This window comes from Lutjanus erythropterus, chromosome 23 (genome assembly GCF_056507025.1).
Source record: "Lutjanus erythropterus isolate fLutEry1 chromosome 23, fLutEry1.hap2, whole genome shotgun sequence".
NCBI lineage: Eukaryota > Metazoa > Chordata > Actinopteri > Lutjaniformes > Lutjanidae > Lutjanus > Lutjanus erythropterus.
The window spans coordinates 11,207,060-11,340,753 of NC_139339.1; the positions used below are offsets into that span (position 1 = coordinate 11,207,060).

The 133,694-nt window shown below is 39.0% G+C and overlaps 9 protein-coding genes across 11 annotated transcripts in view; 4 read left to right on the plus strand and 5 right to left on the minus strand.

The window, feature by feature from the left end:
• Positions 1–9,901, minus strand: part of LOC146305650 (eukaryotic translation initiation factor 5A-1) — an 11,179-nt gene extending 1,278 nt beyond the window's left edge. Inside the window, exons 1-5 of one of the 3 annotated variants that reach the window (XM_084711658.1) lie at positions 9,491–9,901; positions 5,771–5,940; positions 3,898–4,002; positions 3,298–3,429; positions 1,261–1,333 (exon numbers count right to left, since the gene is read on the minus strand). In XM_084711658.1, the coding sequence (XP_084567784.1) occupies positions 1,271–1,333; positions 3,298–3,429; positions 3,898–4,002; positions 5,771–5,938 (468 nt within the window). In that variant the 5' untranslated portion in view covers positions 5,939–5,940; positions 9,491–9,901 and the 3' untranslated portion in view covers positions 1,261–1,270. Of the gene's footprint in view, positions 1–1,260; positions 1,334–3,297; positions 3,430–3,897; positions 4,003–5,770; positions 5,944–9,490 lie in introns of all 3 variants that reach the window. The other 2 variants (XM_084711657.1, XM_084711659.1) reach the window with 2 other exon arrangements.
• A 3,660-nt stretch (positions 9,902–13,561) lies between these two features.
• LOC146305651 (uncharacterized) lies at positions 13,562–18,656 on the plus strand. The gene is made up of 10 exons (XM_084712527.1): positions 13,562–13,823; positions 14,783–14,846; positions 15,472–15,505; positions 15,590–15,679; positions 15,777–16,019; positions 16,191–16,276; positions 16,368–16,566; positions 16,663–16,794; positions 16,887–16,963; positions 17,976–18,656. The coding sequence occupies exons 1-9, from the start codon at positions 13,745–13,747 to the stop codon at positions 16,923–16,925; spliced, it is 966 nt and encodes a 321-aa protein (XP_084568653.1). The 5' UTR covers positions 13,562–13,744; the 3' UTR covers positions 16,926–16,963; positions 17,976–18,656.
• A 3,320-nt stretch (positions 18,657–21,976) lies between these two features.
• Positions 21,977–34,525, minus strand: LOC146305652 (solute carrier family 2, facilitated glucose transporter member 4-like). The gene is made up of 11 exons (XM_084711594.1): positions 34,203–34,525; positions 31,232–31,327; positions 28,677–28,837; positions 26,330–26,454; positions 26,070–26,185; positions 25,744–25,906; positions 24,782–24,969; positions 24,554–24,658; positions 23,595–23,696; positions 23,303–23,506; positions 21,977–22,861 (listed from the first exon to the last, which is right to left on the minus strand). Exons 1-11 carry the CDS (start codon positions 34,233–34,235, stop codon positions 22,637–22,639), a joined length of 1,518 nt encoding a protein of 505 aa, XP_084567720.1. The 5' UTR covers positions 34,236–34,525; the 3' UTR covers positions 21,977–22,636.
• Positions 34,526–42,265: 7,740 nt separating this feature from the next.
• Positions 42,266–50,201, plus strand: tp53 (tumor protein p53). Its single transcript, XM_084711723.1, has 11 exons — positions 42,266–42,426; positions 44,282–44,425; positions 44,526–44,610; positions 44,718–44,909; positions 46,102–46,276; positions 46,400–46,512; positions 47,101–47,210; positions 47,612–47,736; positions 47,820–47,911; positions 48,148–48,218; positions 49,242–50,201. The coding sequence occupies exons 2-11, from the start codon at positions 44,340–44,342 to the stop codon at positions 49,336–49,338; spliced, it is 1,146 nt and encodes a 381-aa protein (XP_084567849.1). The 5' UTR covers positions 42,266–42,426; positions 44,282–44,339; the 3' UTR covers positions 49,339–50,201.
• Positions 50,202–51,685: 1,484 nt separating this feature from the next.
• Positions 51,686–60,947, plus strand: LOC146305654 (receptor-type tyrosine-protein phosphatase eta). Its single transcript, XM_084713124.1, has 11 exons — positions 51,686–51,828; positions 52,957–53,045; positions 53,605–53,698; positions 53,933–54,664; positions 55,677–55,925; positions 56,264–56,512; positions 56,726–56,913; positions 57,874–58,165; positions 58,305–58,562; positions 58,927–59,193; positions 60,283–60,947. The coding sequence occupies exons 1-11, from the start codon at positions 51,780–51,782 to the stop codon at positions 60,702–60,704; spliced, it is 2,889 nt and encodes a 962-aa protein (XP_084569250.1). The 5' UTR covers positions 51,686–51,779; the 3' UTR covers positions 60,705–60,947.
• A 1,353-nt stretch (positions 60,948–62,300) lies between these two features.
• LOC146305655 (natural killer cells antigen CD94-like) lies at positions 62,301–67,219 on the plus strand. Its single transcript, XM_084712601.1, has 6 exons — positions 62,301–62,509; positions 62,953–63,054; positions 63,377–63,490; positions 64,223–64,383; positions 64,686–64,810; positions 67,059–67,219. The coding sequence occupies exons 1-6, from the start codon at positions 62,401–62,403 to the stop codon at positions 67,174–67,176; spliced, it is 729 nt and encodes a 242-aa protein (XP_084568727.1). The 5' UTR covers positions 62,301–62,400; the 3' UTR covers positions 67,177–67,219.
• Positions 67,220–67,330: 111 nt separating this feature from the next.
• LOC146305656 (E3 ubiquitin-protein ligase TRIM21) lies at positions 67,331–72,915 on the minus strand. The gene is made up of 9 exons (XM_084712600.1): positions 72,834–72,915; positions 72,358–72,509; positions 72,123–72,221; positions 70,766–70,897; positions 70,521–70,646; positions 70,175–70,303; positions 69,316–69,394; positions 69,088–69,114; positions 67,331–68,977 (listed from the first exon to the last, which is right to left on the minus strand). Exons 1-9 carry the CDS (start codon positions 72,913–72,915, stop codon positions 68,445–68,447), a joined length of 1,359 nt encoding a protein of 452 aa, XP_084568726.1. The 3' UTR covers positions 67,331–68,444.
• Positions 72,916–76,673: 3,758 nt separating this feature from the next.
• Positions 76,674–90,928, minus strand: capgb (capping protein (actin filament), gelsolin-like b). Its single transcript, XM_084712269.1, has 9 exons — positions 90,772–90,928; positions 84,525–84,718; positions 81,050–81,204; positions 80,036–80,194; positions 79,745–79,894; positions 78,827–78,913; positions 78,584–78,716; positions 77,293–77,384; positions 76,674–77,092 (listed from the first exon to the last, which is right to left on the minus strand). The coding sequence occupies exons 2-9, from the start codon at positions 84,715–84,717 to the stop codon at positions 77,027–77,029; spliced, it is 1,035 nt and encodes a 344-aa protein (XP_084568395.1). The 5' UTR covers position 84,718; positions 90,772–90,928; the 3' UTR covers positions 76,674–77,026.
• Positions 90,929–106,532: 15,604 nt separating this feature from the next.
• polr2a (RNA polymerase II subunit A) lies at positions 106,533–121,299 on the minus strand. Its single transcript, XM_084712270.1, has 29 exons — positions 120,941–121,299; positions 119,839–119,971; positions 119,606–119,742; positions 118,834–119,007; positions 118,453–118,734; positions 118,199–118,360; positions 117,849–118,069; positions 117,605–117,737; positions 117,392–117,516; positions 116,970–117,180; positions 116,678–116,887; positions 116,421–116,589; positions 116,110–116,204; positions 115,770–115,973; positions 115,455–115,677; positions 115,170–115,353; positions 114,612–114,783; positions 114,411–114,516; positions 113,666–113,871; positions 113,308–113,571; positions 112,995–113,202; positions 112,680–112,780; positions 112,489–112,593; positions 111,953–112,135; positions 111,662–111,865; positions 111,363–111,549; positions 111,161–111,274; positions 110,916–111,065; positions 106,533–110,546 (listed from the first exon to the last, which is right to left on the minus strand). Exons 1-29 carry the CDS (start codon positions 121,025–121,027, stop codon positions 109,396–109,398), a joined length of 5,901 nt encoding a protein of 1,966 aa, XP_084568396.1. The 5' UTR covers positions 121,028–121,299; the 3' UTR covers positions 106,533–109,395.
• Positions 121,300–133,694: the final 12,395 nt, after the last annotated feature.

The following is a 133,694-nucleotide window of genomic DNA, read 5'->3' on the forward strand; positions in this document are numbered from 1 at the left end:
CTGTAATTTTACCTTACAGAGCAGGAAGTTCCTGGTCTACCGCTGCCTTGATCGGTTAGTTAGTTTGAGTTATTGTGTGACTTAAATTCATCTGCATTAACTTTTTAAAACACTGAAATCACTTGATAACACAAATAAACTAACCGATTGAGGCAGCAGTAGACCAACAAATACCGTGTTCTGCAAGGTTAAATTATTGATTTTGCCTATGGAGTTTGGTTGGAGTGATTTTTTGGCTTATATAAAAGTGATTTCCCATCGGAAAAAGTGGTGAAAAAACTTTAAATATAGCATATACTTAAAACTGATTTATCTGTTTCAGTGTATATGTTGTCCAATACTTTTTTTTTAAACACAACATAATTGTTTTTTTTTATAAGCAACATTATGAGTGTGTTTAATCCTTTTTCTTACTACAAGTTTGTGTACTTGTTTTATTCTATATATATTTATTCTATATATCTATATTGCACATTTATATTTCACTGAAAATACCAGTGAAATTTACTGTTTCAGGGCCTTGATGCCATTTTGGATTTTACATATAAATAAATAATATCAGCTCTAAAAGTCCAGTATCTGTTGGGCTCTAAACTTGACAGAGATTTTTTTTTCTGCACAGAGAATCCTGCTGTTTCTGCAAACTGGAGGCACACCGACCGCCAAACACACTGACTATGGATAAGTACCTCACACAACCCCGCTTCAAAAAATCCAAACTATCCCTTTAAGGGGTAGGCAAATCCACAGTGGCACACTTAATACAGGCTTCAAATTTTTGAATACATTCATCGAATTAGTTACATTTCATCAATTAGGAATCTTTAACTATCAACTAATTACTAATGTCCAGTTTAAACAAATATATACACAAAGACTTTACATTATCCAATGCAATAATATGGAAAAAACATGAATATTTCCAGTATGGTGGATATGCATAATTGTGTAACATTTTAAAATGCCGTCTTTTTTCTGTAATACCGAAGGTAAAATCTAAACATCAAACCTTGTCGACTGGAGTTGCCTCCCCCTTGGTCCACTGATGAACAATAAACTGTACATGTACATGACATCACACACACTTGCACTGGCATGGCACATGCTGGTGGCTTGTGGTGTAACACCCAAACACACACACGTACATAATTTTACAGAAAACACGCACACACTCCTCTTCAGGCAGGCTTGGGTCAGGCGATAGTTGGGGTGGGGTGAAAGGACAGCTGCGTGTCGATACAGCTGTAGCTCTGTATTTACCTGCAGTGGCTTATTTACCCAACGCTTTGATGCCAATTGCAGCCTCTTCATCCATTGCATTTAGAACGGTGATCTGAAAGAGCACAGAGGAGTCTGGTTAGGATCGGTTTTTAAATATAAGATGTTTTTTTTCTGTCCAACATCAGCTTCGGTATTTTAATCTGCGTGTCTGGTTGCTTTCACACCTAACCGGTTTTGCTCAGTTAAAAAAAGACCCATGCAGTTCGTTGTGGTATGAAAGCAAACGAACCAAACGCAGGATTTTATAAGAGCAAGTATGTGATTTTAGCATGATTTCAAAAGGTGAACTACAAATAAATGCCTCCTTTGTCCTGCTCTACCTGTTAGTCGTTTTCAGTTTAATATTATGCCCAGTAATTTCTGAGCTCTTTGTGACAGAAAAGAACACAAATATACACATCAGACACATTAAAGTGCTGTGAAAACTTCCGTCAGTCACTGGAAATTGATTTCAGTGTGAACAGGAACCTCTGAGTTTGACACCCTTGTCTCAAGCTTCCTACAGACTGTGAGATTTCAGCAATCTTAAGTTTACAGCGAGCCACACCGTGCGAACCTTCCTGATTTTCCCAGAAGACTCCTGTTCCTCATTTCCCTCCATATTTATTCCTAGGATCACAATTCTCCCGTACTTCTCCTGATTTCTTGCAAATTTTCTCTCATTTCCCTTTTTATTGTCACCGCCTGTTTCTGACACTGCACAGCGTGTATAAGCACTACACAACTCTCAAAGTCTGTTTCCACCCAGACAACAATACAGCTGCACCAGACTTCCTATGAAGAATTCCTGTTTCATAAAGAAACTTTTAAAGGAAAGGGTATACAATTAAAGAAAACTAATGAATATTAGTTTATGCCAGAGATGACTTAAATTCATGCTAGAGGGCTGAATTATTCTGTTTTCTTTCCTGAGAATTTAAAGTATTCAACATAAAAAACAGTGTTGCTCTGTATACACTAACTGAATAGTCGGCTTCGATGTGAGTCATTATATAAGAAAACATCATCAGGGTGTATGATCCATCCATCCCTCAGCTCTAGTAGTAAACAATGAAGCTGAGCATGACTCAAGCCCTTGCAACAGTGGTATTTTTATATGTATGGAAAAAAAAATCCAAAGAGGAGGAGGAGGAAGAGGAGAATATGGAACCGTTCACGACGAGGGAAAAGACACCGATTTGGGATGCCAAGTTTCCAACGAGACCTTGAGGTAACGTTCAGCATTTTTGTAGTATGCTCTGTATGTTAAAATAGTATGCATGAATGTATGCTGAAGCTTTCCTATTGGCTGGTTAGTAAATTAAGTTTGGTGTTAGCAGCCACATTGTGAGATGGTTAACCTAAATTTCCGACAGTCAGAATTTCGTCCCAGGCTCTTTGAACCGCTCTTACAGTGCAACATAGGACCGCTGTTTCAGAGGCCCGACCAGATATGTCACCACGTTTCTTTCATGTTGCTCATATTTCTGGTTCGTCTGGGACGGCCCAAAAATGCACAGTGTGTATATATACCCAGCCTTACTCCCAGATCATCTACATCACTGTGGTTACAATTTAAAAATGAAGCTGAGAAAAAGTGCTATCAGAAGTCCAACTTTATCATGCAGACAAGAGCTGCTTTCTGTCCTACTGTAATCATTTGACACCTTTGATTTAACTATTACAACAATTTAAAATTTCATATTTGGGGTTCTGGACCGTTGGGCAGACAAAAGGGGTAATTTGATGATGTACCTTCACACTCTGGAACATTTTTCCATTTAAATTTTCACAGTTTTTGACATTTTATAGGGGATACCAATGATTTGAGAAGTAATCAACAGATAAATCAATCGTGTCTCTAATCAGCGTTGCATATCAAGCATATAAAGCTAAATGATGAGCTAATGAATATTCTTGTGGCAACATGTCAGATCGTCTCCTCGACATCAGCTAGCTGCAGTGTAAACATGATGATGTCATTACGCTATAAACCCACAGTAGAAACTGAGTGTTTGGTGAGGTGATGGTACTGACCAGGATCTCCTCTCCGGCTTCGTTCTTGCTCTCTATCTCTTTTCCCAGGTCTCCCTCGGGAATCTTCAGGTCCTCTCTCACCTCCCCGCTGTCCTGGAGCAGGGACAGGTAGCCATCCTGGATCCCAATCAGCTGGGCGACGGGACACAACAGAAGAGAGTGAGTGGACACAGTATTTTGAAACAAGCAGGCGTACTATTTCTGTTCCTTTTTTCCCTGTCTTATTATGGGCATTGCACTGTTTTAATCCAACCAGTTTGATCAGCAGCGGTGTCACTCAATAGCCTCTTCAGTAACCTAATAGGTTTCTGTCTCTTCACAAATAGAGTGTAATCAAGAAAAGGCAGGTCTATATTGACACAAATGAATCCGTATTACTTACTGCGAATTACATGACAAATTTCAGACGAGATTAAATTACAGACGTTGAGTTAAAGCTGCATAAATGATCCCAATTGGAAGTGTCTGCAGTTACAGAGTTGTATCTTGGCACGCCTTAGAGAGTAAGTTTGATTTTAGTTTATAGATTAGTTTATAATTTGTATATACGAATCAGACAGTGTTTTCACAATAAACTTAACAGTTCTCCAGCTGTCTCACCTGGTAATCCATTCTCTTGATGTTGGGGACGTCCATGTTGTGGGTGGAAGGACAGATGTCCTCATACTTCTTACCAGTGAAGATATCGATACCAACCAGGTGGACCTGCATGGGCACAAAACACACACACAGGATGAACAATCGGTTTTCTAAGTGCAGTGTGGGGCTGGGCGATAATATCTGCATATTTTTAAGATATTCCACAATATATGACATTTCCTCTAAAATAACATACCGTAAATTCTCAAATAGCACAACAGCATATGATGCATCGCTGCAGATTAAACTACCCAATATCAGCAAATATACAATATTAGGTGCGGCAGGTCAGCTGCGCTGCCTCAGTGTGACCTGAAAACAACCTGAAACATGGACGCTCTGTCTGGCAGCCTTATTGGTTTTGGCATCAGCCCAAGTTAGGCTTAAGTTTTTAAAATAGGCTAAAACTTGAGGTCTCTCAGATACATTTTGGAGCTGGACGCCACATGCAGAGTAACAGTCTCAATCAGATGACCGTGATTGTGTTTTTTTTTTCTACCATGGCGAAAAAAGGTCAAAGACTCATGCCTGCCAACTAGCTAGCTTTTCACAGTCAGGACAAACTCTGCTGTGAATAATGCAAGAAGACGCCGTAGTAACTTTATTTAAATAGACAGTGTTTTATTTTCTTTAGCAGCAAACAAACACAGAGACTTTCAGTAACTATTATACTGAAACCTGAGCTTGTATACACACTTTATGACTGGTTCCTACAGGTTTCAACAAGTTAAATTTAAGACTTTTAAGACCTTATTAAGACCATTATGCAATTCATAAGACCTATTTTACATCCATACTGACAAAAAAGTCCATGCACAGTTACATTATTGGTTATTGGTTAAATGTTGGTTTCGTTTTGTAGCATTTACAGCGTGATTAATACAGTATGTTCCCCTAAAGAGATGTTAAAAGTAAGACTCAAGTTAATGCAGCTTTATAAAAGTAACATTCACTCAAAATCCAATTTTTAATACCTGTCAAATAAGACATTTTAAAGCCCAAAATTCAGATGATTGGATTTTAGACTCTTTAAGGACCTGCAGAAACCCTGTAAAGTAACGTAACTACCCCTCAAGCAAACAACGGAAACAATGAAAACTTCAATATGATGATATGGTTATTTGCTTTATCCCATTGTGGAAGGACAAAGCTTGTCCTTCAATACCCTGAAGAATACTGTCATGTCCAAACGTTGGTAAAATATAGAATATTGTATTTTGCATCCTGGCGATGAGTGTGCAACTATTTTCTCCCACAACATGTGCTTTTCCTTGGTCTGCACCTCTCCAAATTGGTGTGCATCCCTTCCTTCTGCCATCTGCTATATCTCACATTATGCGACATACAGCTCAGCCCTAGTGCATCTATCCCATAACAAAATTAAAAGAAACATTTGCAATATTTCATCAGTCCGTATCCATAAAATATTAAATGTCCAATGTGTAAAGTAAGTGCTTGAGTTGCCAACTATCCTTCAAAAAGAGTAGTATGCTATAAATGAGCGTGCCAAGTGTTGACTTTTAGACATCATGTATAATACTGAATATCTTTTAGAAGTAGAAATCCAGTAGGGAGACATTATTGTTCTTGTCCAGACTAAGTGTCCATTAATGTGCATTAATATTAATGACTGTGACCTTGTGTTTATTCCAGAGATAAATGGACAGATAATAGAGTGTCCACTGACATTCTCCCTCTGTCTGTGTTTCTCCTCACGGGGTAGTTATTCGTCTGAGTCACACAAGAAATCCCTCCAAAGACGTCCTTCAACTTCATTAGTTTTGAACAGTTTCGTCTCTTCATTTGGGACATCAGCACTCGAGCATTTACTGACCTTAGCGTGGCCGTGCTTGCCAGTCTTGGAGGTGGACATCTCAACGATCTTGCAGGGTCGTCCTTTCAGCACAACGAAGCCATTTTTGCGCAGGGCCGAGCACTGCATGGGGTAGGTGGCGGACGCCCCGGCATCACCTGTCTGGAAGTCCAGCTCTGCATCTGCCATGGCTGCTGTGGAGGTCAACACACAGGATTCAGACATTCATACACATCCAGAACTCATTCAGGGGAAAGACGGCATGCAGGCATAATTATTTAATACTGTGACATGAGACTAGATGTTGACTGGGATGACAATTCAGTGGTGCAATTTTCCAGACTTCTTAGATTGTTCTGAGCGCAGAGAGTACTTAATACCTTTACCAACACTAAGTACCAGTCAAAATTAGAGTGGATGTGATATACTAACTTTGGTGAGTTGCCAAACAGTACATTATTTTAAAAAATATGAGCATGTTTCTCTACGAAACTCTTTATTCATCAAAGAAAAGAAGCCTTAAACACAGTCTAAACACAAACAACCATACATCTGATCTTTCTAACCACTTTTACAATGACACCTTATAACAAACCACCAATTTAGATTAAATATTGATTTATCAACCACAAATAAAACATTGTAAAACAGATTGGAATATTTGATTTAACATTATCTTCTTTCTCTATTCAGTGATGTTTACTTGGACTGATAAAAGTATTTACTTTCTGCTCAACTTTATTATGCTTAACACTGGACTTCTACTTGGATTTACATGTCAAAGAGTAAGCAGTGGTGGAATGTAACTAAGTTTAATTTTACTCAAATACTGCGCTTAAGTACAAATTTGAAGTACCTTTTCCATTTCTCAACACTTTATACTTCTACTACAATACTTCTCAGAGATAAATGAACTTTTTCTCCATTAAGTTTATTTGACAGCTTACATTATGAGTTACTTTACAATTTAAGATTTTATACACATAAAACATGAATAATATGATGTTACAATAAAGAAAATTAGAGATTAAACCATGAGACGAATTATTCAGCAACTCTTTTCATAACGGATTAATCATGTAAGAAATGTTTTCAGCTTGTCAAATGTGAGGATCTGCTGGTGCTTTGAGGTTTAGACTGTTGGTCGGACAGAAAAAGACATCTGAAGCTCTGGGTAATCCATAATTATATTTAAAGGTAGAATCAATAGGATTTGTGTCAGTTGCTCAAGGACGTCAAATACAGACTGTTTGGGTGGTGAAGCGTTTTGAGCAAAGCAAAATAATGAGGAAAATAGGGCGAAGGGCGAGGTCTCTGCAGATGCCAGCGACACCACACACTTCTGATGGGTCATGGGTGAGGCCTGAGAGGGATTATTTTTTATGGGTGTATACACTGTTTTTTGAGGAAAGCCCCGCATAGTTTGCCTTCGAGTTATTTCATGCAAAATTCCGAATGTGTCATATTTTCAGTGCAGTATTTACAGTAAACTGAATGATTTTGATGTTTAGATTGTTGGTCAGACATCACATTCAACTCTGGGTTATTTAATCATTAGTTACAACCCTATACGAAATTAGCACCACCTCAATCAACTATAAATTCAACTGCAACGTTGATGCATGAGTATTAACATTTAATATTATTTATTACCCAGCTTTGTTAAATACCCGATTCTGGCTAGTCCGCTATTTCTGAATAGCAGACTGTTGCTATGAGTAACAGACTTTTGCTATGGATGCAGTTCTAATCATAGACTCACAGAATCATTTATATATAGGTATATTTACAATAATGACTGCTCACTGTATATTATCCCTCACATTTATTATATATCAGCGGATAAATTGTATACACTCACATGGGACATTTTTCTGAATGGAGTACTTTTACTTTTGGTACTTTTTACATTTTACTTATGACACTTGCATACTTAAAATAAAGAAACATTTTCAATGCATGAGTTTTACTTGCAATGTAGTTCATTTACAGTATTGTAGTCCTTTTACTTCAGTTAAAATGAGTATTTATGCGAGTTAGTCCATGAAGAAAGACAAGCAGTCTGCTGCCTGGTGAATATCTGTCAGTATCTGGTGAGAACAAGATGGAAATTTGAGAGTCGGCTGGTGGCACCAATGAAAACTTGGACGTGTGGGGGAAAATTACACTTTCATTCAATGCAGTGGAGCTCAGGGCAGGGCAGAGTGAAGCAGCAGAACCAGACAGGGCTAAATAAAGCAACAGAAACATGGCACCTGTCAGACAAACCAAGCCCAGTCCTGCTGCAAAAAGTTATCATTAAATTATTAAAAGTTCTAAGTTATAAGTGGAGTTTGATTTAGTTTTAAGCATTAATGTTTGCTGCAAACTATGCCTCATTTGTTAACCAAACTTTTTCAAGCTGCTGTAATGTTCCGGCGGTGCAGACTGGTGCCACGAGTACAACATAACTGACAGACAACTGCCAAAAGTTTAGCAACTGACTCATAATATTCAAACAAATAACCATATTCATGAAATACATCATTCAGAGCTCTGTCACATGCATGTGAGAGACCGAAGTTATGTAGGCTTTAACTGCTCAATTAGGGCGGCTGCTCACCGGGTTAAAAACGATAACCCAGGCCTGCTAATCCGCGCTAATGACCCATAAATCAAATTTCAAGCAGGCGTCTCGGGGCGTGATTTATTTAACGACCTGTTAGGCTGCAAACTGAACATAAAACGTTAAATGCTGGAGCAAAATGAAGCGGCAAGTCACACCATGGGTGCAGTATGTGATACACTTTGTCCGCAGTGTTGAAAAGAAAGGGCTGACTGCGGCCTAGTGCGTACAGAACGTACGGCCCGTCGTGCCGTCGCTGACGGACTTGTCTAGAACCCTTGATTTGCGAAACTCTCGTGAGATTTTGACGCCTTGTGCAATTTGTACTAGCTAACTATAGTTAGTAAAATAATAACGCTCTGACTGTAACATCGGAAGACTCAGGGACAGAAGACACTTGGTTTTGGTTCGGGAAATACCATGGTTTGAATTAAAAATTGGTATTCTCGCGAGATCTTTCGCGACTCTGGGGTTCCCTTCTAGACTGGACCTCGATAACGTATCAGTCGGTGTACCCGCATCTGACTGACTGCACTCAGGCCGAGGCCCTTCTGATAAAGACATTCATGATCACAAGCCAACAAATGACAACCTTAAAGACACTAAACCCGGCCGTGACATTAAAGTAGACCCTCTGTGATGATTTTACCCCTGTGCTGACCGTTAAAACGCCCACATATATGGAAATTGATTGTGGCCCGCTTGTGTACAGTAATGACTAAGCTAATACTCGTGATGGCTACGGCGTGCAGCAGCCTATTGAACAGACTATGATATCAGTTAATTTAATCATGTTGTGTGAGGAGATCGAGCCGGTGACAGGTGTGTGAAAGCATTAAAAGTGCTGTCAAATTCAGCCGAGTGTAGCGGGATGTGCAAACTTAAAACAAAGAAAAAAAAAAAGGCGAAGGAGTCATCGGGTATTTTTCCATTTTAGTTGCCGTTAGAGTGTGATTAAGTTAGCCGCATCTCCCGGTGGCCGTGTGGTAATAAAGCTACTGTCACTCATTGCACACTTTGATGCATTTAAAGGGAATATGTCATAATACAGCTCCAGACAGACATGTGCATAGGATAACTCATCTGCTCAGGCGCAAACACGCCCCGTCTATTGGATGTTTTGATAAGGAACTTACCCTAGTGATAACGTCTCCCCTCTCTTCTGTTATTTATCAGCCTTTCTCCCGTTAATTCCTCCCCCTCTTTGCCTCCCTGTGTCCGCGCTAACGGGTCGTCTGGCCGGGGTCTGTCTCCTCCGCGGCGGCTCGTTTTTTGCGACGTCGCTCCCTTTTTTTTTCTTCTTTAGCTATCTGCTATCTCTCTCTTTTTTTTTATTATTCCTCTTTCATTCCCGTTCAATCCCGGTTTCCGCTCGCCTCTTTCTGGTGTGTAGATCCAGATTGCGGTTCACCTCGCGCCGAGGTCGCCTACACAACCGTTAAAGTCAGCCGCCGGGCCGCGAAGAATGAGAGCCCTGAACCCCGCTATGACTGTACTGTCTGAAGCCTGCACTCCACCTTCTTCTCTGTCTCTCCCTCATCCAACTCCTCAACAAGACAGGGCATTAAAACAAATCTAAACACATCACTTCCCATCGGAACTGTCAAAATAAAATTCCCCCACTCAAGTAAATGACAGTATTGGTGGTTGTATTCTCACATTTAACTGATAACTGGAAAACTAAGTTGAGTAGGATTTAGTTAAAGCTACTATAGGGAGTTAATAACAGTTAAAATTTCTTACTGATGCCTCTATATGAACCACATGAGTTGATACGACCATGAAGAATACAGGCTTTTTCCACAGAGTTATTCTTTCATCTGACATAAGATGAAATGAGACTGTTTACATTTTTCCAGGCAGAGCTACAATGAATAGTATGTTAGCCAGTTGCAAAGTAGGGATTGTTTTTATTTTTGACATTATATTTTGAGGTCATTATGGTGGAAATGCTACCACTTTTGTCCACAGGGGCCTTCAAAATCAACAAAATACAAAACTTCCGTGTAGTAGCTTTAAGGGACGCAGATAGACTTTAGCTGCAATTTGCTGCACAGGTTTACTTTCAAGTAAGTTTTTCAAGTTACTCTCAAATGTCAATATAGGCCTCTTTGTATTACACTTATGTTATATTATGCATTCTGAAATAGGTTGTTTGCAGTTGTTTCATGACACACCTTAAAATATGTCTGTACATGTTTATGCAAAGATGCTGTTTATGCATGTAAACAGTAGTTCGGGAGCTGTTGTTATCTTAATGTTGACATTCCCATTGAGTGATTTGTATTCAAATGCAGAGGTGGAATTTAGGACATTATAAAAGAGAAACTTTATTTGAAAAAATGTGAAGGAGTAACTGGTTAGTGTAAAATATGAGGTGATTCATTTTAACTGATAAACACCTGTTTCATTTATTATCAGGCTAATAATCAAAATTTGACAAATACTTCACTATTGTTCCTTTCACAGTATTTCTACTCTTACTTTGAAAGTAGAGTAGCATCTTTTCCGGTATTCTCATAGCTAATTTCATGTTGCTTGATGCTGCATTCATCCTGCCTGTGAACCAAACCTCGGCAATTTTGGCATCTTCTGCGCATGCGCAGCTTTTCATTCTAGTGCAGCATGGACCAGTCTGCTCTTCTGGAGTTTTTTTTTTTTTTTGCTTCCAGTGGAGCTATTGAGTGTACGTAAACGCCACGAAGGCGTTGATCTTCCCACACGATTGACATACATTTTTTCAGGTTTCCATAATGAAAAACATTCATAAAACAGTGTTAAATAATTTGCAAATATATTTTATTTGCACACTTCTATTATCACCCACAGCCACTATTGTGATTTTTCTGTTTTTTTTAAAGTTTGAAAATTGTTTAAACACAGTGTGTGCTGAAAGTAAAAGTCACAGGTCAGGGTGTGCACAGTACTCTACATTCACTAAACAAAAGTTTGATAAACTTTTGTTTGTTTGAACCAAGTTTCTTTTCTATATTTTACCCTGTATCTGTCTTAATCCACAGTGTCATTGCTGCCATCCTGTCAGAGTGCTCCTTTGCTGGCTGTAATTCCCTCTGCTACTCATAATTACACTTCTAATTAGAGCCTTTTTTTCTCAGTCCAGAGACGCATGGCTTCTGTGCACAGCGAATGGTTTCGTTGAACTTGGCAGTTCTTAGAGCTGCTGGGTTAAATTTAGTGCTGTGAAACTGGAGTCCTATGACCTATGTGCCGATGGCTGTAGTTAAAGGCACCGTAACCCTAAAATGAACATTCAGTTATTCCTCTCTTAATCCTGTCAAATGAAACTTCATTCAAGTTCATATACGAGCACCAAACCCACAGCAGGCAAGCCCTCAGAGCAGAATAACAATCCTGACAAGTTAAAGGGGAGGAAGACTCATTTTGGGATGAAGTGCTTCTTCAGTAAAGAACAGCAGGAAACCATAGCTTGAATTAGGCAAGGGGGTTAGAGTCTAATCAGTATTAAGTTTCATGCACAATGTAATATAGTATTATTACAACTTATTTCTAAAAACTAGTACATATAATACAAAAAATGAAAAGTATCCCTACCATGTGACTGATTTTCACCTAAACTAAAGTCATCATCATCATCATCATCATCATCATCATGTTGGATGAAGTCACAATGTGTTTCCTTGCCTCTGCTGGTTAAAAACAATACTTGTCTGATGAACCCATTCAACAGGTGAAGGTTAATTTACTTAAATTGCATGTTCATGGTCCGAGCATGCTGATGTATTTAAGAATGTGTATCTATGGCAAAACACCGCTTTTCATTTGGTATTTTTTGCAGAAAAGTGCAGAGCCATCTTGCAGAGAACAATAATTCATTCAGTTCACTTAATTAAAACTTTATTTCTGTCTGATGCAAAAAATAAAGAGTCATTATGAAAACAAATATTATGGTAATAGGCAGTTAAATAACAAAACAATTTAACACATCACCTTATCAGAAGTTGAAGCTGTGTGTTCTACATCTAAAGGGATAGAGGACTGTGAAACCTTTGGGAAATCCTGCAGTGCTATATGTGTGTCATACATTATTTATTTTAATTTAATTTTAGTGTGCATCAATGTGAATGATTGTAATATGATATAAGGTGTTTATTGTGATCCTATCAGAAAATATACTATAATATACTATAGACTTGCAGAACTGTATTTTGATATCTTAATCTTTATTTTAAGGAGGCTGTAATTATAGTTTATTTATGTTATCTTTTCTATAATCAAACATCAGATATGGAGCATTAATCTTACATTTCGTATAACTTTTAAAACCTCATAAAAAGATCTATGAAATAGTGAATGCCTGTCTCTCTCACACACACAAAGAGATGGTATTCCAGTATGTCAGTGATGATTATAAAGACATAACTTCCTGTGATAAAACCCAACCTGCCCTCCAGATCGATCTTTCTTTTTTTTTTTTTTTTTTTTTAACTCATGAGGGAGCGGCTTCCTTCTTGCAGCCCGGGTGACATCAGGATAAAAAAACCTGACGAGTGTTTCCATTTCATGATACATCATACTTATATTCCATCTTTTTTTCCATGTCTAATTGAAAATTTGTACTTTTAACTACTTAATTTATCTGACAGCTATATGTTACTTTTCAAATTAAAATTGTGCATCATAAAACTTAGAAAACTCCTTACAAAATAGCACTGCCTATTTGAGTTATTACCACATTTCATTACCACATGCATCAATACAATAATACTGATAATCTAATAATGTAATATATGATCATTTATTAGTCACAGGGGTCAAGTACTTTTTCTGTTCCTAATTTAAGTACATTTATCCAATAATACATATTTTCTGTCCAGTGAAAACCACAATATCTCCACAATGTCAACTTTTCAGGAGCTAAGAAAAATAGTTTGTCTCCAGATGTCTCCTTGAGTTCTACTGAAAAAGTGTTTTTCACAGGACAGCAACAATATGTACTTTTGCATGAGTACTCTTTTCATTGTAGGACTTTTCCTTTTACCTTTTTTTGTATCCTGATTACATAATCCTGTTATTCCCTAAGCCTGGGGAGCTCTTATGTTATCCATCTGTATATATGTCAATGATCGAGATAGATAAACAGCAGTACAGGTAAGAGGAAAAAGACAAGGAATGCAATAAATGATCACACAACCATGGAAAAGAGGGCAAGAAAAGGCCAGTGTTGTAAGTATATACCAGTGTGGAAGCAGTGTAGAGGGCAGAAATTAGCCAGAGGGGGGCAGTAATTGGACGCCAAGGATGCCATCTGCCCTGAAATGTGAAAGAAGAAGAAGAAGAAGAAAGTTTAGGGAAGAGCAGGAGGGAGGGGGCTCCGGAGTGAAAGTGTAGTACACCGACAGTCAGGCAGCATGACCGACGTCGAGGCGCAGAGCGCTCCACCACCGGCACCTGTGGAGGAGAAACCACAGCCTGAGAGGAAAGTCATAGGTGGGTGAAGAAAAACTGCAAACTTTCCGTGCAAACATTTCTCTCTTTATTCCTCCAGGAGTCTTTAAAATGGTCACATTTAGTTTTAATTAATTCGCGTCTCATGGATAGATAACGCATACTTTGTTGTTGCCGCAAAGAGTTTGTCACGCTCGTATTATTTCGCCCTTTTCATGCGTGAAACTTTTCCTGTAAACTTTTGTGTCAACTACAGAAAAGTACCACTTAAAGTCAAATTAACAAATATGGGTCAGTGAGTCACTTCAGACTCGATTTTTGGAGCAACACGTGTCAGGATAACTGCAAAGGGGGTTTTATTGGAAGCAATCGTTTATTTATACCAGTGAAGTAACCCCACTACTGTGAACCTGTGAATCAGCTTAAGGCTTTTACTGACAGAAAAAAAAGTAAAGTTGATATATAGGTGATGAGTTACTGAACCGCACATTTAATTCATCTGCCTCCCCTTTTGTTCTGTCTGTACTAAAACAAAATTAATCCACATTATAAGTGTTTTAAGTTGGTGTTAACAGTGTGAACACATGACCTAAATTCACTCTTTATCACCTGTAGCGCGCGCACCCTCACAGGTGCAAATGATTGACGTGAATGTGCCAATTAAAAGGTGATTTTCAAAGGAAACCGCTCCCCGCTTCTTCTAATAACGAAGGGGATTAAAGTTATTTTTATTTAGTCGTGATTCTTTTTTTTTTCTGAGGTGAAGTATGTAGCTCTGTTGTTTTGCGGCCTTGCCTCATGACCTGCAGCGCTGACCTGGTTTCAAAGTCTTACTGTTAATGATTGACACACTCGGCTCCCATTTGTACTTGTGAGCAAGGCTGCCATTGCTGCAAGCAAGATAACAGTATATTATGTTCTTTGAATAGCTGTGTGACAATGTGTTTTTTGTCAGATGTTGATGAGATGCACGGTTAATCATGCTCTACCTGTTATTATAGCCTCTCTGGTCCAAGGCACAGTGAAGTGGTTCAATGTGCGTAATGGATATGGCTTCATAAACAGGTACGGTTTCCTCTAGACTATTAATTTCCCTGCCATTTAAGCCATTAATCTGCCAGTGATTTTCATGATTAATAGTGTAGCAGGGGTCTGCAACCTGTGGCTCCTTTGCTCCTCTCCAGTGGCTCCCTCTGGCTTTGACAATTAAATTAGACTTAAGTGCATCTCACATTCCTCAGATGTAAAAAATGAGTAGTCTATACATTAAATGAAGAAAAAGTCTGAATATTTTGTCAACTTCCTTCTTTTGTCAGTGGCTAGTTTTGATTTTCCTGATGCTACCTATGGTTATCTGAATATCTATGAGGAAAACGGAGAAGTTAATGGTTGCAGCTCCAGACAGATTTGTTTTTTTCCTTTGGTAAATTTGGACAAGTTTAATAGTAAAGGTTGCTGACCCCTGGTTTAGTATATAAAATTATAAGCCCGAAGTGACGACATCAGAACCAACAGTCCAAAACCCAAAGACTTCATTTACTATCATAAATGACAAAGAACAGCAGCAAATCCTTACATTTAAGAAGCTAGAACCAGCACATTTGGTTATCTGGTTGAAAATTACTTAAACGATTAATCATTTGCAGCACTGTTCAGTACGAATAGTTTGCTAATCATTTTCTTCTCACAGGAATGATACCAAAGAAGATGTATTTGTTCATCAGGTAAGGCAAAATAAAGTTGTTTTTTTTTATTAATGCTTTGAAGGGTTGATGGAAACATAATTGATGTTAAATCTGTCTCCTCAGACTGCTATCAAGAAGAACAATCCTAGGAAATTTCTCCGCAGTGTGGGAGACGGGGAGGTTGTAGAGTTTGATGTGATTGAAGCAGCCAAGGTAAGAATCAGGGTATCCATTCAGTAGTATGTAAATAGATAAAGGGTCTGCTGATTTCTACACTTGCTGTTCCCTGCTCTTGTTTGGTGTCTCACAGGGCTCAGAAGCTGCCAATGTGACCGGTCCAGGCGGTGTCCCAGTCAAAGGCAGCCGCTACGCACCCAACAAACGCCGCTTCCGTCAACAGTTCTACCCCCGCAGCTCTCGCCCTGCTGACCAGGGCAAACCAGCTGATGGCCAGGACCCCTCTGCTGAGGGTGAGGTGTCCAGGGAAAACGGTGGATCGAGACCTCCGCAGCGCCGACGTAGGCCCCGCAGACCTCGGCCAGAGGCACAAAATGTAAGCTGAAACAGAGGGACTTGTGTAAGGAAAGAAACAGCCCAGTTATATTTGCATATATTTAATAATTTGTCTGTGCTTATATCAAAATCAGTCATGTTTTCCTGGTAATTTCAACCAATAAAATCATACAGTACCGAGGTCAAGTTCTGTCTGCTTGATCTCTGTCAGGGTGAGGCCGAAGAAGAGAGGAACGGTGTAGAGGAGGGCGTCCAAACGCAGCGACCACAGCGCAGATTCTGGCGCCCGTACCGAAGGTGACTAGAGAAAGTGTCCTATATTTTGTATTTAATTTTTTTTTTTTTTTTTGCCTCCGAACTGATTTAATATTTCCTGTGGGTTTCGCAGACCGTTCCGCCCTCGCCCGCCTCCTAATCAGGCTGCGGATGGACAGCAGGCTGCTCCAGAGGCGAGGCAGGGGCAGGGTGAGGTGAAGCAGACAGAGGCCTCTGAGGGGCCCCAGACCAAAGAAGAAACGGACGAGGGCCAGAAACGGCGCCAGCCAAGACGCCGTAGGCAAAGGAACTCTGAGTCCTCTACCTCGAAAGTGAGTGCGACAGCAAGTGCTTCATTTCTCAGATACAAAGACTCCCAGCGCAGAATATCAGTAACACATTTTTTTTTTTACTTGCACATATTGCAGAATGATACAGAGAAGTCTGCATCAGAGCCTGGTACCCCACCTCAGACCTCAAAACCCTCCGACCTTAAAACTACAGTAAAATCGCCAAAGGCCTCCCCCAAAGCCTCTCCTAAATCGTCAAAATCACCTGAGGTAACGTGCTAAAACTGTCGCCTTCTTCCCCTGATTTTTGCATTATCACCCATGTTTGTGTTGACAGAAATATCTCAACTTGTTGCCCACAGGAGGCAGCTGCCACAACAGTCCCAGCCTCAACGGAGTGACGTTAGTGAGAGGACAGTCACACGACCCCTGGCAAGAGGTGGGGACACCACACTGACGTGGTCAATCTCGGTTCAGGCGGGGGGTACATGAGGGTGTAGGGTTGCACTTCTTTTGCCACAGGTGCCACATTGGTTATTTTTCACAGAGGACAAGATGACAGACATTTAAGGGCTGCTTAGCGAGGTCTTCCTGTAAATGGATTTAAGGTGGAATGATGGCATTAAAGGAATGATAAGATTTTTATGCAGAATCTTTAAAGGGACAGTGCAGAATTTTCAGTGTGAGGTTGTAGTTTGGAGAAGCAGCACAGTACAATAAATGAGCATCGGCTTAAGTGTATGCTGTATTTAGAATATTTTCATCGCTTTACCTTGCTGTCAGACGGCCTTTTCTAACAGGAAACCACCATTGTATCAACCAAATATCATTCTCTGTAAACCAACTAAATTCCATTGGCAAAAACAGTCATTTTACTTTGCAGAATATGAGAGTTGCTGGTCTACTGCTGCTTCAGTCTGTTAGTTTGTTGTGTTATTGTGTGACTTTAGTGTTTAAGGTGGTTACCTCGGAGTCACAGAAGTCGCACAATGACTCAGACAAACTAACAGATGCAGGCAGCGGTAGACCAGGAACTCCCATGTTCTCTGAGGTAAAATTATGATTTTGCCTGTGGGAGTTTAGAGAGAGCGATAACTTGCTTCTATAATGGCGAATTCCTGTTGGAAATCACTGTTTGATGGCAAAGTAAGTAAATCTAAATATTGCATACAGTTTTTTGGTGGTGAAAATGTTTCTTCTTGCTGACCCTGTCAACTGAACTATAAGGACTTGTCCGCTAATGTTTGGACACAGTTATCTTATTGGATTCAGGGACAAACTCCAAATGAAAGCTCAAGCTCTAGGAATCTGGATTTTGGATTAATATAATTTTAAATCAGGATTAGATTTGTCTTTTTGTGTTTAATGTCTTTATTTCTTTACTGTCTTTGTCTTTCTGTGTCTGTTGTGTTTTTTTTTTTTTTTTATTTTCCCTCTTTCTGTCTTAATAGGTCCTAGGGTTGGAGGACTGGACCTATTTCAGAACACACGCACTGCTCTCCCCTCCCTGCACTCCCCCATCCTCCAGCCACCCCCCCCCCCCCCGCCCCGTCTTCGCTGTCATCCCTCATGCCCCCTCCCTTCCCCTCCCCTCCCCTCTCGTCTCGTCTTGTGTTGTCCTGTCTAGACACTGACGTTTGGAGAGGGATGAAGTAGGGGAATAAGAAGGGGATGCAGGTGGGTGGTGGGTGCATATTTAGAAATTGAAAGTACATCTTTAAAAAAAGAAAAATGGGAATGAATGTACAATCTGCTTGGTAGCCCAGTTATTCCAACCCCACTTTAAAATCTATTTTTCTTTAATTGCCCAGATGGGAGACATCAAAGTTTAGCGAGGAACCAGCCTTGATTTTTATTTAACTTTTTTAATTTTGGTTGAAGAGGGGAAAACCAAGCAGGTATGAGGTTGGTGGTGCATTATGGGAGTCAGTTTAGTTCTGTTACCACTTCAATCAATCCTTAAAAAAACATACTACTCCCTTCATCTCCTCAAGTTGAGGATAGATTGTTGAAAAGAAACTTTTTTTTTTGTTTTACTTATTTGTGTGTGCTTTTCTTTTCTTTGGAGGGGATTATGTGCAATGTCAATACGTAAAATGCTAATTAATAAATAATGTTTGCAAATCTCAGGATTCAGTCGGTATTTCTTGTTTGACGATGGCTTTTTGACTGTATTTGATTTTAAAATTGGTTTGCTTAATATTAAACACCATTTCTAGTACTGGCAAGAAATTAAAGGAGGCCTCCGGTTGTTTTCAGCAACATTATTTACAGTACTTGCATCCTTTTAGTCACATCAATATTCACTCTATACAAATTACAGGTCCTCTCTGAACAACCTCAATACAAATCCTCAGAAGGTAGTGATACACACCATTAAAGAAGAGATGGCAAACAGCACACATGACAGATGCCAAGAAAAATAACACTAACATGATGCTTGTGATTACAAAAAAATCATTTACAACCCCGATTCCAAAAAAGTGAAAACTGAATGAAATGATTTGCAGATCTTTTTTTTTTTTTGTAAAAGTACCTTGATTATGAATTTGATGCCTGCAACGTATTTCAAAAAAATTGGGACAGGAGAAGACGGGGAAAGTTGTGGAATGCTCAAAAAAATACCTGTTTGGAACATTCAAAAGGTTAACAGGTTGATTGCTAACAGGTAACAGCGTCATGATTGGGAGTGAAAGGAGGCAACCTCGAAAGGCTCAATCATTCACAGCAAGGATGGGGTGAGGCTCACTGCTTTTCACAACTTTTCTCAAGGCATAATTATAAGGAATTTAGAGATTTCACCATCTACAACCTGGAGAAATCTCTGCATGTTGGAGGCGAGGCTGAGAACCAACACTGAATGCCTGTGACCTTTCAAACCGACATTGTATAGCTTACTATATAAGCGCAGGAGCTCTGGAAGACGTTTTTGGTAAACACAGTTTACGGCTGCATTGACAAACGCAAGTTAAGACTGTACCATGCAAAGTGAGCACCAAAAAACATCTGGCCAGAGCTCATCTGGGATGGACTGATGGAAAGTGGAAAAGTGATCTGTGGTCTGATGAATCCGCATTTCAAATTGTTTTCAGAAATCAGGGACGTCGTGTCCTCCAGGCTAAAGAGGAAAAAAAAAAAGACCATACAGATTGTTACCAGCGTGAACTTCAAAAGGCAGCTTCTGTGATGGTATGAGGTTGTGTTACTGCCTGTGGCATCATGGGTAACTGTCACATCTGTGAAGGCCCCATTAACACTGACAGATACAGACAGGTTTTGGAGCAACATGTGCTGCTGATTTTAGCGAGACAACGCCAAGACACATTGTACACGTGTTCCAACAGCGTGGCTTTGTAATAAGAGTTTCATCTCCTAGACTGACCTGCCTGCAGTCCAGACTGCTACTACTCCTACTGAAAATATGTGGTGCATTATGAAGCACAAAATACAACAACAGAGACCCTGCGATGGTTGAGCACCTGAAGTCGTATATCAAGCGAGAATGAGAAGAATTTCACTTTCAAAACTTCAATAATTAGTGTCGTCAGTTCCCAAACACTGAGTGTTGTTACAATAAAAGGTGATGTAACGCAGTGATAAACGTGACCCTGTCCCAACTTTTAGGAACGTATTGCAGGCATCAAATTCAGAATGAGTGGATAGTTACCAAAAACTATAAAATTCATCTTTAACACGAAATTTCTTTTCATTATAGTGTTATTCAGTTGAATGTAAGTTGAAAAGGATTTGCAAATCATTCTGTTTTTATTTACGCATTACAGTCTTCCAACGTTTTTGGAATTGGTGTTGTATGAGATCTACTCTTCACAGGCAGCCCATTTATGATTGCACATCTTGTTCTAGTGTATTGGGCCTCTGTTTACAAAACCAAACGCCTACTGGAGTGCATAAAGAATTTAAACTTTTAGACCCTCATACCCTTAAATATCAACAACCAAATAACACACTATATGTACACGTGAAGTACTAAAATAGATTTTGTTTCTTTTAAAAGTAGCATTTCTGCAGGTTGTGCAATGAGTTTCTTGTGATCAGAAAAATACTTGGTGATGGCACTTTGCTTTGGCTTAAGCTGGGAACACACTACATGATTGAAGCCAAGATTTAAAGCCAAGTTAGGCAATGTAGACTTCAGTCAACTGAAGATTGAAGACAGTCTGGGTAAATCTGTGGGACAGCATGAACAGGTATTGTTAGGGCTGGTTATTGATCGACAGTTTTCTATACCGATTCAATACCTGAGTTTTGATGCTGGTACCAAAATTGGCAAAATCCCTTTTTTAAGTCAAACATCCCAAATGTTAAATGTTGCCTCAACCCAAGCCGCCGTACATTACCTAAATAAATTCATCTAAAATTGGCAAGATGATCATTTTAGAAATTGATTGAAGAATAAATTAACAAGATTACAAATCTGACCAAAATTTCAATACTTGGCCTTTCCGAAACATTTCAGATGGTACAAAAAGTATGTGCGTAATACCCAGTCCAAGTTACTGTATAATGTGAAGAGGTTTTAGGATTTAAACCTTGCTAGTTTCTTATTTAAAAGGAGAGTTTACCCCAAAATCAAAAATACATATTTTTTCCTCAGTAGTGCTATTCATCCAGCTAGACTGCTTTGGTGTGAGTTTTGGAAATATCAGCTGTAAAGATTTTTTGCCAAAAAAATACATTTGAAAAACTCAACAGGAATGTCTCTTTCCTGTCAAGGAGAACGCTATGTATCATCCACTGTTGTCACCAGACGAGCCTTTGGGGTTGATGGTGTTTCAGTCTGGGCAGGTGCGTCCTGTCAATACAGAACTGCCCTATGAAAGGTACTGTGACAAGCCAATACTACCTGAATAACATCATTAATCCAGTCATTGTGCCTTTGCATGAGCAACACAGGCCTGATTTCATCGTCATGGACGACAGTGCCCCAGCTCATCGAGGTCGCATCATCAGGGAACGGCTGCCGAAGGCTAGGGTACCTCAAATGGAGTGGCCTGCACTTTCTCCAGACCTGAATCCTGTAGAAAACCTATGGGATCAGCTGAGTCATCGTGCAGAGGGTCATAACCCTGCACCCCAGAACCTCAATGACTTGAGGGCGGCCCTTCAAGAAGAGTGGAATGCCTCTGCAGACAATAAGTCGACTTGTCAACAGCAGAGACGTCGTAGAACACCGCAACACATGCGACGTGCGCCTTTTGCAAGTGTGAGTCACACTAGTCACCTCTGAACAGTAACAGAATAAATGGCATTCTCCTGCTTCAATAATTATTAATACAGCCAAATAATAAACTAAAGCAGTCATGTTGGAAACCAAAATTTCTCCCTGTTGGATTTAGTGTTGCCTTCGATTTTCTATACCTGAAGTTATACCTTAGAAAAGAGTGCATTTCCTGGTAAATCCAGAATAGTGTGCTTCTGTTCCCTGCATATAAAATGTTTTCTTTCTACCGAACTACACCCACCACCTAGTTCCATTATAATTGAGAGAAGGCAGACAGACGGCTGATATCTACAAAACTCTGTAACTCACACCAAAACTATCAAGATGGATAAATAGCACTACAGATTTGAGGACATGTATTTTTGATTTTGGGGTGAACTGTCCCTTTGACTCTGTCAGTTAAGTGTGTTTCAGTAGGTTTGATTTACACATCTAGACCTCCACTGTGAAAACTTTGGATGTCTTTGTAGATAAAGTGCAGGAATTCCAAAGTCTCTCCACCTCTGTCTGTCAAGATTGCAATCGAGTGCATCACCATGGAATAAAATCCTACCACATTGGCAGTCAATGCCTCAACAGTCCAAACACTTTGTTCTTATGTGCATCTTATTCCTTGAAACTACAGCAGTCAACTGTTAATCAGCAGGTTTTTTAGCCTTTTGTCGAGGCTCATTTCGTAACTGTTAACCTCATATTGCAGTGGTGCCAGCAAACGACAATTCCAAAACACACCTTTAACACTGCTTTGGCACCACGATCTGTATGAATACAACAATTGACCTGGATATACATGTCAGAAAATCAAAGTTTGGAGTCAGGCCCACATACAGTACACAGTTCATCCCAAGCTGTACTTCAGTCAGGAACTCTTCAGTTGATGCTATCCTCCCCCAAGTAGTCTAGCTCTGTGCAGGGTTTGTTCAGATCCATGTCCATGTCCATATCCATCATTCCTCCTGCCGAACGCTGGTGGAAATTTGCTGCAATCTGGTCAAAAGTCATGCCCCGTGTCTCTGGCACCCGGAAGAATGTGAAGATGAGGAAGAAGAGGAGGAGTGCTGCAAAGATCAGGAAGACGTATGGCCCACAAAGGTTCTGGGGAAGGACAGGATCAGATTAAACATCATTAGAAGGAGTAGACCTTGGACAACTGATCTTTCCTAAGTCCCATTCTTTTCGCAGAACCTCTGTCAACTTTCTACTCTCATGTTTGCTGTACTTCACTATATCCTAGGCTCACCATATTGGAAAGAGAGCCAAATTTTGAAGATATTTTGAAGAACTTAAGCTATATGTCACTTTTACAGTTCCTCCAGCAATATATTTAACCATCTTCAAAAGTTTTTGACATAGCATATCTAAGTACAGGAAACAATATGGGAAAGTTGGGTGCCAAAAATGCGCGGGGCTTAAGAAAGATAAAATGCAGATTATATTAACACTACATTTAAACAAGGTGGAGAAAAAGCATCTGTGGGTTACTCATCATTGTGTAGGACATCCACAACATCTACTGAAGGTAAAAAAAATACTCACAGCAACATATTGGAAGCACATGCCAATGATGAAGTTGGCAGTCCAGTTGGAAAAGCCAGCCACAGCCATGGCAGCCGGCCTTGGACCCTGAGAGAACAGCTCAGCTACAAAGAACCAGGGAATGGGGCCTGGACCGACCTCAAAGAAGGCCACGAAGCCAAAGATGGCCAACATGCTGATGTAGCTCATCCATGGAACACTGTCCTGTCAGGTGAGAGAAAAAAAGGCTTCAGGAGTCTGTGGAGAAGTTATTCATAGCAGTGCAAGATGTCTGCATCTTTGAAAGACTAACCAATAGAGCGAGAGCCGTGGTCATGATGACGGCACAGCTGCACATCCCACCAAGTCCTAGCATGTGGAGCGTCCGTCGACCCATCCTCTCTATCAGGAAGAGCTGTTAGAGAAAACAGAGAAGCAGAGAGGTTGTTATCCTCAGCAGGCCATCGCAAACATTTAGGTTTCAAAATACGGGCGGGGGTGGGGGACTCTGTTTTGTATTTTCACAACAGCTAACATTAACTCAGCTGACCCGTATGCCTGTGCAGAGAGCAGCACAGCACACACCCCATGAATCTGGTTGTGGATTGCCTGGTTGGGGTGAATATGATATTTATGTTGATGATTTTATGTTAAAAATTAGATTTACTGTCAAGACTCTACAGCCATGCTAGATGCTCTATGAGGTTGAACTTGGACATAGTGCTGCTTTAGCCAAATGTTAACATCACCATGCTAACAACAGCAATGCTAACATGGTGATGCTTAGCAAGTATAATGCTTACCGTTTTCATGACATTAATTTAATTTATTAGTATGCTTTCATTTGCTGATTAATGCCAAACACCAACTACAGTTGAGGTTGATATGATATAAAAAAAACTGAAGTGTTGGGCCAACATTGCCACCCCAAGAGCCACGTAGCTAGCATGACTAAAAATCAGGCTTTTCTACGCATTTAATGACATTGAAACATCTTGACCTGCCAAACCAAACTTGACCTATTTGGATGCACAAGTGTTTGAGAGGTGGGCACAAGAATAACCTAGATCCAACCTGTTGTGTTATCTTATTTGCTTTTTGATAACCGTGTTAAACAGTAATAGAACCACACTTTGGTACATAGCAGGATCGTAATCTTAAGCATACTAAATTCAAAAAGGATAGAACATTTAGAGTTACTGGGGTTTTTTTATAAGGAAGGAGGGGCACATCAAAAAGCCAAGATGGAGGCATGTTGGTTTAGTTACTGACCGAGACCACGGTGAAGGCACAGTTCACCACGCCTGCTCCTATAGTGGCATAGACTGGACTCTGGACTCCTGCCTTCATGAAGATACTGGTGGAGTAGTAGAAAATCTGGCCAGAGGGGTAAACAGATCATGATTAGGTCAGTATTACACTGCACTGATTCACTTTAGGCAAGGTGTATTGATGTCAGTGGACACTACAGAGGTCTATAAAGGAAACCCCCTGACTCACTGCATTGATCCCTGACAGCTGCTGAGAGAGCTGCAGCAGGATGGAGATGATGATGGGTTGGCGATACATTGGCGAGCGAAAGAGCTCCAGGATGGACACCTTCCTCTCCATGTCCATCTTCCTCTTCTCCTCCTTCATCTCTGCCAGCATGTCGCCCACCTCCTGCCTGCCCGTCAGCCTCCTCAGGCCTGCACAAAGGAGGCATGTAAGGAGTGAGAGTTGAGGAGTGTGTACGGTATATTAGAGTTTCAGTCACTATTTCTTTAAGAACAAATGCTTGAACTAGCAGGGGTTCAACAAGATCTTATACACACCATGTATGTACATTCGGCCCCATAAATGTTGCATAATGTGACCCAGGAGTTCCAGTACAAATAGCAAAGGACTGTACAGCAGGTGATTAGACAGTGTAGTAAACCTGATTATCATTTCTTTCTTTTTTTGTGCAGGACTTTGCACGGGTTAGTTTTAAGAACTGCATCATTTTCAGCTAAAAGACTAAATTAGTAGTTTACCCCAAAATAAAAATTAAGTCTGACGTTCCAGACAGTTAAATGTTCTTTAGCACCAAGATAAAGAACTATAAAATAATGACTTGAGAACTCAAAATAATGACTTAGGACCTCAAACTAATGACATAGGACATCAAAACAATGAGAAACTTTCTCAAAGTTAGTAATTTTAAGAAAGTTTCTCATTATTTTGAAATGCTATATCATTATTTTGAGAACATTTGTAACGACAGTGAGTTTTTTTGTCCGTCATATTGGCAGAAATGGGCTGCTAAATGTTGTATTTATGAACCTGTACCTGTACCTGATATCTTGAACATATAGTGAGTAGATATAGTCAGAAAAATAAATTACAAAATAAATTGATGTTAAGGGGGATGAAAGTCACAGCACTCTTTTATGTTAAATATTGTTAGTTGTTCCAGATTGAGTAAAGCCTGGAGTCCTCACCTCTCTTTGCCTGGTGCTCCTGGCAGCGGACGATGTAGAGGAATCGGGGGCTTTCAGGGCAGAAAGGCAGAAAAGCCATCTGAAATACAGTCGGCACAACAGTTACGCCCAACAGGACCGGCCACAATTCCTCACTGCCCAGTAACGCCTCCAGACCCAGGATCTGCACAGGGAGACGGATCAGATGTGAAGTTATAAGAGGTCAAAAAAAGTTGTTACAAAATCTTTTTGAGATGGTACCTGATGGTTTTCACATTTTAACCTTCAATATCTGTGACACAGAAAGGTTTTCTCTGGAATATTAATGATAGTGTTGTGTTATATACCTGTGCTATTAGAATACCAGTGACTATAGCCAGTTGGTGCAGTGTTCCCAGTGCCCCTCGCAGACTTGTAGGAGCGATCTCACCCACATACATCGGTGTCAAGCCCGATGCTAAACCTGCACAGAGGAAAAGTTGGATAAGAGACAGAAACTTTCCGGGTGTGACAGAGATAACCAACTGCAAAAAAAAGGCAGTTATACAGAAGCAACTTTTAAATATGTTCCTGAGAATTTGAAAGAACAGAACAGTGGAGCTCTCACCACAGTAGGCACCGATAATAAAACGCCCGAGGATCATCATTTCAAAGGAGCGGCAGAGTTTGGACAACCCCATCAGACTCCCACCAATGAAGGCAAACAAGTTGTTTATGAGCATGGCTTTCCTCCTGAAAAAAACAAAGACAAACATCTTTGTAGTAATTCAGTTTTTAAATATTACTTATTCTCTCTTTTAGTCCCATCTAATATCACCTGAACTTGACCTGATTATCAACTTAACCACAGGTCAAACCCTATTTATTAAGTTCTAAATGAACTTGCTGGAGTTTTTGACAGATTTTATCAATCAGACACTGTTTGGAAAAATAACACACATTTTACAATAATAAATGTCACTTCACAGGTTTCACAGATCATTTAAATAGTCTTTTGTCTAGCTCTATTTTGGATTTGCTCTTCACTTGGAAAGCCAATGTGATTTTTTATCCACCAGAGGGCAGTGTCATATGAAAACACTGAAGGCGTTCAGGAGTCTCAAACTCGTTTTAGTTCATAGACTGCATACAGCTCAGTAAAACAACTGCATAAAAACCTATAAATAACAACAAGTCCAGATTTTTCCCTTTTTCAGTAATAAGAAGTACAAGTAGCCCAAGTACAAGTACAAGTATAAAACAGATGATGAACTGCCTGAGATGTCTTAAATTTAAAAAACTTTTGAAAAGTCTTGGTTTTACCACATCACCATCAACAAGCTCCTCCAATCATCCATCAGGCCAGATTGGACCCTTTGGTGGGCTGTTTCTGGCCCACAGGCCTTACATTTGACACCCCTGCTTTAGTTAGTTGCTGAATCTTTATAATTTTTAACATATTTCATATTTTCTATTTTCTATTTATATACAGAATAGTGTTATAATGTACTGTAGTATGGTGCACATTTTTGTACAGACCTTGTATTTATATTTTCTAATTTTCTTACAATTCTATAATTCATGTATATTTCTAATTTCCCTGAGGATCAATAAAGTATTTTTGATTCTGAAATGATAAAACTTCTCTTTCTCTCTCATGGAAAAACCCAGAATCTATGAATAAACAAATATTTAACATAACGTTATAGTTATAATTCATTTAAAGTTTAACTGCTGGACACCAGATGTTCTTTCTCGGCGTGAGCACTTGAGGTTTAATTTTTCCACATCACACATGTTCGAGGTGCATTTTTGATCCAGATTGGCTTCCAGATCAGTTGTGATGACATAAAATCATCTCATACGAACACATCTTCATCAGTTTAAGACGTGTTAATAACAGAGAAACGTACATCCTTCAGCAGCTTCAGTCTTCTACTGTCAAACTCTGCACATACATCATTCTGCAAAGGTCAGGCATCCAAGTGAAGTAACAATGAGCTTTTTTTAGGAAGACCTTGTCCTGAGTCCACCCAAGCCAAACACTACCTCCCCCCTCCACCGGACCCCCGACTCCTTCACACACACACCTCTCCGGAGCCTGTGCTACCAGCTCTGTTAAGATCCACTTTCAGTCAGTGGAAGCTGTGGGCTGCAGTCCAGTTTGCATCCCAGTTCAGGTTACAGATGGAAACTGGGTCGACTGGGAACATCCTGGGCAGAGTTTCCCTCTGAATTACCTAAATGATCAGAGGCTGGACACTGGGATCCATTTTGGATCCACACAGAGGTGGATGAAAAAATATTTTGTATCCTGTTAAAGGTAAAATTCACCACTTTTCACATGGACGTCAGTTGAAGCAATAAATTCCTCAGTGCTGCTAAATTGACCGAGAAAGCTGAATTATCCTGTTCGTGGAGCAGTGCTGGCAGTGCCTACATGTACCAGGATGCATTGCGAGCAAGCTTCTGACACCCACGTCACCCAAGTTGCCATGTATCACCTCCCTAGCTTAGAGCTATTACGTTGCTGGTGAAAACATGGCAATATGTGACCAAAACAAACACAGCCCCTGGCTACTGAGAGGTGCAGACTAGAAGTGCAAGCTGAAACAGCCTGTCGTTCTTTCTTAACACCAATGACATCACTGTGACATCACTGGATGCAGGAAGAACAACAGATTTTGCAGCAGGAGAACTCATCTTTTTCAGTGAACATGGCATCGCTGAGGAATTTATTGTTTCAACTGACTACATTTTCCCTTTTGTTCATTGTTTGGTTCATTTGTAAGGAACAAAAATGAGTAAATTTAATCTATTTAGCTTTACTGGGCAGCACAGTAGAGTTTGCACACATATTAAACAGTCGAGTCTGAAGGAAAAAAAATGTTTTCAAAGGTTTTAATAAGCTTGGGTTCAGGACACGGGCCAATACACTCCCACTTCTCGCAGAAACACTCTGTGTGTTTCCGTACCTGCCCAGCCACTCGGAGACGAAGCCCACACAGAAGGAGGACAGCATGCCACCGATGGAGAAGATGGCCACAGACAGGGACCAGAGGGACGTGAGGGTGCCTGGGGGGATGGGCTGTCCATACCGCTCCACCCATGTTGCATTATAGTCCATCTCTATCATCTGCACAGGGAACAGAGGTGACAGCAGAAGAACGCAATATCATTATAAACACTGTTGTCGCTTTGGCATTGAGGTATAAACCACTATTAATGCTGAGCTTATAATACATTGTGTCCACCGCTTATAATACTTCATAAACTTTGCTATAAGTTCTCTTGTAAAAATGCAAATATAGTCTATAAGCCTTATAAATGCATGATGACTTATGTCATGATGTCAATGTCTTATGAATGTGCTATAATGTATTATAGACATGACCTTACCAGTAATGTTTGTGCCAAACCTTTGTGTGGGGGCTGATATTGAACATTTTAAAATAATATCTAGCCCTGTTCACATTTAGCCCAGAGATATACTTGCTTTTGACCATTAGTTCACATGTGCGTCATGGCTGCCTTATGTTTCCTGCATCTGTTTGGAGCGTTTGCTGTGCACGTCCTCAGAAATTAATTAATGTGTATGTGAACATGTGGTTAAAAAGCCTGTATATATCTGGCTTTAAAGGCTGACCAATGCAAGGGTCTTACTGTTGGCTCCGGAGCAGGAACAACATTAAAATAAATGAATGTTTACTGATATATAAAAATCCAGATGAAGGATGCAGGGTGCAGAAATTAAAGGATAATCTACATGTAATAAATGATAAATTGAGGGTACAACCTTAATGAAAGAGCAATTTATTAACAACCAACACTTGTCAGCCTCTATCTAAAACAACTCCGCTGTAATGGTAAACTCTGTCAAAATGTCACATGCACACATAAAAACAAAACAGCTCAGCTTCTATTCTAGTGTAAGAGTCTCAGTGAAAACTACGTCAGCTGTGTTGCGTTTGTAGTCGAGGGTCAAGGTTCATCCACAGATGCCTGAATACCGGCAGCCGTGTCCATTCATCTCTCTGACTGTCATTGTCTTACACCACGCCAAACACTCGGCATTTAAGTGTTATAACGTGACACATTAATATATAGGACGTATTTAGTTGGCCTGCAGTGTAATTCATTATAGACTTGCATATTCCAGTCCCGATAAAAGATCAGCGAACACGATTCACAGTCGGCGGTCATAAATCACACAGTACTACATACATTTCTCACATGCAGTACCCAGCGTGCAGCCGCGCTGGGACACCAGATGTGGCTGCAATATGAGCGGCAACATGTTTTATGATCGGAGCAAGTCAGGTTTTCAGAAATCATGTGTCCCTATCTATAAATACTGTACATACAGTGTTTGTATTACTGTGTGCAGCACTGAGGTGCAAAGTGTCTCTGGACGAGACAGACAGTGACTCAGTACATTTACTCAAGTACTGTACTTAAGTAAAAAAATTTTTGAGGCATTTGTACTTTATTCTTCTCATGCCACTTTCTACTTCTAGAGTGAAATATTGTGCATCTCTCACTATTTTAAAAAAGTTTTACAAACCAAAGAATCAATTAATTCATGCTTTTACATTAATGCGTGAGAAAAAAATAATCTAATGATATAATATATCATAGTTTTAACAGTCACTGGGGACATTTTTATGCATTGAGTACTTTCACTTTAAATATTTTAAGCACATTTTCCTGATTATACTTGCAAAATTTTACTAAGGAAACATTTTCAGTGCAGGACTTTTACGTTAACGTTGTCAAAAGCATCAATCCTTCGATGTTTTTCTGATACGATATGGTTAAAATAATACAATATTTGTTAATTAAAGTATAGGAAGTACCGAATCTAAAAAAAAGTGCTCAAAAGACCTCAGTTCAGTTCAGTCTTTACTGTGCTGCCTGAAATTTGTCTTGTAGCAAAACTAGACACCGTTCTGTGTGTTTTTCTGCAGAAGCACTGCTTGCAGCTTGTTAATACAGAAAAAAAAAGTCTATTGAGAATTGTTTTTCATACAGGTATTGTATAAAAGTGTAAGGTGTACAGTGCGGTATTAGTACTTCTACTTAAGTAAAGGATCTGAATACTTCCTGAACCTCTTAACTCATCTACAGAGGCCCTGTTCCTGATTAAACAGACAGAAATATCCTCTTGTCCTCATCAGAAAGTGCTCAGTTCACTCCCTTACATTCATCTCCTCTGTATCAGATGATGTCAGGAGCGTCACATGCCAGGGATTGTTTCCCTCTTCCCAGTTGATTATCTAAACACCATCTGCACCATTTGAGGCAGCACACATGCTGTTGTGGCGCCAAACACACCACCTTGTAAAATCAGGAAAAATATGAGCTTTGTTGACTAACTGATCTATTTAAACGTCACTGTCTTACATCAGCACTTCTATTAACACGCCTCCATTGTTTAATTCAGATTGGCTGCAGCTTCATGGGATTTTATTGGCTAGTTTTGAACACAATCCTTGTGATCGGTGCTTTGTCTTCGTTTTGTTTTTTTTACCTTCTGGGGTGCATTGATGACGCCGATGTTGTACCCAAACTGCAGAGATCCCAGGACAGCAGTGAAGACTGAGAGCACAAACGTCCCAGTCACCGTCTACAGTACAAACACACACACACACACACAGAGGTAAACAGCCTATTAAAGACTATATTATTTTCAGAACAGTGAGTAATGCTGGGAAATGTTTTTCATAATGTCAAATAATAAAGAGAGCTTAAATGGACACTGGGATTGGTTTCAGCTCTCCTCCACTAACACTATATATAACTGTGATCCTGACGAGAGACAATCTCTGTAGGACTGTACATGACTTCACAGGCTCTTTACGCCTGAACTTTAACTTCCCTCCTATTTCCCCGTCAGGCTACAGGCACCTGTCTCCACGGTGACAGACGAGACGACCTTGGAGAGATGAGGTCTTCCCCTCAAGAAACAAAGTGTGTTTACGTCTCTAAGACATAAAAATTATATGCTTTTTGGGGACTTGCATTGTTTTCCTTTTCATCTTGATAAACAGTAAAAAAAGAAGAAAATCATTCAACAAGCATAAGATATTAAGTTGAACTTTTATCATAATTGATTGACTTTTAATTGACTGATTCAGTACTAATCTTAATCATGGTTTGCAATGTTTTCATTATTGTGAAAAGTTGTGACTATGTATGTAACAGGACTCATAAAAGTTGTCCCTAATACCAAATTTGCCTCTTAGAAAACCTCCCACTCAAACTGTCAAAATCAAAGAAAAGTCACTGTCCGGGCTGCCTTAAAATTTTTAGTTGAGTGACTTTAAATTTAAAAGACATGTTGAGGTAATTTTGTAATGATTCAAAACTTTTCAAGTCGAACAGACCTGATGCTAATTCAGTTGTACTTAAGAAAACATGTTTAAATATTAAGTTGAACCAACAACTGCTCATTTACACTGACAAATATTACAAACACATGTGCGTCTTTGTTCTGACTTTGGCACAAAGACAATAAGTGAAACTGCATCCAGTGAATTTATTACATTTAAGGGACTGAATTCAATACCAGCCATCATTATGGTTTGCAGTGAAATTTTCATTATTGTGAAAACAAACAACTCTGACATATCTCAAAGTGTATAAAAGACAAACAGCAAGTTTTCATTATGTTTTCTCCAAACTATAAAAAATAAGGGTTTCAGGAGAGTTTTAACTCTCAAACAGTGCATGCTGGGAAATCTGTTAATATGCTGAGTACATTTCTATAGAAACTTAATTTAGTGAGTTGACTGAAATCTTTACAGTACATTAATTTAACTCATCATTTCAAGTCAAAGACTTCAAGTTAGAAGAACTTGTGTTTATGACTTCTGAAGTTTTCTGAAAATAAAGAACAGCAGAAAAACAAGAAATCTGAAGTTCGATTAACTTGAAAAAATAAAACCTGCACATTTGTGTTAACCTAATGAGAAACGGTTAGCCGATTCCACTAAATCCCAGTATGGTTTTTTTTACAGTGATGATGTGACTTTAAACTGAAATTTTAAGTGAAGTTTCATCCTTAATTTGAACAGAATAATATTTCTAATTTGGGAAAACCAAAACATACATTTGCAGAATGTGTATTATTGCAGAATTTACATTAGATAATAACTAAAAACGTCTACAAGAAAAGACAAGCCGTTCTGGTCTGTATACATTTACTGTTTTGTAATTTGTATTCTATTCTATTCTGTTCTATTGTATTATATGGATCAGTCAACAAAGCTTGTTTGTAGTTTGAGTTTGTATAGTGTGTAACACTGCGTCTTGACCTTGCTGTGTTGAGTCTTAGGATAAGTGCTGTTTAGTATTCATGAACCAAAACAAAAGGGCCTGTGTATGTGTGTGTGCACGTGTCCTTGCAACAGAAAAGGTAAAAGCAGCCAGTTACGCTCGATTACACTTCATGTTAACTGCATTTCATTAAAAATTATGCTCAGTAATTTATTTACTTTTCACTTATCAGGAATGAATCTGTACCTGTTTTAAGATATAATAGAGGCCGCTGATTCCTCAGTGCTAAAAGGGAGAGCTCACAGAGTGTTTGCTTTTTGCCTTGTTTGAGTTTCCATGCTTGAGGGATTTATTTTACACTGGAGCCAAAACTTCTGTTTAGAAGTTCCCACATCCCTGACACATCAACCTGCCCTGATACTGACACTGTTCACACAGTCTGTCACCTGTTCTGTGGTGATGAAGCAGCTTCAGGAGTTCACTGCATCACAGATCTGCTCCCTCTGATTTTCAAGATTATGGAGACTACAGCACCAAAACCTGATTCCCACATGTCCAGCTAACCAATAAGTGTGTTTTTGTTTTTTTGTTGTTGTTTTTTTCCAAAAAGAGCCTTAAGGAGCCCATAACAGGAGCATTGTTTATAAGGGTTGTGAGAGGGAACCAGTGAAACTGCTCCGACCTGTAAACTCAGGTATTTGACTTGTCAAGGTCACTGCTCAGGACTAAATAAGGGCTAGAGCTTCTTTAGATCCAGGCTGATTATAGCTTTCTTCATTGCTGACACATTAATTGTAGTTACTGGTTGTTGCTAAGGCCACTATTGTTTAATACTATTATTGTCTTTTTTAATTTTACAATCTAAGTAAATACACTACATGACATAGCCTATTTCAGAGCCAGGAGAAATAAAAATAATTTTATATTTAATCATTAATATTCAGATTATTTTTACCCAACCAATCAACGACTTTGTGCTTATTTATTGGCTTATATGAGGCAAACTGCAATTCGGCGCAGCAAAGCATGCATTTTCTTATAGAGAGTTTGCGCACGACTGAGATACAACCGTGCGTAAAATCTCTCCAAATAAAAGTACGCACCGAGCAGTGAAATGCGCACGGATTACGCAGCAAACAATTAATCATATCACGTTTGCGTGTCAAAAAACGAACCCAGCCAAAATATATGCATTACAAAAAACCTGTCGAGAAAAAGATTACCTCCCCTCCAAGTTGCTGAAACCCGGCCGGCATGATTTTGGCAGCTCCAGGCACCCAGTGGCCGTCGATGACAGATGCGTCTGGTGCCAAATGGAGACACGTGAAACTCCTCCAAAAGGACAACAAGTCCCAACGTCAATCAGGAGCACTGTAGTGCCAAAAAGCGCGCAGGAAAGATAAAATCCAATCGAGAAGCCCAAAGTGATCAGTCTGTCCTGCAAGGTGTCCTCTCTCCTTTGAAATCTGTGTTGTGTCCGTCCAGCTGGGATAGAGTGACACCCACGTGTACACCTCTCTCCGTAGGGGAGGGTGGGGGAGGAGAGGGGTGAGGTTACTCCAGTCCTGAAGATCAGCCCACTGGGCCTCTGGCTGATCTTGAGGTCCAGCGATAGAGGTCGAGACGCACACAGGAAGCTCTCCTGACCTTAACTACCATTGGCTAAAGGAGAAAAGGGAAAGAGCCTGTGTAAAGGAAAGATGATCCTGCTGTTTGCAACAGAAAACTGGGGTGATCTTACAGACAAGGGGGTCTGGTTGTATAATGTGATTACATTCTAAAATCAACAAGAATTGATCAATCTCTGGAATATCACTGTAAAATATAATGCAGGAATTTAGTGGAATCAAGTAATCTCTTTTTCATTAGCTTAATGAAATTATATAAGTTTATTTATTCAGTTTAATTAAACTTAAAATATTCATTTATTTTCAGATAAATTCTTATAAATCTTAAACATTTTAAAAGTTCGTCAGTGTGACTAAAGATGTGTTGGATCAACTAATATCTTAAACGTATTGAACATGTTTTCTCAGGTGCAACTGACTTAGTATCAAGCTCATGAGCTCAGTGAATGTATTGTTCTGAGTTCAAAAAACTTATTAAATTTAGTTTTTAAGGAAACATGGTCAGCATATTATCACACTTCCCAGAATGCATTGTTAAAACTCTCCTGAGACCTTCATTTTTATAGTTTTAAGAATGTATGATGAAAACTTGTTGTTTGTCTTTTATACATTTTAAGATAAGTCCTTGTTGCTTGTTTTCACAATCATGAAAACACAGCGAATAATGATGAAGATTAGTATTGAATTCAGTCCACACCCTCTTACATTTATTTAAGTTATTTATCTGAAATGAAGACCTGATTTTTACAAATTAAGAAAATGCAAAAGGAAATCAAACTGTCATTGGACCGAACTCTTGTTGGTTCAACTTTCAGTGTGAGTGGAAGTTTTTCTGCGGGCCAAATTTGGTATTAGGCCCAACTTTTATGAGTCCTGTTATATAATGTTGACTGTCCTTTTAAAGAATTATATTCTCTCAGTGTTGCTGCAAAACAAGGACCTCAGATACAAGAATGTGGAGCATCTGACTTCTTTCTTTGCTCATGAGATGCAACAAATCTGTCACCCAAGAAAGTAAAATGTTGGCGGTTACATGGTTGCACAGGTGTTGGACCTTAGACGAACCCGTGCCGGGGTCCAACACGCCACCAGGCAGCTATGACTCAACATTTCTCCTGCGCAGAGAAGAGGGGCTCGCCTTTGACGCCCTAGCTGCCATTGTCTGTCTTCCTAATAGCCATAAATCCCTTTCTATTTCAGATCACATGCCAAAGGGGTCACACACCACAGCTCACCCCGTTCCACAAACCCTCCCCCCCTTCTGTTGCATACAACAAAGCTTAATCCTCCTCCAGCGGGCGACAGGTGGGCTCTAAATTTGGACTGTGCCACCTGAGTTGGCAGTGTAGGTGTGGTCAGGGGACGTTTGGCGATGGAGTGACGGTGTGCCTGAGGCGGGGATTAGGGGGTGTGTTGTGGGAGGGTAGCACTGGGCGGGAAAAGTACAGATCTGCCAAAGAGCTCAGTGGAAAAATATCTGCTCTAGATCTCTCAATCGAGTGATTCAAGCCCACCCCCCGCAGACACACCCCCGCCTCACGCCACTCTCTCCTTGGAGCTGGCCGACTTTGCCTTTTGCTGCCCTCATACGCACATTGAGAAAGACGGGAAGAACCTGACACCCCCCCATCCAAAGCCAGGGGCCCCAAGCACATTAATGTGTGTGTGTGTGTGACTCTGACTAAATGCAGAGACACTTAACACCGTCAGGACAGTGGCGTAGAGCCCCCACTAACATAGTTTAAGGGTTCATATGCGCAACCAGGCACAGACAGGGATGATAGTGTTACGTTTCCAAAAAGTATCACATGAATTCATACAGGGAGAGCCAAGAACAACGATAAAACTACAAATACAAACTTGTACTAATGATACAAATAAACTTAGGTACACAGCCTTGCTCCATGCAGTGAATATTGTGAACCAAAAGCATCTGTTCAGCACTATTTAACAGTGGAAAATGTCACCTGTGTTGTCCCAAAATGCCTGCCAGCGTGTGGTTTACTGTTATCTGAAACAAAAAGTCACACCACCACAGACACGCACACACACACATGCCCACACACACCATGTGACTGACCTCTATCACCCAAGTGATGTAGAGGAACAGCCCATGTAAATACTGTTCCTCCTTGTCATGACATATGTGTGTGTGTGTGTGTGTGTGTGTGTGGTCAGTGCGGTGGGGTCAGCTGGTTCAAAATCACGTTACAGTAAATTGGGTCGCGTGATGGATGGCAGGTGTTGAAGTGTGTGGTGGTTGGTGTCAGTGAGTGACAACAACATTCACACCAAACTGAATGTAAAAAATGATGTTCAGAAACGTCAGTGGTGAGAGTTATTGTATGTGAACCGTGTGAGCTTTGCATGCTAAGTTACAAGTTGAAGGACTGTTTCCCAAACTTTTTTTCTGGGAACCCACTTTAAAAAAATGACAAACCATTGCAACCCAGTTCTCAAGGAACCTTATCAATAAGTTAGTTTGTGCATAAATAAACTTTCCTGACCATTTAACAGCCATTTCTGTATCACCTTATATTATCTTGTTGCATGTTAGAGAAAACATATACATGTTTGTGTACATTTATAAATGAGAAATAAATGCACTTAGGCTGGGTTAATAGTCCATCTATTTGTTTTTTATTTCCTCTCGTTTTGTTTTTATACATATTGCACATTTAATCTTACATTTGCAGAATTCTTCCATAGTGTTTATTTATTTGGCAACCTAAATAAAATCTTGTGCGATCTGTGGGAATGACTATGTTTAAGCGTCACACCAACGGTCCCATCAATTAGCCACTCCGAAAAAAAAAACAATAAGCTTAACATAATGCAGTGAAAATGAGGCATAAACTGTACAAAACTACAGCAAGTTTACATAAATTGTTAGCTAGCTAGTTAGCTGTTTTTTTGCTAACCCTAGCCTATTTATCACTGTTATGGATCCCCCAGCAGCATCTTTTAAACTTTTCCTTTTTATTAACATGTTGACCGAGTTAACTGAGTGAAAAGGGGCGGGTCACTTAGCAACAAAAATGTCAATCTTTAATACAACGAAAGTAATTTTCTTAAAGTGGACGATATGAAAAGACAAATCATAAAAATGAATCCCAGGCAAGCCGTTACCCCTTTTCCAGTCTTTATGTTAAGCTAAGCTAACTGGCAGTTGACTGTAGCTTCATATTTATCTTTCAGATGTTCGTGTGTGGTATCAATCTTCTCATCTAACTCTAAGCAAGAAAGCAAAGTGCATTCCCAAAATGAGACACTATTTCTATACTATACTTACTATAACACTGCAAACTACAAAGTTTTCTTTTCCTTGATGAGCACTTGGATACAGACAAATTCACAGACAGACACATTATGTAGTAAATAAAGGGCTACAGGCTACATAATCAATTGCATAAATGCACTGTAACAGCCCAGCAGACTGGTACTACTTCAGGCTACGCTAAACATATATTTGGAAAGCATACAGCATCTGACTCAGTGTAGCCCCAAACTGCATAGCAACACACCTTGTGACCACTGTATTATAATTAAACTGATAGAAAACACCAGGCTCAAAAAAGATGAACCGGGCACACCTGTTTTAAAAATGATCTTCCTACTGAATTCAAATTAAATGTGAGAAGTTAATTCCTAGCAATCTCAACAGAAAATGTGAGAGATATTTAGTACTCACAGAAAAAAGTGGTTCAAAGGTGTTTCTTGAATATACCCTCAGACCACATTTCTGCTTCCTAAAGCAATCATTTAAATCAACATTACTTTATTAGTATAATTGCATACCAGGCAACATAAATTGGCACTGATCTACATAAATGTTGGCACTGATTAACATAAATTTAAAACAAAATGATCTAAATATCACTTAAAGAGCACTTTTATATCACTTTCAAGATATTTGCAACTGTCAGTCTGGTATTAATCAGCATAAATGATGAACATAAACTTAAACATGTGAGCTTTTAAGTGTTTTTTACGTGTTTTTATTGCCAAACTCAGTCATTTTGACCCACTTATGCATCTGAGGGTCAAGAATTTCCTTTTGCACATTCACCGTACTGCAACCAACTTCATGTGCAGCTTCTGGTTGATTGTAGACGACGCTGAACCATTTCTGTGGAAATAAGTTAAGAAGATGTGCATGAATCATACTTCCCCCATTTGGATTTCGTTTGATATGTTATAAATGACATATTTATGAGACCAAAAAATTTGAAAGAGTTCCTGCTGCAATTTGTGTGGAGTTGTGTAATTGCCATCTGCCCTGGCCCTGGTCTGTTAAACCACTCTATTGTATCTATATACAGTACGGTGCCACTGGGATCAAGTTCAAAGTACACTCGCTGACATCTTCAGCACATTCATTCAAAGGTCAGACACCCCCAAAGTGGCACCAATAACCGCAATGCACCCAGACAGACGAGAACCGACATTCAGTGGATGTGAATCATGCCAGTTCAGGAGTGTCCCAGTGCAGCTGCAGGCACCTGAGTGAAGTCACGCTCAGAGTTTCTCTGCAGCTCTGTTGGTCCCAGTCGAGTAGACGTTTATCTAATCAGCAAAAGGGCGTTTGAAGGGTGATGAGAGGCGACGTCATCCAGCATGTTAGTGCAGATTATGCAACCATTAAACAGAGTTAAAGTGTGAAACTGACAGATTTAAACTCCAGCTTCAAACACAGTCCTCACTGCAGGAGGAAACCATCGCTGACAGTCCTCAAGGAAGACGATGACCGTGCCTGCTCCGGGGACGCTGTTTCAAAGTTGACCTCTGACCTCCCTGGAGAGAGAAAGAAGCAGAGGCAGAGTGTATGTTCACAGCTCAAAGATAAAGTTCGACACAAATCACTGCTGTCAAATGAAAACCTTCATCAGCTTTACATCCACCAGATGGTGCAGACAAGACAAGACAAGACAAGAGAAGTAACCCCCACATGAGGAGGCGCCCGCATCCGGCTCGCCAAGGTGTTAGTTATTGTGATGATTGTAGGGATTTGTTTTGTTTCAATAAAAAATCAAAAAAAGATTAAAGCTGCAAGCAGCATTGTACAGGCCTAGCAGCCTGCACCCGTTGGGGTCTGCTGCAACTGCATACCATGTCGCCACATGCCACCTGGTCTATGCAGTGCTGAATTTTCACGTGCATCGGACACTGCAGGAAGGAGTTCAAACTCACTGCCTGTCTCCACTAGGTGGTGCAATGACTATGTCCTGATTGTCATGTAGATATGTTCATATGTTCATATTGAACATGTGAAGTTTCAGGCAGATTTGACTAAGTAATCAGAAGTTAATGTAATTTCCTGTGTTTTGGTGAAACATCGACATTCGCTGTACTGTCATGGCAACGCCATCAAAAGTTTGTGAATAAGAATAAGATAAATGGCAAAAAAGGGAAGAATGAAGACCTGGCTTTTGCCAACTCACCGTGTCGTGGAGGGAGTTTATTGATCAGTCGCCGGCGCTCCTGCACAAAGAGTCACTGTCCGCTCAGATTATGAAAAATATTTGGAATCTTATTTAAAGAGTTTTTCAGATTATTTTGGGGGCTTTTGCCTTTATTGGACAAGACAAGTGAAGGTAGACAGGAAAGGCGAGAGAGGCAATGGAGACGACAAACAAAAATAAAACAGCATTAATAACTATTTCTATCGTTTTGTTTTCTTTTAATTAAAGCTAGAAACATCTGGGGGGGCAAAATCAAACATAATGGTGGACCAACTTTGGTCCGAGTGCCTCATGATGGGCAGTCCTTATCTAAATAAAGACCAACAGGCACTACAGAGGCCACATCAGTCTGTTTTTACTTTCAATAACTGGATGATTTGAGACAATATGTTTTAGCAGTGTTTTACATTCTTACTGAAGTTTTTTTCTGCTTCTGCTGTTGTTTTCAAGATTCACTCCAGTCCTGGTGTTTTCTAATCCATTCAGCATTTTCTGAGCATCATACTGACCTGACTCCTACGCCCACGTTACCATGTATCACCACCCGAGCCTATAGTTCTTACTTTTTTGGCCAAAACATGGTGGCAGGTGACAGAAATACTCATCTAGCACGCCCCCAGCTAAAACAATAACAACAATCCTCTTTCTGGACTGGAGTCTTCTTCCCTGCAGTGGAAGAATGAAGAGGAATTAGTTACCAAATAATCAAGCGTGTATAGTAATACATACAATGTACAGGCAGGCTTCTTGTCTACAAACATTACAGTTTGTGCACACATTCATGGGGCAAAACAGCTTTGGTAGCTGGTCAAAAGATTAAGTACATTTAGCATGGTTTTGTAAATCTTTGTTGACTCAATGATAACATGCCATTTCAGAATTGGATATGTAAAATGTTAGCTAACAGTATTTAGTTAGTAAATATTCGTTAGTAGACGAATCACAAAAACTTTATGGGTTGCTGACACGTCCTGTTAATTTTGCTCAACTTATCAGGTTTTGCTGGTTACTGATCCTGTTTATCCTCCTTATTTGTTCATATCAGAAGTGTTGTTGTAACATTAGTGTCAATAAACCAATCAACTCAAAGTAAAAATGTTTATGACGAGGCTACTTCACGGCCACAGTTGAGAGACATTTGACTGTAAACATCCTGTATAAAGCATGAGACACGTGTGACAGGCAGCTCAAATTGTTACAGTTGTACCCTAAAATACTGTCATGATAAATTTTGTGAATAGGTGTATGTAATACCTTGTTCAGAGAACCATATCTAATTCTATGATACGTTTACCATTCTAAAGTACAGACCTAGTTTTCCTAAAGATTCTTACTTTCATGTTCAACTGCAGTTGTTTCCTATGAGGGCACAAGAATTACATGTTTTCTATTATCTTAGATAGACTGGTATTTTTTTTTCTTGTTACATATCCATTCTTTAAAATTCTGAGTGATCTTCAAAATGATCTTGTGACTTTATAATAGCTGTCATGAAATAAAGTACATAAGCAGTTATGTTGCAATTGCCCTGAAAAATTTAAGTCAGCAGTTCAGCAGTTACTCATGCTGTCGTCATGTTGCCTTCAGGAGCTCAGCAGAAACCTGTAGTCAGCAATGCAGTGGGCTGTCCTGCATGACACACATTCAGCAGCTGAATCGTTTTTTACTTGGTGAAAGATAAATGGCCAATAATTTATATAAGTTTAAAGTTTACAGACAAAAAAACAACAACAAAAATACACGGTGCATTCATATTGCATTATGTAATAAATTCCATAAATAAAATTTATTAAATAATGCAATATAAATGTTTGAGCTGGACAGTTATCTATTTCAAAAGTAAATATGATATGAAGAGTTGACCTCTCCCTAACTTTTGGAGAACTCGGTATCAAAAATTATTTACGATGGCAGTAATTAATAAAATATTGTTGGCAAATACCTTGAAATGCGTTCATTTGAAAGAATGATTTTTTTTAAGTGAAAGTCTACATTTTCCTATTTTTTTCCCAGTTGCTTCGGCAATGAAAATGCCTCTTTCCCATGCCAATGAAGCGTTTTTGCAGCCATATCCTTTGTAGCTGCTGCTTTGTCTTGTTGTTCGTTCTTGAGTTCCAATATTTCCATCGGTATGTGAATGCACCAATAAGCATTTCGCGATGTTGCATTTAAAGACGTCAGGAGAGCGGCTGCGCGGACCTAAAAGCTGCCCCTCCCCCTTCCTTTCTGTGGGAATCCCCCAAAACAACGTGCTCAGCTTTACCTCAAAATATTTTGACTTTTCTCCTGTTTTAGCTCCCCTCTTCACCAGTCATCAGTGACTCATCTCGTCCGGGCGTCCTTGCGGGGTATTCAAGGTAACAGTGTGGTCGCACACGGCTCAGTCGTTAAAGCTAGAGATACGAGAGCCACTTATATGTCCGATAAATAAAGTTTTACTGCAGTTTAGCTAGGTCGCTCGACTGCCGAAACGTCGCGCTAACGTAATTAGCCAGTTGTGCTAATGCTAAGCTAGCTAGCAAACACCAAAAAAACTTGTGCGCTTTATTTTCGAGTTGAACATTTGCTTCACAGTCGATCGATATCGGTGTCCGAACACATTTTGGCGCATAGTTAAGTAGTTTTCATCTGAGTTTTCATTGAAAGTGCCGGCTCGGTGGCTGAAGGAAGCTAGCTTCATTCAGACTGCGGAGGCCTCCTGCCTGGGGAAAATGGACGCTACCTAGCTAACGTTAGCATGTTGAATGGTTCTCCATGTTGTTTGTTTTGGGGCTTGATGTGAAGTTAATTAGCTAAGTGTGTTCGAATTCAGACTTAAGATTTATGCACCATGGCTTTCTGTCGAGCTACTTTTATTTTGATAAGCAGTAGTTCTTACAAAGGGAAAGTCAACGTTACTCAGCAACTTTGAACAGTGAAAGGCCCAGGTACTTTGTTTTGAACTAAATGTCTATACGTCGGTTTATTTTGCACATTTGCATAGTGCTGAAACTAAATAAGTTTATGTACTTGAGTACAAATTTGAGTTACTTTTCTTGAGGAATTCCGTGTTATGTTATTTTAAGTATCGAGTTCGTACTTTTTACTTAACTCCAGTTCATCTGGCATCTTTAGTTACCACTTACTGTCCAGATTCAGGCTATAATTACAAAATAGAACAAACTAATAAATGATGATGCAACATCAATTTAGCTACCCAGCAGTATATAATGTAATGGAATCGAGTAGTAAAGTAGTTGGCTGCATCTTTAAATATGTACTTACTAATGATAATTTAGTAACATAATAGTCAGTATATTGAAATGGGCCATTCTGCATAATAATGCTTTTGTTTTTGGTACTTGTATGTATACAGGACTTTCACAGTATTTCTACGCCGTGGTATTGCTGTTTTTCCTTGGTTCAAAAATCTGAGCACTTTTGTCAACATTGCATATTTGAATTTTACACGGCTACTTTGTTAGAACGTTTATAAAAGAAACTATACACAGTTCACCAAAGAAACATAAAAATTTAAAATCATGGCAGGAGTCTCAAGAAAATACAAGAAGAAATAGATATAACTTTTGGTCCAATTAACAATTAGGTCAGTCAAGTACCTCGTCACATTGGTAATCTAAAATAAACTATTACAGGAACCCGTCCTTTTACATTACACTATGCTTTCTGATCTTAAACCAGTTTACAATCCCTGCAGTGAAAAATTATTTTATTTCTGTCCTATTTTGATACAAGGACAAGAGTTCAAAAATGTCTAATTTTTAGTGGCCCACTTTTCTCAACGTACTGAACCCAAATGTTCCTGAAGCCTCTCAGACCTGATCTGTGTGCACATGCCTGAAGCGGGTACACTGGCACAACACAAGATATACGAGATCTCACGATACCTTCACATCTGTGTTTAGATGCTGCCTGGAAGCGGCTCAGACAACAGAGAGAGATCTGCTGAGAAATAGTGACTTGTTACGCACACAGTTGACTTTCCAAACTTTCAACAAATAAGAAAATGTCTAAGGACTTCGACATAGAAGAGGAACATCATTTCTTTGCTGCAGCTGCGCTGCTTGGGCGAGAACTTGTGAACCCGCTTCAGGCGTGTGCACACAGATCCTTTCTGAGAGGCTACAGTTGACATTTAGGCTAAAAATATGGTGTACACAATCATAAAAAATCTACTAAGCACAGACTCTTACTTCCGGTTTATCCCCACAGCACTCCGGCGTTGTGGTGCTTCCACATTTTCTCTGTTGGGAAGGGAGAATAACGAGTTATGGAAGACCAAGGGTTTGACAGCCTGCCTTTGAGCCAGACCCCGCCGCTGAGCCAGGACACCTTCAGAGATCTGTGGGAGAGTGTGTAAGTTATGTTTTAATCCTATATACAATTTATAATGTTTTTTTTTTTTTTTTAATCCAGAAAAACAAGTTAACCAGTTTGGGAATGTTTGCTTTTGCAGCGTAACTCCCTCCATCTCCACCATTCCAACGGTGACTGAAGTGTCTCCTGAAACATGGAGGCCAAACGGACATATTGATTTGCTGGTAAGCACGCCAACCCACGCCTTTGTGCAAAAACAGTAAATGGAATTGCTGCATGAGAAAGTTTTCTGTTTGATATTAGGTGCTCAGTCGTTTTTCTCCTTTTACAGCTTATAAATGAGCATGTGCTGACTGAAGGGTTTGATGAGAATTTGTTTGAGCTGCCTCCAGAGATGTCCACTAAAGATGCTGGTGTTACTCCACCCGCCCCCACCGTCCCGGTTACAACTGACTACCCGGGGGAGTATGGCTTCCAGCTTCGCTTTCAAAAGTCTGGCACAGCCAAATCCGTTACTTCCACTGTAAGTAATCTCAGGCCCAAGCTCTCAAAATTGAGAAATTGTGTTTATTTTTTTCATTTTTCTTATTTTTGAACTGACTAATAATTGTGTTTTCAGATAATTTCCGAATGGTGTATGTACCAAATAATTGTCTTATCTGTTCTAATCAATATGAGACAAACTACTACTTACTGCATGTTGTGTGTAATCCTTATAGAATAACATAGACTTTAAAAGCTAGATTACAGATGTTAAAACTCAGTGAGACTTGCAGCAGATTGTCCTGCAACCAAACATGGCAGAGAGCAGAAGTTTGAGCTGCTCACCAGAGAACAAAAGGGAATTCCACAGCTGCTCACTCAAGCGCCATTCACTGTTCATCTGATTTCCTCCATGCATAGGGTCATTTTTATCTGTAGCATCTGCTCCTGTTGCATTTTCTCTTAATTAATTAAATTAAAGTACACTTAAAGACTTTTTACACTTTTTCAAAAATTAAAAGAAAAAACTTACTATAAACTTGACTATAGCAAATTCACACACTGGTCTTAGTTTAGTCTAGTTTTTATCACCCACAAAATTATTCAGTATGAATAACACTGAAAACTTTTTGAATAAACACTAAAAAACTTCTTACCTTGGCACATCGGGTTAAAAATCCATTCTTTCGCATCTCTCACGGTGTCATTCATGTGAAATCGTATTCATTGTGATGATTCGCTAAATTTCAAGGTCTAGAGTCAGTCACTGCCTTCGAAGAGCCAATGGTGTTAATGTTTCCACGGTGACTCTTCAAGCAGCGCTCTGCAGTTGGTCGGTTTAGTTGAAGTTAGGGTGGTGTTCCCTGAAACTCCCGCCCCCTGCGACTTGTGCCCTGGTCTATGGGAGAAGTGCAGTCTGGTTGTAAAGCACAGCTCTGACATGACGGGACATGTTCCTGCACCGTCTTCCTCCAGCACAGAAAGGGTTAAAAACAGACCAAAGCAAGGTAAAAAAAAATCTTTTAAATAGATAAATCTGGCCTGATTTAACTGGAGAGCGTAAGCTGTTGTCTGTTTTTGGTTCTTTAGTGTAGAAAGAGTTGTTGAGCTTCTTTTTAAGAATACTGTTTGAGTTTTAGTCCTAATTATAGCGCTCTCATTTTTTTCTGGATCACATTTCATATGTACTCGCAGATAACGTGTGGCTTTCTTTTTCCTGTGTTTTTTCTCAGTATTCAGAGCTTCTCAACAAGCTCTACTGCCAGCTGGCAAAGACAAGCCCAGTGGAGGTCTTGGTGAGCAAGGAGCCTCCTGTGGGTGCTGTCCTCAGGGCCACTGCAGTTTATAAGAAGACTGAACACGTGGCTGAAGTGGTCCGCAGGTGTCCCCACCACCAGAATGAAGATAGTAAGGAAAATGTTTCAATGAAAAATTGCTGTATTTGTATGATGGAGGAATGTTTGTCCTTGCTGAAAGAATTGTTTTGTTTTTAATTTTTTCCTTTGTTTTCCTAATCTGTTTTCCATCCAGCTGCGGACCATCGCAGCCACCTGATCAGAGTGGAGGGCAGCCAGAGAGCTCAGTATTTTGAAGACCCGGACACAAAGAGGCAGAGTGTGACCGTCCCTTACGAGCCCCCACAGGTACAGCTTTCCCACTTGGCCTGTCTACCACTTGTTACACATTCACATTTCCTGATGTGTTACTTTCAAGCATTTTCTGTGTGAGTATATGAACAAACAGTCACTCTCACCGTGATTTCATATGTTAGCCTTAAAATTCAGTGTGCATAAAGTGCAGCGACTGTGAAACCATTTAGGAAAATTAAAAAACGGCTGATTTTGGTCACCTAGAAGAGTTGATAAAGAGTTTAGAAAGATGACTTCCTACTGGTAGAAGTACTAATGTTTTGTTTTGTCCACAACTCAAAAATATTCAGTTAGCTCTCACAGGGAATAAAAAAAATAAAATATTTACATTTAAGATGCTTGATGAATTGTGGCTTATTTTCCCCCCCAAAATTACTCAAACTGATTATCAGAGTAGTTTGCAATTAATCTGATTCATGACAACTATTCAGTTCAGCTTTAAAAACATTTCTCAATATAATGCAGTCTTAAAATTTTGCTTTCATCAAGGCTGTTTGTCTAGGTTGAGCAACCCTTTTCCTTCCTAGTTGTAAACATGTAAACCAGCAGTGAATAAAAATAGTTTCGTCTTTCCTTTTCCAGCTGGGCTCTGAGATGACAACCATCCTGCTGAGCTTCATGTGCAACAGTTCCTGCATGGGGGGCATGAACCGCAGACCCATCCTCACCATCCTGACCCTTGAGACTCCAGAGTAAGTCTTTCTTCTCTTCTACCAGATATTACGATTGGGCGTGGGAGTCTTTTCTTATTTTTGATTCTTTATTTTAGGACAGCAGGGCAATATCATTTTCTCTACCATCCACAAATGTTTTATAAAATATAAGAACTTTGTACATTGTGGGAGTGGGTTACTCTGATTTGCCTTCTTTGTTGGAGAGGTTAGGTGTAGGCATGAGGCGTGACATTGGGGTGGGTTGGGTTGAGAATGTCAGGGTAAACAAATCAGAGGCAGACAAGGGCGGGTCATGCCAGGGCAAGATCTATAATACAGAGTATTGATGTATCCTCAGTTTGTAGAGAAGAGGTATAAAGAGGACAAGGAGTCACATAGTGTAACATTTTGACCTTTACCACCGTTCATCGTCTTCCTAGGGGACATGTCTTGGGCCGGAGGTGCTTCGAGGTGCGTGTCTGCGCATGTCCAGGCAGGGACCGCAAAACTGAGGAGGAAAACAGCACCAAGATGCAGAATGGCACCAAACAAACTAAAAAACGAAGTATGTATTTATTGCATTACAAAAGATTTCAGTTTCTATTCCTGCTTGCTGTTTCCTCTCTAACATCACTTTTGTTTCTTAAGAGAGCGCCCCGGCTCCTGACACCACTTCCGTGAAGAAGTCAAAGTCGGCCTCCAGTGCCGAGGAAGAGGACAAGGAAGTGTTTGTTCTGCATGTAAGTAAAGATTTATACTGTTATGATGATAGTACTGTTGTCAGAATGATTTCTGATTTTTTTTCTTGTCACAGCAGCTCCATTTGCAACATTACAGAAAAGACAAAAAATAAGAAACAAAATATATACATTTAGCATACCATTATACTCAAAGACCAAGGTAAGAAACAAAAATGCATAAACACACACAAAGCTTGATGTCTTTACAAACTTTTCCCTGCTGTTTTCTCCTGCAGATTCGTGGTCGTGAGCGTTATGAAATGCTGAAGAAGATCAACGATGGTCTGGAGTTGCTGGACAAAGACAAGTAAGAAGTGAATTTTGTAACTTTTCATGAAAGCCACCTGAATCATTGGCTTGTGGTCTGTAACTGGAGTTTAGCCTCAACTCCACTCATCTGTCTTGTAGAGATCATCTGACACTAGAGGTCACAGTGTTTCATATTTATGTGAAGTTTTCACACACACAAGCCAACTGAGCTGTAGGAAACATTTCTATTACATATATCACTGTGATAGCTCAGAACATGATTATTTTTCACTTTGTGTTTTGTAATGTAGACCATTCTAACACAAGTTAACCGTTTACCTCCACCAATTTATGTTCAGGATAAGTGATGGTATATTTTGCCAGGAATGTTTTGTAAATTTATCATTATTTTCCTGTGGACAACCACATTCTCTAGAATGATGAAAGAAAAGTAGATGATGCATTGTGTCATTGTCTATGTGCTACTATATTTTGGTAGACATTTGAATCCAGATGCAGTTTTAAACACTATTATTGCCGAGAACTTTATACTTCGATCAAAGGATTAGGATTTCTTCTTTAGTTTTGCTACTGGAGAACTTGACAACGGTTTTGGTCCCGATGCGCACGCTCGCTCTTGAGGTGATCGGTGGGAGGCAGCTCTAGTTTCTCCCTCAGCAGATTTTTCCACAAATGTTATAATCGATGTGGAGTTGCTCTCTGACCCTTCCTCTATGCCGTGAATTCTTATATTCTTCCCTCTTGATCTGTTAGCTTATCTTCCAACTTAGCCTGTTTTTTTGTTTTGGGTTAGGCATGTTGCAAACGCCTCTTTAACTTCTTCTGTTAATATGAAACAATCTTTCAAGAAAATACGGTGTTTGTCTTGATGATCGAGGAGCTCTGATAATATGCTGCCTACCTCATGGCTGCTAGAGCGGAAGTCCAGACATCTTTTCTTAATCAATCAATTATCAAAATAGTTGGCAACTAATTTATCAAGTAATCGCTGCATCTCTGAATCTGCCACATCTGCCGTAGCGTCCCGCCACTCACTGTTTGTCCTGCTGTCTCTCCACAGTAAAACCAAGACCAAGGTGTCTGTGAAACAGGAGTTACCTGTGCCTTCCAGCGGAAAGAGGCTCCTGCAAAAAGGAGAGAGGAGCGACAGCGACTAATAAGCTTTGATCATGAAAACACACAGCTTGTCTTTCTCTCTCCAAGCCATCAAGTTTATTTCAGGTTTTTATTTGACATTAGAGCCCCAGATTTACTCCTGCCTCAGTACTGTACTGCCTGACTGTTTACCGTACTTTAAGTACTGTACAGTGGCTGGCTGTTGAATTATGCAACCTGATATGGGTTTAAACCAGGGGTTTTCAAAGTCTGAGACTGTGGGTCTCGCCTCAGACAGAGCTGGTTACAAAGCAGCTTAGGTCTGCTCTAATCCTGGATGTCAATGGATCGTGATTATGCATAGACAAGAGCCAAGATGGTTAGATATTTTGCTATTTGACATAACTACCAAATACATAAAAAAAAGTTATGTCTAAAGGCATTAATTAGTTTATGACTCTGGGATCCGTATCTGTGAATCTCATTTGATGACTAATGTAATATTTCACTTCTGTTCATTGAGCCTTTCGTGAAACTGTTTGGACCCCCCCCAGTGGAGGCCCACCTCCCAGTTTGAAAACCTCTGGTTTAAAGAACTACGCAAGACAAGACCAGTTCGTACTGTAAACATGTTTTCCTCCCCCTCGATACTGTCTTTATATTTATCTGTCCCATCAGCCGGTTATGAAATCTTTGACGTTCTATGTATTTGCTTGAAACGGGATATCAGGTTGGGACTGTATTTAATCAGTGTTAATGTTGGCAGGGATTTTCAATTGACTTTTAACTATTCAATCTTAAAAATTTATGTCATCTTGTCATTTATAATGCATCATTTTAGTCAGATTTAGTCAATGAACATTTTTCTGTTATGTCAAAATAGTCATTTTGATCATGTCATGAGTAAAAAAAAAAAAAAAAAGCAGTTTTGTCAAATTCTAGTCAAAATTGAAACAGATATGCGATTGCAAAGGATCCTAATTCTTGAAACGATTCACTGCCATTTGTTTGAGTGTGAAACGGCTCTTGTAAAACACTGATGGATGTTTACCTCCATCAGTGTTTGTGTATTAAGACAACACAGCCCATGCAAATTCAAACAGTTACATCCAGTCAAACGGTCCTTTTGGGTGTCTGTGGGGACGCCCCGTCGACCCAAAAGTTTATTTCCAGCTCTGATTAGTCGTGCTATGCAAGTAGTTAAAACACAGGAACAGATGTAAGGCCAGATTAAAGAACACGTATGCATGAAATCTCACCAGTGGGGCTTCCCCCCCCCCCCAACTCCGTTTTTTTATACTTTTTTCCCCCATCACGAAAAGCTGTAAATAGATTTCTGCTCTGATTTTTTTTTTTCCCTCAAACATCTGTATGTTGTCACTGGGGTTGCCTCCTCTTAAACGGTGACAATTGGGGAACGTATACTGTCATGATTTTTTTTTTTTTTTTTTTTTTTGTGAAAATTAACAGTAGATTTGGTAGATGAGGGGCTGGCTGGCTCACCCCAAAAGCTAATCACCTTTTAGTATTGGTCAGACAGCAGAAACTGTTGGTGGGAAGTAATGGGAAGAGAAAGGATGGAAAAGAGGAATTTTGATATGAAAATACTGGAATAGTTTCTTAGGACATTTGGCAACAGTGCACCCAGGGACATAGTCTAACAAGGAAGACACGTTTTAAGGTCACTACTACTTCGGTTTATGAGCCATGCTCAGATATTAAGAACTACTGTCTGTCTAAACTGATGAGATGTCATCAAGGATGCCCGAGCTGACTTTTAGGTTTCCGTTTTTGTCCTCTCCACACACAGACGATGTTATTTGTCACTTAACCAGCACTTCAGTTTGATGTGACCAATCAGTATAACCACTTTTTGTTTTACACTGCCAAAAAATGTATCTTTTAAAGGCATTTCTTTGTTTTATTTCTGTTATCCTTATAGATTATTTTGGGAACTTAGTTTTGTATAAGAGGTTTATCTTTCTATTTTTCATTGTTATTTTTTCATGGCTTTTTTTGTACTAATTTGCTTTTTGTTATCCAGAGCTTTAAGCAAAAATAAATGTAAACATAACATGAAACTGTGTCCTTGTATTCTTTTATAAAACAAATGTTTGCCTCCTGTCATAGTTGATGGTTTATTACACTGTTATACATAAATGTCACTGTTTTTTTTTTACCTGTTAGTACTTTGCATGTTTGGATGATGGATGCAAACTACAGGAACATGTATAGGTGTGAATGGAGCCTTGTGCTGCAGTCAAATGTGTGGTTTATCACCTGTTGATCTTCACATGGGTGGAACTGGTCTGTTTGTGCGGAGAGATCAGCTCGCAGGATGCATCCTGTAAACCTGGGTGAGTGGTGAGATGTACAGTATTACAGTACAGTAAATGTTTCGTTTTTTTTAGGTTATTACTTTTAAAATTTTGTCTTACAGCATCTGTCCTGTGGTGAAAGTCGATGAAGCTGCTCTGAATCTACAATCCACAGAAATCTCAACATGGGGAAGATATCTCTGAAGGATAAAGTCTGTCTTTTACTTTCTTTGGGTGAGTGTGGTTTTCTCATAAGTATTCACCTGTAACCTGTGTTCAGCACTTTGGAAGACAAAGTAAAATAGTTTATCCTGCAGCAGATGATTATTATTGATGAATCTGTCAATTATTTGTTAGATTAATTGTCCAGCCTATGAAATATGACAAAATAAGCAATAAATTCCTATTGAATTTACAGAGATGTGAAGCAAAAAAGCAGCATTTGTCTAACATCTTTGGTCAATAACTGACTTGACTAATACATCACCAATACTTTTGGTTAGTCTTCTGTCGACTGTTTTTTTCTGGAGAGCTAAAGGGCCCTTACTGCAAATTTAATAAGTATTTTATTAAATTTAACATAATACAAGATTTTTTGTAGGGACTTACAAAGGCTAAAGCCCAGTAAGCTGAATTTTAATCCTTAAGTGTCTTTGTACATTTTGTACTTTGTACTCATAACACTGTAACAACTATAGAACAAAGCAAATCTTGAACCAATAAGAACTGATGTGAACTGTGCTTGTACTTTTTTGCCAGTATGGATGTAAAATAGGTCTTTGCATCTTGCATTCATAATGATGTTAAAAATCTTAAATGTAACTTGTTGAAAGCTTCAGAAACCCTGTAATAACTGCATTTTCACTTCATGCTATTTGCTGTAAAATCCTGTTCAGTTTACACCGTCTAATGTCCGTAACGGGGTCAGCATGAGGATCTGGGGATTCATCACAACTTATTCCTGAGAGTTTGTGAACAAAGTTTCAGTCAAACTTTGCTTTAAAAGTTATTTCTTGATACTTAATTTAAAAATATATATATATATTTGATCCAAAGTTTACTTGCAACTGTAGCAAAAATATGACTGATCAATTGTTAATACTGCTGACGTTTGTTAAGATGTTAATATTTTAGACAAAACACACTACACTCTCTTTATTCAACTTTAAAGCCTGCAATGCAGTGTAGCGTCAGCTTATCAGTCTGCTTGACAATCCTGTTTTGGTGCAATAAAAAATATTAAAGTGAGATGAACAGACTGAAAACTTAATTTTAATAGACAAAGCAGATATTGATCTGTCAGATCGGATCAGTGTATCACTACTTGAAAGCGTTTTTTTTCCTGTCTGTGCGTTTCCTCAGCCCTGATGCTGATGTGCAGCGCTGCAGAGCGAGAGTACTTCCTTCAGTCGAGGAATCTCAACTGGGAAGAGGCCAGGAGCCACTGCCGGGTACAACATGAACCTCAGTGTTATGTAGATAAAGAGGCTGAAACATGTGGGAGGACTGAGTGAAAATACCGAGGTTGTAATTTTTAAGGACCAATACACATGCCTTTAGCAGCATTTAATTATACAGTTTTTAAATTAAAACAAACGTGTTCAGAGCTAGTAATTGATGGCTTTACAGTTTCAGTTTTGCTAAAATAAAACTGTTGATAATCATTTTAATTTGTCACAAGCACTGATTATTTGAAGTGGGGTTATATGAGGTCTTTATACATAGTCAGTGTATTACCTGCAGTAGATGATAAATGATAATGTACAGTGAGCAGGACTTGAATCAACCTGAAGGGGGTTATTCTGCTTATTACATGGTTACCTACCAAACCAAAAAAATATTAGATTAATTTAAAAATTATTTTATGGATTTGAAAATCATCTTATTGCTCCTCCAGAGTCTAAAATTAGAATGGCAACGACCTTAGAATGTTATACTGACCAATCAGAATTGAGCATTTAACACAGTCATGTAATAATGTCAAAGATTGACTGTTGAACATCTTGTCAGGCCTGTTTCAAAGACCTGGTGACACTGACTCCTGAAAACATCCAAACCATCATCCAGAACCTCACCTCTGAATACTGGATCGGCCTCCGCAAGAACTTCAACTCCACCAGCAACTCCAACTCCACCAGGAACTCCAACTCCACTAGCAACTCCAACTCCACCAGCAACTCCAACTCAACCAGCGACTTCAACTCCACCAGCAACTCCAACTCAACCAGCGACTTCAACTCCACCAGCAACTCCAACTCAACCAGCGACTTCAACTCCACCAGCAACTCCAACTCAACCAGCGACTTCAACTCCACCAGCAACTCCAACTCAACCAGCGACTTCAACTCCACCGGCAACTCCAGTATGCACTGGTCCCGCTGGGCCAATGGAGATCCCCTCACCTTCCAGAACTGGTATCCTGGCTGGCCCGTGTTGAAATCCTCTCTCCCAAAAAAACACTGCTGCAGCTGCTCCTGCACCTGCCCAACAAGGCCGACCCCCACCGTACTGAGGGGGCTTACAAGCCCGAGTGTGACGAGAGGAGCAACAACTCGCACAAGCAGTTTCACTGACGTCACCAACCAAAATGTGACAGGCGTTACAGACGGAGTCTGGGAATCCAGCACTCAAAACGTCACAGATGTTACTGGAATCTGGGAATCCAGCACCCAAGATGTGACAGGAGTTTCTGGAGTCTTGGAATCCAGCACCCAAAATGTCACAGATGTTACCGGAGATTGGGAATCCAGCACCCAAAATGTCACAGATGTTACCGGAGATTGGGAATCCAGCACCCAAAATGTCACAGATGTTACCGGAGATTGGGAATCCAGCACCCAAAACATGGCAACTTCTACTGAATGGAGAAATCCCACAGTATTTACCACAGCTGCGCCCACGAGCACCAGCCTGCCTCCGGTAGAAGCTGAATGTGTGCGATCACCTATACTGTTGGATGACCCCGACCCTGATGAGAACTATATTGAGGACTCTTGTGTGGCCATGCTGAGTTTTGGGGCCTGGGTGGAAAAGAACTGCCTGGAGCTTCTGCCGTTTATATGTTATGACGGTGAGGTGACATTTTTTTTGTCTTTTTTGTTTTATGTGTTTTACGTCATTTTTTGTCCTGTTACATCTTGTACGTCTTGTTACATATTTTCTCTCTTGTTACAGCTTTTTTTTTTTTTTATCATTTTCATCTTTCTCATTATTTTTGTCTTGTTACATCTCATCATTTCTTGTTATGTCTCATATATCGTTTTTGTCTTGTTACGTCTGTCATTCATGACATGCACTAATGGATGTATCAAAGAATTTGTGTTAAAAATGTAGGGAGTAAAAGTAAAAAGTTCTCCGAAAAACGTAGGTACAGTAATTCAGTATTGGTACTTCGCTACTTAGTTACTTCCAACTTTTGGTGTCAGCACTGCACCCAAGCAGTGCAGATCTCTACTAGGCAACAAATGAAGCACCTACTGCAATGTCACCACAACTGCTACATGCAACCAAGTTTTTATTATTATTTATTATACATGGGTCAGAGCCTGCATGTCCCAGTGGACGTTGTGGTTACTGCCAAGCTTAATATTTTGACAATATTATAACAAAACATATACAATAAGATGCATGTCAAAATAATGAAATAACAAAATGTGAAATTAAGAATTATGTACAAAACTGTGCATCATGCTACAATTTAATATGCAGAGTTGTGTTATTGCACAAATTATTGTCATTTCAAATCAGTATTGCACAGGTGAATTGTGAATTAGTTATGGGGTTATAGCTGCTCACATGGGTCCAAGGGCCAGTCTATTGACCCTTGAGTGTCAGACACGCTGAGGGAGGAGTTGCACAGTTTGATGGCTGCAGGCAGGAATGATTTCCTGTGGCGCATCTCAGTAGAATGAGTCTCTCACTGAAAGCACTCTAGTGCCTGACCAGCTCATCATGGAGTGGCTCAGTTTGTTGTACCCTCATCATCCCCTCCATGCTTACTCCTGGTGGAGATAATTAAATCTAAATCCCTTTATTAAATTATGATGTGAGATCTTATGAATTGCTCTTCATCTTATTTCCAGATAGTTTCACTGGCAAGACCATCGTTACAGACATGAACTCCACGAGTGCCACGCTGTCATGGCTGGCCGCGCCTGGTGACATCAGCCATTACCGTTTAGAGGTCAATGGCAACAAAACTTGGACAAAAGATCTGTATAACTTGACTTACGTCCTCATCGACCTGATACCGGGCACCCGCTACTCAGTCCAGGTGTTCCCTGTGAAGTGTGAGAGAGACCTCGACCCGCAGGAGGTCACCTTCTACACCGGTGAGTTTGCCTTGGCCAGTGACACCTGACGGCATTAAAATAATTAAGATTCACTGACGCCTGTTAGCTTCAGTTAACAGTTGTAGTTCCATGCACCTACCTATGAGAAATGGTTCACTGTGCTTTAATTGCATCTCTTAAACTGATTTCATGCAGACACTATGCCTCCAGGTATTCAGAGCATTTTTTTCCTGCTGTAAGACAACATTGATCCCCACTGTTTATAGAAAACGAGGTCCTGTTTACTGTATGATGCACAATTAAATGACAGTAATGAGCTGTTGTAATAATGCAAACACTTTTCTTCTATCCCTGATTATATCTCTCTTTTTTTCCAGACCCCCACAAAGTCCAAAACCTCAGTGTCACCAATGTTACAGACACCTCTGTCTCTCTCCGATGGGACAAACCAGTTGGAAACGTGGATGTCTATGTTATTAAGGTTGCGGGTCGGGAGTTTAAAAATGACACAGAGTCCATAAATATCACCGATTTGATACCTGGAAACAAATACACGTTCACCGTCCTCTCTATGGTTGAGGACAAATCCAAAAAGAGTGAAGAATCCAATATCACAGCATACACCAGTGAGTTTATATCAACTTCATACAAATACAAGGATTATGTTTCTGTAATTGCATTTTTCTCTACAGACATTTGTATGATTTTTACCTCATATTTGATAGAGACAGGAACCACATCATAGGATTGGCACCAGTCAAAGCACCTCAAAGGCTTGTTCAGGTTTATCCTATGATGTTGTGCACATTTCATATTCATCTGTCTGGTTTCTCTTTCAGAGCCCGGGAGAGTGTCCAACCTGAAGGCTTCTAATAATACTAACAACTTGCTGGTGCTTACGTGGGAGCCACCCAAGGGAAACGCGGAAATTTACAATGTGAAGGCTATGAATGACAGTAAAGTGTATGTATTTGTAGACAGTCCAGATTTTATTTACCTGTTTAAATTCAGTTCTATTTACACTGATGTTCGTTTTTAGTCGTGCTGCGAGCCTGGCTCTTAGGGATGCTCATGTCAGTCCGCCACTTTGGTCGAGATCACAGGCTGTATGTAAAGATGAACAAGGCATCTCCACCTCCTCCCACTGTGCAAAAACTAAGCCATGATATCCCAGAAACAACTGAGCGCAGTAGTGATCAGGGTCGGAGCCACGGTATCAAGAGCTCAGCTGCCAATCATGACATGAAACCCCCTTTTTCTAATAACAGATAACTAATTAAAAGCAAACTGATCAGGATACTTGAACGAACACCTACATGGCAGGGTCATGGTTTATGGCCTAAACTGCAGCCAGCCACCAGAGGGTGGTCAGGATGTTTTGGCCTCACTTTTGGGATGCTATCATCTTTATACGTACTCAGTGAGACCGAACGCGGTGCCCAGATGATGAATCCTAATGACTCTGCTGATCCCCTGACATCTCTTTTGGTGCCACCATGACATTTGTGGTTTATCAACTTAAACATTGGGAGGACCATGGCTCCAATGCACCACAGAAATCATAAAGAAAGCAAGAAGCACGCCCTTTTTTCCTTCACACAGGCTTTAAAGGGATAGTTCAGATTATTTAAATTGCAGCTGTATGAGGTACTTATCGATAGTCAGTGTATTATCTACAGTACATGCAGGACGACACGTCCCTGGTCTAAAAAGGCAGAAAGGGGCACCAGAATGGAAGCTAAGAAATGAACTGCAGTGGCCAAGGTGAGCAGCAAAACATATTTTAGCCATTTAAAAAAGGTCCACCTAAATAAATCAATATCAGTACAGTGTATCTAGGATATTTTCACTGTTTTACCTTCAGGCAGCATTTTTCTGATGATAAACCGCTGTTATATAAGCCAAATATTGCTCTCTTGAAAGAAACAAGACTCCTTAAGCAAAATCAGTCATATAACCTTGCAGAAACAGGAGGTGATGGTCTACAACTCTGCAATCTGTTAGTTTGTTTGTGTTATTTTGTGACTTCTGTGTTTTAAACAGTTCAGATTCATCCAGTGTTCCAAACTGCAAAAATAAGACCCAAGTCGTAATAAACTGGTGTTATCTTAACTCAAGTAACTGTTTTCTCCTCTACAGCATATTTTTTAATAAAACCGTGAGCAAAACAGAAGCGACAGTAGATAATCTGCCGACGGGCAGCCGGATAACCCTCACTGTGAGAGTACTGGTCGGTGGCATTCTGGAGGGAAACGCGGTGACCATCATCAGCCACACAGGTATCTCTGGGCTAATGGTTTTGCAGCTGACTGCTAGTTGTTAGAGTAGAGAAATCCATGATTCACAGAAACAGAACAAACACTGTGTCCTGCTGTGTTGAATGTCATTAATGTGACTTTGTGACTCCTGCATACATAGCTCCCGGACCAATATCAAAGCTCACTTTGGTCTCAACGAACAACTCTATCAGTGCCGACTGGATCGCCCCTCCGGGTAATTATTCATTTTTCACCGCCAAGCTCCAGCTGGAGGGTGAAGATGTGAAAACGGACAACGTAACAGAACCTAAGAAGTGCTTTAAAGGGCTGAAGACTGCTGCTAATTACACAGTGACTGTCTACATCGTTAGCGGACACAATCTCAGAGGCCCGCCAGTGTCAGCCTCCACTTTCACCTGTAAGTCACTTTGGTCCCTGTTGTTGTATTTTTTTTTCTTGTGTCTTAAGTTGTAAGCCTTAAGAGTTTGGTCCTATACTTACCATGGTAACAGCAAGTGTGATGTGTTTGATACAACAGCAAATGCTCCTTGAGCAGCTATTTTGTCCTAAATACAACAGAGGACCAACTGGGGCCTGTTTCAGACAGCAGGCTTAAAGGTATAGTTCACCCAAAAAGGAAAATTCAGTCATTATCTGCTCAGCCTCATGCTGACTGAAAGTCAGGCTTAGTTTTTTAGTCCACAAAAGAGTTTCACAGGAAAAGGGTGTTAGAGAATCTAATTAAATCACTGCATCTTTTTCTCCACCCTTCCTTTTCTCAGTGCCAGAACCGCCCAAAAATGCCAGAGCCAAGGTCGTCGGTAAAGATCAAATCACATTCCAGTGGGATCCACCCGACAACGCAGGCACCGTCTCATACTCTGTCAAACTCAACTCCACGTTCTGGAGCTACAACGAGTTGGCCGTTGTGAAAAACGAAACCACCCACACGTTTACTGGCTTGAAGTCAGGAACCAAGTACGAGTTTGAGGTGCGAGTGGTGACCGAAGAGCAGAAAAGTGGCCCAGCAAAAGCAACAAATCAGACAGGTGAGACTCTCAAACCTAAAAGACTGGTTGTATTTTTTCATGCTGCAGCCTAATAGCAATAAACTGCACGTTTCTTTGCCTAACATAAGTTTCTAGAGTTTATTCCTCTCTGACAGTTTCGGTTTGCTAAAAATAAACTGGCAACCCTTCTTGAGAAAAAAAGAAAAAAATCCTTTTTGGTGCATTCAAAGGGACTCCAGCCTCTGAAGTGTGTGAGGCAGCTGTTCAAAAGTACTGAAGCCCATTTCCATTCCACCAATGTGATGAAAAAAAGATCCTGTAATTCATTATAATGAGAAACATTCTCAAAATAATGAGCTAGTACTGACTTAATACCGCAAAATAATGAGAAACTGTTTTGAGAAAGTTTCTCATTATGTGCATTTCAAGATAAGTAACTCATTACTTGCAGATAAGTAACTGATTATTTTGAGATACTAAATCTTAATTTTGACAAAAGTTTTCATTCATCCAATACCAAGTCATTATTTCAACAGATGATATATCTTTATTTGCGGGAGTGGAAGTAACTAATTACAAATACTAAAATTACTGTAATTAAGTATTTTTGGGGGTACTTTTATGAGTAAATTCTGTGCTTTTACTCATACTACGCATTATCAGATGTAATGTACTTAGTTACTTTTGAAAGCGCAGTTGAGTACTGAGTACAATTTGAATCGATATCCAAACCTTTCATCTGCATTTTAGTAACCAGTCAGGTGATCTGATCACAAATGGACCAAAGAAAACCAGGACATTTATGTCATAATCTTGTCAATTGAAAAATAGGTCTAAATATGTGAAAACAGGTGGAGCACATGGACGTACATTACATTATTTTTTTTTTTCTTTTTTAACACAAACACATTTCTGAGAGCCTTTAAACTTTGTTATTTAGGAATGTGACCAAGATATTTGTGCTATAAATTAATATAACCAGTAACACAGGAGACAAAACAAACTGAATATGATTTATTAACAGCGTCTGATCAGAGCCGACATTATTTATGTAAATTTTACAGCATGAATGAGTGCGTGTTTCCTTGTTCTAGCTTCCTCTTCACACAGTCTCTATTTGTTTCTCAGTTCCAGAGAAAAGGGAAATCAGCCTGTCTATGCTGTGCTCTTCGGCAGAACTTCTCCGCTGTGATAAGAACGTCACACGAGCAAGTGTATTTAAGCAGGTACGTCAGTCCACACATGGACAAACACAAATACAGTGGTTTGGGGGATTAGCTGAGGCAAAAGCGAGTGCAGTGGCTCAGTTTTGTGTTTTGTGGGTACAGTTGTTTTTAAAACAGTATTTCCATCACCAGCTTTCTTTATTTTCATGTTTTTTTTTTTGTCGCAGTTGGAGGCACATTTCAAGAACAAGCTGGAAGACAATATTTTCTGGAAACTGGAGGAGTATAAAATCAACAACTAAAGAACACACAAAACATGTTTTTTCTTTTCAAACTGAATGTTTTCGTGTTAATGTGTGTGATATAAGAATTAAGAGGTTATAATTTGCTGGGGGTTTTTTTCTTCTTCACTTTAGAACTAGTAATGATTCTTTTTTTTATTTTAACAATTAAAAAAATACAAATTATACTATACATACTATATAACGATACTGTCATATATTTAATATTTTTGTGGCTTTTCTTTTTTCCTCTCTTTTCACATGTATGGCTCATTCCACGCAGAAAAAGAAAAAAGTTTAAAAGTAAAGTCAGTAAAGGAAGTAAGATTTTGACTGAGTCAGTCCAAAATGCGATAAACTAAGACAAAGTTCTGAGATTATAATGCAAAGTTCTACTTATTAAGTCAAAATTATGAAAAAGGTGGCCAAAATTTTATTCAAATTTTTTTATCATGTTGAAACTTCCAAATGTGCGTCTGATGTTGCAACTAAAGAGAAATCTCTGCATTTAAAGGGCAAGACTGAAAACCAACCTTTAACTTATGTGACCTTTAACACCTCAGGCGGCACTGCAATAAAAACCCCACATGATTGTATAAAGGATATTAGTTGGGCTCAGAAACACTGGAAAATCGCAATATATGCAAATTAAGAGTCTACAGTGCAAAGGTAAAGACAAGATCAAAGATAAATGCCAACCAGGGCCACATTTCACATTGTTTTCAGATATCGTGGATGTCCTGTCCTGTTAAGACGTAAAGAACCATCCAGATTGTTACCAGCCCCAAAGTTCAAAAGCCATCATCTGTGATGGTTATGGGGGTGTGTTAGTGCCCATGGCATGATGGGTAACTGTCACGTCTGTGAAGGCCCCATTACTGCTGAAAGGTACACGCAGGTTTTGGAGCAACATATGCTGACATCCAGACGACGTCTTTTTCTGCTTATACATTCTGCACGTGTTATAACAGCGTGGCTTCGTAGTAAAAGCGTTCAGGTGCTAAACTGACCTGCCTGCAGTCCAGACCTGTCTCACACTGAAAAAAGTCATACATCAAATTCAGCAATTAGTATAAGATATTATATGTTTACTGAGTGCTGTTAAAAGAAAAGGTGATGTAACACAGTAGTAAACATGCTGCTGTGCCATCTTTACAAAAACAATAAAATGATCCATTTTCAACATTAAATATTTTGTTTTTGTATTGTGTTGATTTGAATATAGGTCAAAAGGTTCTTGCAAATCATTGCACTCTGTTTTTGTTTACATTTTACACAATGTCCCAACTCTTTTGGCACTGGGGTTTTATAACACTGTTACGCACATAACTTTAGTTCACTGCTGCCTCCAAACACTTGATGTAAATAAGACAATATTATATTATGAGGAACTATGATTAAAGAAATGACCTCTGATAAATAAGAGTGAAGGAAAGGGGAAGTTGTAATGGTTTCAGGGATCCATAAATGTGCATTTCTACAACTTCTATCAAAAACAAAAAAAAACTTGATTACAGACCAAAAGTGAGATCACCTCGATCTGATGGCTTTGTTTGATAATTAAGAAATAATCAACAGATAATCAGTAGATAGATGATCAGCAGGTCACGTCAGCACATTGACGGTTATGTCAGGTTCTGCTTTGGGCTGTACGTCTGCACATACAACACCTCCAGGGTCAGAGATGGTGGTGTTATTAATATTTACTTCGTACGCACGCTCTGCCAGCTTCCTCTGTTGAATTGAACTCCCTTCTTGAAGACACATTTTATTCAGCTAAATGCACGAGAGGTGGAAACATGAGTGAACAAGCGTGCGAAACAGTGGAAGTAAAAGGACAAAGAGCATCAAACAGCTGCATGGACCTGAGAGACCAGGAGGATGATGCTGAGAGGGAAACACCAGCAGGTTAGTTATAAAGAGCAATAAATAAAGTGCACTTTTATATTAAGAGTGCAACCAAATAAAGAGCTTTAAAAATGTATTCTTGATAAATGAGGATATAATAATACTGTTTTTTTATGCAAGTGGTAAAAGTGACAGTAGTAAAGTGACAGTATGACTTTCTTTTACTGCTGAACTTGTCAGTACTTTGTCTTTCACCCCAAATATGTCACCTGATGAACAAGCAAAGTTGCAGTTATGTTTGGTTTCACAGCATCACAGTGTTATCTTAACAAGCCTCAGAGGCCAAAAGGGGAAATTAAAAAAAAAAAAAAAAAAAGCCAGTCATCAAATAAAAATGGTTAGAGAGGTGGTCATTTCTCCAGAAAAGGTCGTGATGATGCTTTTAAAAAAAGTTTGTTTGTTTTATGATTGCGGACTTCTTCTTTTCTTTTTCACCACCACAGATGGAAGATGCTGCCAAGCTTGTCATCTGACAGCTCGTGTGAGCATTGCTATGGCGACAACAATCCTGATCATGGGACTTATTTTGTCTTTGGTATTATTTGGTGAGTATAAATAAATATAAAATAACACATACAAGATAATACATTGATGTAACATGAACCAAAAACAGATTTTAAAAAAAGAGTGATGCCATAATTTTCAGGACATTGTTTCAGTTTAATTCTGTTATTCTTGACTGTGTCAGTATTTAATTTGTCATTTTTATGTTAGTTGAAGAGAAGAAGCAGCCCAAATGGTGTGGAGTAGAAGTATAGCATGTACTTTAACACAGAGTAAATGTGCAAGTACATCTTTCTTTTCGTGTCACTGCCATACGTTTGGTTTCACTTGATGTTCATTTGTTGTCTGTTTTGTGGACGGCAGCAGCAGAAATGGATCAGACCTCCAACACTTCAGTACAGGAGCTGGTGGAGGAACTGCAGCGGTGCCAAACAGAGCATCATGATCTGAGCCTGATGCTCCGCAGCGTCACTCAGGGTGCATTTTTATTTTCTTCTCTGACATCCTGCAAACGTGACGCCTCTAAGGCTGGGTTACACCAACAAGGATTCTTTTTTAAACCTGATTAAACCGTAGTTTAATTTTAACTTTTAAACTACATTAAAATTTAGAAATTAAATTTTAACCTCTCTTTAAACCTTAGTTTAGATTTTCTTTAAAGTACTTTTATACTTTTCAGCTATCTCTTTAACAGTATTACTTGTTTTTAAAATACTTTTTAGTTAACAAACAATATTACTTCTTTATTGACACTTTCTGGTAGCTAGCTTACAATATTACTTCTTTTTGCACTTTAAGCTAGTTAGCAAACTATATTGATTCTTTATTTATCCTTTCTGGGTACCTAGCAAACAATAGTACTTGTGTTTTTTATACTTTTACGCTGTTAACAATTCTGCTCAGAATTATTATTAATTTTATTTTAATTTCGGCGAGCACCTCCATATTGATTAAACTCTGTTTAATTTCTATTTACATGAATAAACTTGGTTTTACTAAACTGGGATTAATTTTAACAATAAAGGTCTGCTTAATTTTAAATCTGAATTAACTGATTTTAAACCCAGTTTTTCCTAAACTCTGAGTAGTACTAATCACAGATGAACTTAATCCTTGTTGGGGCAGCACAGTGTAAAGGTATGTTTGTGGTCTCAAACGCTTTCCGTTCCTACTCCTCACATCAGTTTTTATCTCTCCTGCTGTGGTCAGACTCCAGGTGCAGGTTGTGTCCAGACGGTTGGCTGTGGTGGAGGAGTCACTGCTACTTCTTCTCAGTGGGACTGCAGGAGAACCGTCGGTGGAACGAGAGCGCAGAGTTCTGCAGGAAACACAACAGCAGCCTGGCTGTAATCACAGACTCTGCAGAGATGGTAACTTTGATTTAGTTTTGTAAATGGAAACACCGTCTAGGCTGAGACTGTGGCAAACACCACATTAATAGATCCAAGGCTACGTCAAGTAAGAAAAATTAGTCAAGATTACATCACACAAAAGACGTGTAATAGATGTTATGGGTACAAATAAGACAGAAATAACTATATATTAGTAAAACTGCTCGATGAGAAAGTTTAAAAACTCTTCTGCAGGTTCACTGTAGACAGACAGAAAACATGAGGCAGCGTTTCTGTCCCAAAATGGATCTAAAGTTCTCTGAATGTTTCTTCCTCCTCAGGAATTTATCCAAGGTGTGATGAGGAAGTTCCCCCAGTTTCCCTTCCTGTGGGTGGGACTGACGGACGTCAAGCAGGAGGGTCAGTGGCTGTGGTGGGACGGGACGGACATCCAGCACTACATGCCGTAAGTCCACACTGGCTTACAGTTCAGTTTGTTAGTTATTTTATTGCAGAGGTGGCAAAAGTACCCACATCCTGCACTCCAGTGGAAGTATACTAAAGTATTTTCTTATTGTTTTGTCTTATGTATTATTTGTCTTGTTATATCTTTTACATAATTTTCGTCTTATGTCTCGTTTCCAATTTTGTTACGCCTTTTATGTAATTTTTGTCTTGTTACATCTTGTTAAGTCGTATTCCTCTTGTCACGTCTTTGATATTGTTTTCGTCTTGTTATGTTGTATTAGTTTTGTTACACCTTTTACATCCCTGTCATCTTGTGACATTTTTCCATCATGTTCGTCTTGTTACACCTTTTTCCATTGTTTCATCTTGTACTAAAACTATTAAAAGTAGAAAGCCCATTTTAAGAGAAGAAAGTACAGACGTTTGCGTTAAAATGGACGTCAAAGTAAAAAGTTGTCAGGAAATAAAAACTAAAGTAAAGTACAGATACCTGGAAAATCTACTTAAGTACAGTTACAAAGAATTTGTACTTGGTTCCTTCCCGTCTCTGTTTTATTGACACAAACAAAAAACATTTTGATTCATACAATAAACAAAACATATATCGTATATGCAATAAGCCAGAAAATATTCACACTGGAGAAACTTAAATCAGAGAATTTGGACATTTCTTATTAAAAAATGACTTAAAGCGATTAATGTCATGTCCGTATATATCTCGTGGACTTCCTGTGTGACAGGGTGCACAAGTATGTGTTGTTCATTTTGTATGTCAGTCTTACAGCAACACAGTGTTGCTGGTTTAAAGTGTATAAATGAATATATTTGGCCCGATGACTTGGTAAGTCTTTTATCTTGTTCCCTCTTTAGATAGAAATTTCTCAATCATCTTCCAGCAGTCGCTCTTGATATGATCTCCTTTCTCCGTTATCTCAGATAAATATGAGTGCATGACTTGTTTCTCTTTTCTGGTTCCTCCACCAGGCAAATTAAGTTAGGTGTAGCACAAGACAAATGTTTTCATGCAGGATTAAATAACAGAAATGTTGAACACCTGACTACAAAGTTGACAGGACAGAAAAATAGGTGAATATTCTGTAGCTCAGCATCAAGCAGTTTGGAGATGAGGCGGATCATTGATGACAGAACGTAATTCCTGTGACATTCACAAGGTCACCTCATTCAGTTATTACTAAAAACTTTGTTCTTTATATTGTATGTTAACAAGAAAAAACTCTAAATACTGATAATAAAATTGAACTATTAGTATTTGTGCTGGGCGTAAGAGAAAAACAAATCCAAGGGGAAAGATTATTATTTCATTTTCATTTAGAGAATAAAGTCAAAATTTAGATGATAAAGTTGAAATGTGGAGAATAAAGTCAAAATGTTGATATTTATTTATTTATTTATTTATTTATTTAATCCGTCATTTAAACAGGTAGTGAGATTGGAATCTCTTTTTCAAGAGAAACCTGTGTACAAAAATAAACATATACAGTTTAAATACAGATGGACAAATAATTTACAGACCCACATTAAACATGTCAGGAAAAAAAAAAGCCATAAGTGTGATTTTAAGTAAATAAATGCAACCTCCTGAAACATTTAAATGAAATAAGAGAATGTAACTTAATATTTCTCTGGAGCTCGTTCCATTTATGAGCATTAAGTCAAAATGTCGAGAATAAAGTTGAAATGTTAAGTATAAAGTCAAAATTTAATCTTATCATTTTAAATAATTAAAACATATCTTCATTTATTGTGCCTGGCACTAATGCTCAAAGTTTGACTCCACTCTTGAAATGCAAAATAATATACAAAAAAAGATAAAATAATATAATAAGAATGTAAAAATATTATACAAAAAACCAATTATAACAACAAAAAAACCTTCCTCTTCTCTTTTTTTCACTTATGCCTGGTCTTTAACATGTATTAAATACACACTGTACAATAACAGCGCCCAGTAATGTACTTCACATCAGAACCCCAAGTATATAAAACATTTTTAATCTAAAGTTCTGTATTTTATTTGAACTAACACACAAACTTTATTATTATTTTTTATTACAACAACATTGTACATAAATACATACAAATACATCACATTGACATACACGTACATACAACTTGGACTGAAAATCAAGTGAACCGTTGTATCTGTCTACATCTAAGTACTTCATACTTCAAACACCACGTACAATAAATATGTTAACACAGATCAGTGTGTGTGTGTTTTGAAGGGTGACAGTGGAGTGGGATGCTGATCACAGAGACTGTGCAGACCTGAGGGGAGGTGGGAGTCTCTTCGCCGCAGACTGTGAGGATTATGGACCCTGGGCTTGTAAGAGAGACCCCTAACGAGCAGCTCTCACCCCTGCACACTTTTATACCTCGTTATGTACAATGTATATATATATATATATATATACAAAATGTGTAACTCCTGCTTCAGCTATACTTTATCATGCAAAGTTATCTGTTACCTTTAAGGATAAAGTCATCTTTGCAAAACTGTGTTTTTAAAGACCTTTATTGAAGAGCTTTACATTTTTTAAGATACATGTAGTTGATATGTATGATGTGACGTCAGAACAAACCCAGACAGAAGACAGGATGATCTGTGCTCATCTGAAAGCGCATTATAAAGTGCACACTGTCACGTCTACACACAAATGTGAATGTTGTCAAAATCTGAATGAAATTGTTTCAACATTTCAAGACAAACTCAACCTCGCTCATTCTTTATATTCCATTTTTAAATAAATCTTTTTATATTCAATCGAACTTTTCAAAGTTTGTGTTCCTTTTAAGGCCCGATTAAAAAAAAAAATCTCCACCCATGTCACTGCAGAAATTTAGATATTTCTTAGTGCTACGATCAGATACACCTATTAGCTTTTTATATAACAATATAATCAGCACTTTGATGTAGTTAAGATGTTTTAAACTGACAGAACAAAAGCAACAAAATCTATTTTAGCCGCTGAAAAAAATGTATATCACTATAAGTGAGTGTTATATTTAGAATATTTTCAGCACTTTACTTAGACAGCCTTTTCTAAATGGAAACCGCTGTTATATAAGCCAAATATTGCTCTCCACACCAAACAAAATAAACCAAAATAAATTATTTTACCTTGCAGAACACAGGATTTGTTGATGTGCCACTGCTTCAATTTGTGCTTCTGTGTGACGCCTGTAGATCAAAACTAACCTTTTAAAACACAGAAGTCACGCAATAACACAAAAAGCAAAGCAGTGGCAGACCAGCCATGCAAGGTAAGATTGCTGGTTTTTCCTATGGAGTTTGGTTGGTCTGGAGAAAATGCTGTCTGATGGCAGAGTAAAGCGGCGACTATACGTAATAAACGGCCTGCCTCTTACAACCCCACATCAAATAATCCCAACTCTCCCTTTAAAGTAACATTTAGGGAGCCCAAATCCTTGTACAATCCTAAATATTTGTGTGGTCCTCGAAGTCAGAGCTGGTGTTTTCAATTGACTTGAAATCTAACTCATGACACCACATTCCAAAACAAATCATCTTTATGCAGATTTAGGATGTATTTTTTTGGTGAAAGTTCAATTCTTAAGTGTCCAGTAAGAGATGTTGATGTTCATCTGTCTCAGAATTCTGGGCGTTTCTGTGGCGGGCTGATTGTCATGAGTGTGCGACCATCCAGCGGGGCAAACACGGGGTACAGCTTCTGTCTGAAGTTTCCGGTGAAGGTGTAGATGTGAGACTTTGTGTCTGCGTTGTAGAAGGAGATCTGGCCCTCTTCGTAGTCTAAGTAGATCCCCATACGTCGAGGCACGAGGCCGATGGGCAGCGTTGTCTCTGGCTTGGTGCAGGCGTAGAACTGGTGCGTGCTGCGCCACAGGACCCAGTAGCCCTGCTTTGGGTTCATGGGGAAGCGGCCGTGACGCTTGGAGTCGGCGGTGGTCAGTCCGACGCGCCAGTAGCCTTCATTGGCGATGTCCACCTCCCAGTAGTGGCGGCCGCTGCGGTAGCCCTCCCATCCTAGCACGCAGGGCCAGATATCGAATCTCTGGGGGCTGTAAGGCAGGTCGGACTGTTGGTGGCCCTCCTGAACCATACGCTGGTCGTCTGACACTTGCAGCCAGGAGTGGTTGGTGTTTACGTCGAGCAACACATCAGCTGAGAGGGAAAAGAGAGACAAACACAAATTAGTTTGTTGTCCTGTGAATGAGATGTTTGCTTTTTCTCTGTTGTATATGACACGAAGATGAAGTGGAGGTTGATCTTACCTTCTGCACTGCAAATCCAACTCCAGACTGAAAACAGAGACACAGACATTATATTAGAGTGACAGTAAATAAAAAAGGAAAATGTTTGTTGGCTATGCTAATGATTTCCAAGGGCTGGGATAAGCGGTCACAAGGTTACAAGGATAAATTTCTTTCAAGCAGGAAATCACAATCAAAAAAAGAAAAAAAAAAGGTTAGGAATCAGCTGAATTGAAATGAAATACACACCTGAGTTGGGGATGTATCTGGGAATTCCTGCTTTCCAGGTCTTTTGCTTTGCCAGTAGCCATAACTGCGGAACCATCTTCTGAAAAGGAAAAAAGAAAGCTAATATGAGAATAGAATATGGGTCATAGGGGAAATTTTATTCCTCACAGTTAGGGATTGGCTGGTTGTGGTGATACTGCTGGTTTTATGGCCAGTCTTGGAGGCTAGTTAAAAGCATTCACAAGTAAGCAGAGAAGTTTATGGTTACCAGAGAAGTTTATGGTTACCAGAGAAATTGCCATTAGTCATCCAAAGTTGTGATGCCTTAACTCCAGCTAAAATAAAATTAAACTAGACTAAGACTAAGTTAAGACTGATACACAAAATATTCCTTCAAATTTCAACAAGGAACTTTGTTTCGTATACCACACCATCATCTGCAAACTTGTTTATCTGCAGAGTCTTTGCTATCAGTTATCAAGGACCTTCATTATTGCAGTTTATCAGAGCAGAGGCAGCTGATTTATTGATGCTCAGGCCATATTCAAAGAGCAGGGTTCACTCAAATCACGCGTTGCATAAGCTCCTCGCATAACCTGGTCATGTCTGCACTGCGTGGCATCGCACGATAATTACCGATTGCTTTCGCTTTTGAGTTTAAGCCAATTTAAGTTGTTTTATAGCTTTAACAAAGGTTTATTTATGTGTTACCAGAGCAATTAAAATATTTATCTAAGCTTATCATTTTATCCTTCTGAAGAACTCAATTTTTTTTTTTTACACGTTATGGTTAAAAAACATTTCTTGCTAAATTCAAAGCTATTTCTCTTCAATTCAACTTGCTAAATAAATGTTCTTTTCTTCTCGTTTGGTTTCTCACCGTGCTGTCTTCTTTGAGCAGAGACCAGGTGATGAACTCGAGCAGTGGCAGCAGGTTACCCAGCCGTTTCTTCTTCAGGCCCAGCAGACGTAACACTTTACCCAGCTCATCACTCTGCACACCACAGTTCTGAGAAAACAAACACTCATTTCAGCTGCAAGATTTGGTGCATTTTCTACTTAAAAAACCAGAGAAAATACTTGCAGACAAGACAGTGAAACTAGATTATTTTCATGTTATAATGTCTACTGTTCTGGACTTTATGCAAAATAGACAAATATGACAAATACTTGAAACTCTCTGCAAGTTTTTGCAGACTTTTGATTTTAGGTTTGCGACTCCTCACCTCAGTCGCCCTCTGCAGCTCCCTGGCCCACTCCATGATCCTCATTTGTGCCTCCTCTTTGGCATCTTTGTGTTCTTTATTTTCCTTTTCATCACTCCCAGATGACCAGGGAGTCTCCTTCAGGAGCTAAGGACACAAAATAGCTAAGTTAAGATTGATATTTTTGCTATAATAAGTTCACTTTTACCACCACGGCAGGAAGTGGCCCAAAGCTCGATCACACATCAACTCTTATGTGTACTGACCATGTCGACGTGGTGAAGTTCGTCAGCCCACTCCAGGATCAGCTTCCTGCTCTCCTCAAGACTACGTTCGATACGCCGATCTGAAGTGTGGGTTTCTTTCTTACTGTTGCCCTCCCCTGGATCAGCACTGCCCTGTTGAGACACAGCACAACACACCGTCAGACCGGGAGTGTATCTTTGTTCCCAGGATTTTAAGTTCCGAAGGTCCTATGTTCCCAGGGTCTTAAATTCCCAAAGTTCCTGTGGTCTTATGTTGTCAGGGGTCCTAAGTTTATGAAAATCCAAAGTGCCTCTGGTCCTGTGTTCCCGGGCTCCTAAGTTCTCATGCTCTACATTCCCATGTTCCTTAGGTTTTATGCTCCCAGTGTCCTATCTTCCCAAAGTTGCACGTTTCCAGGGTGCTATCTTCAGGATCATTCCCGATGTCCTATGTTATTAGGGTCCTATGTTCCCAAGGTCTTAAGTTCCCAGAGTCCTCGGTACCGAATGCTCTATGTTCCCAGAAACCAGTGTTCCCAGGGTTCTGTTTCCAGGATCCTATATTCCCAAGGTCTTAAGTTGTCATGATGGTGGCATACAACTTTGTGGACACCGACATCCACTTGAGTTAGAATGAATTTTAAAAGTATATATTTATAATTATAGTTATAGGCATAGTTCTTGGTGCAGACGGCCCTTAACTGAATTATGTCTGATGCAGAACTGAGGAACAGAAGACCCTGGGAACATACAGTAGGAATGACTCCTGTGAGACGATGTCATACTCTCTTACATAATGGCTACTATTACAACAAGACAATGTTAACGACAAATGAGTTTTGGGGCCAAAGCTCAGGAAAATTAGACACTGACTATTTTTGTTTACATCAGGAGATGTTTCAGAGGTCATCAGGTAGCCTACAGCTAATTTACAGGTCATGTCAGTGTGAAATAGGTTGCATTTACAGGTGTCAAAAGGGTTGGGTTAAAGTCATATGAACCCCTTGTAAAAATCAGGTAACTCCTTACAGTTGGCGTTGATGCCCACCCAGGCTCACGTAACCGGGCTGTAAAAGGGTCAATAAACGTGTGTCCTATCAGCAGCCACCCACCCAGTTAACTAAGTCATCACTCTGCATGACCGAGCAAAGTAATCGTTTCCCCCAGCAACGCTTATCCAATCTGTAGGGTCATAAAACACCTGGACTCATTATGCAACAAATAAGACCCTGTACACACCGTCATCTACTTGTCTTTTGCCCTCTGAATTTACACAGTGACTTTTCATGAGTAATAACATTAATGTGTCTGCTGAGTCCGTGAGACACACTTTTGTTCCCTATATTCCCTTCCTTCCCTTCCTTTCCTCATGTCCTACCTTGCAGACTTGGTCCACCTGCTCCTTCCAGTGATTGATGAACTGCACACACTCCTGCAGGCTGCGTAGGTCCTTGAGGTTGCTCTGGTGAGGATGTTGCTGCAGGAAACACAACAGGTCAAATTTAATTTGAATTTAAGTCAAAACCAAAAGGGAAATGCATGCAGGTTTGAAAATGATCATGATAAAACATAACAGAAGTCGCTGATAAACAAGCCAGTGATTTTTCAGGTACCTGTGAGTTTGTGGTGGGGCTGTTGCTGTTGTTTGTGGGTCTGCTGGGGACCGAGCTGTGAGTCTGGCGGTCCTTCTCGGGCAAGTTCCAGCGTAAGGCCCCGATGGAGCTGCTCTGGGTGGTGCTGCTGTCTTCCAGCAGTAAGCTCACCCCTACAGGGGGACAAGATGTGGATTAAATAACGTCTCTCAGCTAATATCAGCTCACACAGCTGATTTCTAACAGAGACATCCAGCAGAACATGAGAGAACAAGGAAGGGTTACTATTAAATCAATGTAATATATACTGATACGTACACAGCAAATGTGATAATTAGCCTTTCAGAGTGGCTTCAAGGAAGCGTTATAGTTATATTAATGATATACTGCAAACATTTCTGAGCCTCTGATTGAACGCGCCTACATGGACGCCACATTATGTAGCAATAAAGTTGAATTGTCAGTGATTAAAACAAAAATATGTAAAAAATATTTACTTTTAGTTTTCAGGATGCTCTTCTTCTCCATGTTCTTCATTTCCATGGTGGCGTTCTCACTCCTGCGGAACAGAGAACACATGAAAAAAAATGTTTGGTGTATTTCAACAATCAAAAGAAAAAGTGCTCATAATTGAAATAAATTCTCACTATTCTGTACTATTAATTTTTATACTTATATATTATTAGATTATTCTTACAGAGTTGGAGCTAATTTGAACAATTTTGTGTAGTTAAATATAGAAAAATAACATATTTTATAAGTATATAAAGTTTTACATTCCCATTGTTAAATATACCGTACCAGAAAAAAGTTTGTCATATTATTTTGTTATAGATTAATACAGATATCAAAACTATGAAATATGGAATTATGTAGTAAGCAAAATATGAATTTGCTTTCTACGAAACTAAAACAGTCAAGGGAAGAAGGCGAGAAGACATACTGGCCTCTGCGCTTGTAATCAAAGACTTATAGTACCCATTTTTTTTAACTTTATAATTGAAAAAAAAAATAAAAATAAATAAATAAATAAAAAATAATAATTCATATACTTAATTCATACTAACTTAAGTTTTATAGCAGATGTCAAAGCAAGTTGTCAAAATGAGTGATAAAAGTAGTTAAAATCCAAAATATAAGATTTAAAACAAAATAAAACCATTTAAATTACAACAAATACCACAAGTTAAATAAAAGCCATAAGATAAAAGTGGGTTTTAACTGACTGACCACAGACCACATACATAAATTAAAACCTACAATGGAAAATGATTGTTCTAAAATGGTATAAAACATCATAAATACTGAAGAAAAATCTTAAAATAATTAAACATAAGCTTTACCATAGACGTATACAGTAAATATGTAACCCATGCTGATACTGGTTATGTCGTACCTGTGGTCTGAGGGAGCGGTGGTGCAGCTCTGCTGGTCTAGAAGACTGGACAGCCGCTCCTCTATGGTCAACGTTTTTGTTCCTCTCTGGGTCTCTCTGATCTTTGGACTTTTTTTTATGGCCCCTGAGATGGTGAGGGAAACTTTGTGCACAGCTCCCTTACACGAAACCCTCTTCCTGATAGCAGCAGGCACGTTTACCATGAGGCATAAACAGGGCATGACTATAATTTTTTTTATAGCAGTGATCCGTCTCTTGATATCACAGAGTGACGCACATCCTCAGATTTTATCTTGTTATTACTGACACTGTTAATACACTTACTGTTAATGTGTGTTTATATAGTGGGACCTGAGGTGTAATTGGCAGGATGAGGGTCTTATAATAAATTCAATTACTGTGTGACATAATTATTAAAAGAGGCGTTAAAAGGTTCAATATATAATAAAAGAAAAACAAAGGCAAGGGGATTTTTGGTCTTATCTATAAACCATATTTGTAATATTTTGCCAGTGCATTTATATAAAATTTAGCACCAGTAACAGATGGATATCTTTGCACTGAAGAGCAGCTATGTGCTCAAAACATCACTACAGTGCTTTCACATGGTGTATTGAATAATAAGTAGAAAACAGTGGAGCCCTGCAGTGTGCGAGTTTATTTCTTCATTTCATTTGCTTACTTTCGACCCTGCACCTGCCCTCTTTTGGTCTGGATGTACGTGCACACTCCTGCACGATATATCTCTGCCTTGACACACATAATATTATTGATTGGAGATAATTAATGTTTATTGATGTATTTTACTGTCAAACATAAACTGTCATAAAAAAAATAACAGTTGGACATTGACATTGCACTGAGGTAAAAGGACAAAACCATCATAAAGGTTTAATCAGAATCTTATGTATATATCACATGTAAATAAACATGATCTCTTCTGTGTGAACCATTGCACTTATGTTCATATTTTGGCCAGAACTTTATTAAAAAGAGATTTCAAGACAATAGAGACGATTCTGGCACAATAAAGGTCAAACTAGAAAGAGTGCACTCAGCACATTTTTAAGAAACTGTTACTTATCATTTATTTGTATAGAACAGCACAAGCAACTAGGCAGCTTTATAACAACATAATAGATATAGAAATCTACATTTTTGGAGAAACTTAAAAATGAAACTCACACTTTATGTTGCCTATTCATAGATTGGATTATGTAGACGTAGTAGTATCATATTAAATTTCTAAAGTTTTACAACAAACCAAGTTTAATGCAAATTGGTTCCAAATTATGTGAGTTACCAGTCAATTTTGTAAGAATCTTGACCTCTCCAATATGGCGACTGCACAGATGCATAGTGGTGACATAAAGCCGCAACCAATGACGTGCAGTCAAGATAGCAGTGGAGAAAAAAAAACAAACAGGGATTTATTTGTTTCGTATTGTGCCTAACTTTAGTGGATCATAACATATCAGGTATAGAATTAATTTGCAGATAATCATAAGTCATGGTTTGACTGTAAGCTTTAAACAATATAAGTCATAAATAAGTCACTGGGGCACCGTTTATTGCAATTAAAGCAGCAGTAATGTGAATGTAAAGGCTGTATGAGGACACACATGCAGCTATAAGGGAAGTTGTGCAGCACTTTTGAGCAATAAGGAAACTGAGGACTTTATGTAAGTCATAAAAAGACATTAAGGCAAGAAAAAAGGCAACTATAAATAGAATTTGAGGAAATCAGCTAAATTGTTATCGTAAATTGAAAATTATCAGCTAAAACTGAACAGAGTAAAAACAGTGCAGTTACAACATAGTCCAAATTTAGTAAACAGAAAAAGTTTTAAGTTCCGATTAAAAAGAAGGGAAAGACAGACAGAAATGAAGGATTTATTTACATGTTTTTGGACCAAATTAGTATCAGTGGTCCATTTTTTCAAAAGTTATCAAAAACTATGGAAAAACAAATTCTTTCAGTGACTTTAATCATAATCATGATGGAGTTTTCTTTGACTTTGAGGCCAAAGAGTCTACGAGCAAGTCGCTGCTTCAGATATTTGCATAGAAGGAAAAAGGAAGTAGCTTGGGACAAAACCAATATGACATCACTACTCTAGTGCAATCAATGAGCAGCCGTGCTTCAGCCTGGAGTTCCGTTCTAGTAACACATGGGCAACCAATTATCTAACAATAAGCTAAGCTAAACTAAGCTAAGGTTAGCCAGCTGACTGTGGCTTTGCTACACTGAATGAATCTGGCCTTGGTTGTGCTGTACCGGTAAAATATAGAAACATTACACTGTTTTGGTCGATGACCAGACCGATGCTTGATCGTAGCTGCAGACGGCAAGTGCGAGCAACAGGACGCTGACTGCAGTTCACTTATAAGCCAGGATATAAGTACATAAGTAAAAGTACTCATTATTCAAAAGAAATTGTGCTGTGAATTGAATATGTTGTCTATATTATCTTACTGGATTATTATTCAAGATGCATCAATGTGCAAGGAGGATTTTACTAGTTTATATACTGTTTGGTAATTTAATCTAACTATGCATCATACTTTATGAGCTGATTACATGTTTTGAATGTAAAATCACAATCTGCAGACTGAAAAGGGCATAAATTGTCTTTGAACTGTAATAGAGTAGGAGCACAATGCAGCCTAATATGGAAGCATTTCAAACTTTTACATAAGTCCATCATTTGAGTTAATGTAGATAAATTCCACCCCTGATAACAGCTGATTATGGCTGTGACACTTTATCACTCTAGATAATGCCAGTAATATTCCTGCCTCCATGGCAAGGGCATAAAGGGGGTATAAGTAATATTATATAACCATTGTCATGTCATCACTTGACACCTTTCAAAGCGAACTTGGAACCCCCTGACAACGCGCTTGGAAAAACGGGGGAAAAAAATCAAACCACTTCCTCTACAAGTAGCAGTTTCAGGTTTATTTTTCAAATGCAGGCAATCCTGTGACACTAGAACAATTGTAAAAAAAAAAAAAATCCAAACTCATTTAGCTCTTTTCATATCTCTTCATAACTTTATAATCTTACCAGAAGAAATTTGCAGAAAACTGCATATATAAAAGTGGCATCACTTCTCTGATTCTGCAAAGTCCAAAACAAGCTTCAGTGCTCTGTCAGCACAGTACCTTACAAATATATACATACTAGTAAATGCATATAAAAAAACTGAAATGTATCTGGAATGAGATGCAGTCTGTTTGTCAGATATGTAGCTTCTTCTCAAGGATTTGTCAAATGTTCCAATGAAATGTTTAGTTCCAGTTCTTGAAGAACTGCTTGAAGATGATGGTCTCCTTCCCCTGTGGCAGTATCTCCACCTGCAGAGAAACAAACGAAAATGTTTTCTGCTTACCGCTCGCATAAAGTAATCTATATCTGTAAATGATTACGTAAAATCATAACAAGTTGCTGTTATGGCTGCAGGAGCCAGAGCAGGTGACATACTGAAACAACAGCTATAAAAACATTTAAAACAAGCGTGAAACTTTAGAATAGAATAGAAAAGAGTTAGCAGTACCTGTGTTTTCATCCTGGGGTAGTTCATTTGGTCGATGAATTTATCTGCCATCTGTAAGGCCACCTGCTTCTCCTCAGCATTTGCTCCGTTACCTAACAGTCAACCAATGAATGACATTAGTGCTGGCACTTTAAAGGGACAGTTCGGAGTTTTTGAAGAGGGGTTGTATGAGGCTCTTATCCATAGTCAGCGTATTACCTACAGTAGGTGGTGGACAACATGTCCTCAGTTTGGAGAAGAAACAGGAGTACCAGTGTAGCAAGCAAAGCAATGTAGTGCTGTATTTATTTTAGCCACTTAGAAAAGGCTGTCTGAATGCAAGGCAAAGTAGTGAAAATATACTAAGCATAGCGTACACTTGAACTTAAGCCAAATAATTGGTCCCTTCAAAGCAACCAGACTCCCTTGGCAAAATCAATAATTTTATCTCTCATAACACAGTAGTTGCTGGTCTACTGCTGCATCAGTCTGTTAGTTTGTTTGCATTTTTGTGTGTCTATGGTGTTTTGAAAGTCTGGTGGTTTTGAACAGAGTCACATTTGGCTTGCATGATGACAGTTTCCAAATAGAAAAGGCTGTATGACAGCAGGGCAAAGCAGTGAGAATATTCTAAATACAGCGCACACTTAAACTGATATAGACTTATAGCATTTAGGTGGCTAAAAAATGTTTTCTTGCTGTCCCTGTCCACAACAGTACATTGCTTCAGCATTTTGAAGGGTTTTATTAATACAGAGGTCACATTTCTGACCACAAACACAAAAAAACACCCAGACGGTTTGTGCTCTTGTATCTCTTTACAGAAACTCCATGCTGTTACTCAGTTTTCATCATGTAAGCTGAGTGTCTTCTTGTGCTGTATTATTTTCCTTTTAAATTAAATTCTGAGCCAGGAAATGAACCATTAAAAAAGGCCGTTTTAGAAAACACTCTTGTAACATGTATCTTTTTCATTCAGATGTCTCGTATTATTTTTGACACTGTATATTTGCATTTTCTGTCAAATGCCAGGCCAGATAAAAACCTCAACACCTACTGTACTGCACAATGAATAGTGAAATCAGATGTGGGTAGTATGGGGCTGTACAGTGACTATAAATAATGCTGGTGTTCATCCTGAGACTCACCTCCACGTTAAATCTGTCAGCCTTTATTTTTCATTTCAGTGCTCATTAAAATTTGATCCGATTAGATACTGAATATCACCTGCATGTAACAACTATCACTTTCCTCGGTTTGCATTTCAGGCGGCACGAGTTTGCTGGTTCAGGGTCAAGTAGTATTTCCTCACCTTTCCAGACAAAGATCTTTCCGTTGGCGCCGTTGTCCAGAATGAAGCAGTCGTCACGAATCAGCAGCTCCTGACCAAACGGGCTCTTCTCCGACACTTTGGTTGTTGTCATCGAACCTGTTGCATCCGACACCTGTGGGGGAAATCGACACAGGTTTTTTTTTGTTTTATTCAATAAAAAAGCTGATGTAACTGGTATTTGATTCTTCAGTGTTGTTCCTGAAGCTCTGCAGGGGAAGCTACCTTGTAGAGGGAGGCAGAGTTTGAAGCATCTGCTTTGGTGTCCTCTTCTGGCGTGCTCTCTGCCAGCTCTGGCATCTGTCCCAGGACCTGCTCAGTAACATGAGAGGAAGCTCAGAAACCAAGAACACAACCAAAACAACAGCAAACATTTCAAATCATGAGAGTTATATCTCAGTTCGTACGCGCCATCACCTGAGTCATTAGATGTTGACTGACTCAAATCAGCGCTGTTGAAATAGTCCAGGCATTTCACCCAAAAGTGTGGGTCACAGAAAAGAGTGTTACCATTTTTTTGCTTCCTAAAACAATAATTAAAATCAACATCGCCATATTAATTTGCTTAATATGAGGCAACATAAACTGGCTCTGACAACCGCTAAACAAAACTGCCTCTGAACTCCTCCACAGGTGAGTCAAAAGGACTTATTTTTAAATCTGTTTTATTTTCAATCTGTTGTTCTTCTTCATTAACTGAGTGATGAGTCTTTTTGTTGTCTGGCTGTTCTGACAAAATGAAGCATGTTTGCTATTGGCTTTTAGATATTAGGGTTGCGGTTGGTAATTGGCCTTCAGAGCAGTGGGTTTCACATTTCAATTTGTTTCCAGGATAAGAGGCCATCAGACAAATAGGCTTTCGGCTCAATAATTAACATGTTATATCTTGTTTGTTTAATCTGCTTCATATTTATCATACAAATATGACAATGGTTCTTGTCCAGCTCTTACCAAGAAAGCAATTAAGTGCATTTCCTAAAATGTCAAACTATTCCTTTAACGTGATTTATGTCCTCAATGAGTAAAATAATTTTTCTATTCCACCTTAATCTCTCCATGACGTCTTCTGAATAAAACAGTGTCACTCATGGGATGAAACACAGCTTACTGAAACATGATTACATAATAAAAATGCATGTTTACCTTGAGCATCTCCTCTGGCTCCTCCCCCTCGCAGGTGTCCACAATTCGGGCTTTACCGTGTCTCTCTGCGTCACGAATTAGCGAGGCGATCTCTCGCACTTTCTGCTTCTCGAAGATGTTGGCCTGCGACCCGATCCACGACACAATGGTCTGGAGGGCAACGACAAAAACCGAGAGCTCATGCACTTTGCTGTTTATTTTATTTTGTGTTGCAGTATTATTACAGTACTTAATTTATGAAAGATGATATTTGTTTTCCTGGCACTGGATTTACAGTTTGAGTCGTCTCACCTCTCCAAGGTCAAGGATGAAGCAGTCTCCTTTGTTGAAGCTGCTCCAGGACAGATCCACCTCCTTGGCACGGATGTTACGTTTCCCTTTGATCTGGTACAACCTCTGCACCGTCCCCGAGCCCTGAGGCCTCCTGAAGCCCGACTCCACACCACCCTCCTGCGAGAGACGAGGAGAAACTCATGTAAAGACATTGTTATGTTATGTTTATCATTTTATGTTGTATGTTAGTCGTCCTGCTGGGAAATGCCAGTGGTACTTCAGCTTTAAAATCCCAGTTTGTTTTAACAAGCCTGACATGGTGTCGGTGCAAAATGTGACACAACTGTACTTTGGCACAAAGGCCGTAATAACCAGGTTGCTGGGAAATGATAAAAGGGATTAACCCGGCAATAAAATGAAACTAGATCAAAGGGATAATATATCAAAGTGCAATTTTTTGCATTCAGTTTCTCATTTATGATGAAAAATATTCAGTCAAATCAATTAAATTAATTATTCTGAAGGTACTGCAAGTGAATGAAGTATAAATTAAACATTTCAAAGCAATCTTGCATGTGAAAAATGCCGTTTTTGGATGAAAATCTTGTGTCTCTAAAATGCCACTTCATTTTTGTGCAATTGGTACACATCCAATTAATAAATTCAAATTATTTGACGTGGTTGATGTACTGCTACAAATCTGCTAACATGAGAAAACATTAAATTTGTCTACAGGCAAGGATACATTGCAAAATGTATGAATAATTATATTTCTAATAATATATTTTTATTTTGTTTACTCTTTTGTTTAAGGAGCTTTTCTCTCAGCGAAATTCCAGTTTTTTTCATAATTTTCTCAAGGAAACTTTCTAGGAAATTAAGAAATTACAAACCAATAAAATAAAGCATTAATGACATTAAACTGTGCAGCTGAAGTTTGACAATAGAGATATTTGTCTTGTGAATTCGTCTGATGAAGTTCCAGTGTCTGACGCATCTGAACATCCAGAACCTGGACTGTCTCCTCCTCACCTTGTAGCTGACCCCCCTGGGGAAGAGAGCCATGAACTCTGGGGACTCGTAGCCCTGGACTTCTCTGTGCTGAATGGGGTCACCGTCCAGGAAGTTGTCCAGCTGGGTGGCCAGCATGGCGCACGCCACCTGCTCGTCCCGAGACGACTTCTCACCTGGAGCAGACAAAAGGATCAACTGTCACATTCAAAGTTCAAAAACTTCATGGATATTTATATTTCATGCAACTGCAGACATTTTGTTGGATTAGTTTTTGTTCGTTTAATTTTTTTTCCCTTTCATGCTGCTCTTCTATGAATCTTTTTGTCTGTGAGTTTGAGGGAGGTCATTTTTGAAATAACTATCCACTTCAGAAATAGTTAGATGAGTGTACAGAGGTCTTACAAAGTTATTTTCTCCTACTTCGATCCCTAATTAATACTTACAACCATGGATTTGTTAATTTCTCATGACTAAGCTATGTAACTAAAAAAAAAAAAAAAAATGTTCAAACTTTTCAACAAGGTTTGCATTTTTTGTATACAATACAACAAAATGATGAAGATCGTATGATACACTTAAAAACTCCAGAGAAGCAACAAAAAAACATTTAGGAGTAGTTGTACGCTAAATCAAGATTAAGTCACTGGTTAAAAAACACCCACAGCTCTAGAAATGTTCTAGGAAAAAGTAGAGCTCTAGAAAAGCTTTTCTAGAGAAAAGTAATCAGAAAAGCTCCAGAAAAACGATTGTTTTAATTGAGTTAACATACAACTACTCCAGTTTGTTTCTCAGCCTTCCTAGAGCTCTAAAGCTCTGGAAGCTCTAAAGCAGAACAAAAAATAGAGCTCAAGAAAACCTCTAGAAAACCTCCAGGAAAGAAATCACTAGTTTTTCCAAGGCTTTTCTAGAGCTCTAGAAAAGCTCTAGAAATGGTAGTGCTCTATAAGCTCTGTGAATTAACATGGACTTAAAACATGACCACCATTTTTTTTCTTTCCAGAGCTTTTCTAGAGCTCCAGAAAAGCTCAGGAAAAAATAAGCTCTAGAGCTCTATAAATTCAAGAAAATTGTGATTTAACCTTAAATTAATGTGCAACTACTCCTGAATGTGCTTTGCATGAAATCATAGCTTACATGTTAAAATATCATGTCCAAAAAAGCTAGTAAGTAAGCTTTGAGTTGGGATTATTTTATTAAACAAAACATCTGTTGGAAATGAGCTGGTAGCATGGAGAGACAAATGAAGGAAAATAAAAGTGCAGTACGAGTAAGAGAAGACAAAGAGATGAGGGAGACAGGATTAGGAAATGAGGCCAGAAAGGTTAACACGTCACAGTATGAGGAACAAAACAGCTGCTGACAGAGGCGACGGGTCATGGAGACAAAGAGATGAGAAGCAAGCAGCGAGTCGGCCAGCGCGCACACAAAGACAACACAGAGGGGTCATCCACTGTAAACAAGAGGAGGAGGACGGAGGCTTCAGGAGAGACGCATGCTTGAGCACTGAGAGCCCTCTCCAAGCTGTGACAATCAGCTTAGTGTTACCTAAGCACCGGATACATGCTGGAAACAACAGCCACATTTGAGTACTGTAACAGTCCTCGTGCATTTTTAATGAGCCCCGCTCAAAAACCATCCCAGTTTCTCCCGGGACGTCTTTCCCTCTCATCATCCTCCCTCCATCCCTCTCCGTCCATCCAGCCTCTCTTCTCACACAATGATGCAGCAGGTCAGCGCTGTGTCTCATGTGTCATCACCATTAGCCGGAAGGGTTATTAGCTTTTCAACCACAGCACAGGGCCAGGAGTAGGTGTGTAGTAAGCACTGGACAATGGTTAGCGCTTTGACTGGAGTAAAATAGAAATAGGAGAAGGATCGCTTCTCTTTAAGTCAGGACTACATTTGAGGGTAAAGGTCGTGACTACAATATAGTCTGTGAAGTATCACGTTGCACTGCATGGTGCTGTGTACACTATTTCATAGGTCCTTTGACCCCTGTGTTGTATTTGAATATTGATGTATCACCATGAGAATATAACTCACTTGTCATTAGTTTCAGTCTGACATCATGTTCATGTTAGACGTTTTTATTTCTTTGTCTGCTTTGTTTTGCCCTACAAATCAACAGAGTGTCATATCTGTCCTGTTGCCAGTAGGAATTAACATTTTTCACACTGATCAAAGAAATATTACATTTAAGATTTAAGAGACAGTGCATCTCAGCCTGTACTGCTGTGTAAATCTTATCTTCAGTTGTTTCTATTTTTGCCTGCAGAGCTCAGACTGGCTTGGTTGCTTTTCCAACTGGGGAAACAGACTGAGCTCATCCTGAATTCATGTGGTGTCAGAATAATCGGAAAAATTAGTTCCTGACTGGGAAAATGAACACGGACGCCCCCTGAAGTCAGAACAACTTGGAAAGTTTGACGAAAGTTTTGGAACACGACTTGTGGAGTTGATGCAATCATACATGCAGAAAAATGGCATATTCAGTTTCAGTTTTTTTTTATTCAGGTATTAGATATAATTTTTGTATTTTGTAATAAGGTACAGAGGTGAGACGTAAAGTAGAAATACTTCCTGTACTTCAGTAGAGTTTTCAGGTATCTGTACTTAACTTCAGTATTTATTTTTCTGACAGCTTTTTATTTTTAGTTCCTACATTTTAACACAAATATTTACATTTTTTTATACGCTGAGCACATTTCAGAGCCTGAACTTTTTCACTTTTACTTGAATAAAAGACATTGAATCAGCAATTCTTCTTTCACCAGAGTCTTTTTTTTACACTCAAGTATCTGCACTTATACTTGAGTACAGTGTGTGTACTTTTGCTACCTCCGGGTATTAGTTTGTTATTGCTGTCCACATAGAGTGACCTAGATTAACCAGAACTGATTTATTGGCTTTATTAATTTGAGCCCGGTTCTGACCCGATTTTTGAGCTGTGTCAGGCTCTCATACATCTCATTTTTTGCGCCGCACCTCCACAAAGTGGCGAGGGAAACAGAGCCATGGCAGCACTGCATGCCATGTGGACAGAAAATATGGACAGGATGCAGCTAGCTCACTTCCAATTCTGTCTGCAAAATGGACAAGCAGGACAGCACAGATGATGAAGGCTGTACATTTCCGCCTTATTATTATTCCTAACAAACAAACTTTTACATACCTCTCAAATGAATGTTTACTGACAACTGTCAAAAGCCACAATGCTCCGCAGGGGCCGATGGGCCACTTTATTTTCTATTTTACACTTTCAGTGTGAGCACTCAGGTCATGGCTTGATGATCGGACCGTACAAAGGAAGCATTTCAATCATGAGCTTTGGCTTTACAAGTACAGACAGAGCTGGAAACATTTCTGTAATCATATAGTGTATGTCAAGGACTAGTTGGGTTCAGAGAGATGATCAATGATCCCTTAAATTCACATCAGGCAGATTTTTTTTCCCATGACATGATGCACATTATATAACCCAGATGTTACTCACCTATCCACATGTGAAGGTCGGCTCCCAGTTGACCGCGGTTGTCCAGCACCAGGTAGGAGTCCCCGTTATAAAAGGCTCCCACCACAGACTGATCCAGCAGCACCGCCTTCATCTTCTCCACCCTCCACACTCGGAGGCCCGGCTCCCGGACCTCTGGACCAAACTGGCCCGGTGCTGCGTGGAAGGGGAGCATACTGCAAGGAGAGAAGAGCGCAAACAGACCGGTAAGACAAAAAGAAAGAGGGGTTATGGGGCTTCAACCGTAACCAGACATATGATTTCTACAATAACTCTAGTACTCTAAGTCACACTGTGGGAATTACGCAAATTGTCCGCCACAGAAGGGGAAGAGGTGAAGCAAAACAACACGTTGTTTCCATGTAGGAATGGACGCTCAATTCTGATTGGAGCAAAGAGAAGAAGAAGCAGAAGTCAAGCCCACACGGTAGATACTGACACATGCATGAAGAAACTAACTTCTCATGATCAGAAGACGAGGGTCCATTTTTAGTCTCTCCCACTGAAATATTTACAAAACCTCACTGGCAGATGTTGAGATTTATGTTGAGGAAAATGCAATTAACTGCAAACACCAGAAACGCATTCAAACCAGAGTAGCTCTAAGAATAAGAGGGTGCAGGATGTGGGTGTCAAGCTGATTAACAGTCACGGGGATGCATTACATCACTTCTATGCAACACAACACCAGGCAGGCCACACTAACACAACATCAGTGTCACTGCACAAAACCAGGCGTGGCTTTATGCAAGACAGATCATGTCACAGGTGAGGATGAGACAGGTACTGATCTGGCTGAGTCACTTTAATGTAAAACTCACTGTCCGTCAGTTTTCACACTGGGGCATTATAAAAAGCCGACCACACCTCTACCTCTTCCTGTCTCTTCTTGCTGAGTATATTGTGCATGACTGAGAGAGAGCGTGCGGTTTGTAGAGAGAAGAGTTACTGCTGCCTTACTTTTCCGTTTTTCTCTTTACAAAACAAAACAAAGTAAACGAGTAGACAAAGTAAGGTGCCAAAATTGAGATACTGTTCACTGTTTGGACGATTTATGAAAAATATGTCATGATTTTTAAGTCATTTTAAAAATATGTTAAACCTTCATGAATACAGTTTTACACAAAACCATGTATATAGGGGATGGAGAGAAGGTACACCTGTCAACAACCTGCTGCCACCAACAACAATCAAAACCACAAGTTCACCCTGAATGATCACAAAATATTAGAAACATCTTCCAGTATCACACAAAACAGTTAAACAGCACCACAAATTACAGCCTCCACAGTCATCATTCATCAGTCATGAATCAGCTGAACATTACGACCTTTCTGAGGGTAGGATTTATTGCTGTTGAATGGTCGTTTTCTTAGACTGCATAAGTTTAAGATAATAATAAATTGGCAACTGGGTGTAGGTCTGCAACAAACGGTTATTCTGATTATTTATTCATCTCGAGATTGTATCTTTGGAGATTCAATTGTTTTGTCCATAAAATGTAAGAAAATAGAGACAATGTCACAATGTTACATCACAACTGTTTTTTTTTGACAGAGTACTGTTTCTAAGATCAAGAACGAGCTTTCACACACAAAATTATTTTTGTCTGAAAAAAAAAAACCCCTTCATTCACAATCCTCTCACTACTGATTGTTCACTGAGCTTTCAACTTTCAAACAAGTCTTCTTCAGTAGATAAAGATACCACGGTTCATCATGTGACCTAACTAACATGACGAACGGGAGTTTGTTCAGTTGTTGAGGACGACCATGAAATTCAGATAAAAGCATCAGAAAATCTGAGTAAGTGGTCACTGAGTTTAAATTTTATTTTGTATAACTGCTCTTTCACAGTCAAGAATTAACTTTTTCCTAATTTTCAGTTTGATTGCATAAACCAATTATTCGACTATAGCCCTAAATGACTGAAGAAAGAGACTTCAGTCCTCAATCCAGTACTTCGAAGTGTCTGGTTCTGTTCGAGGTCTCTGCCTGTCAGGGGAAGTTTTTCCTCGTCTCGGTCGCCTCAGTGCTTTTGCTCTCAGTGAGAAATGTTTGGTTTACAAAGAGTACACTCTAAACCTGAGATAACTTTGTTATGATTTAGTGTCATATAATGGAACTGAAATTAATTTTGAGATATCTGATGCAATAAAACAGTGTTTTATATTTGCAGTTTTGAGCCTCCACATATATTTGAAAGTCTTTTCCTAGATGATAACACGTGAACATTTGAAATCTTATCGATAAGAAAAGCCCGGCAGCTTTATGAGGGTAGTGGCATTTTCAAATTAAACTCTGGTAATATAACACACAACTACGAAAGCCTTAAATAAACATCAGTGTGATACGGGTGGAGCATTTACTACACTTACTTAAAAACTATAATTAGAGAAGTAATCCATTTATGTTCAATTTAGCTGCTAGACAGGCGCCACGGAGCAACCATAACTGATAAAGGAAGACTGCTAAACAAGCAACTCGCAAGATTAGAGAGTCAACTGAGGACACTGCTGCCATCTCGCCGATTTTATCTGTTACAGATTGCTCAAGATGCAGCAGAAAAAGTTGAAACTATCAGCACTTATTATCAACACTGTGGTCCGTCAGACAGGATGTCAGTATCCCCCCCTTTCCGTTTTTTGGAGGTTTTTTTTTTCAGTTTAGAGGATGGTTTAACGGCTCAGTCATTCTCCTCTACTGATATCTGGTATCAACTCTGCACCATTTTCATAAACTGTGATCAATAAGCTGATGCAATGCAGCAAGTGATGGTTGAAAATGGCAGAGCAGAGGAGTAGAGGAGGTATAAGGGAGCGAGGAGAAAGACAAAGGGCCGCAGCTTCTGCAGGGGCCCCGGGTTAAAGTTACAGTGCTTGGACAGCCGCTCCAAGAGTAAATAAGGAGGCAGAGAAAAAGGCCCGGTCCACTTAACTGTATGATCTCCTCTGGTACCTCCGGCATGCTGTCTGACTCCGACTCCATTCTGTGTGTCCACTGGAGTGTACGTGTGTGTGTGTATGTGTGTGTGTGTGTGTGTGTGTCAGTGTGTGTGTGTGCGCGAGCTTGTAAGGGATCGAGAGGTCTGGCGAGGAGGAGTGTTTGCGCTCACCTGGCCTGGTTAGCTTATATGTGGGAGGTAACTGGAGCCGGTGTGATGAAAGCCAACCTGCGGCCTGTGGATAGGACGCCGTGTGGCGCAGGAGGGGGGGTCAGAGTCGGGTTCCTGGTTCCTGGCTAAAGCTAAACACCAAGCGGATAATTACTGGGAGAGCAAACTGCCGGCTCCTCCATCTTTCCATTCCTGCCTTTTCCTCTGACTCCAGCTCTTCTTCCTCCTGTCTCTTTATAAACTCTTTATATACAAAGGACAACATACAGCAACTGACGTGAGTGGAGGACTCACGATTTTTTACCCAAGCAGGGGCATAGCTAAGAATTACAGACCCCCAACAGGCTCAGGAGTGAGCAGTGACCTTCCCCTTTTCTATCAGCCCCACACCACCAGCCTTCCTAATTTATTTATGAACTCTGAAATAGTGTTAATTGCGTTAACAAGAACCACGAAGTTCAAAAAGACCCTTTTTTCCATGACTAAGACAAGATGGTACCAACATCACTGAATATGAGTTAACTGAGAAAAGACAAGACTGAAATTTAGTTTCAAAAATAAAAACTTCCCTGTCTTGTGCTGCATGCAAAGATGAACAAAATAATGATAACATAAAATCTTATATGAAATAAGTATAACTAAATGACAAAACAATGTTTTTGTTTTGGTTAGACTAGATTAACTAGAATGTTCAATATAATCTGATGACTAAAAAAGACTAAAATGTCACTATTGTTCAAAAGTTCTGGTTTTGTTTGATTAAGATGAGGCTAAAATCTCCCCAGACCTTTAAACAGTGTAAAGTTGATTAAATATGATAAACACTAACAAGGACTTTTGACACAGGACTAAGACTAAAAAAAAAATAGCTGACAACATTAACATTACTTTGTAAATGTGAGTAAAAGCACATATGAGTTGCCATGATTTCCTCAATGGGGATGTGAAATGGTAAGAGCTATTTCAGACACTCTGATTCAAGAAGTAAAACTCCTCACATCCGTATAAAAGATGAAAAACTGTGTAGAATCATTCAATTTATAAAACTCTTTCTCAGTTTCTGATTGCCCACTATTCCATCGTTAAATGGGAGGTGGGCTGCAGACATAAAACTTAGTTTAGCTAAAAATAAAAGAACGGAGAGAGATTAAAAAAAAAAAAAAAAAAGTAAAGCATAAGAATGTGGAAATTAAAAAAAAAGTTTTGTTATCTTTTGTTTGGTAGGCACAACAATTGCATTGCCAGTGAACATGAGAGTAAAAAATAAAACATTTGCCTGATTCAATATGTTTCTTCCAGTATAAACCGCGCCTACTTCTGCTCTTCTGTCTGAACACAGATCAGAGACAGATAATTTGTTGGTTGAATAAATACATATAATGAGGACTCTGCATCTCCAGAGGGATCCCTCCTCTGTTGTTCTTCCTGAGGTTTCTTGCACTTTGGCCATTAATTAGAGCTGGTCCTCATCCCAGTTAAAGGTGTGAAAATAGAGGATGCTGTCTGCTGTACAGACGGTCATTTGTGATATACAGATAGATAAATACATTTGTTACGCTTGTTGTTCTGCTGTGTATCTATTTGTGTATAAGTAGTAAGAGAAACAAAAAAATCAGTCAGCGTCCGTCTTTGTGTTCTCATGCTCGGCCAGTGACGTCAATCCTGACAGAACATAAAGTTTTAAGATTACTGTCACCTGTTCAGTATCTCATCAAATGTTAAATATGGTCACAATCTCCCCGTCTGTTACTGAGTTATGGCACTGAATAATGGCTATCAAATATTATTGTTTTTGCAAAACATTAAGGGAATTTCTACGAAGGCTTTTTGTATTTTTTACTGTCCTGCCTTTGATTAGAAATAAAGTTAAAAGTGGAAGTTTATCATTTTATCCTACTGACATTTTTCATTAAATAGTTAGTGTATAAGTTCCTTTAAATTTAATTTACATAACTGACCAATGCATGGAAAGTTCTGAGTATAAATTCTTAAATGTGGGATCTGCTCTTCTATTTTCATTATTGTATGCCACTGAGCCAATAATTTACTGTATGAGCTAGAGGAATTATGTTGTATATTATTTTATTATTTGATTTGATTGATTGAAATTCTGATTAATCACTATAATCCTAGCTAGGCGTTCAGATCAGGGGACCCAACAAAACAATAAAAGTTAAAAATAAAGTTAGCCAAGAGAAAATGTTAAACGATATACATTTGCCCTTTTGGCCTCAGCTGCTGGAGCGGTCAGTGGTGTGTGGACAGAGGAGACACGGACATGGAGAGAGAGAGAGAGGGCGAGACACAGAGGGGACGGATGGAGACACAAGGTCACAGATAGGCTACAGGGGTCACTGGCTCAATCAGTCATTCATGCGTTGATAACCAGACAGAAATATGAGAGCAGACAATATGCAGCAGGAGGACAGAGCAGCAGGCGTGGAGAGATAGGAGAGCAACGGAGAGTCTATACAGTGTGTGTGTGTGTGTGTGTGTGTGTGTGTGTGTGTGTGTACGGTATGTTTATGAGATTAAGAGATTGAAATCCAGACAGAGCGAAGCAGACGGGGAGAAACTGAGAGGACCAGAGAACAAAGAGGAAGGAGGATGGAAATAGAGTGTAATATGAATGCTAAATCAAGTTTTTACAGCCGCAGGATATTTTGTTTTACACTATTTTGATACTTTTCTCAACTAAGTCAAAAAGAATCTCGTTTCTTAGCTCTTTAAAACCCCACCCTAACTTTAAGGAAGTTGTGAAATAGCGGTAAATGAGACCAGGATGATGTGTAGGAAGTGAGACACCGACAGATACGGAGAAGGAAATTAAAGATGTGGTTTTCCCCACTGATAGCAGAAAAGTGGAGCCAAGAGTTTTAGTGGAAAGAAACTGACTGAAGATTCATTGTCTCGTTGAGAAATTCCTCAGCTGATTTGAGGAATGTGATGAGCAAACGGGGAACGAAGAGTGGGAGATAAAATATAAAAAAAGAAAAGTTTCAGGGGAAAACACTGGAAAATAAGTAAGAAGACAAAATAAAGCAAAAAAAGACAGCACAAATCATACTCTGGAACTGAACAGTAAAATGTGCAAAAAAACATCCATAAGACTTACCTTGGAGAGAGTTAGCGGTGGGACACAACACGTCTGAGTACAGAGAGAGAAAGACAAGCAGTCATGCAAGGAGAAACACGTCCCTAAACACACAAATTCTTTCTCTGTCTCTCACTTTAACTCACTCACTCACACACATACACACACACACACACACACACACACACACACACACACACACACACACACAAGACATTTCCTGCCTCTGTCTCCGGCAGTCATGGCCCAGCCCTCTGACTCAAACACAAAAGGGCCGAAAAGTACAGAAACTTGATTTAATCAGGACTTAGAATGATTTCATCAAGTCTAGTTTACATTTGAATTCTTCCTTCAATTTGAGTTTCAAGCTACTGCTACAGATCAATATTCACTTACAGCTCCTTAAGAAATATAAAAAAAATAGGTTTACAAAGTATATAAAACAACAAAACTATAAGAAATGTCCATTCACAAAGTCACTTCATCATTAAGTCAAGGACTGTAGTTAAGCACAGTTTTGAGATACTTGAATTTTCATTTTCAAGAAACATTACTGTCTATCACATAATACAGAAATGTATCAAAAAACTGTCTTGTTACAGGTTCACAAACATCCTTTAACATCCTTAGTTACTGAGTCTGAAAACTGGGTTCTACTCCACTTTTTAATTAACCGCCTCTATCCATCAGCTGCAGTTACTCATCACTTTGCTGATTAAGGCATTTTGCTTAAATAAATGTTTAAATGATACTATAATTAAAAAAAAAAACAAAGATTAGAGAAAAGTCCAGAAACTGAAAACATGTCTATGAAAACTTCCTCAGATTTATGTTGTGCCTTTTGCAGGGCCTAGACCCTTTCGTTGGGAACCACTGGACTGAACTAGCTAACTTAATATAAAGTAATTCAAACTAGCTTCACCTCCAGCAGCTACAGCAGTGAAATACTGTGTTCAAACTGATGCATCATATTCACAATCTAATAATATATAAAATCAACACAGGAGACATTTTACTGCAGTTTACATTTAATACTGAATACAGGACTTTTAACGGAGCATTTTTACATTGTCGTATCGGTACTTTTACTTCAGTAAAAGATCTGAATACTTCTTACACCACTGGCTTTCTAATAACTTGCATATTACTGCCTTTAGTTTCTAGCCTCCTTGTAATATAAACTCTCTTCTTTATAACTTCCCCCTGAATAATGACTCAACATCAACGTCCCCACAGTTGGTAAATAACACCACAGCAACCGACCCAAACTTATTAGTCATACCTGGATTCTCCCTGTCAAACACGCCCATATGTGTAGGAATGACGTGCCGTCATGCACAGGAGACAGAGTGAAACCTGTGATTCATCATTTCCACAGGTTGGAGGGTCCATTTACAGAGCAGGACTAATGATTACCTCCATGAGGTGTACTTTACATGACCTGCACCAAATAATTTCACTTATCTACGATGCAAACTGCATGCCTTAAAAAAATTCCTTAGCCTTTAAATTTTGTAAAATCATATTAAGTACACAAGAAATAACTGAAATTGCTAGCATTATATTTTATTCATATTGTGAGTCTTAATAACTTTAAATTTGACAACATCTTATTAATTGTAAGTTGATAACTGTCCTAAAATTGAGTTAAGGATTTAAATATAAGAAATCCCACTAAATAAACTGGATTTCATTGGATAATCTAAGTTAAAGATTTTAAGTTATAGGTGGAACTAAAATTGAACTTTAAAGCAAAATCAATAAATGATATTAATGTTTATGCAACAAATGATTGGGGTAAATTTAATTTAGTAATTTTAGGTAATCAGTCTCCACAAATGTTTTGAATATTTGAGTTTTTACGGTTATGGCAGATGAACGGTGTTATCAAAACAGAAATCACTGTTTCTCTGGAAGCGTTCTCTTTTTTAACCTTTCACCCCTTTAGTGAGTCAGTCACTGCCAACTCAGGCTGTGCAGATAAACACTCGACCCAGAAAACCAGAGATATCATATACTGTATGTCAGGTAAAAGGTTGTGAAAATGTGTACGCATGAAATTAAAATATGACGCACAAGACCTCTACAATATTTGATGGTGCAGCTTTGGGTGACAGGTTTTATGATTTCACTAAATATCATGTAGCATCAATGAGGAACTGCACGGAACAAGCACAATATACTGTTGTTTGATACTACTGCACAGTGTGAAATGAGATGAGTTTGCAGCATTAAAGCTATTTAAAGGGAAGAGTTATTGATTGCATTTGTCAGTCTTACCTTAGCTTGGCTCTGAGTGGCCTCTTGGAGAAACAAACACAGTGAGGTGAGGTTCAAACCTGTCAGTGTCTGTGGCAGACTCCTACAGGAGAGCCCTCTCTCCATCTGGTGGCCTTGAAGGAGAATGCAGATATTATTTGCTACCTGCTGATGAGGGCAGACAGAGCTCCAATAAAACATCTCTAAATTATTATTAAGACACACAAGTTTGAGGTGTTTTTGAGAGTAAAATGACTGAGTCTGTGATCAGGCAAACATCTCTGCAGCCCACACATAAACTGATTTTATAACAACTTTTATATTTTAATATATACTGTTGGTTCAGTTCAGCATGGTGGCCTTGATTTTGTCCATGTAGCTTTACTAAACACAACTGTTTTGTCCTGACAACACGTTTGCACAAACCATTTCACGCCAAGTAAGCACAAATACATCAAAATCTTGTTACATATTACAAGTACTTGCTCATCAAATTTTTTAACTACAAATTCACAATACTGGTATAAAAATGTATTTAATTCAAATACAAGTAATTTGTAAATTGAAAATACAAAACACATTGTATACAAACTGATATAATCACATTCAGGTATTTAGTTTGCCTCAATATGAGTCTGATCTTAAAGGGGAAATATGTACTTAAATTAATTAAATTAATATGTCAAAAATATAACAATATGTCAAAGACTTTTATGCCATCAAACTGGACTCGGAGGCTTTTTAGTTGTAGAATAAAATTACATTAAATAATGTATTTTAAGTATTTCAAATACACACTCTTAGAGCACTTTGTTGCAAATTACAGCTTACTTTTTTCTGCAGAGCAAAATAATAAAACACTTACAGCTTAGTTTCCAAAATTTGAGATCTTCCAACTTATCTCTGGAAAGGGGCGACTGAACTGAAACCAGTCTCCCATGGTCAAAAATGACCAACTTTCTCTTGTTGTTGCTGATTGGGTTCCAGCCTCACTGAAACTTCCGGTCAGAGAGGAAAGGTGGGCCGATTAAACCCCAGACCCGCGAAATGTCTCGCGAGAGTAATCATTTCTAATCCAAGCCACGATCTTTTCCCGCACCGAATCAAACCTTTTCCTCTCTAATTAAGCCTAATCAGAATTTAACCACAGCACAGTCACATTAAAAAACACAATTAGTTTGTACAACGTGCACAATGAAGAATCAACGAGTACAACTCTCGCGAGAATTTCGAAAGTCTAAGGTTCCCATCAAGCACGACCGACCAGGTGAATTCACGGCTGAGATGAGCGCGCCCCCTAGAGGAAGGAGCGTGCTACCTTTCATTTAGGCAAAACAGCAGAGCTTTAAAATTGTCACATGATTTACAGGCACAAGTGTTTTGCGTCAGGCCTCGTCAAGTGATTATCTGTTGCGTAAATAAATGAATAGTTTGTGTGCTGATGATTTTCCTGTCATCATCATGTTTTGGGCAAACCACTGACGGTGTTATTAATCTTGCAGCTGTGTGAGAAGTCAAAATTTCCATCATAATTTCCATCCATCTGCTCTCTAAACCTTTTTCACAGCTGACATTTTTACATGAAATAGTGAGGTAAACACAGCTGTTACCAAAGATACAAATTATGGTACTGGTCCATTCAGGTCAGACAAATTAACCCTCTATGGTACACATTATGATGTCAGTGAGGGAAAAAATGTTTGGAGTGTTTTTATGTCTCAAAATAGACTAAATAAACATAATCTGAAGAAATTTTATTTTTATTTTTATTTTTGGAAGTTTTTGGGGTTCGTTGCCTGTAGGCAACATTGTACCATAATGGTGCATAAGTGAAAAAGAACGTTCCTTTTCCAATTTGAACATAGTTTATTTCATAAACATATGCAAAAATATTCAATAACATCAAGAAGTCACAATTCATTTTAAATTTTGAATTAAAAAGAATTATGAAAAGAATTTAAATATGTATGTATGTATGTATGTATGCTCATATGTATGTATGTATGTATGTATGTATGTATGTATGTATGTATGTATGTATGTATGTATATATGCTCATATGTATGTATGCTCATATGTATGTATGTATGTATGTATGAATGTATGTATGGTCACATGTATGTATGTATGTATGCATGTATGCTCATATGTATATATGTATGTATGTATGCATGGTCATATGTATGACCATATGTATGTATGTATGTGTGTATGTATGTATGGTTATATGAATGTATGCATGGTCATATGTATGTATGGTCATATGTATGTATGTATGTATGTATGGTCATAAGTATGTATGTATGTATCTATGTATATATGTATGGTCATATGTATGTATGTATACATGGTCATATGTATGTATGGTCATATGTATGTATGTATGTATGTATGTATGTATGGTCATATGTATGTATGTTTGTATGCATGGTCATATGTTTGGCCATATGTATGAATGTATGCTCATATGTATGTATGCTCATATGTATGTATGTATGTATGTATGTATGTATGCTCATATGTATGTATGTATGGTCATATGTATGTATACATGGTCATATGTATGTATGTATTCTCATATGTATGTATGTATGGTCATATGTATGTATGTATGTATGTATGTATGTAGGGTCATATGTATGTATGTATATATGCTCATATGTATGTATGCTCATATGTATGTATGTATGTATGTATGGTCACATGTATGTATGTATGCATGGTCATATGTATGTATGGTCATATGTATGTATGTATGTATGTATGGTCATATGTATGCATGTATGGTCATAAGTATGTATGTATGTATGTGTGTATGTATGGTCATATGTATGTATGCATGGTCATATGTATGTATGGTCATATGTATGTATGTATGTATGTATGTATGTATGTATGTATGGTCATATGTATGTATGTATGTATCTATGTATGTATGTATGGTCATATGTATGTATGCATGGTCATATGTATGTATGGTCATATGTATGTATGTATGTATGTATGTATGCTCATATGTATGTATGTATGTATGTATCTATGTATGTATATATGTATGTATGTATGTATGCTCATATGTATGTATGTATGTATGTATGGTCACATGTTTGTATGTATGAATGCATGTATGGTCATATGTATGTATGTATGTATGTATGTATGTATGTAGGGTCATATGTATGTATGTATGCATGGTCATAAGTATATATGGTCATATGTATGTATGTATGTATGTATGTATGCTCATATGTATGTATGTTTGTATTCATGGTCATATGTTTGGCCATATGTATGAATGTATGCTCATATGTATGTATGCTCATATGTATGTACGTATGTACGTATGTATGTATGTATGTATGTATGTATGTATGTATGCTCATATGTATGTATGTATGTATTTATGCTCATATGTATGTATGTATGTATGCTCATATGTATGTATGTATGTATGCTCATATGTATGTATGTATGTATGCATGTATGGTCATATGTATGTATGTATGTATGTATGCTCATATGTATGTATGTATGTATCTATGTATGTATATATGTATGTATGTATGTATGTATGCTCATATGTATGTATGTATGTATGTATGGTCACATGTTTGTATGTATGTATGCATGTATGGTCATATGTATGTATGTATGTATGTATGTATGTAGGGTCATATGTATGTATGTATGCATGGTCATAAGTATATATGGTCATATGTATGTATGTATGTATGCTCATATGTATGTATGTTTGTATTCATGGTCATATGTTTGGCCATATGTATGAATGTATGCTCATATGTATGTATGCTCATATGTATGTACGTATGTATGTATGTATGTATGTATGTATGTATGTATGTATGCTCATATGTATGTATGTATGTATTTATGCTCATATGTATGTATGTATGTATGCTCATATGTATGTATGTATGTATGTATGTATGTATGTATGTATGCATGTATGGTCATATGTATGTATGTATGTATGGTCATATGTATGTATGTATGTATGTATGTGTATGTATGTATGTACGGTCATATGTATGTATGTATGTATGTATGTATGTATGGTCATATCCCTCTATGGTACACATTATGATGCCAGTGAGGGAAATGTGTTTTTATGTCTCAAAATAGACTAAATAAACATAATCTGAAGAAATTTTATTTTTATTTTTATTTTTGGAAGTTTTTGGGGTTCGTTGCCTGTAGGCAACATTGTACCATAATGGTGCATAAGTGAAAAAGAACGTTCCTTTTCCAATTTGAACATTGTTTATTTCATAAACATATGCAAAAATATTCAATAACATCAAGAAGTCACAATTCATTTTAAATTTTGAATTAAAAAGAATTATGAAAATAATTTAAATATGTATGTATGTATGTATGTATGTATGCTCATATGTATGTATGTATGTATGTATGTATGTATGTATGTATGTATGTATGTATATATGCTCATATGTATGTATGCTCATATGTATGTATGTATGTATGTATGTATGAATGTATGTATGGTCACATGTATGTATGTATATATGCATGGTCATATGTATGTATGTATGTATACATGTATGCTCATATGTATATATGTATGTATGTATGCATGGTCATATGTATGACCATATGTATGTATGTATGTGTGTATGTATGTATGGTTATATGAATGTATGCATGGTCATATGTATGTATGGTCATATGTATGTATGTATATATGTATGGTCATAAGTATGTATGTATGTATCTATGTATATATGTATGGTCATATGTATGTATGAATGCATGGTCATATGTATGTATGGTCATATGTATGTATGTATGTATGTATGTATGTATGTATGGTCATATGTATGTATGTTTGTATGCATGGTCATATGTTTGGCCATATGTATGAATGTATGCTCATATGTATGTATGCTCATATGTATGTACGTATGTATGTATGTATGTATGGTCATATGTATGTATGTATGGTCATATGTATGTATACATGGTCATATGTATGTATGTATGTATGTATGTATGTATGTATGTATTCTCATATGTATGTATGTATATATGCTCATATGTATGTATGCTCATATGTATGTATGTATGTATGTATGGTCACATGTATGTATGTATGCATGGTCATATGTATGTATGGTCATATGTATGTATGTATGTATGTATGTATGTATGTATGTATGGTCATATGTATGCATGTATGGTCATAAGTATGTATGTATGTATGTGTGTATGTATGGTCATATGTATGTATGTATGTATGTATGTATGTATGTATGTATGTATATATGTATGTATGTATGGTCATATGTATGTATGCATGGTCATATGTATGTATGGTCATATGTATGTATGTATGTATGTATGTATGTATGTATGCTCATATGTATGTATGTATGTATGTATGTATCTATGTATGTACATATGTATGTATGTATGTATGCTCATATGTATGTATGTATGTATGTATGTATGGTCACATGTTTGTATGTATGTATGCATGTATGGTCATATGTATGTATGTATGTATGTATGTATGTATGTATGTATGTAGGGTCATATGTATGTATGTATGCATGGTCATAAGTATGTATGCTCATATGTATGTATGTATGTATGTATGGTCACATGTATGTATGTATGCATGGTCATATGTATGTATGGTCATATGTATGTATGTATGTATGTATGTATGTATGGTCATATGTATGCATGTATGGTCATAAGTATGTATGTATGTATGTGTGTATGTATGGTCATATGTATGTATGCATGGTCATATGTATGTATGGTCATATGTATGTATGTATGTATGTATGTATGTATGTATGTATGGTCATATGTATGTATGTATGTATCTGTGTATGTATGTATGGTCATATGTATGTATGTATGTATGTATGTATGCTCATATGTATGTATGTATGTATGTATGTATCTATGTATGTATATATGTATGTATGTATGTATGGTCATATGTATGTATGTATGTATGTATGTATGTTCATATGTATGTATGTTTGTATTCATGGTCATATGTTTGGCCATATGTATGAATGTATGCTCATATGTATGTATGCTCATATGTATGTACGTATGTATGTATGTATGTATGTATGTATGTATGCTCATATGTATGTATGTATGTATTTATGCTCATATGTATGTATGTATGTATGCTCATATGTATGTATGTATGTATGTATGTATGTATGTATGTATGTATGCATGTATGATCATATGTATGTATGTATGTATGTATGCTCATATGTATGTATGTATGTATGTATCTATGTATGTATATATGTATGTATGTATGTATGCTCATATGTATGTATGTATGTATGTATGGTCACATGTTTGTATGTATGTATGCATGTATGGTCATATGTATGTATATGTATGTATGTATGCATGTATGGTCATATGTATGTATGTATGTATGGTCATATGTATGTATGTATGTATGTGTATGTATGTATGTACGGTCATATGTATGTATGTATGTATGTATGTATGGTCATATCCCTCTATGGTACACATTATGATGCCAGTGAGGGAAATGTGTTTTTATGTCTCAAAATAGACTAAATAAACATAATCTGAAGAAATTTTATTTTTATTTTTATTTTTGGAAGTTTTTGGGGTTCGTTGCCTGTAGGCAACATTGTACCATAATGGTGCATAAGTGAAAAAGAACGTTCCTTTTCCAATTTGAACATTGTTTATTTCATAAACATATGCAAAAATATTCAATAACATCAAGAAGTCACAATTCATTTTAAATTTTAAATTAAAAAGAATTATAAAAAGAATTTATATATATATGTATGTATGTATGTATGTATGTATGTATGTATGGTCATATATATGTATGTATGTATGTATGTATGTATGTATGGTCATATGTATGTATGTATGGTCATATGTATGTATGCATGGCCATATGTATGTATGTATGCTCATATGTATGTATGCATGGTCATATGTATGTATGTATTCTCATATGTATGTATGTATGTATGTATGTATGTATGTATGGTCATATGTATGTATGTATATATGCTCATATGTATGTATGGTCACATGTATGTATGTATGTATGGTCACATGTATGTATGTTTGCATGGTCATATGTATGTATGTATGTATGTATGCATGTATGCTCATATGTATGTATGTATGTATGTATGTATGCATGGTCATATATATGACCATATGTATGTATGTATGTATGTGTATATGTATGTATGGTCATATGAATGTATGCATGGTCATATGTATGTATGGTCATATGTATGCATGTATGATCATAAGTATGCATGTATGTATGGTCATATGTATGTATATATGTATGCATGGTCATATGTATATATGGTCATGTATGTATGTATGTATGTATGTATGGTCATATGTATGTATGTTTGTATGCATGGTCATATGTTTGGCCATATGTATGAATGTATGCTCATATGTATGTATGCTCATTTCAATCAGGAGAGACTAAGAGTAAAAGAGAAATGGTTTATTGGCACATGCATGATATATGAAACATGAACAGTCTTTGGCGGTTAGACCCCAATGAGGTGAAACAATATGTATATATAAATGGGGGTGATGAAGCTGTAGTGAAGAGAACCCCGCCGGGGTCTAGACACTGGTGGTGGTGGTGATGATGAGGTGCAAAGCAGAGACTGGTGAGGTGAAGTGGCTCTGGACTCCTGCTGCCTGGACCTGAAGGCTGGAGGAGAGGGCGTCAGGGAGTATCGAGGTGAACATCTTCTGCTACCTGGGTCCAGTGACTGGAGGAGAGAGGGGTGGAGGAGGGTCGCGCGATTGACTGAATGACAACTGATGGAGCAAAGACAGAGGTGATTTAAAGATTTGGCAGCAGCAAATTGACTGGCTATCGCGACCGTGGCAAAATCTGAATGGATGGTAAAGACGAAGGTGAACGCCCACAAACAGCTGATTAGAGGGAATAGGAGGAGAGAGGCGGAGTAAAGGAAAGTTGTGAATGAAGGCAGCGTAATAGAAGGTCTTCCTGATTGAACTTACGCTGAGCTACATATGTACGTAAGTATGTATGTATGTATGTATGCTCATATGTATGTATGCTCATATGTATGTATGTATGTATTTATGTATATATGTATGCATGTATGGTCATATGTATGTATGTATGTATGCTCATATGTATGTATGTATGTATGTATGTATGTGTATGTATGTATGTACGGTCATATGTATGTATGTATGTATGTATGTATGGTCATATCCCTCTATGGTACACATTATGATGCCAGTGAGGGAAATGTGTTTTTATGTCTCAAAATAGACTAAATAAACATAATCTGAAGAAATTTTATTTTTATTTTTATTTTTGGAAGTTTTTGGGGTTCGTTGCCTGTAGGCAACATTGTACCATAATGGTGCATAAGTGAATAAGAATGTTCCTTTTCCAATTTGAACATTATTTATTTCATAAACATATGCAAAAATATTCAATAACATCAAGAAGTCACAATTCATTTTAAATTTTAAATGAAAAAGAATTATAAAAAGAATTTATATATATATGTATGTATGTATGTATGTATGTATGTATGTATAGTCATATATATGTATGTATGTATGTATGTATGTATGTATGCTCATATGTATGTATATATGTATGCTCATATGTATGTATGCATGGTCATATGTATGTATGTATGTATGCTCATATGTATGTATGCATGGTCATATGTATGTATGTATGCTCATATGTATGTATGTATGGTCATATGTATGTATGGTTATATGCTCATATGTATGTATGCTCATATGTATGTATGTACGTATGTATGTATGTATGTATGTATGGTCACATGTATGTATGTATGCATGGTCATATGTATGTATGTATGTATGCATGTATGCTCATATGTATGTATGTATGTATGTATGTATGTATGTATGTATGCATGGTCATATGTATGACCATATGTATGTATGTATGTGTGTATGTACGTATGTTCATATGAATTTATGCATGGTCATATGTATGTATGTATGTATGTACGTATGTATGTATGTATGGTCATATGTATGCATGTATGGTCATAAGTATGTATGTATGTATGTATGTATGTATGGTCATATGTATGTATGTATGCATGGTCATATATATGTATGGTCATACGTATGTATGTATGTATGTATATATGTATGTATATATGTATGTATGTACGTATGTATGTACGTATGTATGTATGCTCATATGTATGTATGTATGCATGGTCACATGTATGTATGTATGTATGTATGTATGTATGTATGGTCATATCCCGCTATGGTACACATTATGATGCCAGTGAAGGAAATGTGTTTTTATGTCTCAAAATAGACTAAATAAACATAATCTGAAGAAATTTTATTTTTATTTTTATTTTTATTTTTGGAAGTTTTTGGGGTTCGTTGCCTGTAGGCAACATTGTACCATAATGGTGCATAAGTGAAAAAGAACGTTCCTTTTCCAATTTGAACATTGTTAATTTCATAAACATATGCAAAAATATTCAATAACATCAAAAAGTCACAATTCATTTTAAATTTTAAATTAAAAAGCATTATAAAAAGAATTTATATATATATATATATATATATGTATATATATATATATATATATATATATATATATATATATATATATATATATATATGTATATATGTATGTATGTATGTATGGTCATATATATGTATGTATGTATGTATGCTCATATGTATGTATGTATGCTCATATTTATGTATGCATGGTCATATGTATGTATGTATGCTATATGTATGTATGCATGGTCATATGTATGTATGTATTCTCATATGTATGTATGTATGTATGCTCATATGTATGTATGTATATATGCTCATATGTATGTATGCTCATATGTATGTATGTATGTATGTATGGTCACATGTATGTATGTATGCATGGTCATATGTATGTATGTATGTATGCATGTATGCTCATATGTATGTATGTATGCATGGTCATATGTATGACCATATGTATGTATGTATGTGTGTATGTATGTATGGTCATATGAATGTATGCATGGTCATATGTATGTATGTATGTATGTATGTATGTATGTATGTATGTATGGTCATATGTATGTATGTATATATGCTCATATGTATGAATGGTCATATGTATGTATGTATGCATGGTCATATGTACGTATGTATGTATGTATGTATGTATGTATGGTCATATGTATGTATGTTTGTATGCATGGTCATATGTTTGGCCATATGTATGTATGCTCATATGTATGTACGCATGTATGCATGTATGCTCATATGTATGTATGCTCATATGTATGTATGCTCATATGTATGTATGTATGTATTTATGCTAATATGTATGTATGTATGTATGCTCATATGTATGTATGTATGTATGCTCATATGTATGTATGTATGGTCATAAGTATGTATGTATGTATGTATGTATGTATGTACGTATGTATGTATGTATGTATGCATGTATGGTCATATGTATGTATGCATGGTCATATGTATGTATGTATGTATGTATGGTCATATGTATGCATGTATGGTCATAAGTATGTATGTATGTATGTACGTATGTATGTATGTATGTATGCATGTATGGTCATATGTATGTATGTATGCATGTATGCTCATATGTATGTATGTGTATGTATGTATGTATGGTCATATGTATGTATGTATGTATGTAGGTATGTATGTATGCTCATATGTATGTATGTATGAATGTATGATCATATGTATGTATGCTCATATGTATGTACGTATGTATGTATGTATGCTCATATGTATGTATGTATGTATGTATGTATGCTCATATGTATGTATGTATGTATGTATGCTCATATGTATGTATGTATGCTCATATTTATGTATGCATGGTCATATGTATGTATGTATGCTATATGTATGTATGCATGGTCATATGTATGTATGTATTCTCATATGTATGTATGTATGTATGTATGTATGTATGTATGTATGGTCATATGTATGTATGTATATATGCTCATATGTATGTATGCTCATATGTATGTATGTATGTATGTATGGTCACATGTATGTATGTATGCATGGTCATATGTATGTATGTATGTATGTATGCATGTATGCTCATATGTATGTATGTATGTATGTATGCATGGTCATATGTATGACCATATGTATGTATGTATGTGTGTATGTATGTATGGTCATATGAATGTATGCATGGTCATATGTATGTATGTATGTATGTATGTATGTATGTATGTATGTATGGTCATATGTATGTATGTATATATGCTCATATGTATGAATGGTCATATGTATGTATGTATGCATGGTCTTATGTATGTATGTATGTATGTATGTATGTATGGTCATATGTATGTATGTATGTTTGTATGCATGGTCATATGTTTGGCCATATGTATGTATGCTCATATGTATGTACGCATGTATGCATGTATGCTCATATGTATGTATGTATGTATTTATGCTAATATGTATGTATGTATGTATGCTCATATGTATGTATGTATGTATGCTCATATGTATGTATGTATGGTCATAAGTATGTATTTATGTATGTATGTACGTATGTATGTATGGTCATATGTATGTATGCATGGTCATATGTATGTATGTATGTATGTATGTATGTATGTATGGTCATATGTATGCATGTATGGTCATAAGTATGTATGTATGTATGTACGTATGTATGTATGTATGTATGTATGCATGTATGGTCATATGTATGTATGTATGCATGTATGCTCATATGTATGTATGTGTATGTATGTATGTATGGTCTTATGTATGTATGTATGTATGTAGGTATGTATGTATGCTCATATGTATGTATGTATGAATGTATGATCATATGTATGTATGCTCATATGTATGTACGTATGTATGTATGTATGCTCATATGTATGTATGTATGTATGTATGTATGTATGCTCATATGTATGTATGTATGTATTTATGCTCATATGTATGTATGTATGTATGCTCATATGTATGTATGTATGTATGCATGTATGGTCATATGTATGTATGTAGGTATGCTCATATGTATGTATGTATGTATGTGTATGTATGTATGTACGGTCATATGTATGTATGTATGTATGTATGTATGTATGTATGTATGTATGTATGGTCATATCCCTCTATGGTACACATTATGATGCCAGTGAGGGAAATGTGTTTTTATGTCTCAAAATAGACTAAATAAACATAATCTGAAGAAATTTTATTTTTATTTTTATTTTTGGAAGTTTTTGGGGTTCGTTGCCTGTAGGCAACATTGTACCATAATGGTGCATAAGTGAAAAAGAACGTTCCTTTTCCAATTTGAACATTGTTTATTTCATAAACATATGCAAAAATATTCAATAACATCAAGAAGTCACAATTCATTTTAAATTTTAAATTAAAAAGAATTTTAAAAAGAATTTTAAAAGTTTCTTGGCTAAATGTTGCCTGTAGGCAACATTTGTACCATTTAGGAACAACCCATTGAAATAAATGTGTAAAGTATAAAACTTTAAACTACTTAAATCAACAAAGATAAACATTACCATAACCATTTGAAAAACAAAAACAACAAATTCCAGTGTTTGATCATCACTGCTTCATTTCAGTGCATGTTTTGTGTCAGTACCCTGTGTCTTTCCTGACATGTGTTGCCATCACTTGTGGTGTTGCTGCTCAGTGCTTATGGAACTCCATGAAGCAGTTTTTTTCAGGAGTGAAGCACAGGCAGGTGACACATTTTGTGCACTGTGATTTCACTATACCCTTACATCCAGGATATCTGCATCTGCCCTTTTTCTCCACCCAAATAGGCCAGTGGTCAGTGTTGTGTTTGCTATAGTGATTCCATAATGGTTTACTGTTGCAGGCAACATTGCAAATTTCCATGATGGCACGTTGTTGCCTCAGGGCAACAGCTGCATTTTAACACGTATCCACTATTAAATTAGTAAATAAGTTGCATGAAACTATCAAAACTTAAAGTTTACTCACCTATTAGTGTGAAGACATTTTTTTCCAGGTGGAAAAGGGACAAAAAATAACTTTTTGAGGGTCTTTTTTTTGCTTTTTTCCTTAGAAAAAGCCCGCCAAGAAGGGTTTCAAAATCGCTTCCTGGAGGTCATGTGACAACTTAAAGCATTGTTAATGGTTCCACCTCTTTTTTAAAGTATCGCATCATTTAAAGGGATGCATTGTGGAGATGTGACAGGGCAAAAATGGGTTTGTTGCCTGAGGGCAACATGGTACCATAGAGGGTTAACAAAAACCTCAAGTACACTGTCTATTACTGAATGCAACATGTTGTCCCTAAAAACTAAATTGTAGCTTTTGTTATTGTAGCACAAAACTGACATTAGCATATCCAGTATTTAAATTTTACAGCTGTACTTAAGGACATTTAAAAAAAAAAAAAAAGACAGAGACAGACATGTAGTAAAACTTTTATTCATTTTTTTCCAAGTCAAAAAAACAAATAGAACAAAGATACAGAGAATGAGATAATGAATGTATTTCTATACAGTGGCAATTTCAAGTTAAACCTTCCTTTGCCCAGACATGTGAAGTCTTTCCTCAGTTTGAAACCCTGTCTCGCCCTCAGTTTGGACGCACACACGCATACACGCATTCATACAACCTGGGAGTCCCGCTGATGCTCTGAATTGAGTGGACAGCACACAGTTAAGACAACAGGATTAGATGCAAGCATAGTGGACAAAATATCACAATGTCTGGGGCTTAGGTCCACCACAATATTTACTAAGTGCAATTCCAAAACCTGCTTTTTTTTTTTTTTTATCTCAAAAGGCCAGAGGATGCCGTCCTTTCAATTCAAGACCATCTTAGAAGCAATGTTTCACAAAATCTGACAAATCACTGTATTTTATCTTCTCAGGACTCCCAGTCAGACCCAATACGTCCCCTCCCTCCCCACGATTCCCCTCGTCACAGGTACATACACTGGTAGAAAATAAGAAAACACTGATTTCAGAAATGAGGATCACTTGTGGATGAAGAGGGGAAGAGGGAGGAGACCCAGCAAGCCCAATAAATTCATAAACTGCATCGAGGGAAAGGGGAAAAACTGCTTCCATTGTCACCAAGCGTACAGACGGTTCCCTAACACAGTCAAAACTAGGTTGAGTCATGTGAGAAAGCACCCATATTCAAAAAGAAGATCACACTAATGTAGTGGGTAAGGTTTTTTTTTTTAATAGAGAGGCCCAAAAGTGCTGTTTCTTTGGACGATCTCTGCTTAAAAGAAAATAAACTGAAGAAAAAACGCCAACAGGAGGACAAATGTTGCCCTCTGGCGTCCCGAGAAGTGAAAACACTGAACCGAGCACTGAACTTTGTGCCACCTCTGCCTTTTAACTGAAGCGATGTCACGACCCGCTGACAGCATGCAACATTTCGTACAACTGTTAGTGAAAAGAGCAGTCGCCGTTGTGGCAAAAAACTCAGACTTTTTGGGGAGAATGAGGGGGAAAATAAAAGCACTCCCCTCCGTCCCCTGCCCCTTCATCCACAGTATATGAACGTGAGCCTCCTGCAAACAGGTTTACAAAGTCACCAAAAGCAAACTAAGAGAAAAAAGCCAAAACAAATTAAAAATTCTTAGTTTTCCTCTATTCATATTCACACAGAATAGTAGTTAACTTTCTTTCTTAAATAAATTGAACAGTCCAAATAATCCTGTGTACACATCAGCTATCAGAAATGGGACGAAGATTAGCGAGAAGTGGGAGGGATTTGAAGAAAAATTCCAACCTAAAGCTCGATTAAAATGTATTAACATGTGCTACTCATGCAAACAATGACAAAAGCAGCAACGCCAAACTAGTATGCCTCGTCCACATGTGCCCCATTTCCTCCTAAAATCAAAAGTAAAGACAGAATAATCATTCTGGCTAGTATTTTTTTTTTTCATATAAATCTTTAAATTCCCAGTGTCACGGGAAGAATATCATCTGGAAAAAAGTGTTTTTATTTCTCTTCTTCTGATGCACAAGTCTCCAAAATGGTAGAGGACAAGAGGATGCTGGTGGGTGTTTTCATGACATCTTTCAGGTTTTTGTCTTTGGGGTGTGAAGGAGGAAGAGGGGAGGGCGATGGGTACATATACCTATGCAGTCAATGATGTTCAGAGTGAGATTTTGTTTCCCTGCAAGCCAGTTTCTCTCTCCTATCATGTATTTCTGCTTTCTTCTTTAAACATTCTGATCATTTTAATAGAGAGCTGCAGGGATGATATTTTTATAGGCCAATGTGAAAGTTAGCATCACGCTGGTTCTCTTGTCCAAAGCCATTTTTCTGTTGGACTGGTGCTGAAAATAAGCTGTGTCTCAACATTACTAACATTAAATGACTAGTATTTGGTCTGAACTCTGAACCTCATTAAGCCACTTGTGAGCAACAGCCTTTTCTAGGACACGTAACAGTTTCATAATTTGAGTCAGGTATTTACAGACATATTTCGTTGTAGAACAAAACATGAAAAACTCTTCAGCTTGTGTTAACCACAGACCTTATTTCAGGCGTCCATACATCTATTGGCTTTGAGACAAGGGATCAAGAAGTGCTAATATGCTAACTTATTTCTGGGTTTTAGGACTCATTCCTGCAGCACTTTGTATATCGAACATCTAGAGCTCCACAAAATGCCCCCAAAAGTGGCAGCAACTGTAGTTTTACAAAAGCAGCAAAAGGTCTTACAAGATACACCTTGGTGAAATATGCAGTAAACAAAGTCTAAACCTCTTCTCCTCGATTTTCTTTACAGCTTATGCTTTAGTGATGAATACAATCCACTTCTCAAAAAGGCTTTTGGCAATATGTACGCTTTCCACGACTATACACCCAACATTTAGAGAACAAGAGAGAGAGACTGGATGCAGTACACTATAAAGTTAAAAAGGGATATTTCCTCCCCAATAATGTGTTCACCACATCTTCCTCTCTTCCCTCTTGGGATTTGCAGTTTTGCTCCAACACCCCGTGTGAAAATTAAAAAACTATTTCAAAAGGCAGCCTTTTTTCCTTCAGGCAAAGCAGTTCAAGTCTTTCACATAATAGTTTTGAAGATTTCTTGGTGGTAAAGGAGGCTCCATCAGATGGCGAAGACTGGAGCGTGACAGAGGTCCCCAAGGGAGAGAGAAACAATCACGGTTGGGACCCCTGTGGCTTATAGTGGCTCCGCCACCTCCAGCTGGTCAAAGATGCTGTCCTTCAGGTGTCCACCACCATGAGGTGACGGGGTTTCATCAGCTGCCTCCCCTTCTCAGCCGCGGCGCTTCAGTTGTTCTCCTCGTCGCTGTCTTCGGGGCTGATGGCCGGGCTGTAGGTGGGTGAGGTGGGGCTGTATCCAGGGGAGGTGGGGCTGTACGTGGAGCCTTTAGGACTAGTTGGCGAGTACGTAGGAGACGTGGGTGAGTACTTGGGTGAAGTTGGGGAGTAAGTAGGGGAGGTGGGGGAGTATTTGGGGCTTGTGGGGGTGTAAGTTGGAGAAGTTGGAGAATAGGTAGGAGAGGTGGGGCTGTATTTTGGAGTCGTTGGGGAGTAGGTGGGAGAGGTCGGCGAGTACTTCGGCGACGTCGGGGAGTACTTCGGCGAGGTGGGGGAATATTTGGGAGAGGTTGGGGTGTACTCTGGGGAGCTGGGGCTGTATGATGGCGAAGTTGGGGTGTATTTGGGAGAGGTGGGGGAGTAGGAGGGGGAGCTGGGGCTGTATGAGGGGGAGCTGGGTGTGTAGGTGGGTGACTGCGGGGTGTAGCGCGGACTGGAGGGAGAGTAGGACGGAGAGGTGGGGGAGTACGAGGGGGAGGTGGGGGAGTAGTTGGGGCTGGTCGGGGTGTAGTTGGGAGAGGTTGGGGAGTAAGAGGGCGATGTAGGGGAGTAGGATGGTGAGGTAGGGGAGTAACTGGGCGAGGTGGGAGTGTAGTTTGGTGACGTGGGGCTGTAGCTTGGGCTGGTCGGTGAGTAGGAAGGAGAGGTGGGGGAGTACGAGGGGGAGGTGGGGGAGTAAGATGGAGACGTGGGAGAGTAAGAGGGAGAGGTGGGCGAGTATGAAGGTGAGGTGGGCGAGTAGCTGGGTGATGTCGGGCTGTAGCTCGGCGATGTCGGGCTGTAGCTTGGTGAGGTGGGGGAGTAAGAGGGGGATGTAGGGGAATAGGAGGGGGAGGTGGGCGAGTAAGAAGGAGATGTTGGGGAATAAGATGGAGACGTGGGTGAATAGGAGGGAGAAGTTGGGGAGTAACTGGGCGAGGTGGGTGAATAGGAAGGAGATGTCGGGCTGTAGTTGGGGCTGGTGGGGGAGTAAGAGGGAGAAGTGGGCGAGTAGGAGGGTGATGTTGGGGAGTATCCAGGGCTCTGCGGGGTGTAGCCTCCAGGGGAGCGAGGCTCGTAGGCTGGGGAGGTGGGTGAATAGTTTGGTGACATGGCTCCACCTAAAAATGAAAAGAGAAAAACTCAGGGATCCATTCTCGAGCCACTATTATTATTTTTTTATTGAGCTAGTAAACAATGTAACATTTTGTTCACTTTTAAGCTAGCTAGCAAACATTGAAAATGCTAAATACTTAAATATCTGATTCAGTTTTTTTTAATAGCATTCTTACATTATCTACAGTATGTGAACATTGTTTAAATAATTTATTTAGAGGTACTAAATTAGTCATTTTTCTCCTCTTCTTGCACATCATTTTCTTTCATTTCAATCTATGCAAAGAAATAAATTAATAAAATTATTAAATTCTTACTATACACGTGTAACAAATCTAAAAGTACCCTAAACCATGATTTCTGCGGTGTCTAACCTGGAGATGGGATGTACGGGCTCGCAGGTCCTGGAGATCCCGGAGACCCAGGAGTGGGAGACCAGGCCGGCGAGTAGCCTGGAGAGAAGCCACTTGCATCTGAAGCTGCACTGGGAGAGAAACCTGCTGCTCCGGGGGTCATGCCGCTTCCTGAAGGGAAAAACAAAAAGGACAAAACTTAGTCAATGATCCATAAAAACAAACACAGAAGGAGATGAACCAAATTAACCTGGGAATACACTTACCGACGCTGGGAGACCAGGCGCCGTAGGCTGGTGTTGCTCCTGTGTTCCACGGGGTCATGGCAGGTGACATGCCACTCATGGGACTCGGTACCGTGCCAAAGAACATGCCAGTGGCTGCAAATAAGATGGATAGAGAACATAAATATCATAGCTCTCACACTAGATCAACTGCATTATATCTGATACACGTCTCTCCACTTACGTCCAGCCACGCTGATGCCAGGTATGTTGGTCGGGATCTCCATGCCATATTTGCACTTCTCAGCATCCAACAGCAGGTCAAAGCATCCTGTACCAGCCGGAGCGAGCTGGCCGAGCATGATGTTTTCAGACACACCCTTCATGGGGTCACTCTCACCATGGGAGGACGCCTCCATCAAAACATCCACCTGGAGTGGAGAGAGGAAAAATCCAATTCTTAAATAACAGCAAGGATAAAGCAGTTTCCTCTGATGATTTAAAACTAGAATTATTCCTTTAATTAAATAATTATCCTCTCACCGTCTCCTCAAAGGAACACTTCATGAGCGGTCCTGTGTCTTGACGGTTGATGCCGTGACGTGTGATGGCCATCAAGTGACCGCGGCACGTCATGGTGTCACAAAGCAGAGCCAAGTGACGGTAGTTGACGTAGGAACCGTCGAAGGAGATGACGTGGTACAACTCCCTCTCCAGAGCCTTTCGCACAGCTTCAATACCCAACACCTTCGCAAGAGAGACATTAAATTACCATCTTTAAAAATCAGACGCAATTCTATCGTTGAGAGAAACCTTTTTTTGGTGCTTTCGTACCGTGAAGATCTCCACAATGTCGTTGGAGGTGGTCCTGACGGGATCGACGTCCTTCTCACTGAGGACCCTCATGAGGCTCACTCCGTCTGTCTCCAGGATCCACTCCTGCAGGGCCTTGAACTCACCGTCCTCTGTGATGATGATCTTCTTCTTGTTGTCAGTCTGGGGCAAGTGCATGTACACCTGGAGGACATAAGTGTGACCTTTGAATCATAGTCTCAGACAAATATATCAGCTATCTGTGATTGGCAGTTTTTTTGGCATTTTCATTTATTTTAACTTCAGATTCAAAATGTCTATGAAAGTATGGTTGGTTTTTTGTTTAATAAGGAAAACTGGCATAAGAATATTTCCTTTCTTGATATTTTGAGAGTTTGTGTTGTTTATGTATTGGATGTAGCCAGCTGTAAAATTTTTAACATATTGCTCAAACCGAGCAGGTATGTTTTTGTTACTGATGACAACCTTGCAATGCTCCTGTAGCAGAAAACCTACTGTGGGTGTATGTGTGGGTGCGTGTGTGTTCACTCTGTTACCTTGCTGATCTGCTCAATGCCTTGAAGGGTCATGTCAGTCAGCATGTTGGACTCAATGCACCTCAAGAACACATCGTCATCCATTTTGTCCACCACCTCCTCATCCTACAAAAGGAAAATACAGTTATTCTTCATGATCAATATAAAAAAATTGACTTCAGTGTTTATACTGTTATTGAGTCACCGCACACCTCTTGGAACTTGTTCTCATCGCTGTTCATGATTCTGATCCGCAGGACAAGCTTCTCTGCGTTGTCGTCATTGAAAATACAATTCAGGTCGTCTCCAAAACCTTGTGAGCAAAACAAACGTGTCATTAGAGAAAAACTGCCTTGTTTCTCCTAAAACATTGAATCTCAATACAGACACCAAAACAAAAACAACTAATACTGAAACTAATAAAATCTAGACTAAAACATAACAGTTTTAAACTAAAATGAATCCAGCAAACTCATGGAACCGAAATGAAAACAAAAATATAATTAAGTCTGTTGGATCCAACCCACCTGCGTTGATCTTCTCTGCGATCTGCTCCATAGTCAGCTTGCGATCAGTCATGTGTTTGCGGTCGAGCTCGATACGAAGCAGCCACGGTGAAATGCGTGTCACATCAAAGTCGGGCATCTCATAGTACACGTTCACCCACTCCTGGTCCTCGGCCACCACCGTGTTCTGGGGGTTCGGGTCGTAGTAGATGGCGGTGTTGGCCGTCACCTATTGAGGAAAAGGTCATTTTGATTTTAAATTCTTTCCTTTATGTGACATTATTGGATCTCAAATGGTTAATTAAGAAAGTTTGTGGATTCAAAATAAAGTAACCTTTCTCAGTGTGGTGTGTTCCAGTCGACAGAGGATGTCTTTGGCTCTTTCAGCGTCACGTGCCGCCTGACCCAGCAGGAAAACAGTCAGCGAGGGTGTCTTGGGCCTCTTGGAGATGTTGATCAACTCCTTCAGACGAGGCACACCCAGTGTTACGTTCTTGGCTGACACACCGGCGTAGTGGAAAGTGTTCAGTGTCATCTGGGTGGCCGGCTCTCCCAGCGACTGAGCAGCCAGAGCACCGACCATTTCACCCGGGTGGGCCTGAGAACGGAGAAAAACATGGGATTATTAAGTCTCAAGTCTGACAGCTCTGTTAAACAAATCTAAAATTAATACAACAATATGCTAAACTTACAATGGACTGGTTGAATTTGGTCTCGATCTCTCCCAGCAGCCAGTCGAACGCCTCAGTGGAAAGGCGGAACTCCTCCGTCATGCGCTTGGAGCAAAGTGTGGAGCGCAGGTGGATGTTGAAGAGCAGAGTGGCGTTCTGCTGGGCCTGTCTGCTCAGTGGGTCCTCGCCGTTCACAATCACCAGCTTCTTACTCAGCTCCTGAACACCTAAAGATCCAAACAAACACCAAGAGATTGAGATTTGTGCTACAATGTCATGACATTTATGAGGTTTTCTGGTGGAGTTTTGTGTTGTCAAGAATCCAGAACTTTGTACGCATATTTAAGATTTAAGTGTGTTTATTTACATAAAAAGTAGGGTAAAAACATATTTTCTACTACACATGGTTATATCTTGATGTTTATGATATAAACTCCTCAACACTCTGACGTGATAAGATTACCTTGGCCTATGGCAAAGAGAGACTTGGACTTGAACTCTGCTTGTTACGTCACAGACGGGGATTCACCAGGTGGCTTTACATGGCTTTGAAAAGCACCTGAGGTCAGGCCTCGATCTCTTAGTTCTAAATATACAACCAGTGCTTCGTTCACATGCTTCACACAATCCTGTGACTAAATATACGGACAAGAAACGACAATCTGTGTGACAACTTTACTCTGTAATTCTACAGAGGAACAATAAACACTGACTAGCGATGACATTTTGTTCTTTGGTTAATGAGGTTTGTTGTTTTTGAGCTCACCGTCGACAACCCTCAGAGGGTTGAGGTCTGTTGGGGTTCGGGTGTTGATGCGGAAGATCTTCTGAGCGTTCCAGATCATTCTGGCCAGGTTGCAGGGCAGCACCACCTGCAGGCGAGGAGAAGCATTGCAGCATGTGAGTATTTTATTGTTTCACGTGGCAGACCGACAGCGAAGAGGTGTCTACAAATGAGCCCACAGACCTTACTGTCCCCGGTGGGGAAAATGGCTCGCAGGACCTCCCTGTCCTCCTTCATCTTTTCAAACTCCCTCTCCAAGGCACTCTGCACGTGGGCGTTGGTCATCACGTCTTTCACTACGTCTTCCTGCAGCGTCCGCCTCAGCGCTCGCTCATTGGTGCAATCAAACTTAAACCTTGATGGATTAAACAAAATGAGAGAGAGTTAACCCACTGATTGTGACCGGTTGGTTACTGACCGTTAACCAATATTGACAATATTATGGATACAGCTAAATAAGGTTACAGCAAGCATGGGACACTTTATTGACTATTTTACATCTTAAAGTGGTCAAATTTGTTTATTATGATTATGTAGCGGTCTTATCTTTTAGTCTCCATTGAACAAGTTGTCTTTTAATGAATTATTCGAATAGCACAGCAAAATTGCAACCTTTTTTTTTGCAATTTCAAAAAGCTGCTGTTAAATCTGGACTGATTAAAGACAAACACTGTAATACAAAACACACGGTTCTAACTCTGAGTATATTTATATATATATATATATGGGTGTGAGACTTACTTCTTTTCAAAGGCCTTGTGTGAGGGTTTGAGTGTTGCCACATTCTGGAACTCGACATTCTCTCCCGCCAGGCCATCTTCACCGTAACGCAGCTGAACCACCTGGTTGATGGAGTTACGCACCGTGCCGTCGTACTTCACCATCACAGACTCCATAGACTTGATCAGACGACGCTGGATGTAACCTGTTTGAACAGAATCGCAACGTTAGAAACCAAAGTCCATTTAAATGTCTTTTGGTTGTGTGATTTATTGACCGTTCTCCCGTCCAGCTGCCTGGTCTCACCAGTCTCAGCAGTCTTGACAGCTGTGTCGATCAGACCCTCTCTGCCTCCCATGGCGTGAAAGAAGAATTCAGTTGGCGTCAGGCCGGCCAGGTATGAGTTCTCCACGAAGCCTCTGCTCTCAGGACCGTAATCATCCTTAATGAAGTGAGGCAGCGTGCGGTGTTTGAAGCCGAAGGGGATTCGTTTACCCTCCACGTTCTGCTGCCCCACCACGGCAATAACCTGAAGGAGGGAAGGTAAGTGTCAAAGATGAAGTGACTCAAACCTATCACTCATCTGTTATAAGGCAGTGATGGTTTGGTGGATTCTTTTACCTGTGAGATGTTAATCTTTGACCCCTTGGAACCAGCCACCACCATGGACTTGAAGTTGTTGTACTCAGACAGAGACTTCTGGGCAGAGGATCCCGTTTTGTCACGAGCGTCGTTCAGGATACGATTCACCTGGTTCTCAAAGGTCTGCCTCAGTGTGTTACCGGGGGTCGGCTCCAGCTCGTTGTTGTGGGCTTTCTCAATGACCTGGCAGATGAAAGGCAAAGATGTAAATTTTCTATAGTAATATCTGCTGAAAAACAAGAACAACTGTATTGAAAGAATCAAATCTGAGTTATCTTGTGAGTTTTTAGAGATGGCTATGTAAATACTTGGTGCTTACTTCTATCACATCCTGTTTGGCTTTCTTGATGGTATTCTGGATGTCAAGGTAGGTCTTGGCGTCAGCAATGGAGTCCCCGATACCAATGGAATGACCTGAAGAAAATGAGCAAGCTTGTAAGTACTAAGACAAAAACAGCAGCAAAGAATAGAAATGACTGACTGCAAAAACACAAAGGTTGGGTTGCACCAAGAAGGATTTATTTTTAAACCTGATTAAATTACAGTTAAATCAATCTTTATTGGTGCAATGTAGTCTAAATGATTAAGTTTGAAAAATATACAGTTGTTACATTTGTACTGTTTTCTTACCCTCGATGAGCAGCCAGTTGTTGACCACAGTCTGAATGTTGGAGTAGAAAAGACGCGTGATGTCGTGGCCCATCTCCAGGTAGGAGATGTGGACGAGGGAGCCGGCGGAGGTTCCCAGAGATTTCTTACACAGGATGCCCATGATCAACTCACCGTTCTCCACTATGACCTGTGTGAATGAGAAGCACGTGGGGTCACTTGCGTTGTCATTCATGTTCATTCATTATTGGGTGACATAATTAATCAGGGTGCTGTACCTTGGTGTCCCCCGGTGAGATGTGTTTGTACGGGCCGCTGTCCTCATCGTCAGGATGGGTGCTGTGTGTGCGGATCACGTTAATGTGTCCAGGAATGATTAAGCTGAAGATCTGCTTGCCCGTCCACAGAGGGCGGGGCTTGAGGATGGCCGGCTGAGGCACCTTCCCGTCCCACGTCGAGAGGAACATGAGGAGGTTCATCACTTCACCCTGTGGTGGAGAGATGCAGTGTTAACACTCTTTCACACAAGAAAAAAAGCAACCGCTGCTGATCTCACGACAATCTCCTTACTCTCTCTAAGAAGACGTCTCTCTTGGTGAATTTGCGGACAGCTGTCAGGGTGTCCTGCACGATACCCATGACGGGCCTGTTGGACTGGGGTGTGACGATCATACGCGGTACCATGGCCAGCTCCTGAATCTCTGCCCTCGTCTCCAGAGACTGAGGCAGGTGGAGGTTCATCTCATCCCCGTCGAAGTCAGCGTTGTATGGGGTGGTCACACTGGAGGGAGGCAAGAAGACAGGACGTTAGAACTGCTACACCACATCAGGGCTGCAACTAACTATCCTTTCAGCTTTAAAGAAAATGTCATTTTCTCCATTACAGAAATATCCTCAATAAGGTCTCGTCATATAGGTGATTCAGTCTGCAGCCATTTTCTAGTTATGTTTTTTAGGAAGACGTAAGTGTTCACTGAAAACAATTTTGGTACCTGAGGTTGAGTCGAAAGGTGGACCACGGCAGGATTCTGACTCTGTGCCCCATCATGGACATTTTATGTAGTGTAGGCTGTCGGTTGAAGATGACGATGTCACCATCACACATGTGTCTTTCCACCTAAACAGAGAGAAACATCAGTTTTTGTCAGGGATAAAAAATATGTGTTATATAACTGTAGAGTTGCTCATAATTGTTTGAATCTTGCCTTGTAGCCAATCTGCAGATGAAGGTCACTTGGTTTGGGGTGGAATCGCAGGTCAATTCTGTCTCCATTGTCACGGATGATGTATTTGGCTCCAGGGTACTGGCTGTTGCCTCTTCGTACCAGCTCTTGTAATCTAGGGCAGTCATCAGAATGAATTAGCTGACCTCACATTTAATGAAAATGATTCTGAAATTCATTTTTACTTGCTGTGCAAAAGTTGAATTGACTAACTATTCCAAAGTACCTGTCAATATTAAAGGGTGTGACGATTTCTGGGAAGGTCATGTTGGCTGCGATGGATCGTGGAACGCCGACTTGGTCGATCTGCAGGTTGGGGTCTGGGGTGATGACAGTTCGGGCAGAGAAGTCCACACGCTTACCCATGAGGTTACCTCTGACTCGCCCTTCCTTCCCCTTTAGACGCTGTTTGATGGATTTGAGAGGACGGCCAGACTTTTGCATTGCCTGTGAAAGGAAATAATTGTAATTTAAAGACTGTGCCAAAATGTAACACAGAAACATGTGAAAACAAATGAGACTGTGCTCAGATTAGTGCATTTTAACACTAAAACTAATGGGAAAATGTAAACATACCCTTGGCAGGCCTGGCAATTCATTGTCCACCATGGTGGCAACATGAAACTGAAGCAGTTTGACGTCCTCAGCTATGACGTGAGCTGCAGCACCGCTCTGCTCGTTTCTTCTCAGCTGGTTGTTGATTTTGACGATGTCAGCGAGCTTGTGAGTTAAGTCATCCTATAAAAAAAAGAAATGAATAGATGATTTGTTGTTATCATTGTCGTTGTATACAAAAACTAAACATTCAGTGAGGGATCAAGTTACTGTACCTGGTTGCGAGCAGAACCCTGCATGACGACAGCAGGCCTGACAGCCAGCGGAGGCACCGGCAGCACTGTTACGATCATCCACTCTGGTCGAGCGAACTTGGGATCCATGCCCAAGATGATGTCCTCCTCATCCGAGATGCGCTTGAAGATCTCGTGTACACGCTCAGGACTCAGCAGGATTTTCTTCTCCTGCGAATCCTCATTCACGTGCTTCCACTCGGCGTACAGCTCCAAGCCAGAGCGTCTGATACCCGGCTGGTAGCGACCGCAGCCGCCGTGGCCCTGCAGAGATCACGTAGTGGAAAGAGAAGGGCGCCATGAAGTAAATAAGTTGAGCAGCGTCATTAATGCTGAGATGACAAAAAGATTCCACCCAAATACCTTCTCCTTGGTGATGTCCTCCTCGGTATCCTGCTGTTCCATTCCAAATTTGTTGTCCATCTCCTCCCCTCCCTCGCAGATGTTTTTGCCTTTGCAGAGCTCGTATACGTGTGTCAGGCGCTTCCTGGGCTGCCCTTTAGATTTCAGCAGGATGTCTTTGATCTTTGGATTGTTCTAAAGGTAAAAGGCAACAGTAACAAGATAAATATCAAAATGCAAGATACAGATAATGAAATATCTTAAGAAGACTGGAGTGAAGCATGAGGGAAAGCTGTACTACTGTACACGGGAATGTGTGAAAATTAAATCCTTGTCAATATATTATGATAATGATTGATCAAGTCTTATCAGAAAAAAAGAATGTTTATGATATGCAGAAACCTTTCATGTACTTCTTAAAATATAATATTAACGTTGGTAACCTGCTTCAGCAGGAACAAGCCATCATGTACATGGATCAAATAAACAACTTTTAGTCATTCTATTTTTAGTTTGTTTTTCCTTTTCTAAAATATGTTTGTTTGTTTCTTTAATTCATTTTCCTTCTGTTGGTTCAGGGCCGATGGGGTGATGGGAAGGAGAACAGGGTGAAAAATGTTTGCTGGGATATTTGGCAATTATTCCCTGTACATTTCTATGTGATTTGCAAACACTGTTAGAAAACCATCAAAATGGAAAAGGCTGTGAACCAGACAAATTATTTTATGATAAAAATCAAATAACTGAATTACTAGAATTTCATTATGTACTTTAGTATGTTGAATATACTTACCGAATCCACTAGTAACTTGGAGCAAAAGAAGCAGACACATCGAAGAACCTTCATGATCTTTGTCACAAAGCCAACATGGAAAACTGGCTTTGCCAGTTCTATGTGCCCAAAGTGGCCTGGACATTCTGTCATGTTGCCTGAAAGAACAAAAACCAAGTCATGACATCAGAGAGGGACGGCAGTCTAATGATCAATAATATATTTTAGTATAAAATGCTAACATGACACCATACCTGCACATGTCTGACATCTTCCAGTTCGTTCTATGACCCCTTGTCTTGGGTCCATAAGGCCACCAAGTTTAGGGCGTCCTCCTTCTGTTGTTTCGGGGTACTTGATTCCCCCTTCAGTAACAGACATCCGTTTCTGAAGAAAAGTAGATCATAATTGTTTATTTATTGCCAAGTAAGTTTTCACATACAAGGAATCTGTTGTGGCATGTAGGTGCAAAACAAAGTACAAAAATATAAATTAATATTAAGACAAGTACTATGAGTTAAAACAACAAAAACAGAAAAAATAGAAAGCTAACAGTAACATACATAAAGAATATATATATGTATATATATACACACACAGTATAAGCTGTGTGTTTAAGTTCACACTACAATAATCAGCAGTGCTAGAATATCAATTACATAAAAAAAAAATGTATTGTCCGAATAATTCCTCATTCACATCAGTGATAGAAATTAAATTTCTACAAAGCATCATCCACAGCTCAGTGCAAAAATACAACTTCAATTAACCGAAAGCTTGTTGCATCCACCTAACCTAACTGCAAACATTACAACATTACAACACAGCACTTGCAATAACAAATAATCTAGTGTTCATTAACCCTCATAACCACAAAAACACCGTCCTGAGTAGAAGAAAACATGCATATCCGAAATTGTTGAAGTACCCTTTTATTCGTTTATTGTGTGAGAAATTCAACGAATACGTACAATGCGACCGGTAATAAAACAAATAAGTCGTGTCCATAACGAAGAACTATAAAATAATTAAAATATTTACTTACTGATGGGCCTACAAGGTACATTGCATGAATGAAAAGGGGGTTTAATTGATGTGATAGCATGGATCCTTTCTGAGAATGTTGTGCTTAAAGTTTTTCAAACTTCCTGCTACATGCTAGTTAGCACAAGCTCCACCAGCCTGACACAGCTAGCTAGGCTAGGCTAACAGCGAGCATTTTCCGTTGTAAACAGAACCATGTCTTTGCCACATATGTTAAAAACCACAAGATAAGTTAAGAACATGTAAGAGTGGTGTGTGATCTGTACAAGAATTAATAAAATACCCCACTCCCCCCCCAAAAAGAAAACCTACAAGCTCATCTGGGCTGATGATGCCGAACTGAACTCTCTTGATCGTGCGCAATGGGCATGCGCTGTCGCCGGAGGGCGGTCCGTGCATCCTGTCTATTCAAAGAGACGCGTCCTTCCTCGGCACGCCGCTTTGTGAGCAGGAACAGCCGTTAAATAGTCACCACGACTCTGGTCAGGTTGCCAACGGTGACCGGATAGTCTCCGAAGGCGATATCCCAGGGACCTCTGCTGTCGGTTGCCTTTATAGCCTAATTATTTATGTTTTGGTCCTAAGTAAGATGGCTACCGACTGTTCCCTTCCCTTTTCAGGTCTACACTCTGGAGCGCTCTGAGCGCTTCTGAGCATGAAGCGCTTCAACGCTTGCATATATAGACTGACTGACTGCTACGGGGCTGCACACGCGAAAAGGCAAGGGCTGACTCTGCGGAAGGTGGGACATAGATATCTGTAGTAAAACGCTCATTGGCCATTCAAGACAGTTATATGAATAATTAATTTTATCGCACGTACAGCCATTTAGAGAGCACGTTTATTTTTTCAACGAATCAAAACTAAAGGCGGGCGTTGATTTAATCTAAACTCTTTCTGATTGGCTTTATTAAAAGAGAGTAGGCTGTACGGCGTTTAATTTGCATGCAAAATATGAATATTCAATTAAAATCCTCTGGATTTGTCTCTTTCCTTATTAATATTGAGCAGCAGGAAGGAGAGACCCAATGGCTCCGAAGAAAGGAACCTTCTTAGAATAATTTTAACAAAACCCGCCCTGCTTCCGATGTTTGCCGAACGTGGCCGATGTGGATTTCTTCCCTCAGAGCAAAAATAAAAAAAATCCCTCTTCTCCCGTTCGTCTCGCTGTAGATCAGCCTGGGCTCTAAGAAAAGAGGCTCAGGGCTGAGGCCTATTAAGACCTTTAATCAAACAGGGGGAAATTGTCTAAATACATAATATTTTCCTGTTGAAACTCTGTGTAATGGATTATTTCCGAGCCACTTTAAAAACCACATCGACTTGTGTTTTTTCGTCCTCTGCATTTTTGGATCTCTGGGACTTTGTTGCAATCCTCGGACTCACCTACATGTGATGGCCGGCCAGTGGACTGGATTTTCCCTACGCCCCACAGGAAAGACTCGGGGAAGCCTTAAGTGCTTATTTAAAGCTTGTTTTTCAAGTGTTTTGGGCTATTTTTTACATATTAATGTTCCTTTTGTAATTTGTGTCTACTTTTGTCGTTCACTTGTTCTTACGTTTTAAATGTTTTTGTTAAAATTAAAACATTGTCGTAGGCCACGTTTCGAAGGCAGTCTGAAATGCCATGGTTTTGGCGGTTAAATAATGTTAGTTAACTACATATTCAATTGGTCACTAACTTGAATTATTCAAAAGTGGAGTTATTACAAGCTATCTCGTGGCCAGCTGATTATGTTTGAAGTACCAGCGGTGAAATTTTGCCTTCTTAACGTTGCAGTCGGTGATCCGGTTAGCTTAATGTAGGACTAACGTTACTTTGTCGACAACGAGGTATGTTCCCTGCTGTATCTCTCATTTTAAACACTCGATATTTTCGTACAACCTGTAGTGTCGATTGCAGCATAGGATATTTTCGGCTATTGAGCTCAGAGGACGTCTTTTTGTAAGGTAAAGTAGCTTGATGGTTTAGCTTTGTACTTAATGTTACGTGACGACACTTTTTTTTGCCAGGATGGCGAAGGAATAACCCGCCATACTCCACATCTGGTTGGCTTACCCTATTGTTCTTAACCCATTCTACCAATCATCATGCCACAAACCAATGTTGGCAACGAGTATAAGCCAATCAGAGGCAGAGCAGGGCGGGTCATTCCATCGCCATCCTAGGAAAAGAAACTGATACAACGGTGAGCTAGCCGCTTACTAGCTAGTTAATCATTAGCCGTTTAAATATCTGGTTTTGCTGGCCAGCTCCTGTCTTAATATTAGTACTGTAGTATACTGTGGCAGTTGTGTGTGTATATATATATATTGTACATTAACGTCACTTTGATTACTAAAATCTAAGGGTATTATAACTGGCTTAGCTAGACGCCATTAGCGCCCAACATGGCGGTGTTTGACGAATGCTTCTTGTTGTGAACGAGAAAGATGGAGTCTGGAATATTCTTGTTGGCTAACTTCACCGGCCACATAGCTGCGCATTTTCAGTAGAAAGACAGAAGAGATCCGTGTCAAATCAAGGAAGGGCTATGTGAATGTTTTAACTTACTAAATTTAATGTGATGGTACATAAAGTGTCGGAACTCTGCTTGGAAGTTTGCTAGCCAGTATTCTGGCAGTCTTGACTCTTCGTCGGTGTCGAAGTTGAAGCCATTTTGCTAGCCATTAGCCAACTACGTGCATATTAGTCTGTTATTGGAAGAGTAAGCTTACTGTTTAGTCGAAGATTATGTTTTGTACGGCCTGTTTTAACAGTGGTTATGACAGTGAACATACAACACATTTTTCTCAATCTTTTGATTACTTACAGTGTTGGGTATTATAGTTAAAGTATTAATCTCGTTTTCAAGGACTAGTAAATACCATTAGCTTGTTACACAATAGATATATCCGGTAAGCTGTCGTTAGTTGTGCCCAAGGGAAGGGAACAAGTAACGTGTGGCTGGTGTTAATCTAAATGTTCAATGGCAGAATGGTACATTGTGTTAATATATGGTCCTTTGAGAGCCATAAGTCTCTGTCGCCCCATTCAAGCAGTGTTGTTGTCTTTACACAAGGTGTTTATCTTTCTGTTGACCCTGGTTTTTTTTTTGTTTTTTGTTTTTTTGCTTAATGCATTTAAAGAAGTAAGAGTAAAAGCTAGACAGTGTTGGAGCCACCTTTCCTTATCTGACTGTTATGATTGCATAATCTCAATTTGATATAGTGTTTATTACATGTAAGGACTGTTCAAACATTTTGTCACATTTTGTGTACAAATTTTACTGCCTTTTGTTTAAATAAAGACACTGAACCAACATGATGGACTGTGGCTCTGTTTTTATTCATTGCCAATTAAATAAAGATGATTTTAAAGTCATGTTAAAATATTACAGTCATGTTAAATGGGAAAGTTTAGTGTTTATGTGCTGTTACCGGCATCAACATGCCCCTTTGCCATCATCTCTTTTTGGCAGGTCCAGCAGAGGAAGGCATCATTCAAGGCCAGAAGCAAAGATGTGCCACATCTGCAGTATCCTTATATGGAGTTAAAGCATGTTCTGTTTTTAACATGCTTTGTTTTATTCTAATAAAATAAAAATAAATTTGTGCATGCCAGGTTTGAAATGCATGCAAGAATGTGACAGTAAATCACTTTGTTCACCATGTGCCATGCAATACCATGACTATACAAAGGATTCATTATTGACCAGCTGGCTCCCTCCTCTGGCTCATATTGAGAATGTTCAGTGTTGCAAAGATATTGCACAACCACATTTTTCAATGCGGAAGAGAGTCCCACAAGACTGTCCAATGTGCTCCCTCTACTGCTCCAAGAAGGTTGGTGCATAGAGGGCCGATGGCGTCTGTAGTTTGGTAGGAATTCATAGAAATGATTTTAATAGTTGTAAAATCTGATTATTGTAGCACTGTTTATAAAGCACATCCATGAAATGTTAACCTATCAGACCTCTTTTCTGACTTTTTGGGACTTTGTGAAATTTGCGCAGTCTGGAGACTTCTTGTAAAATACTGCAACTTTTTAGATCAATACAGGTAAAAATAACCGTAAAGCCTGAATGCACTTATAGTTTTTATATATTCATAATTGTCTTCAAGGTACGTTGTGTGTATGCATCAGTGCAGTCAAAGAAGCCTACATTTACTTATTTTGAGAACTTCTTTTTAATGGTATTTCCATTTTATGTTGATACATATAAATACAGAAAAATGATGCATTTCAAAGGAGAAATATTGCAATTTCTACTCTTACATTTATGTCATACTTAATTATTTTGCAGATTTTGATTTTTACTTGCAAGACATTCTTGAAAACGTGTTTTTTGTTGTTTTTAAAATAGATACTAAAAAGTTGCCAAACTTTGCTCTTCCTTACCGTTACTTTAATTGTAAAATGCTGCTTATGTGTTAAAAAAAATCACTGATAATCATTTCATTAAGTAAACAAGCCATTTGCTACAGTTAATATTGTACACTTGGGTATTTTTATATACTAGAGTAAAGCTTGAACTTGCAGCTGAAGGGTTTTTACATTTTTACTGCAGTAAAGCGTCTGATTTTCTCTTCCACCACTGCTCTGCAATTTTAACGTAGTTGACTGCGGGCCAGATGTTTGCAAAAGCTGGAAAAGCCTGTATGAAACTATGACTCATACTTTCAAGGCCCTCAGCGCCATCGAATAGGCCTATGATTTAATCGTTTCGTGTCTTAAATCCATCTTGAGGAGTTTGTTGCACTAGTGAGAAACCCACTGTTACTTAACCTTCTGAGTAATCTCCACATCTGATATGTGGAGATTAGCCTGAATGTTTCTTTATTTCATTGATGGAATTTGTCATATTTTCCATTCTAATTCATTCCAGTGGGTATCAAAAAGTGCTGAAAAAGTCTGAAATCAAATCTGATGAGACTTGCAGGTGTAACATTAGGAAATATTTGGTTTTGTCTGAAGAACAGTTATGGTATGGACAGTTGGACATTTATTGCAGGATCTTTATGGGTAGGTAACTATAGGTCATTCATAGTAGTTGCTCCCTTAGAGAAGGCATCACAGTGAAGTAGCGTTTGTTGGAAAATAGTTCAGACTATAGGTATAATCAGCTATAACACTGTGCTCTTACCTCAGCAGTTCATATATTCATATACATACATGTAGCAGCATGTGTTTGCCCTCCTGAGAAATTAATTCCTGGAAGGGGTGAGGATTGGTGTATCTAGGGGGAGCTCTTGTCTGGTGTTGTCAGAGCCTGACAGTGTGTTTTCAGGGGTTGGTGGGGAGCTCGGGAAGGGGGGAGCTTTGTAGCACAATAAAGTAGGCGAACAGGGAGGGAGGGAGGGAGAGACAGATGAGCAGATGCAAAGCATGGTGGGAGGAGCAGACTATTTTTGATCCTATTTACAATCAGAAAGCCTAAACTTGAACTGCCCACATTAAAAAAAAGCAACCTCATTAGATGTATTGAGCTAAATAGCCATTACGCCTGATGTCCAATTTAACAAAAACATTCTGTCAAAGTCATAGAGGTGCAATAAACTAATATTTACTCATTAACATGATGCAAATATACATGTTTTTATTCAAGTAAATAAACTTAACATTTCTAGTATTTATATGTAGAACACTTAAGAACTTTTAAAGTTTTAGTTCCTCTAACTTGAAGTCTTTTGACTTGAAATAATGAACTGATGTACTGTACAGAGTCCAATCAACTTATTAAATGAAGTTTGTAAAGAAACACGATCAGCATATTAGCAGACTTCCCAGCATGCATTGTTTGATCAGTAAAACTCTCCTAAGACCTGTCTTTTTTATATTTTGAATGAAACATTCTACATTTAATATGTAACAAAACAAATCACTGGGAGCAGTTTCGCATATTGTCTTGGTGCCAATGCTTGAATAAAGTAGATGGGAAATGTAAAAGGAAATCACATTTTACTTTTTCATAACTTAAAACAATTTGCTTATTTTTTACAGTGTACAACTGATTTTCCAAAACAAGGCAGCCACTGTTTATGAGCGTGAATAATTTTCTCAAAAAACTGAAAACCAAAACCAACATGACTTGCAGACTGTGATGCTGTTCATTGGATAAAACATCCCTGCGGACCATAAAATGGAGATTTTTGAGGCCTTACTATCCACAGTCTACAGTATCCACTTAATGCGCACCATCAAATAATAGATAAAAAAAACCTGCATGGAAATTGGTATTGTCATGGCAGTTTTGCGTGTATTTCATGCACTCAAGATCAGACCGAATCGTCTGATGTTGTATGAACAAGAAATAATCTGTTTTGAGCTGTATTTCCCCTTAAGTTATGGACCAGGATGTTGTTTTGTAATAAAAATGGGTGACGCAGGGTCAGAGGCATGCTCTCTGTGAGAGTCCTTTGGAACAGGCCGGCCCATTTCTGTCCGCGAGAGAATGTCCTGTTCTTTGGGTGTTTGTTTTGGCTCACGTCAGCCCCTGCCAAGCGTCTTCATCTTTCTTTTATCCTTCCTTTTATCATCCACACACCCTTTCAGACCTTTCCAAATTCTCGTCTACTCTCTTTTACACAGGACTCTTTGTAGGCAGCTCGTTTGTAGAGAGCAGACGGGAGTAGGAATGTTAAGTCAGCTAGTATTTGACTCAGACGATACACCAGAGTTTTTGCAGGAGATCTACGTTTTGTTAAGGTTCTTTCAGCCTCTTCCTGGAACTATCTGGGTGCTAAATTAATTGCTCTTGATCCCACCTCGCGTTGCAATCGGCTTAGTGCTAATCTGGGGTTCTCGCGGTGCAGCCAAGTCTCGTCTGGGCGATGCCGCTGCACTGAGCTGTCCACTGCACTCTTCCCCCAAGGTTTTGACCTCTGGCACAGTCATTCAGTCTCCTATACACCCTATCATGCTCCTCTCACTCATTGTTAAGCTTGTGGGAGGCTTATTTTTTTCACTTTTCATTGTAAATTAACTTGGCCTACACTCTTAGAAATAAGGGTTCCAAAAGAATTCTTTTTAAAGGGCTGAGGTTCTACTCAGAGCCATCTGCTTCTGAAGAAAGGGTTTGTCAAGGGTTATATGAAAGACTAAGTTTCCATTAAGAACCCTTTTTTTGGAAGAAAGAGTTCTTCAAGGATTATTGAAAGCTTGTGTCCTGTTTGTCATGTTGCTGATTCCATTGGTTCTACACTCACTTTTGACCTGTTCCTTGAGGACCTACATGACCTCTCCTGTTCTTAAAGTTCTTTCCTCATAAAAGAATTTTGAATGTTTTCTCAATTTCAACATTGCTAACTGTAACACAGGTTGTTAAAATGACAAATGACCACAATATATGTGATTCATATTTTTTGCCTGATCTGTAGAACATGATATGTTCTTCAAAGAACCCCCAGAAGACAAGAGGGTTTCCTGTGAAACCCTGATAAAAACGCTATTTTCGATTTGTGTGGATTCCCACACAGGGGTTCTACCAAGAAGCCGTTTATATTCCAAGGGTTTCATCTACAACCATATGGGTTCTTTGGCTTGGTCCTACAGGAGAACACTTTTTTGGTTTCTGGTAGAACCTTTTATGGATTCTATATGAAACCCTTAAAATATAAAGCAGTTGTTGGTAGAGTCTCCTTGGTGGGTTATGGTTAAAGCCCTTGGAACATAAAAGGGTTCTTGGTAGAACCTCCTTGGTGGGTTCCTTTAAGCATCATTCTAGATAGAACTCCCAGAGATGGTTCTGGGTGGAACCATTGCACCATACAAGGGTTCCCAGTAGAACCTTTCAGAGTGGGCTCTAGGCATAACCCCTTCATAGGCCTTTTCCATCAACATGGAAACATCCCTGTTCCAGTTCAAGCACCTAATATTGAACGGTTCTGAGTATTAACCCCTAAAATAAACTGGTTCGGAAGCTGAAAAGTTGGTTCCCAGCTAGAACCAAAAACACAGCAGGTTTTCCACGGGTGTGTCATGTTCTACGGGTCGTTGTGCACTGTGCATCGCTCGCTGTTGATGATGATCGATTACAATGGTTCCACTCAAAACTGGTGGAAACGTGGGCCGGCCGAAGAACCCTGTATGGTTCTAGTTAGCACCTTTATTTCTGAGAGTGTACCTCTTTTCTGTGTGCAGTCCACCCTTGTAGTCGCATGATTGCTTTTCCTCCCTCACACAACTGTCTCCTGAATTGTCTGAACCTCCCACTTACACTCAGATCTTCTCTACATTTTCTCGGACTCTCTCTTCTCATCTTCCCTCCCTTGCTCTCTGTCTCTTGCACACTAAGCCTCAGAGATGGCCACATGCTGCCTGCAGTGGCTCTGTGCTGACCGTACCACTCGCCCTGCCTCTTTTCTTACTTTTTTGTGTTTAGTTTCTCTGCTGTGCTGCTGTTTTGTTTCCCCTGGCACGATGCCATTGCCTCTGACCATCTGCCTCACTTTCTTCTTTCTGTTCCCTTTTTACCTCTCCTCTTTTCGTTTTCTTCTGATGTCACTGCGACTATTATATTTTAGTTTTGATCACAGGATAGGTTTACCGTATGTTGCCGTTGCTCAAAAGCCCTTTGTACTTTTCTTTATCTTTGTCTTTGCAAGACTTTTTCGGCTCCGCGTGTTTCCGGGAGGTTGTGATTGAAGTGTCTCTGTGTGCTATTTAAGGAGGCGTGCAGAAAAGCAGGGTTGTTTACAGTGCCCTCAAAATACAGGCTGTCTAGAAACAGGAAGTACCATCGCCCCGAAGCGCAGCAGCACACGGCGTCAGCCAACATGCAGCCACTTCCTCCTCCTCCTCCTCCTCATGGCTGAACAGAGGCTCCAGCAAAACAACCCTCACGCTTATCAGAGAATTATGCACCCCTCCCCTCCCTCCGCTGCCCGTCCTCCTGAATGGCGCACATACACAGCAGGCTTTTCACCCCTCCACCATGTCCTATCTCGCTTTCTCCCATTCTCTTGTGCCTACAGCCCCCCCTCTCCACCCCTCTCCCTCCGACTGTCTCTCTTCGCCAGTACAGCATGCCTGAGTAGCTGCCTGGAGATGAAGGAGCTAATTAATTTGATTTAGCCGTCCTCTCGCTCTGGCAGTGGAAAAACCAGCCGTCCGTCCCCCCTCCCTCCTCCGCACCGTATCAGGCACCCCTCCCAGATGATTTTCCACCTATCCTTTCCAGTCTCCTTTGGCAACGTCCACACTCTGAACCCTCTCTTCCTCTTCTCCTTTGCCTTTTTCTTTCCTGTTACACAACCATATTTTGCCAGCAGTTTATTGCGCATCAAACTGATTGTAAACGTAACTCTCATCTGAGGCCTTCACCTATCTAACTCCTTTTTTTAGCACTTTATCTCTTGTGTGTGCCCATGGACAGTTTATGTGACTCAGCAGTGTTTCACTGCTCACACAAACATGCTTATTATAGCTCAATGCGGCTGCTTCATGGATCTGAAGCAGGCCCGTCTGTCAGACTTCGGGTGATGAAACCTCATTTCTGTCATTTGATACTCGATGGATCCACCCATTCTGTTACATTAGACATGTCAGACGACTATACAACTGTCCAACATCACTTGTCAACATAACTCTCTGAATCCTTCCCCTGCTTTCATCTTGTAGACATAGACTGAACTTTGCAGCATGCAGATTGTGGACATCTGCTCAGGATAGCCTCTATGTGAGATGTGTTTTTTAGCCCTCTGGTGTGTCTTGCAGGCAAGGGGTGGTGCAGCGTTGAACTCGGTAACCCCTCCACTGAAACTTAAAAAGCTTCAGGCATTCCCAGCTTTTGAAGTTTCTCGTCTGCTGAAACTTAAAAGATGAAAATATCTAATAGTTAACATTTTGTTAGCTACAACACTCAATTGATGAAGAAATGCAGTTTTTGTTAAGCTGCAGTGCTTCATTACTGAAGGTCACAGAGGACATGGGCAAAGATTTCTGTTTTCCATTCATATGATCAAAATTTGGTGTTTACTACTGAGATGTCTTTGTAGAGGAGAAATATGTAATATGTGATAATATGTATGAACAGAGATCATCAGAAGGACAGAAAGATCAGAAGGAAACATCTTAAGTTGAAATCTTGCTTGTCTGACAGCACTGCTTGGTGTCCCTTTTGAAATTTCTATTCTGGGCAGGTATAAGTGTTTTTGTTTGCCCATTTCACGTTAATTTGAGATCAAATTTATACCGAATGTTTGCCAAATTAGTGTCTGTTTATGAGTTGAAAGCAATCATTAATAATGATTAGAAGAGAAGCCATAGATGCTTATAACAGTTAAATGGAACAAAATGTTAATGGAGTCTAGCAGGCACTGAGAGCGGCAGCCCCTTAACTCAGAAGTACAGAGTGTGTGTTTTTGGAGCAGTGGGCTTTTGTTTTTAGGACAGGCAGACTTAGCTGTACATTGGCAGTTATAAACAGCTCACAGTGTAAGACTTGTCACTTGTTATTTTCAGTTTCCGATGTTGCACGCATCCTGCAGAGCTCCTGCAGCCTGCAGAGCTTCCTTGAGCCCTGGGAGGAGGGGGCAGGGGGAAACAACTCGCTTCAGCCATACTTACCATATTTAATAGGATTTCAACCTATTTAATATATTGTCTATGGCTCCAGCTCGCTATTTGGACTGCTGTATGTTTTGGTATATGCAACTTTTACTGCATTCCTGTCTTGTTAACTGTCATAAGTCATCCAATTTTTTCTTGCAACTCCTTGTGGGGGTCCCTACTATGAAGTTGGGAACCACTGCAAAACATTTGCCTTTAAAAGTTACATACATGCAATTAATATGCAATGCATTGCACTGTTTTCATAACCTTGTCATAGCAAAAAATCAAAAACCCTTCAAGCAATAAAACCACAAAGAGCCTGTCACAGTAGAAAGCATTTTGTTTTCTTGGTTGCTACAGCTAAGGACACTTAGCATGAACAATACAATCTCATCTAACTTTAAATTGTACTGTACTTTTGTGACAGAAAGGAATTGTTGCACTGACCTCTGGATTGAAAGTTTCAACCCTGCTTCAGTTCTCACCATGTAACTTGATGTCCTGTGTGAGAAAGGATGTTGGGGCAGAACTCTAATATTTAAATTTTTACTAGATTTTTACTGGCTCAGATGAAATCCTCTTCATCCGGACCAAGTTGAAACCCAGTTCCCTCAAAATTTCTTGTAACATTTCATTAGATGGGTTTTCTGCACCATGTGATGCATCAGGAAAAGATTTTGACACTTCACTGGAAAAGTAAAAGTTGGGACGTTCTTAGAAAAATATATAAAAATGCATGTTTGACATTTATCTGGCACATGACAATATACAATGGAGCAATACAGCAATACACCCAGGGACCCAAGAGACAAAGATACAGCTGAAAATCATGTCATCTGACCTTTAAACGCTGTATATTTATTTAATACATTTACTTATGATTCATCTGGAATAGTTGAACATGTACTGTTTCTGTTACCATCTACATTTTAGATAGACGAGTGCTTATATAATAGGAATTTTACATCGCTCAACAGATATATATGTGGGGATATCAATTTTATTTTTGCTGGTCTTGTGAAAACATCACATCTCTGCTCTGAGGTATGCGACTCCATGCTCCAAAATGTGAACTTTTCTCACTCAATTTGCAGGGTACTTTAGCCACTAAAGACTTTCACCGGAGCTTTGACATTTAACCTTTTTTGGGAATTCAATTGTGTATTCATCCTGCAATTTGATTAATGTAAATTTACATTTTCTAATTTTATGCATAGCTTTATATGGTTTATTGTAGGGATGCACAAGGGTATTAGTATTGGCCAATGAAGGCTTTAAATTAAAATATCAGTACTGATGATGTCTATTGATATGACAGGCCGATAAGATGACTCTGTCATTTGCATGTGATGCAAGTATGTTTGCAGTGTGAAGTTTCCAAAACAGATAGCAAAGTTGCTGTATGCAATGATTGCTCAGTGTCGGTCATGCATTCACTACAGGAGAGACTAGGGCTGTGCATTGGAAAGAATCTGGTGATTCAATATGTTTCACGATACACAGGTTACAATTCACTATATTTAAGATATATAGTGATACTGTTAGCAAGGTGATATCTTATTTTTTAAATCTAATCTCATAGCTTAAAGAACACACGCTCACATGGATAAAATCTGAGTAAAAAAGGCTGCTTTTTATTCAATCTGAACAGTGAAGATAGATAACAACACTGATATTTAGCAGTCGGGGTTTAAACACAACACAAAATAAACCACAATCACAGATCTTTGCATGTATCATGATGCAGTGTTTTGATACAGTATCACAAATCATAATATCACGTCACTTAAGCATATTGGTTTTAAGACACTTGATGTTCTCTGCAATTAGATGGAAAAAATATGTGCATGAGTTGTAAAATATTGTAATATTGGATATGGAAAAATCTAATTACGTGCATCCTTGGTTTATTGGTATGCAAGGTGGTGTTTCGCTGTAGCTTTCAGTAGTCTGAGGAAGAGAGATTTGCCTGAAATGTCACTTCTGCTGTGAAAGTTCTTCATATGGGAGCTGTTTAGTACGTGGATGTTCTGTTCCATATTGTTGGATTGCAGCCCTGACATTTGTTTTTGTAAACATCAGAGACGTGTGAGCTGAGGACACGCTCCAGCACGCTCATCTTTCCCCTATTTAAAGGGAGGTTTCATCAGGTTGCTCACTGTACCGCCCCTGTGTCTGCAAGACAGTGCTGAGGGCTAAAGCACCCTTTCATCTGAGTGTGTGTGTGTGTGTGTGAGAGTGTGTGTGTGTGTGTGTGTCTCCAAATGTAAACATTTCTCATGCTTATCTGTACATGTATGTGCAGAAGATTTATGTGCAGTGGCTTCATTCCACCTCTCCGTCCCATTTCAGGCCACAGAAACAGGATTTGCTGCGTCGTCCTGGTAAAGCCACTGCTTCCTCTTTAAGAAACCACTGACACTTGAACTCCTCATACGTCGTTCGACTTCCCACTTTGATCTCAGCCCAAGTCAGCTGGAGAGCAGGTTAGTCATCCCGTCTCTGAGATCACTGAGGATGTTTACTAACCCT

Bases quoted from the DNA above. Each gene is read 5' to 3' on its own strand.
- LOC146305651 (XM_084712527.1), top strand. From the start codon at position 13,745: ATGACCGACGTCGAGGCGCAGAGCGCTCCACCACCGGCACCTGTGGAG. The intron at 14,847-15,471 runs GTACGGTTTCCT...TTCTTCTCACAG, and splicing joins GGATATGGCTTCATAAACAG to GAATGATACCAAAGAAGATG. The intron at 16,567-16,662 runs GTGAGTGCGACA...CACATATTGCAG, and splicing joins CTGAGTCCTCTACCTCGAAA to AATGATACAGAGAAGTCTGC.
- LOC146305652 (XM_084711594.1), bottom strand. From the start codon at position 34,235: ATGCCGGCCGGGTTTCAGCAACTTGGAGGGGAG. The intron at 26,455-28,676 runs GTACGGAAACAC...TGTTTTTTTCAG, and splicing joins GTCTCCGAGTGGCTGGGCAG to GAGGAAAGCCATGCTCATAA. The intron at 24,659-24,781 runs GTGAGTCAGGGG...CCCTCTGGCCAG, and splicing joins AGCTGTCAGGGATCAATGCA to ATTTTCTACTACTCCACCAG.
- tp53 (XM_084711723.1), top strand. From the start codon at position 44,340: ATGGAAGACCAAGGGTTTGACAGCCTGCCTTTGAGCCAGACCCCGCCG. The intron at 47,737-47,819 runs GTATGTATTTAT...TTGTTTCTTAAG, and splicing joins CAAACAAACTAAAAAACGAA to AGAGCGCCCCGGCTCCTGAC. The intron at 48,219-49,241 runs GTAAGAAGTGAA...GTCTCTCCACAG, and splicing joins GAGTTGCTGGACAAAGACAA to TAAAACCAAGACCAAGGTGT.
- LOC146305654 (XM_084713124.1), top strand. From the start codon at position 51,780: ATGGGGAAGATATCTCTGAAGGATAAAGTCTGTCTTTTACTTTCTTTG. The intron at 51,829-52,956 runs GTGAGTGTGGTT...GCGTTTCCTCAG, and splicing joins CTGTCTTTTACTTTCTTTGG to CCCTGATGCTGATGTGCAGC. The intron at 58,166-58,304 runs GTATCTCTGGGC...CTGCATACATAG, and splicing joins GACCATCATCAGCCACACAG to CTCCCGGACCAATATCAAAG.
- LOC146305655 (XM_084712601.1), top strand. From the start codon at position 62,401: ATGAGTGAACAAGCGTGCGAAACAGTGGAAGTAAAAGGACAAAGAGCA. The intron at 63,055-63,376 runs GTGAGTATAAAT...TGTGGACGGCAG, and splicing joins TTTGTCTTTGGTATTATTTG to CAGCAGAAATGGATCAGACC. The intron at 64,384-64,685 runs GTAACTTTGATT...CTTCCTCCTCAG, and splicing joins TCACAGACTCTGCAGAGATG to GAATTTATCCAAGGTGTGAT.
- LOC146305656 (XM_084712600.1), bottom strand. From the start codon at position 72,915: ATGTGTTCTCTGTTCCGCAGGAGTGAGAACGCCACCATGGAAATGAAG. The intron at 70,304-70,520 runs GTGAGGAGTCGC...TTGTTTTCTCAG, and splicing joins AGCTGCAGAGGGCGACTGAG to AACTGTGGTGTGCAGAGTGA. The intron at 68,978-69,087 runs GTAAGATCAACC...TTTCCCTCTCAG, and splicing joins TTGGATTTGCAGTGCAGAAG to CTGATGTGTTGCTCGACGTA.
- capgb (XM_084712269.1), bottom strand. From the start codon at position 84,717: ATGCTCCCCTTCCACGCAGCACCGGGCCAGTTTGGTCCAGAGGTCCGG. The intron at 78,717-78,826 runs GTAGCTTCCCCT...TTTCCCCCACAG, and splicing joins ACTCTGCCTCCCTCTACAAG to GTGTCGGATGCAACAGGTTC. The intron at 77,385-78,583 runs GTGAGGAAATAC...GTTGACTGTTAG, and splicing joins AAAGATCTTTGTCTGGAAAG to GTAACGGAGCAAATGCTGAG.
- polr2a (XM_084712270.1), bottom strand. From the start codon at position 121,027: ATGCACGGACCGCCCTCCGGCGACAGCGCATGCCCATTGCGCACGATC. The intron at 119,008-119,605 runs GTAAGTATATTC...TTTTACCTTTAG, and splicing joins CCAAGTTACTAGTGGATTCG to AACAATCCAAAGATCAAAGA. The intron at 117,738-117,848 runs GTACTTTGGAAT...TGACTGCCCTAG, and splicing joins ACACCCTTTAATATTGACAG to ATTACAAGAGCTGGTACGAA.